At 37.1% G+C, this 118387-nt stretch overlaps 4 protein-coding genes and 1 pseudogene across 22 annotated transcripts; 3 read left to right on the forward strand and 2 right to left on the reverse strand.

Moving 5' to 3' along the window:
* The first annotated feature begins 1107 nt into the window (after positions 1–1107).
* On the forward strand, positions 1108–6976 carry LOC128020977 (G protein-regulated inducer of neurite outgrowth 3-like). The gene is made up of 2 exons (XM_052607823.1): positions 1108–1261; positions 4037–6976. Exon 2 carries the CDS (start codon positions 4136–4138, stop codon positions 6149–6151), a length of 2016 nt encoding a protein of 671 aa, XP_052463783.1. The 5' UTR covers positions 1108–1261; positions 4037–4135; the 3' UTR covers positions 6152–6976.
* Positions 6977–10592: 3616 nt separating this feature from the next.
* LOC127950729 (deleted in malignant brain tumors 1 protein-like) lies at positions 10593–22452 on the forward strand (annotated as a pseudogene).
* Positions 22453–24310: 1858 nt separating this feature from the next.
* On the forward strand, positions 24311–69287 carry LOC128021011 (protein FAM13A). 8 transcript variants are annotated; one of them, XM_052607891.1, is made up of 24 exons: positions 24311–24525; positions 27537–27735; positions 32958–33167; positions 35206–35383; positions 35931–36078; positions 37296–37382; positions 38955–39047; positions 41983–42182; positions 46197–46238; positions 49277–49318; positions 49473–49640; positions 50300–50459; positions 59005–59107; positions 61856–61921; positions 63383–63599; positions 63687–63828; positions 63976–64057; positions 64300–64505; positions 64600–64683; positions 64796–64891; positions 66495–66578; positions 67021–67217; positions 67791–67892; positions 68038–69287. In XM_052607891.1, exons 1-24 carry the CDS (start codon positions 24505–24507, stop codon positions 68159–68161), a joined length of 3051 nt encoding a protein of 1016 aa, XP_052463851.1. In that variant the 5' UTR covers positions 24311–24504; the 3' UTR covers positions 68162–69287. The 8 variants fall into 8 exon arrangements, with proteins under 8 accessions (XP_052463851.1, XP_052463891.1, XP_052463835.1 ...); XM_052607931.1 differs by having other exon boundaries at positions 63690–63828; XM_052607875.1 differs by lacking the exon at positions 24311–24525 and having other exon boundaries at positions 27462–27735.
* Positions 69288–69356: 69 nt separating this feature from the next.
* On the reverse strand, positions 69357–90659 carry LOC128020998 (probable E3 ubiquitin-protein ligase HERC3). 2 transcript variants are annotated; one of them, XM_052607863.1, is made up of 25 exons: positions 90521–90659; positions 88788–89111; positions 87457–87616; positions 85499–85575; positions 85179–85400; positions 84922–85013; positions 84512–84642; positions 83991–84145; positions 82821–82894; positions 82229–82353; positions 81498–81557; positions 79919–80030; positions 78739–78928; positions 78503–78666; positions 78206–78319; positions 77965–77988; positions 77790–77879; positions 77247–77417; positions 76983–77126; positions 76419–76585; positions 74961–75024; positions 73617–73699; positions 72712–72895; positions 72525–72627; positions 69357–71193 (listed from the first exon to the last, which is right to left on the reverse strand). In XM_052607863.1, exons 2-25 carry the CDS (start codon positions 89011–89013, stop codon positions 70985–70987), a joined length of 3141 nt encoding a protein of 1046 aa, XP_052463823.1. In that variant the 5' UTR covers positions 89014–89111; positions 90521–90659; the 3' UTR covers positions 69357–70984. The 2 variants fall into 2 exon arrangements, with proteins under 2 accessions (XP_052463823.1, XP_052463815.1); XM_052607855.1 differs by having other exon boundaries at positions 82818–82894.
* A 387-nt stretch (positions 90660–91046) lies between these two features.
* Positions 91047–114973, reverse strand: LOC128021056 (probable E3 ubiquitin-protein ligase HERC4). Of its 11 annotated transcripts, none has more exons than XM_052607999.1 (25): positions 114696–114973; positions 114376–114490; positions 114218–114294; positions 108015–108236; positions 107778–107869; positions 107492–107622; positions 107226–107353; positions 107048–107118; positions 106847–106971; positions 106617–106676; positions 106360–106465; positions 106059–106248; positions 105779–105942; positions 105150–105224; positions 104795–104875; positions 104620–104703; positions 104427–104531; positions 104137–104280; positions 103809–103975; positions 103552–103612; positions 103360–103430; positions 103087–103270; positions 99362–99464; positions 99072–99199; positions 91049–91508 (listed from the first exon to the last, which is right to left on the reverse strand). In XM_052607999.1, the coding sequence occupies exons 1-25, from the start codon at positions 114907–114909 to the stop codon at positions 91425–91427; spliced, it is 2982 nt and encodes a 993-aa protein (XP_052463959.1). In that variant the 5' UTR covers positions 114910–114973; the 3' UTR covers positions 91049–91424. The 11 variants fall into 11 exon arrangements, with proteins under 11 accessions (XP_052463966.1, XP_052463959.1, XP_052463991.1 ...); XM_052607953.1 differs by lacking the exons at positions 99072–99199; positions 99362–99464; positions 103087–103270; ... (18 more) ...; positions 114218–114294; positions 114376–114490 and adding exons at positions 91807–91909; positions 92341–92524; positions 92650–92720; ... (18 more) ...; positions 97490–97604; positions 97852–97903 and having other exon boundaries at positions 91051–91636; positions 114748–114973; XM_052607943.1 differs by lacking the exons at positions 99072–99199; positions 99362–99464; positions 103087–103270; ... (18 more) ...; positions 114218–114294; positions 114376–114490 and adding exons at positions 91807–91909; positions 92341–92524; positions 92650–92720; ... (18 more) ...; positions 97490–97604; positions 97852–98005 and having other exon boundaries at positions 91052–91636; positions 114850–114971.
* Between the last annotated feature and the right edge of the window lie 3414 nt (positions 114974–118387).

A 118387-nucleotide genomic window follows, 5' to 3' on the forward strand; every position in this document is an offset into this window, starting at 1 on the left:
TTTAAACGCCTCAGATGTAAATTTATTCAAAATGACGCCAAAATGAATGGGAGTCAATGGGAATGCTAACGCAAGTGAAGTTCTGCTAAAAGATGGCAGCCCCCACCCGACTTCAACTTCTCGCAGGTCTGAGAAAATATCTATTATTAAAAAAAAACTAATAATTATTAACTGTTTCAGTAGGTGGTTTCATCATAAGCCGATGACTTGGACTCATCCAAATTTTTCAATTTACCGTCCGTTTATAAAGTTTATGAAATCCAAAAGAAAAGTGAAAGTCACACATGGGAACATCTATGATAAGCGCAGTAAATGCTTTACTAAGAGTTGTTGGACCTGTAAATACAAACAGGTTGAGAAAATAGACCTCAATGTTCATAAATTATTTGATAACAGTGACGCCTGCTGGTGAACATTTGTTAATGGACTAAGTGTTAATGAGAAAAAAATTAAAAGAAATATATATATATATATATATATATATATATATAACATGCCCTTGTCAAACTATGGTCACGTCATTAATTATAACCTGTTTATTTGCACATTAAAATGAAAGTTATACATAGCTAGAGTAAGTGAAATTTGTTAGTTTACTTGAGTAAGTTAGTTTACTTGAGAATGACAGTTTAAGTTAATTTCTGAACTGTCTTTGTACTGTTGTTTTCGTCATCAAAATTACGCCACAAAGCACATTTGTTTGTTTGAAAAAGTGTTTGTTGATTAACAGAACAAAGAAGAAACATCTGGAATATTACATAAAGGATTTTTTTAATTATTTAAAATTCATTTTAAACCAACCCAAAGTAATGAAATTTTCATTTAAAAATAATTTTACATTTTGTATTATATTATTGTATTTTTACTTAATTGTGATGCTATGGAAATAAAATAACTGTATATGATTTATATCTTTAAGAGGGGGAAAAACAGCGAGGTTTTTATGCAGTATATATTAGTTTGTGGAAGGACATGAAGAGACCGACGTATTTTTTCTTACGTTACTAGAGTTTTTAAGGAGCAATGGCGCAATCTAGCGGTGATGGACAGAAGCGCACGCCTTCTGCTGCCAGCTGCCACAGGAAGATTGAGTTTGAGATTGGGATGCGCTTGGAAGGCGTGGTTTTATCTCACAGACACGCGCCTGACATTCTTTCATTGATAATCCGTCGAGCGCGCCAGCTAGTGCACGAGCAGCGCGTCAATAGCGCACTAATCAAACGAAAATGATATGAATATGAGACGGACGCACACGTACAAGGTAGGATTTTTATGCCCGTGCATTCTTATCTGCAGCTCCTACAGGGAGACGTTACAGTGGGAAATTTGCAAACAAGGTCAAGTTATGGGATTTTTATAGGATATATATATATATATATATATATATATATATATATATATATATATATATATATATATATATATATATATATATATATATATATATTTATATAATGTATTAAAGCTTATTGTAAAGCTTTTATAATTAAAGTATAATTGACAAATGCGCATATTTAAGAGATTTAAACCAATTAACAGGGGTTTAATTAATTTATCATACTAATGCATTGTGCTATATAGATTGTGTCTGGGTTTTTGTCCTACTGCATGTGTGTGTGTGTGTGTGTGTGTGTGTAGGTCAATTTTTTGCCTATTTTATGGGGGACCAAATGCATCCGCATTTATAGAAAAATCTGAAATCAGCTATTCTATGGCCAGTCCTACTAGATAATGTTTTAAATTGTACATTAAAATGTAGACTGCAAAATGTTTGGGGGTAGGGGATTGAAAATCATTTAAAGATAGGGAATTGAATATTATTAGTCCCCTCTGTGTGTGTTTGTTTGTGTGTGTGCTCTCGTAACCCAATTTAAAGATGAGTTTGCTAATGTTTGCAAATGAAACGTCTCTTTGTAAATTACTGGATTCTTTGCAATCTGTTGTCGTATTTACAGCCCCAATCAATATGCATGACTTCATCCTGTTAAAATTGATCATTTTAGGGTCATTTGTGTAGTCTTTTGTTAACCAGCTCCATGCAGAGATACTTATAAAAAATGCATTTCACTTCCTGAAGTCTGGATGTATGTTCTTGTGAAATATTTGCTGGATATACAGTAGATATTGACATTTAACATGAGACATTGACGCCAGAACTTAATATTTGATAGTATGTTCCCCACCCCCATCCTCCTGCAAATGTGAGCATCCTCCGAACAGCTCTCATCAATGACAGGTCACGATTTGGACTTGGCGTAATTGACTTTCATGCTTTTGTCAGGCAATTAGAGTGAATGTTTCCGCATTAGCCAGTGAAGCGCACTGGCTCAGTCTTTTGTTTTTTATTTATTTTGTGTGAGTGCATGTGTGTGAGTGTGTAATATGGCGCACAGTTTTACAAGCAGAAAGGAACAAAAAGGAAAGAAATGTAAAATACCATACCATAATTATACAAACTACACTGAAAGCACTTTCTGCAGCAGACAGAAATGCTTTGTTCATATGCATTAAAGTAGGCATGGTAAAATATTAGTATATGCATGGTAAAATGTAATGGTTTTGTCATTGGCTTATGCATATACACTGTAAAAAAAAAATTTGTTGTTAAAAAAAAGATTATTGGAGTATGTTTTACAAGAAAATACTATTTCAGTTCTACACTGAAAAAATAAATGGCGATGTTACGGCTATCTGTCGGTCTTATTTTGTTCAATAAACAATGCATTCTTAGTGATTTAGTATGATGGTAATTATTTTAATAGTCAAAAATAGCTGTTGTTTTATGATGCTTGATGATACTTCTGCATGCTCTAAAACCCTAAATGTATTTGCATTGTATGCTTTTGGATTGAGTCTATGGCTTCAATGGTGAAGCTAGCTTTGCTCAGTGAGGCTGATCTTTACCGTGAATCAGCTGTGGTTTGGGTTTGACTGTCAGATTTCCATTTTTGAGGCTCCTCGGGGCTATTTGAGTCGCTAAGGTCAAACACTGAATAATTGCTCACCAGCTCCTCAGAATAGAGAATGGTACAGAATATGGTAGGATCAATTCAAATACTGACTTAGTGCTATTACACTAGTGAAATTATCTTAAAATATATTGCCAATTATCACAGTATATTGCTTTATTAGTGTAATTGCTTTATTGCTTGAATAAAATAAACTTTAAAATATGATAATGATAATAGGCTTCATGTCTTAGTTTATTGAGAAAGTGTGTTGTTGTTATCAGTTATGCTGACTGCAGTGTGTTTCTGTTATGTTTGAAGTAATTATGCCAACAAACTGCTTTTAGGACCCATGATTCCTTTGCTGATGAATAAGAGTCTGGAGCATCGTATACCAATGAAAATCACTGGGAAAGTTTGAATATTTCCAATATATTGAATGTTAAATTAATTCAGCAGACTAGATACGAAATCTGCCCTCCTGAATATTTAATAATATTCACTGTATATATGTCATAAAACTGTATTATATTATAATGTACAAAGAGTTTTACCCATTTCATTTACAGTTAATTAAATTAACTGTAAGGATAAACTATGTGAAATACAATTAAATCTTAATAAATAATTGATATTAAAAATATAATTTTATGTTTTTGTGCCATGTTGTTACTATATTTGTGTTGTGTTTTTTTACATTAAATGTGCATGTGACAGACACAAAATTAAGCATTTTTCTAAATGCATACAGAGTAATTGATGTCACAAAAACTGTTTTTCTATTGATGTAATGCTTGACTGAACAAGCAAAGGATGACACTGCTACGAGTAATGGCTTATGATGGATTAGTTGTACTTTTTGTTTCATTTTAGTGGGATCTCAAACATTTACACTGAATCACGGGAACACTTTACTATTTTTCTTTCTTATTATATTTAGTTTCAGTTCTTGTGTTCCTTCATAACTGTGTATATGGTTTACAGGTAAATTACAGATTCTAACACATTTCTTTCAATAATCATAAGAAGGCAGCAGTAGAAATATCTCCTCTTGTGTATCTAAAACTATTTTTATCTGTCTGCTCTAGGGAAGCCTTGGAGGAGACAATATCAGGCTTTCAGGGGTGAACCAAACTGAGTTAGGGATATATTGACTTTGAATTTTCATCACACAAAAGGGATTCAACATGGAAAATGTACCAAACCCCAAAAGGACTGTCACTGTCCAGATGATGCCTCAGCTCACTAGTATAGATGTGCTTGGAAATAAGGAGTTAAATGCTAACTGGGACATTGAACCAAAGTTAACCTTAAATCAGGATTGCTCCTCTGACAAAAAAACTAAACCAGATCAGGATAACATGAACCTCAAGTCCTCCGTCAAAGATTGCCACACAACTCTTCTTGGTGGGACTGTCCTTGAAGACAAAAACATGTCATCCCATGGCAGTGAAGATCACAGGCAACCTCAAAATAGTCACACGAACATGAAGACGTCAGGTCAGTGTGCCAGGAACGCTGAAGGTAAAAGAACTGATACCAATTCGAACTTGAAAATTGTCCTTTCAACATCCAGCCCATCATCTACAGCTACAAATAACAAGGAGAAAAATAGTAATAGCACAACAAAGACACTTGAAAACGAACAACATGAGCCCAAAACACAGAGCAAAGCATCAGTAGCTGAAGAAACTAGTGCAATCAAAGAGACCCGTCACAATTTAATGCCATGCCAAGCTCAGGCTTCCCTTCAGGAGAAATCATCTCCCAGCACCAACAACACAATCAAGGACATGTCACTTCTATCCGAATCAAAAGATGTAGGTTGCAACACCAGCGTAACCATCACCAGCAGTTCCCCATCTGAACTGGCATCCACCACCAATGCTCCTAAAACGGATTACTCCCGAGTTGCAACAACCGAATCTTCTCAACCAGCACCTGGGACAAGTATTAAGACCCCACAACCGCACCAGATCCATTATACCCCTGTTAAAGAGGACAAATGTAGCAATGCTTGCTTGAAGAAGGACTTTAAACTGCCAGGTACCTCTCAAGAGACTTCTTCTGGACACCCACTGGAGTCTTCAGCTAGCAATGCAAGTCTCTCAATCCACACAGAAGTGACTGATGAAGAGGTCCTGACGCCAGGAGCATCTCCTGAAGAGCAGAAGTCGGTCCACTGCAAACTTTATCGTGAGGCTTCTACCATGACTTCAACAGCTGAGTTTGGCAACCAACCCGGCACGAAACGGCATGATGTGGAGGTGCAGGCAGTGCCCACGGTCTGCAGTCAATCTACAGCCACTAGCCCTAGTCTTCTATCTCTACAACCCCATCGGAGATCAGTTGGCCTGCTACCTAAGGAGACTGACAGTATAGCATTGGTCACTGAGGTGAAGACCACCTCAGAGATTTATTGCAGTACACCATCTGTTGTTTCATCCAGTACGAAACCCCCACAGTCTGGCACGGTGATGGTGCATGTAGATGCTGACCTTCAGGAAGAGTCCAAGCTTGGGGCCAAGCCTAAAGAGCCTCTACACAACAGCCAAAAAGGATTTTCACCTCTTCAACCGGTTTATCAGATCAATATCGAGACCTGCAGCCAAACCAAACAAACAAACGAGACTACGAGCCAAGGTTCAGCTGCATCTGGTCCTCATAATGTGGCCTGTGTGCAGGAACCCAATGCAACATCTGATAAGGCCTGCAAGGATCTGCCAGAAAAATTGGCCAAGCCTCCTGCATCTAAATCCAAGCTGCCTAAGGAGGCAGTATCTGCAAAACCTCCAAAGGACATTACAACGGCTACTCCTCCAACATCAAGCTCCACACCACAGAGCAAAAAGAGAGACCGGCAACAGCAGGGAGCATCCAAACTAGACCCTGAGAAAGATGACCAAGAGGCCAAGCAATCAAAGAAGAGCGTGCATGATGTTGTGTGGGACGAGCAAGGTATGACATGGGAGGTATATGGAGCATCGGTAGATCTCGAGTCGCTGGGTTTTGCCATTCAAAGTCACCTGCAGTGCAAAATCAAGGAGCATGAGAAGATCTTCACCCAGACATCTCTCAGAAAAACATTGGCTCCACCTCCCGGCAAGAAGAACAAAAGAAGGCAGGTTAACATCAACTTCAGGTCCATGTTTCAAAATGTTCGCCGACCCAACTGTTGCTCACGGCAGTCAGTGCTAGAATGAAAGACGATTGGTTGTCATTGACGTGATCTTCCACGGGACTGTGCAAAGCATGCTGGGAGAGTGCTCTCATTTGTTTTTTGAAGAGTTTGTTAAAAATAGAAACTAATGGTGATCTGAGTGTTATTAATCTTAAAGGAAATATTTTTAGAAAATTATGAAATTATTTATGGTGATAGTAAAACTATAATGATGTTTAGAGTGCAATGGCAATAATTATAATTAATATAATAATGGTAAGTATAATATGTAGTAATCTGCATGTGTAGCCTATTAGTTGGCAGAATGGCAGTCTTCTAACTACCCAAGATTATGCACTGTACTGAAGAGCAGATGTATGCATATAACCTTTTTAACTGACTTTGTTTCGTTGAATATCTTTTTAAACTCGACAAGTAGTAGATATTTGTTTAGCATAATTTCATTTGTAACATACCGTTGATTTATTGTGAATATTTAAACTTTTTTTTTATTTTAAATAGACAAAGAGTTTCCCGATGCTTGTTGCCATACTTGGTGTAAACTGAGCCTGTTTCTGTTCAAAAACACAATAGTGATGTTACTATGATTTTATATTAAAACGAGAAAAAAGCAGTTACTGTGTTTACAGCAATCATTGCAGTTCACGAGTGTTGGTCACAGCAGTCTAATTCCATCAAAATGAGCATACTGTATATTAGATCACTCACATTAATGTGGAAATGATGCTAATGAGACACTTAAAGATACATCGGAGATTGTTTTGGGGGGTTTAAACATCTGTTACATGAGTTAGAGCTCATGTGTATGCTCTTTTAAATGTTGTATAATAAAAACAGATCTACATCATTCTTTTGGCTATGCACAGCTTTAAACTTTACAACACAATTAGACTGATAAATATAAAGAAATGCATAAACCTTCTCCGTTATTCATAGCATCATTAAGACTGCTAATAAGTTTGCTTCTGGGTCTCAGATTTGAACTCTCTGTCACCCTGCTGGAGACCTGGGTGGTTATTATTAGTGCATTACTGTATGGTTGCTATATGGATGCTAGGGTGTTTATGGGTGGTTGCTTACTGGGCCAAATCAAAAAACACCACACATGTCCTCTGTGGTCTTCTGGTCTCCAGATATGACGTGGGTCTTTCATTCAATACTGGTATATGGTATTATTTTCACATGGTTTAGCGTCTGCCAGATTCAAATCCTAAAATTGCCTCAAGTACAAATGGTATTAATTATGCACTTAAGTTTAGTAATTAGTTTATAACCCTAAATATGAGTAGTAATGATGATGTGCTATGTAAAGATGAAGGTAAAATAGGAATTACTATTTGTGTTGTTGTGTTAAAGAAATTTAGCAGTCAGTTGTTGTATGTATTAGTGATTATTTTTTTTGTAATCATGAATGACTGAATGTTTTGTATTCATTTGATGTGTGTACAAAATATATGTATAAAATCATTCAAAACCATACATTTATTAGGTCATCTGGAATCCACATAGTTTCAGGTGGTACTGTCTGCAACCAAAGGCAATGCCTCATTTACTGCAGTTCTTGTAACTGCAAACCCAGCAAGTTCTCATGCATTAACAGTACATATCGTAGTCTATTCCCTGCATCACTGTATAAAGCTCTCTTTGGAGCCAGCAGCAGCAGGAGATTACATCAGAGCTTCTCCCCGGTTGTCTGATCAGTTTTGCATCAGCTGCCATTTCCATCACAGCTCCCTTTTGTTTACCTGCTGCTGCTGCATTAAATAATTGGAAGAGCTCCAGTGCTTCCTCTCACGGCTGTGCTCCCCACGGAATATTTGCCCTACATATGTTCATGCAACACAAACACACACACACACACACACACACACACACACACACACACACACCTTGATTTACTCTTTTTGTCCTTCTACTACTGAACCCTCTTCTCATTTGGTCTATTCTGAATGTATACAGCACTTTGCATGAACACAGTACAACTTTATGACACATTACTTTTATTATAAAACATTATAGGCACAGCGCATAAAACATGTTTCTGTTGTAAGAATAATTCGATCTAATTTGATCTAACATAAAATTAACCGAGCATGAACAATAGCTAATCACATTAAATGTCTGAATCCCTTTGAGCTTATTTTCATAATTGCACAAAACAATTAAGCTTTATTTAGAATGCCTTTTAATTCAAATGGTAAATATGTATAAAAATACATAATTCTAAATATAGTGATAGTATATTTTAATTTTATAACTTTTAACTATCTATTTATTGTGAGATTCAAAAGTCTTGGACTACTAAAATACACACACACACAGTTAATTTGTATTATTTATTTATTTATTTATTTACTGTAAATAGATGTAGCATAATCACAATTTAGTGCATGGATGATTTCACATTGTGAGAAAAAAATCCCTTAAATGTATTAAATATTAAAAACATGCTGCATTAAAAATATTACTCAAATATTGAAGGCCGGATAAATAAGTTACAGTCTTTATTTGAGATACATGGCCATTCTGGTTATGTGGTGACAGCCCTGTCACTTCCTATTAGCCCCAATTTGTGAGCGGTACTTTAAGAATATTCAGTCTCCTTATCAGCTCATATTAGATGTTAAACAGCTGCAGGGTGAAAGACCATCATCTTCTACACGAAACCGATCTCACGCTGTGATACCACCTTCCCTTCACTCTCCTCCTCATCATAATTAAATCCTGACAATATGGCACTCTTCACTCATAGCTTCAGCTCAGACGGTCCGAACCAGTAAGGTGTCAGTAACTGTACATTGTACCCCTTACACCACTCTACGGATACTGACATAATATTACATATAATAAATACACTGATCAGCCACAACACTGACAGATGAAGTGAATAACACTGATATTGTTACAATGGCACCTATCAATAAATGGGATCAGGTAGACAATTTAGGAAACAGGACAAATGGCCAATAGAAATGATCTGAGTAGTTTTAACAAGGGCTAGATGACTGGTTCAGAGCATCTCCAGAATGGCATGTGTTGTGTGGTGTTCCCAGTATGCAGTGGTTATACTGACCGAAATTGGTTCAAGGAAGACTTACTGTTGCTCAAATTGCTGATAAACTTAATGCTGGCTGTCATGATAGAACGGTGTCAGAACACACAGTGCATTGCAGTTTGCCAGATCTGTGTAGCTGCAGACCTACAATGGTCATGTGAGCTTCAGAACTAGACCACGGAGCAATGCAAGAAGGCTGTCTGGTCGATGGAAGGGTGCATGTGGTATTCCCTAATGGCAGTAGCCATTTTCAGCAGTATAATGGACATTGTCAAGCTGCAAATGTTATTCAGGAATGGTTTGAGGAAATAGTTCAAGGTGTTGTCTAGGACTCCAAAGTCCCCTGACTTTCTGACTGAGCATCTATGGGATGTGCTGGACCAACAAATCCAGAACATGGGTAAACAGAACAGAAAAAACAGAAATTAATCAAAAATTGTTCAGAGAGATAACATCTCTCATATGGCGAGAAAGTTACACAGTATTTTTTTGATAACAGGTAATTCCTGGTATTTATGAGAGCAAAACACAGTTTTCACAAGGGCCACTCGCTGCAGAACTTATTTTCTCTCCAGAATTCCAGAAAGAACCTCAGAGACACTCTTTAAGGAGCGAGTCAGATAGTGACACTGGCTTCCAAAGGCTCCTTCTGAACAAACCTCTGGTTGAGCAACTGAGCATATATGGGCTGCTTCAATGAAAGGGGCTCTTTAAAAAGACCCTCTTTCACTTGCGCCATTCAATACCTGAGAAACAGGCCTTGACAATATGTGCGGCACAGCAAACTGTTCTTTTTCATCTCTGTTAAATATTTCCTCCCAAATACAAAGTGTTCAGTCAATTGCTTGCCCTTCGTATGTTTATTTTTAGACCCAACAGATCCAGGTATTTGTATGAAGCCTTAAAGGGATAGTTTTAGCAAAAAATGAACTTCATGTCATTCCAAAATAACTTTTTTTTTCCTTCCGTCGAGCACAAAGAGGTTATTTTGAAGAATATTTCATACAGTGACAGTCCAAAACTGTAATTAATAACAGTCAACAATCAACAGTATTACTAAACAAAGTCTACAAGTGGTCTACAACCAAGATCCTTCTTATGTTGTTCATTATTTCACTAGTTCCACTTAAGACTTCGATAAGACTTCCTAGATAAAACCAGTACGGTTCCTAAATTTACAACCTGGCCTGTCACATATGCTGTAAAATCTATTAAAGAGATACTTGCAGAAATTGCTTTTGTAGAATCGCACAGCAAATCCATTCAAGAGTAAAGTACAGCTCTACAAAGGTCAACGCATCGTTATAAATATTAGACCATCTGCGAGGAGAACGTTACTCAGTCAGCTTCGGCTGAAGACCTCATTTATCTGCTTCTCGCCGAAGAACCCTGAGGAACATCAGAACAGATGACGTCCAGGAAATGTCTGACAAGATTAGAGAAGAGCTTGATCTTCCTATTTGTAGCCCTGACTGCAGTCACTATTGGAAAAGTTGTTGTCTTTGTCATTGAAAGGAACAACTCAAGTCCAAAAGGTGAGTTATAGTTGCTCCAAATCCAGATATATTTCAAAATAATTAGTTTTGCACATTCACTTAGCTCTGACTTCCACCCAGATATAGATAAAGCATCTCAGTGGTACTAAATAAAACAATAGAAAATGTGTAATTATTTATGATTCTACAGGCCCATAATGGCAAATCAATAGACTTGATCAATGCCACAAAGTCATTTACTTGGCAAACAACTAGTCAATAATGAATCTCTGCTGCTTGACATTAAATTGTTATATATTAAATCCAAATCCCAAATGATTTCCTTTTGCCTTCTGATGCTGTTGGTGTTCATTATAAACTATAAATATACATTTGAATGATTGAAGTTATTGATACAACTTTAAATGACTTACATTTGGTTGAATCAGCCTCACTGGAACAACACCATTGTGAAATCTGTGTCATACAGTGCATTCAATGCAGCACTTTTTCTCTTCAGAAAGCACTGGAAAGCCGCGTTTACATGTAAATCACATAGTTAAGCTGTATAATACTCTCAAAAATAGCTCTTAGAAACTTCCATCACTTTCTACTTCCAGAAGTACTTTTTCAATCTGGTGCACAATAATGAAAAATGTTCTTATGAGTGAAATAACACCTAAACTTTCACTTTAAACTTCACATAATTATTAAGCTTAAGATTATTTTTTGCATCTGTTATTATGAATGCGGTGCATTATATATATATGCACACACATTTTGGTACACACTCCTTTTCCTTTCCTTTCAAATTCAGTTACCAGACTAAAACTGCATTATGTTCCACGAGGCTGAATCCATGAAATAGCTTCACCTGCGGGGCGCTGCAGAGGAAATGTAATCAATCTGTTTACACGGGCGATGTCAAATTCTATTCCTCGCTCTGTCTCTGTCCGCAGAGGATGCGATCGATACTAGATGTGGGAGTCTGCAGGAGCTGATGGCTTCCTCAGGGGAATTCTCCAGTGGGAATTACCCCAGCAGCTACGACAATGGCGTGAGCTGCAGTTGGCACATCACAGTACTGTAGAAGCCAATAAGGTACCAGATGACATTTATCTCAGCGCTCTGCTCATTAGGACATTGTAAGGTTTAAATGACCTGCTTTGGTTTATGAAAGCACCTTCCACACACTCCAAATAGGGATTCAAACTCTTATAAACAATATCATATTTTTATTTTTTTAAGTGTTAGTACAAAGTGCTAAGTGCTATGTTATATGTGCTGTCTGATTTTGCATTAGATTTTCAAGGCATGAGATACATTACAAAGCACATTACAAAGTAATGTAACACCTTATTTGTGGAAAGCAGAAAACAGCAAAATTAGGTCTCTTGGTTTCTTCTTCAAGGTGATCTACCTCTGATTTGAAAAGTGAGGCCGACTTTGTCATGCTCAAGGACGAACTGGGCACCATCGGTGAGTCTTGTGTTGTGGCTGGTCATCATTTTGGCAAAACCATTATCTTCCCTGCAGAGAGACAGTGGAAAAAAAAATCACTGTAAGTTAATTACCATGAGCGCAGAAGCGATCTGCCTGCATTTATTCCAGAGGGCATGAGGCAATTAACTTCTGACAGACTGACTGAATGTTACCGGTCACCATTTTTTGGCCGCTGAGCCATTGCTTATGCTGAGCATGTCCTGATAAATTTTCAGTTTGAATGAGAGGACCCACATCCACCATACCAAAAGTGCTGTATTTTCCAGCGATCTTGAGTTGATGGGGTCACAACCCAAAACTGGAAAAGTAATTAATGCAATCAAATCAAATAACTATATAATAGTACATAGCGAGGATACCAAAATAGAAACATGAGAAAACGTAAGAGAAAATCTTTGATGTTGATGTCAAAGGCTGTGTTTAATCAAAATCAGTGTTTCAAATTCAGTCATTTGATAAAAGCTGATGGCAACTTGGACCGATGGTGTCATTTTTATGGCTTATGGTGTAATATTTATAAATTACAATTACACAGTATTTAATTTTAGGAGCATTTAGGTTACAATTTATTTTACAGAGTTCTTGTGGTTGCACTTTATTTTACAGTACGTGTTCTAACATGTACTTATAGTGTACTTACAGTGTATTTATCTAAGAAAGTTCTGGTGATACAAGGTAACTGCATGGGGTAGGGTTAGGTTTAGGGGCAGGTTCAGGGTTAGTACCTAGTTATTACATAGTTATTGTAATTTATATAATAAGTACATAGTATGTACATGAGGAACAGGACTGTAAAATAAAGTGCGCTACCGTTCTTCTCATGGTGTATTTATACATGTAAGTACTGAGTAATATGAATTATCCTGTACTTGGTTTAGGGTTATTGCATGTAATTATGTAACAAGGACACAGTGAAAAGTATTACCAACATTTATTTACTTTTGTTTGTTTTATATCTCTATGTACATAGATAGATAGACAGATATATATATATATATATATATACACATTATATCATATTGTGATTATTTTTTAGTTAGGAAAATTTAGTGGGAATACAGGCTTAATTTCCATTACAAAATGTTTAATAAATGTCAAAATAATGCAAAATAATCATAATGGTTCAACAATAAGCATCATATTTGTTTCTTCTGCAGGAAAGTACTGTTGCAATTCTGTGCCTAAACCAATAGTGTCCTTAGGAAACTGAATTTTTGGGTATTTTGACACCAACAACAGGTACACAGAGAAGGGATTCAAAGCCCTGTACCATGCTGTGGCCCCTGAGACAACGTCAGGCAAAGACAATGAGAGATGCATAAAGACTTACTTACATAACAGTATAATTACCACGGTGCAAGAACATTTGAGATTGAACAAAACACGTCTGCTGCGCCTTTCATATCATCATTTGGTAACTGTATTTTTACTCTGCCAGATACTGAGAGGCTGTTATATGTGTCTCGCTGCAGCTGACCTAGAAAGAGATGCTGCACGTTAGTGTGTGTGTGCGTGTGTGCATAACTGGGGAGTATTGGGGGGGGGGGGGCTGTCAGAATACCCTTTTGGTGTCTCTCTTTGCAGCTAAATCTCTCTCGTTCCCATGCTTCTAGAAATAGTTGGGGCTAGCGGTGTTCTTCAAGGTGACCATGGGGAGCTGTTGACCCCTGGCTTTCCCGCACAAAACTATGAGAACAGCGTGCTCTACCAGGTGCTTCCAATGATCAATAGGACCTCTACACCTGCTCTTGATTAATCACAATCTGTTATTTTCCAGTTTGTTCTCTGGAGTCTGTGTCTTTGTCCATGTCCACCCACGATCCGATCGTTCTGAACACTGTGTTCAATATCTGCTGCCTTACTCATGCATAACCTTCACAAAATGAATAAAAGGAAGATATTTGACTCTTGCATAAAAGGAAATCCCTTGGTTTTTAAAAGCACTAATTACAAGCATCACTATTACTATTGCTCATATACCGTTAATTATTATTTGACATGCAAACTTCACAAATATATAGTTCCATCATATTTTTGGACAAATTGTTTTTGACTTCAATAATGACACTCAGATTGCACATACATAGGAAACTGTGGCATTTGTGAGGAGGATTTGATGATCAGTTTTGACATGAGGGGCTTCGATTGTGAAAGTCAGATTGCTGGAAGCTTCCTGAACGCGTGGCTCCATCTGGCAGGATATTTACCCACATCAGCTAATCTACAGCCAGCCTTCCAGCCTTGACTTGAATCTAACTAAAGATGCATGAGAAAGCACAATTTCAAACACCAGCCCTGTCAGGATTGTGCATGTGCAAAATCAAAGTGATAAAAACAGCAGTTTAAATGCACTGTATTCTAGATTTTCAAAGGTGAGGATTGAAGTAATATTTTTAATTTGCATGGGTCACCTAGTGGATGATTAATGTACCTGATGGGGAAAAGGTTCGACTAACACTCACAGCATTTAACCTTGTCCCAGAATCATGTGGTGACTTTGTGGATGTGTATGACGGTGCTTCAGATGCTGCCGCCAAACTGAATGATTGAATCCAAAAGCTTGTCTTTGATCCAAGCTGAAACATCTGTGCACTCATATTTATCTGCCAAAAGAATATAAATCTCATTTTCTGTGTAACCAGCTCCCACCTCTGGTGTTGTTTAGTGGAAGTGGTAATGTGGTTTGTTTCAAGTCTGATTCGAGTGGGACTGCTAAAGGCTTCAGTGCCACCTACACCGCAGCTAGTGCCCCACCAGTTACAACAACCTCCACTAAGACCACAATCACTAGACCAACAATTGCCACATCTGTTCAGACCCAAACCCCTGCACTAGAAGGTAAGTATAATCACACTGAATAAATGCACCACATACCTGATCATATTCAAGTACAAGGCTGTTGTTCACTGAACCTCCTGCAGTCTAATGACTTTCCACTGACAGGAATAAAAATTATTTCAAAGTTCAAAGTTCATTTTAATCAAGAAAATCAATACCTGTATCTACTTTGGATTGATTTAAGAAGAAATGTTAGGGCTTTCAATAAAAATCTCAGACTTTTTGTTAAAGACTTGGATATATATCGGCACAGTTTGAGACATTGCTGAGGATCTACTGGGGTATTTTTCCCCAGGAGAAATATTTGCGAAGCTGGAGACTTAAGAATAAGTCTCCATTTACTCATTATTGAATTAGTTTTTGTTTAGGAGAAGCAGTTGAGGGATTTAAAGAGCTCGTTTCTGTGTTTTTTCTTTTCTGTGTGAATTGGAGTGTCGGAGGAGATTCCATGGAGAATATAATTTAGTGCAACACTTGAACAAAATCAATTAAATCTACTCTGTTAACAGGCACATTCTGCGGTGCCATGACTGTGGATGACATGCTTTCTACCCTAAGTGAAGAGAGATGATATTTAAGCACTGCAAGGTCTGATGAATTTCTTTTGCGCATTATTGTTCCGACAATAACACTCACTCTCTGTTCAGACTTTGTGGGTCCCCTGGGAAGCTGTTCGGACGTAAAGGTCATATATAAACTCTAAAAACTCTCCTCAGGCTTATCCTGCAAGCTTGAGGTGCTCTTGGGACATCACAGTGGACGAGGGCTTTCTTGTCAAACTGTACATCACTGATCTGACCATCGTGGGTAAAGCAGGCCAGGGTAAACTCACCATCACTGACAGTCAGCAGTCACTGGGTAAGACACGACTCTGAAAACACAAAGGTACAAAGTTTCATATGAGATTACTGCAAAATACTATTTCAGTCTGTCATCTCCAAACTTTCATTTTAGGTGTAATTTTACTTCCCATTTTTGAGTTAAAATGGTTTCGTAAAAGTGTATTTCTTTATGATTAATAAATGGTGCTTGCAAACTTGCAAACACAAGGCCCAAGCCTCATGGCAGTGAGTTTTAATAGGTATTTCTCTCAGATCTTGTCTGTAATCTGTAGTCTGCTCTAAACAATGGTATTTAAATCCAAAAATCACCTCGTTTCGCAATTGCCCGAAACTGAATTATTAAAACTGGGCTTAATATTTGAACAGACTTGTCCTATTTATATGTGACACATCCTCCAGTAATTTAATTAGATGAAATGTGTCAAGCCGGCATAGCACTGTGCCAGAACGTGGCCTGGCTCTCAGAGACGACCTTCGACTCTGTTTTGGGGCACATTAACTAACACTAAATAGCACCGCTGGCGCAAGAGTAGCTGGCGTTCTCATCGCTCTCTCTTATCCCTCACACAAAGAGGCTGTAAAATCTGATTATCATCAGTCTCAAAGAGGCATGAGCCAGCAGGCAGGCGCACTATAAATTACGGCTCCTTATTACTGAACATCAAACGGAGCTGTGAGCCGTAGATACGCTTATCTGCAGCAGCTTTTCATGGACTGCATGCCAGATACTGTCAGTAAGTCCCATTGCAGGTTGAGGAAGAATGGTAGAAAAAGTGTGAGGGAAAAGACCAAGAGTTCGGGATGTTTGAACTACAAGAAAGGACAAAAAGGACAAGTGTTGCAGTGAATGTGTAAAAATAGTGCGTACCAAAAAAGTCACCTCATGTCATTTCAAAGTCATCTGACTTACATTCTTCCATGGGACAAAAAAAGGTTAATCGCTCTTGTCCTTGTAATTTTAATGAATGGGGAATTTCAAATGCTAAAAAGTAAATATCATTTAGTTATAAATCAGTTATAAATCTCTTTAAAAGAATCCAGGTCAAAGGAACAGCATTGCCATGAAACCATTGAAATGAAATTAATGAAAACACGTTTATTCTTGGTCCACCTGCGATCATGAGTTCTAGGGCTTATTTGTCTCAATGTTGTGTTCTTACTTGCAAGTGTTTGTGTTCTTCACATCACCTTCTTTATCCTGACTGTCGAAGAAGAAGCAGTGTGTTAATGGTCGTTCTGACAGCCTGTGTTACCCTGAAGAGACGAATGGTACAAACAGTACAAACAGAAATGCATAAAAATAATGTTAACCTGAGCTATATAGTGTTTGGAATTCACATATTAATATTTCTAATGACTTGCAATGACCATGCCACGAGTTAGAATTTTTATTACAAAATTACACGGCATTTGACAAATGAAATAATCATTATCTTCAACTGAAATGGTTCAAAAGCAAAGTCTCCATTCTTAATTACTAATGAAACAAATCTACATTAACAACAAGCGTGCATATAGGTCCACCTTAACCAAGTCATGTGCTGTGCTTTTCTATCAACAACAACACCGACATCTCATATATGAAAATGCAAACATTAACCCGTTGTTAATTCTGAATATCCAGGATTAATAACTCAGACTCAACAACTTTAAGTATGAAAATCCCTCTAGAAGTGTTTATTTGCAGTACATAGTCAGTCATCAGTTTCACATGCAGGTGTTTAAATGAAGACATAAAAAAAGTTTGTGCTATTAAATTATATGTTTTTTACGATTATTATGAGATAAAGACAAAAAGTTGAATTATGAGATAAAAATTCATAATTGTGACAAAAAGTTAATTATGACATAATAAATTTGTCAGAATTGCTTGTGACTTTGTCTAACAATTTCAATTTGTACCATAATTTAGACTTTTTTAACTCATAATGATGCATGTCATACTATGAATGTAGTATCTAATAACTTCCACTTTTTTATCTCATGATTATAATTTACCAAAGCATTTTTTCTTATGTTGTGCAAAATGACTTCCATAATCCATGCCATATTTATGAAATCAATCAGTTAAATTTATGATATTGAAAGTATTATGAGATAAAAATACAAAAGGTTGAATTATGAGATAAAAAGTAAAAATTGTGTATCTCATAATTTCCCATTTTTATTTCAGAATTCTAATTTATCAAAGCATTTGCTGTGCAAAATGACTTCCATGAAAGACCCCTTTAATGTACAGTACCAATAAATTGCCAGAAGGGGTGAGAGTCTTATAAAACTAAATTACAACTGTTGATGTCTTGTTGATGCAAGCAACTTTGACTGTACTGCAGGTGGCCTTGAGTACAAATGCTGTCAATGCTCTGACTTTGGGCCAGGAGATGGAGAGTGCTGAAGAAACTTTCTCTTTTATCTCTTTCTCTCAGGCACACACTGTGGGTTTGTTCTTCCCCTGGGACCTATCGTGTCAGCAACAACATGTCACTAGGTTTCCAGTCAGATGCTCGGCTAGCCGACCGTAGCTTCTCTGCCACATGGGAAGCTGTGTATCCAGTGGACCTTTCTGGTAAAACACCTTGCAAACTTATAAAGATATCTATCTTCTCACACACACACATACACACACCTCGGATGAATCCTGCTTTTACACTTTTAAAATTGTGTATGTGTGTGTCCCCTATGGATATGGTGAAGTCAAGGTAATGAGGGTAGAATAGCAATGGAGAATAACTGGAAACAGCGTCGTAAATGCACAGTCAACATCATTCAACCGTCCAATTTGAACCGTATTTCAATAATATTTTAGAAACTTCATTCTAAATCTGTTGCACATCCACAGGCTGGAATAGTGCCAAATCACTCAAATAAATGTCCTGGCTGACAAAGTGGCAGTTGAAAGAGCCTTATTTCACAGTAAATATACACATTCCTGGATTTATGAAAAACATTTGCCTCTTCACCAGATGCAACACCCATAAAAAAGGAGAGGAAACCATCTGTAGTCATGCTGATTGACGCCTGCATTAACATGCATTGCACGCGCTCACAGTTAAAGCTTGTCTCCGTGACATATTCTCCTTAGACTCACAGTAAATGCTGCCTGCAGTTTTCTTCTGCCAACCAAAAAGAATTGGGACAAAAAGATATTTTTATAAAAACAATAAAAAAACAAGTGTATCATGGCCAGTTAGAAAAATTTCACAATTCATATGTGATGGGCAAGTATGGCAAAAAGATAATTTTGGACCCTGGTGACATGTGGCTTGACGTGGACCTGGGGCTAAAACCTGAGATGCATGTACCAGCTGACTTCTGCTATAATGGCAAGACACAATTTTGCGACTTTTTGCTCGGATGGAAAAATTCTACCTATAACTGTCACATTTTACATTTATCACTCGGTCTGAAGGCACCAAACCTGCAGATATCAAGGGATGTGGAGGTTTCTCACAGAAGGAGACAGGCATCATCAAGTCTCAAAACTGACCCATACACTATCCAGCTAACATGTGTATGTGTCTGTGGACCATAGACGTTCCCAAGGGGAAGACCATTAAATTGGTGTTCACTCATTTTGACGTGGAAGAGGCTGGCATCCTTTTCGGCCAGTGCAATGACAACATGGTTGTCTACGACGGTTCACAACCTGAAGCAAAAAAACACGGTGAGCAAGGATGTTATTGAATGTGTTTTCAAGGGCACGTGTTTATGAGGCCCTTTAAATCAGATGAAACTGTGACATATTTATAACCTTCATTCATTCAAACCAGACATATGTATATAATACTGTCCACTAAAATGGTATGACTTCCATGCTTTTAAGGTCCATAGACATTCAAATAACTGTATTTTTATTATAATTCAACATTTAACATAAGTTTCAGCAAATTCATATAAATCAAGAGCTAACAATCCGATGAGGTTGCACATCAAATCAGTCAAGTCAATGTGTTTGCATAGGACTTTTTGCAGTAAACATTGTTTCTAAGCAGTTTAACAGATAAAAATGATGTTAACATTTATTATATCTTAATATCTTTATGCCAAGTAGTTACATTTAGCAGATAAGAGCTGGTAGATTTTTCAATGATACAAGCAATCAAGCAGTTGATGTTTGCTGTATAGTATACTATATCACCTTAGGTGAATATATCCAACTTTATATAAAAAGCTGGGCTATAATATAGTTACATATTTATGACAAAAAAAAAAAAAAATCTGGCAGTTTAGATTTGCTATATAGTATATACTGTACATCACTTTCCTTGAGTGTACTGTATGTATACAGATCAGGTTGGATATACAACTATGTATATTGAGCTGTGTAATGATGCATTTTAAATTTTGTGATGCATCATGCATTTGCAATTTGCTAAACATTAAATATTACTTTACAATCAAGCCCTCTACCCTCCACTACACCACTGCTAAAAACCCCCTACAATGGTTGCTAGGCATCATGGTGATCATTTTGCAGGCACCGCTCACATTTTACAGTGCAGTACCAAAATATCCATTGAAAACTAGTCTATTTTTTTCTGGGTTTTCAGAGCGAGGGTAATTGACAGCTGAAATCTCCACAGATAAAAGTCTTCACCTGAATGCCGAGTCCTTTTTGTTTCACACACTGGTCTGAGAGGTGCAGGAAGCCCACGATCCCTCCGGATGTCTACACTCTCATAGTGAACGGAAATCCTGCCAAAGCTCACTCCTGGCCATGGCAAGCATCCATGCAGGTACAGTTAAGCCTTCATCTAATCTCACACCTTTCCCCGAAGAGATTTCTGCTATCTCATATTAAAGGAAAGTTAATGTTTGATATGTGAAATGAACAATGATATTACCGGGGTCAGTGTGCTTGAGGTCAGTTATTAGTTCAGCTTATGATTATTATCTGTGTTTGCTAAGGGAAGCCTCAATATTAATAGAGCTCTTACTGAGGACAGGGGATTTGAACAAACCTCTAACCCTAAGTATTAAACAGATTATGTATAATGCATAACTCATGCTGGATCTAAAAAAAAAAAAAAAGAAGAAAGAAAAAGAAAGAAAAAACAATTGTTATTCTCATGCATTCTTTATTTATAAACAATAAAGCATTTTAATTGAAGGTTTGGTGTGATTCTGAGTCTTTGCTTAAATTCGGTCATACACATGGAGAAACTCTCATCCATAAGAACTGAGTCTTGAAAGCTGCTCAATGCTTCATAAGGTTAATTTATAATACACACACACACATACACACACACACACACACAAATATACATACATACAAGCACATATACAGCTTAAATATATACGTTTTTTAGCTGATTTGTCTCTGGGTCTTGATCATCCTGTCAGGGTTTTTGTGTTAGTAACTAGCCTGATTGTGTGTTTGTGTGTGTGTGTGATCTTTTATCAGGTATGCCGATGAGCTGCATCGCTGGAAGATGTGTCTTGGGAAACACAACCTGACCTTCTCTGAGCTGACTGAGCAGTGCTTTAACGTGCTTGGAATCTATCGTCATGAGGGCTTCCAGTTCCCAACTGTGCCATCTGTGGAGTTCGACATCGCTCTGGTGCGACTGGATGGAGAGGTGACCCCCAACAGCTACATTGATTTCACCTGGCTGCCTTCATTTGAGGAGGTTCTGCCTGGTGGGAAAAATGCTATGCTATAGATAGACCTGGTAATGATTTCTGGTGGCTTTGCAAAACTGCTGCAAGCATGCTGTACATGCATAAATAGATGAAAGAATCTGTGAGAACTTGTTAGCCAATCCAAAAACATGGAAGTGCTTTCTGCCAGTCATGTAATTATTGGGGAGGACTTCCTCTTTATGGGTACTTCACATCAGGAGGTCAAAGGCTGGTAACTTCAGAAGCTAGATTGGTAGCTTAAGCAGCTGATAGATATCATAAATACACTAAATACTTCTTATGGTCATTAAAAGTAGCTGTCGGTTTTAAAGTCTTTTTTAATAAATAAATAACTTATTTCCTTTAGAGAGTAAAAAAAAAAGTATAAAACCTAAAAGTATATACACATCTCGTGTATTTTGTATTATGTGTAAACTATTAAAAAAATTATTAGTATCCTTAATTCTCTGGAGCGATTGCGCCCTCTGCTGTGCAGTTATGATAATGCATCCTGGAATGAAGAATCATTCTAGATTAGATTAGAATCCGTATTTACCTTTCAGCAATATTTAACTCTCAGAGACATTAATAAAAACAAACAACAATCTACTGTAAGAAAAATGTTTGTTGCTCATAGCATTCCTTTAATGTAATAGGGTGACTCAGGTAGACTCCTGGTATGTCAAGACAGCCCCTCGGCTGCCTGGAGGTGCATGGCATCACTAGTTTTGGTCCAATCGGCTGTGTCTTTGATAAGAAGCCCAATGTCTTCACTTGTTCCTCTGCCTATCTGTCCTGGATTGAAAACACCATTGGTAAAGAGCCAAAGACGTCTATGACCTCATTAGTACGTCTGCTCAGCATTGCTGGACTGGAGAATCATTTTCTTTCGGAAACAACTTAAGATTTTAGAGTGCATTGAGTATAAAAGGTGTTCTTTTTTTCTCGAGGTTCTGGTTGTGGTGGACTAAAGGATCTGGTTGGATAAGAGGGCATGCTGGCATCAGTGGAGACACACTGACTGTCATTGTCTCCTCCGGTGACAAAATAGTGGACACAGGGTTCAACAACCACATAGCAACACTCCTAGAACACCCCATTAACCACTCTGAATGCTTTAGTAACCACATAGCAATCTTCCTGCTGCGATTGGCCAAAGTGGTTACCATGAAACGCAAGATCAGCCGGGTTTGCCTACCCGAACCCTTGTCCCTCATGCCTGCTGGAGATGTGTTACATAACAGGACGAGCGGTGAGAGAGGTCAGAGGAACAAAGACTTGTTCATCTGAGTTGACTGATTTATTAAGCATCATTTGTTCCAGTTGCTATTCAGTGATTAGTGAGTATCAGAGGATATTCATTGTGAGTTAATTGCAAAGGTGATTTAGTTGAGAATGTAAGGCCATTCTGTGCCCTTAAAGGAAACCCTTCTGAAATTTCAGGCAGTACTTGGAAAACTGGACTTTGGAGCACATGCATGAAAACAATGAAGAATCAAGCTATTGTATGACCTAGCTATTTGAAATGCCCTTTAAATGCTTATCTGGAAATGTCATTTAAAATCTGATTCTGCACTTACTTCCTTCTAGTGCCTCCTGCTCCTTGTTTCACACTCTAAACAATCTCTTCTTTCAGCCCCTCAGTGTTCATTAGGCTGAATCTGGTGGTCTGCTTCTGTGTAAGCCGTCTGGAAGTGAAGCATCATGGGTAGTTCATGGTGTTGTGAGTTTTGGCCCCATGAGATGAGAGGCCCACTGTTTTCACCCATGTATCTGACTTCAGTGAGTGGACAGAAGACAACACCAAGTAAGAATTAATAATGAGATCGAAAAATGACAAGAAATAACTTTAGAGTAAACAAATGCACCTGTAGTCAAGGTAATTGATTATATATTTTAATATACTGTACTGGCTGCCTTGTAGCTGCTAAATCTATTTATGAAATAAATGTTATGGATGTAACTTGTTAGGATTTCAAAATCATCTGTGATAACAAAATCCAGGCCACATTTTAAATTTGTACGAATAATATGAGAAAATTCGTACTGCTTAATTATTTATTAAACCGTGAATATGGTGAAAATGGAATCTTGTTAAGATCAGACACTTGGACTCAATTTGTTCCTAAAAATATTTTAATCTAAAGGAATATGCCTAAGTTATAGAAATTAGCATTGTAAACAAATATGAATTTATTAACAAAACCTCTTGTTTTTTTTTTGTTTTTTTTAAATAGATGAGAATTAGACTGCTTAGTGAAGGAAAAGCAGCCAACAAGTGTCCAAGATAGTTCCATAGTTTGAAAAGCTTGAAGTTGCTTAAAAGAATAAACAAGATTCTAAACTGGAATCTAGAATCTGGAATCCTTGGATATATTAATTAATGCAAGTTACAATTTGATAAACATTTTTTGGTCACTGCAAAATTCCGACACGTCCATTAGTGAAGCTAACAACTAGTATTCTTTGTACTTTTTGCACACAAATACTTTTTATTTTTTTTATTCAGAACAAAAGCCTGTGCTTACTAGTTTACCTGCAATTTAATTTGGTCTTTAATTTCTTACGTCGGAAAGGAGATTTTGAAATATCGAAGCATAAAAACATGCAAAGAAAGCTATTTTCTATCAAGTTGATTCTTTAAAATGAATAAAAACAAACAAAGGCCCCTTACAGCGATACTGAAAATCTGTGAATTGGTAATTGATGCAGCTTCCTCTCATTTGCCCCATGTGGAGAGACTTTCAAAGGCTCGGGCCAGCTGGTCATGTGATTCACAACACCAGCCAATAGGAGCACAGGGCTCAGATTTCATTTGGTGAGGAGTCACTAAGCTCCAGTGAGCTTTAGGAAAAGGAGGCTGACTCCTCTGCTTAGCCTCTGAAGTTTTCGGATAAGTTTAGCCCATCCAAAGATGGACTAAACAACGCATTATGACCCGGCGACTTTCTTGTGGGATGTTAAGGAGGTCACTGTAAGAAAGGAGAAGGAATTTGGGGAATCCATCACTCTACAGGCTCTTCCTGAAAAAAAGAGGGAGATGGGGGCTGGAGCAATCTGTGTAAGTACAAAAAAAATTCATTTTGGACAACTCCTTATAAGGCAGGGCAACTCAGTCAGCTAGAATGAAAGTGTGTGTGTGTGTGTGTGTGTGTGTTTGAGTTTACACATGATTATTGTGGAGTTTCTGAATGCATCAATGTGCAAGAGTGCTGGCTGTGATCCTGGACTTAAAATTGAGTAAAAGCCGCTAGACTGAGGTCATTTCTTCCCATCTGTTTACAATGTCTCTTGTGTTAGGCCACCACTCTGGTGTCAACTTCACTTATAAAATAAATGACCATTCCTTTGGAGCAGCATGCTGAATGTGTATCTTTAGGGGGAAAACAGCTTTGTTTTTATTAGGACAGTAACCTCAAATGAACAACTTTGTACCCCTAAAAGTATCCTAGTATCTTAAGTGACCATATTACTCAAGGGTACTATGTATCTTTTAGGGGTAAATAAGGTTCAGCATTGTATCTAATTAAAACGAATTATTAACAAGCTGTTATGGCCCCTAAAAGTACAATTTCTGCACATTTTTCAGACAATGTAAAGTGTTGTAAAGTTTGTGCTAGTTTCTATGTTATAATAGCAGAAAGGATCTGCAGCTGGTGCTAGCATGCTCCGCTACAAGCAGTTGCTGTCAGCATGTCTGCACGCATGCGGGAGCTATGAATGAACATGCCAAGACTCGTTTCTCACTGAACAGAGACTGAGTTTGTGAAAACGAACCCTGTACTTTTAACAGAACAAAGACCTACATTTAAAATCCCAACTTTTGCAGCAAAGTTTACAAATTTGGGGTTGTTAGGATTATTCTTTCTTTAATCTTCCAAGGTAATGCTCATCAAGGCTACATTTATCTGATCAAAAACACAGTAAAACTGGGAAATATTGTTACAATTTTAAATAACAGTTTTCCTATTTGAATCTATTTTAAAATGTAATTTATTCCTGTTATTTAAAGCCAAATTTTCAGCATAATTCCTCCAGTCCTCAGTCTCACGTGATCCTTCAGAAATCATTCTAATATACTGATTTGCTGCTCAAAAAATTAAGTGTTTTTGTAAACTGATTTATTTTTTTGGGTTCTTTTGATGAATAAAAAGTTCAAAAGAACAGCATTTATTTAAAATACATTATAAATGTCTTTACTGTCATCCATGTTGAATAAATATATAAATTTCCCCAAAAAAATGACTTACCCCAAACTTCTGAACAGTGGGTATTTTAGAAATAATAAAGGATCTCATGTGATTTGAGGGTTCAGTGAGGTGTATTTTTCAGACTATTGAGGGTTTGAAGATCTATTGACTTCCCAAAAGAGTCAACGCAGGGGATGGGGGGGGGGGATGGGTCATTAAGTAAGTAGGACTTTGTCTGAACCTGTAATGGAAAGTTTTTTTATTACTCTCATTGAGTGTGAATAGCATGGCTGTATGTTAACGTGTGGCTCTTCAGAAGTGTTGTGAGGGTGATTTCACAGACATCTGTTCCTGTTGGTCTCTCACGAGTAGCTCAGACAGGCTTATGTTCTTAAGGTCATTTTGAGGAACAAAATGTTAGCGAATGGAAGCATAATTAGCTATTATTATTATAACTAGTAGTACTAGTATTTGTATTATGATCAAAGAAATAAATAAATTTAAAATTTAGCAAGGATGCATTAAAATGATCAAAAGTGACCGTACACTGCTTCACTGTAACAAGAACACAGCACCGTTTTCAACATTGATAATAAGAAATGTTTCTTGTGCAGCAAATTAGAGTGATTTCTGAAAGATCATGTGTCACTGAAGACTGGAGTAATGATGCTGAAAACGATGCCTGGTTTCAACACATAAATGTACTTACACTGTATGGTACTCATACTAGGTTATTTGAGCAGATTATGTATTTGAGTAGGCTCTAAGACAAACGTGTGTTTACAATGCAGCCTGGATCACACGCGGAGAACAAGAGGACATTTAGTCCAGAACTCCCAATTAGAAGATGCTCACGTAATAGACTGTAGAGAACAGAATGAGCAGGCAACCTTCTGCTAACAGCCTCTGAATACAAACCATTCTTGTGTTCTTTTTCTTCATTTGGAAGGATGCATTGTATGTGTTTGTGACAACACAACATTTTGATGGGTACTGCTTTAAGATCTTCAATGAAATTTTTTTTTTGTTATTGTTAACGCATAAATTATCTTCCATGATGTAGCCGAGTACTTCATTATTGCATTTTAAAAAATCTCAAACCAACCTAAAATGGTTTTAGTTAATGGTTTAGTTGGTCTTAGTTAATTTAATCTGATTTAAGTCTAGTTTAAGAGCTTTTTTTCTCTCTCTCTGTTGGGATGTAAAATTTTATGTAAATATATTATCTACTAAATTAAAACTATATATATATATATATATATATATATATATATAAACAAATAGTTTGATTTTATAAAGGAGTATGTATATAAATAATTATTTTAAAAAATCACAAATAAATAAAATTGTATACATACAATTAAAATAAAATCAATACATACAAAAAAAAAATCTACTTTAGTATATCAAATAAACTAAATAACTCTGGCTTATACTGCAGGTGTGATTTTTAATAAACCTGTTCAAAGTTTCACTCCAATTTATTGTAGTTATAAAATTTTAACCTATTGTAAACATTTGTTCTCCATATCATTATTACTTCCTGAATGCTTAACATTGAAACTTTCCTCCTCTAGTTGGTAACAAACGCTGAGTTTGACACACTGCCAGCTTGCGTCTGTGTGTTTCCTCTCACCTGGTTACAGGTGCATGGCAACCTCTTCTGACGTAAGCACACACACACACACACACACACACACACACACACACACACACACTAGACTCCCTCCCTTCTGTTTCCTGACACTGACAGATCCACCTTCACCAGCAGTGGGAAAAGTCTCAGATATAAAGGCTGATATATGGACTAGGGGTCTTCATGATGCAGACGGTTGGAGCGGTGGATGTGGTTGACTGCTCCTTTCTCTTCTGCTTTTCCAAGCACAACAAGGCAGCGGTCCAGATCAAGGAGGACATGAAGTGGATGGTACAGCTGCCCATGAACAAATCCTCTCCGGCCACCGCCACTGGGGGGAAGAAGATCTTCGGCGTGTCCCTGCTGGAGTTGAGAGATCTGGGACTTGTCATCGACGGGGTTCCTGTGGTGGTCCGGAGTATGGCGGAGTATCTGGAAAAGCATGGTAAGTGTTGTTTTCGGTGTAAAGAAATCTGATGTAGGGAGAATTATAAAAGTAACCAGTGTATTTCTTTTGTATTTTTAAATGCTTTAAGCAACTAATAGCACATCATATCATTGCCTACTGCGTTTTTACAAAGAAGAAATCATCAGGTGTCTGATTCAGGCCTAGTGGGCAACTTATGATTGTTTTCAGAGATGCGGCAAGAGCTATAGTAACAAATAGCAGAAGACTTTGTTTTGCCCTCTTGAACTTTAACATAACACAACACACTTTTTTTCTTTTAAGCCATATATATATATATTATATATGTATACTAGGGCTGTCAAAATGACTGAAAAACTCAATTCTAATTTTGTACTGAAATATTATCAAAATGCATAATTTCAGTTAGGGTAAAGAAAAGCTTTTGGATTCTCTCCTGAGGCCACAAGAGGGCGCAAAATATAACTAATGCACATTTATTCAAAGCATAACATGACTATGTATGTATGCATAGTTTAATACAAAGGGCCGAAAGCCAATCACACAGAGTACTTTTTTTTTTTTTTTTTTTACGATTTGCAGTGGGATGGTGAAAAAAAGTCTCAAGATATGTTTTCTCAACGTTGAACTTAAACTTAGAGTTAAACATGCAGCTATTTTGTGCGAGTGCAACGGTGATAGATGTCCCTCTGGAAAATGCGCGAAATATACGTTCTGTGTGAACGGCTTGGTTTCAGTTTTGAGGTGAACAAGATCTTCTTCGCTCTTTTCCCGCAATATTTGTAAATAACGCAGCATCGCCGCATCTTAAAGGGTTAGTTCACCCAAAAATCTAAATTATGTCATTAATAACTTACCCTCATGTTGTTTCAAACCTGTAAGTCCTCCGTTTATCTTCGGAACACAGTTTAAGATATTTTAGATTTAGTCCGAGAGCTTCAGTCCCTCCATTGAAATTGTGTGTACGGTCTAACTGTCCATGTCCAGAAAGGTAAGAAAATCAAAGTAGTCCATGTGACATCAGAGGGTCAGTTAGAATTTTTTGAAGCATCGAAAATCCATTTTGGTCCAAAAATAGCAAAAACTATGACTTTAGTCAGCGTTGTCTTCTCTTCCAGGCAGGGCCGCGGGAAGTAATTTTTAGCAGGGGGTGCTGTGATTTTTTTTTTTTTGACAAAAAACCTATGAGCCTATAGGCCTATTTAAAATACATTTTAAAAATAAATACATTGAGATTTACTACTTTGTTGTCATATACACTTCAGTGCACAGCCAGCCAGGGTCTGAAACACACAGACATCAGTTCTCAGATATGCGCAATGCACTATTAATCTGAAGCAGAAGCAGAAGCAGAAATAATAGTTTAATAATCGAAAGAAAACGAAATAATTACTTTCATTACAATTTCAGATAGCCTATACATACATGCAACTTATTTGGATACAACAAATAATATTACAACAAAATATAATATTAATCAAACTTCACAATAACGCTAAAACAATGCAATCTATTTGGTCAGCTGGCTTGAGTCACTGCACGTTTATTTCACACGCAACTCTATTAACTCCAAAATCTTTTTACGCACACCACAAGGAAATAATATCTGAATATTTAAGCAATTTGTTTATTGAACAGTTCTCCACATCCATTACGCAAAGAACACACGCACAGTATAAAGCTTTCTGTCTCCATCTCCAACCTTTTTACACAAACCACAAGGAAATAATCTCCGACTATTTAAACTTTATTTAACAGTTCTCCACAACCATTATGCAAAGAACACACGAACGAAATAATACTCTCCATCCCCACCACCTTACAAAAATACTAGTGTACTACTTACAATTGCTTGGCTAGTCAAAGCTGATCCCACACTTGTTGCCAAAAAAATAAATGTTACAAGCGCGGCAGCACCATGCTCTTACCTGAGCTACATGCAGGCGGGGTGCCCTGGTTACAGGTGTCCAAATGTCTAGGTGCGCTCTGGGGTCGTGGACATAAAGTCTCTCATGAGGGGACGAATGTCCAGGGAGTTCAGAATGTCTGTGTTGGTATGCATCAGCGAAAACTATATAAATTTACTAGTCAGCTGCTGCCAAAGATGGATGTATTCTGCATGTAACGAGCGGGAAACCTCGTTACTCGGCGACCAAACCTGCCTGCCTGACGTTGACAACGTAACTTCCGAACCTGTGTTGATTAGGCCTCAAAATATGAAATTAAAATACAAAAAATATACGTAATAGCCTACGTGTGTCAAAATAATTTTCTAAAATATTCATAAGGAATTTATAAATTGTGCAAAATATTTTAATAGGCCTTCATTTTTTTAAATCTCCCTCTCGTCACTAGGGGGTGCTGCAGCACCCCCAGCACCCCCACTTCCCGCGGCCATGCTTCCAGGTCTATTATGAGCGCATTCACTGCAGTGTAGTGATCCGGATTCGCGAATGAATCACTCGATGTAACCGGATCTTCTTTAACCAGATCACCAAATCGAATTGAATCGATTGAAACGGTTAGCATAAGCATTAATCCTAAAATAACTTACACTGTTAACTTTTTTTAATGTGGCTGACACTCCCTCGGAGTTAAAACAAACCAATATCCCGAAGTAATTAATTTACTCAAACAGTACACTGACTGAACTGCTGTGAAGAGAGAACTGAAGATGAACACCGAGCTGAGCCAGATAACGAACGAAAGATTGACTTTGATTGGCATCGGTTTTCAGATCACCAGTAGTTCTTTCGGACAGTTCGATACAATAAACCAGGTGAAAGAAATGGTTCACCGGTTCTTTTGCCCTCGACGTAATGATTCAAGCCTTCGGTTTACCCGCACTCATAGCACAGAATCAGTTAAGAATCAATCATCAAAAGAATCAGTTCAGTTCAGACGCTCTGTGTGTCGGTCTGCTTCACGCTGAATCACACATGCGCAGTATCATCAGCTCCTCGGTTCACGAATCGGACGCGTCTGACAGAAACGATTGTTGACTCGAGAACGAGTCAATCTTTTGTTTGTTATCTGGTGAACTAACCCTTTAATGGCTTCAACTTGAAAGGCTAACAAAAACATTATAAAGCGACGACACTCGTGCACCACTGGGGCTGCCTCTTGAATGCGCATTTAAAATTCGAAGTGGAAAGTTTTTGCATTTGAATGTGGATTTGTATTTTAAATTCGATGAATATTCGAAATTCTAATTATTTTCTGACAGCCCTAATGTACACAAATGAAAAACACTGTTTTTTTGAATGATTTCTTTTATATTATAGTTTTATTTTTAAATTAAATGAGTTGTTTACCAACTATAGACATACATTTTTTTTTAATTATCAAAATTTAAATTACATTAAACAATAAGTTAAATTGCAACAACATTTATGAATCTCTAATTTATATATCTGTATTTTAGTGTTGACTACTGTAACTAGTAAATTTTTTTAAATAATAAATCACCTTACCTTTATTTGTATTTATTTATTTTTTTAACCTTTATTCGCAGTAAACTTGTATGACATGCATTTTAAAAGGTAAAAATATTATTAGTATTGCTTTAGTCATTCTATCTCAGTTGATATCAAGTCGTACAAAATGCATGTATAAAAATAAGATTTTTTAAATTCTTATATATGTATTTTCCTATACACAAAATTGTACGTTTTTTTTATATATAAAAAAAATCAATCACATTTGCTTTTTTTTGTTTGTTTGTTTTAAGCCGACAAGGTCCAAGCTGTGACTTACATTTAGGCCTCTGTCCTCTAAATAATTTAGGATTATATAAATTGATCAGATTAATTTTATTAAAGGGACACTAAGTAGGAATTACTCCCATCTAGTGGTGAAATTGTATTTTGCATTCAAACTAATTTTGCTCTCCAGCGCCTCGCTTTTTCAAATGCGCGTTGCATCTACGGTAGGCGATATGTACCAAAAAGCTTTGACAGGATGTCTTCTAATAGCACTTCGTCGAGTTTTCCTTCAGGTGAACAGGTGTGTTATTTCAAACAAACTGCAACATGACAACTAACAAACGAATGTTACAGTATGAATTACTGACTGTGGAAAACATGAAATATTGTAATTAGTAGTTATGTCTAATTTATTCGTTATATTTTCTGAATTGTATGCATTGTTAGATTTAAAAAAAATATTATAATATAGATTGTAACACTGACTTACCTGTCGAGAAGAAAACTGGCCACTTCAGCGTCTCTTTTGAAATCTTTATCAAGCATTAGCTCTTTCCACCTAGAAAAAGCTTCCCCGACATTAACTCTTGTTTTCTGTAATCTACGGTCACGTTTCCTTTTACGTTCTATTTTTGACTGTTTTGGCAACGATGTTTTCTTCTCCTGTGGCGCGGCATATGTATGGTCCATAATAAGAATGCAATCCAGACTTTTAAACTTGCCCGTGCAGTTTCAAGCGCCTCTCACTGCTCTGCACCTGCGTTTCTGGCTCTGACCGAAAACGCGTTGTGGAAACGTGTTGGCTTAGTACTTTTTGTCCCTCTCTGCTATTATAGTTTTGCAAGATGGCGGAACTACATGGAAGCCTCCGTCGACCTACCCGTCCCATGTATATAAAGATAATAAATTCTTCATTTACAAGGATTAGTTTAAACATTGGCATAGGTATTTGTACACCATTGAGGGCATATTTATGAATAAAAATATTGATTTTAGATAATAAAATACCTAAAAAGTTACTTATTGTCCCTTTAAGTAAATCCAAATGGGTAAGTGAATGGACTATAATGACAAACTGAATATTAATATTTTCTCACTTCCTATTAAAAAAAAAAAAACACTTGTGTTAAAATTGTATCCATTTAATCAACTTTCATTAATAAAGACTAGAATTGACCAAACATATGATTTATTCTCATTTTTGTTCCATACTACTCTATCTACAGTTGTGCTTGTTTTCCTCTGGATGGTGCTATAACCCTTCAGAGAAGAAAACCCTGCACTGGGTCTATGACGTCAGCAGCATACTTTGGCTCTTCATTTCAACACCAGCCTTTTTCATGAACTTCACTTTTGTACTGTAGATTTTATGACATTAATCAAATATCTTCCCAAAATTATAAAGATCTAGTAGTTCTGTAGTTGGGCTAATAGTGGCATAAGTTAGTTTACGACCTGTTGAAACCCTTAAATGTTGTTAACTACACAATGACTTGCATAGCTTTATGTCTCTCTTGTGGTGTCACAATCCATCAGGTCTTCGTCTGGAGGGTCTGTTCAGAGTAAACGGCAACGTTCGGGCCGTGGATAACTTGCGGCAGAGGTTTGATGGCGGAGAAGAGGTTGATCTACATCAGGATGCAGACGCCTTTGCTGTAGCCAGCTTACTGAAGCAGTTCTTGAGGGATCTACCTGAAGGTCTCATCCATCCCTCCATCCACAATCCTCTCATTCAGCTGTACCAGGGTGAGTCAGCTTTTAGTGGAGTAGTGCTTAAACATCTGAACCTGCAACTGAAAGACTGTAGATTTAAGCTTCGTAGCCCTTAGGGAAAATCTAATTCTAATTGGAAAGTAACCATTTTGAACTATTTGCAAGCAATATTTTAAATTTATATATGCGCACATGCCGTTTTTTTGTATGCCTAATACATGAATCAGAGAGAGACCATATTTTCCATTCAGAATGGCCATATCTGAGAAAAAGTTGAGTATTAGTTAACATTTCTATCATAAAAATATTTAACGTTTCGCTAGTTCCATTTTGGAACTTTTAAGAACAGCAAACCCCGCCTACTTTGATTTGATTGGCCACCTTGATTATTTTGACATTGACGAGCACTTTTAGGCCGACAAAACAGCCCGGCCTAAATTAAAATGTAACTTAATAATCATAAAATAACTTAATAATAATAATAATAACAATAATAAAAAAAGTTTTTTTTTTTTTTTTTTACTTTTCTCATCTTAACAACAAATTATTGTTATGAATATTTCCCTCTTCAAAGTATTGCTTGTGAACTGAGCCAAGATCCCTTAAAGATATGTGGTGATTAAAAAAAAAGAGCTGAAATGAGAGAAAAAAAATGTTTAATTGTTCTTAAAACATTTTTAGGGGGAACACAATAGTTTTATCATATCATATTTTTTGATGTTAAATAGCAATTGTAAGTCGCTTTGGATAAAAGTGTCAGCTAAATGAATAAATGTAAATGTGTGTGTGTGTATATATATATATATATATATATATATATATATATATATAATAGCAAAGTAGGTCAGCAGTTTAGTGCCAGTCAAACCTGTTAAGCTGTTTATCAATTGTAATTATTTGTGTAAAGGTTATGTTCTATCTTAAGCTCATGAGTCATAGTCAGGATAATGACTGAGCAGAACTGCCTCCTGTACTAGAGTTTAGTGTAGACTTTATCATACAGTCAGTGCTTTAAATCATGCTCTGTGTTTTCACACTGACTGAAGAGATCTAGTCGGGAGTTTTGCTTCTGAATAGTGTAAAATATTAGATAGAGCTTTAATAAATGGGATTGCTTTACTGGCTTACGTCCATTGGGTCCATTAAAATGAGAAGAAAATACTGAAATTGCAGCTGTATCATACTTTACTGACCTCTGCAATGTGCAGAGAGGAGACTTTGCTTGATAAATGTAGGCTTGGTGTCAGAGATCAGCGGTGCACCAATAAAAACCTTTTGTTTCATATTGAGAACACCCCCCCCCCCCCCCCAAAAAAAAAAAAAAAAATCCTGAAGGAAATAAATACGTGAGCTGTTTTCTGGACAGACTTGTTCGCTGCAGTTTTCAGTTGGTGTCCCAGTCTCCCTCTCTTTGTGGCATGTGTGAGACACTATATCCTGCACAGATGGTATATCTCGGATGCCAGAAAACAAGGATTAAAACAGACATATTTGTATTGTTTTGTGTTCATGCAGATACTCTAGAGTTGCACATTAATTTAAAATGAACCCTTGGATTTGATTTCAAACTGAGAACATGGGGGGAAAAACAATAGTGTTTATTATGAATGATTATTAAAACATTCTTTAGATATTTAATATGAATATTTAAATATATTAATAAATATATATATATATTAAAATTATTATTAAATATATATATATTAAAATATTTGAATCAATTTAGATAGTGTTGATCACGTGTGTATGTGTGTGTGTGTGTGTATATATATATATATATATATATATAAATAAATATACATTTTTATTATTTGTGACAACTAGCCAAAAATAAAAAATGTATAACAATGTTATTATTTAAAACCTATTATTATTATTACTCTAAATAATAAGGCTTGATATTTTTTTCATTATTTAATTATAAAATACATATGTGTTGGAATTTGTCACATCGTATTTTCTGTTAAGTTTGTTCTGAAGATTCAGCTTTAATGGACACATTATATGCATTATATGAATATCATCCTATTTGACATATAAAGTCATTCATTTTGTTTCTATGTTGTGTCAGAATCCAGTGAGGATGACTTCTGTAAGGATCTGCGTGAGCTCCTACTCCAGCTGCCAGATATCCACTACAGTCTCTTGCATTACTTATGTCACTTCCTGTCCCAGGTGGAACAGGAACAGGCTTATAACCGCATGACCGCCACCAACCTGGGCACAGTGTTCGGGCCCAACGTCTTCCAGTAAGTCTCAGTCACACAATTCAACGCAAGCAAGACAATGAAATATTTATCTCTTCCATGAGTTATATCAACTGATCCATAATCTGATACCCATCATGTCTTCTTAACTTTAAGCTCTTAATGTTTTAACTTGTTATGTGTTCTGGGTGTCATGTTCTCAGTCCTGCTTCTCATTGGCTGTATTTCAAAGTGAGCGGCACTCATGTCAGTTCAAGCTTCAGTTCTAGCACAGTGATTAATTATTTTTCCAGCGTGTACTATAACTTAAAAATTCACACTAAGTTATTTATTTGTTTATTTATGCGTATTATTATTATTATTTAATATATATATTTTTTAGTCATTCATTTTGCTTGATTAATTTTATTTAATGTATTAATACATTTTTATTGCATTATATTGCTCGATTTATTGTGGTCTATCATTGTTTATGATTTATTACTGAAAAGGGCTAAAAAAAGGGGTATTGTTGTTCCTGGTTTTCTCATTTAATGTGGAAACACATCTTGATTTGAACAGCATGTGTTTGTGCGTGTGTTTTCTGCAGTGTGTCATCTGGTTTCGATGGTATACGGGAGCAGAATATCTGTAACAACATTATGACCAAGCTGATCCAGAACTGCAGCGCCATCTTTAAGCCTGTGCAGGAGACAAGACCGATCGAAGAAAAACCTTCAAACCTCATCATGGTCAAAGTGAGTGTTGACAGAACATATGAACTCCCATTGAACTACCACTGCACTTGCCTTCTAATATGCCATTGACAAAACAATTTAATAAAAAATAAATATAATTGTTTAATGCAACAGAATAGGCATTTAATTTTAGTACATGCAAACAAACTAAAATTGGGGTCCAAACCAGTGTTGGTATCATTACTGTACCAAATTAGTGTTTTTATTATTTCTCTTTCTCTTTTGCATTTATTTGATTTTAGTAATTTTAGTTTGTCATTTTTTATTTTTTTATTTTTAGATTCATTTTCATTTCTGTTTTAGTATTTATAATAGTCCTTCACCTAAACATAAGTTAGAAATGTTGCTTTCGCAACTTACTAAAATAAAGATTTAAAGGTATAGTTCACCCAAAAATGAAAATTCCGTTATTTACTCACCCCATGTCGTTCCAAACCTGTAGGAGCTGCTTTCTTATGTTGAACATAAAATAATATTTTGAAGATTGCTGGAAATCAAACAGTTGGTGGTTGTCATTGACTTCCATAGTATTTTTCCCCCCTTCTATAGTAAATGATGACAGAATTTTCTTTTTCGGGTGAACTATCCCTTTAAAGTAAGATTTTAAAATGTAAAAGTATTTTTTTATATATTAAAGTTTATTTCTGGTAACATTTCATTCATTTGAATTGCTGTAAATATTTTTTGCATTTTTAGCTTTAGTTAATAATAACAACGTTGGTCCGAAAAGTCATGGTGTTCATTTGAGCGATTCAAGTTTGAATTTGGCTTGCAACATTTCCCCAGCCTCTTCATGTTAGTTAGATTTGAACTTCTGAATTGTTTTAAGACGTAACCCAGTACAACAAATGCCTTCAAAAGTGCAGTCCAACTGAGAAAATAAAACCCATGTACAGAAGCACATCCTTCACAACCCAAAACATGCCACTTTCTCCTCCTTCAGCCAAGTAGTCACATGCATAGAGACTGTGTCTCCCTGACCTTGCTTTATTGCTGTTTGCACCGACTCGCCAAAACTTCAAGACGTCATGGTGCTATCTCCCTTATGCCACTATCAACAACGTCTGCTTTTCTGCATTTGCACTTCAGTTTCAGGTGTCACATAAAACAGTGTTGTCTTCTCAATGCATCAGTCATGTGCAGTGATGCTTGGTTGCTGTAGTCTGTGGGTTCAGGTGACCTCGTGTGAATCTCTGAGTGTATTGTTTTGTTTCCAGGAGGCCAACACAAACACTGAAAGCACAGATATGTCTCCTTTCACTCCTGTTCCTAAGGCACATGCTCCACATGTCAAGAAGATGAAGGTAGGGGTGATAGTGTGTGTGTGTATTCATAGATGTATGCCCATATTATCAAGCTGATATGGTACACAGAGTCAGTGTGGGTTTGTTTCCACAGTCCATGTCAAACATAGCGTTTCAAAAACACCAGCAATCCAATAACACTTCTCACCCTGAGGTGAAAGGTACAATCACAAGACTCCGCTTTGAGTTTAATCCAAATGATGCAGTTCTTAAGTCAGTCAAAGGCTATTTTTTTTTAAAGGAATAGTTGAGCCAAAAATGAAAATTTGTTTAAAATGTATTCATCCCCAGGCCATCCGAAATGCAGATGTTTTTTCTCTTCATCAGAACAGATTTGGAGAATTTAGCATTGCATCACTTGCTCACCAATGGATCCTCTGCAGTGAATGGGTGCCGTCAGAATGAGAGTCCAAACAGCTGATAAAAACATCATGATAATTCACAAGTAATCCACACCACTCCAGTCCATCAGTTAAAATCAAAGCTGCATGTTTGTAATATACAAGTCCATAATTAAAACTTCAAAATGTCCATAATCCATAATAAGGCTTCCTCCAATAATAAAAAAAGTCCATCCTCTGTTGTCCTCTCACATGAAAATCCACCAGCATATTTGTTTAAAGTTGTTTTGGCTGGTAAACATAGCTTATTCTTTGCATATTTCTCTCCTGATTCAGACCAGATAACTTTTTCACTGGAGGAAGCAATATTGTGAATAAAGGGCATGACCTGTATTTTAGCCAGAAACAATGGTCTGAAGTGAAAAACATCTTAATAATGAATAATTTTTTTCTTTGAAACATGCAGCTTTTCAATTCACTGTATGTTAATCGATGGAGTGGTGTGAATTACTGTGATGTTTTTATCAGATGTTTAAACTCTCATTCTGACGGCACCCATTCACTGCAGAGGATCCACTGGTGAGTAATTGATGCTAAATTTCTCCAAATATAATGTGATGAAGAAACAAACTCATCCACATCTTGGATGGTCTGAGGGAGACAATGTTTAGCAAATGATCATTTTTGAGTGAACTATTCCTTTAAGTCCAGTAATGCAATCATTTGGACAGCTTTTTTTTCAGCACTTGAAGATATTTACTGCAGATGAGCCTGGGACATAAAACTCGATTAAACCTCTTGGTATTTACATCATGCTGACTTTGGATCAGATTCTTGTGACCTTAATTCCCGTTAAAGGCCCCGCCTAGTGATGTATTTATCTTTCCGATGGGTATTAAAGTTACACCCCTGAGGAACACAAAGGTGTTTTTGTGGACTACAGGATGTGTTTGCTCATGCACTGAGGAACAACATTGAGTGAAAGATGAAGAATGGGTCTACAGTAGCTCATGCCAAGTACACCTCTTGATAAACACTAAGTCAATAAATATAAGTCGCTTAGTCATGTGTGTATTTCCTCTCTTCATAAATTGCACAAGCAGGAATATTATAATTGAGTTTTCACAGATTTTCAGAAATTACTCCTTGTTTTTTTTTTTTTTTTTTCAGATGCCAAATTTTAAGTGTAATAGACTGTATGTTGAAATCATTTGATTTATTATTTTCCTAGGTCACACAATGCACTCCAGTTGAAAATACAGATTATTCAAGAGAAAAGGAGTCCAGCCCAGACAACTCTATACTGACACCAAGAAAAAAGATGGTAAGAATCACCAATATATTGGTTATAATATAAAATATATAGATATATATCCTGTATATAGGTTTTAATATCTATTTTAGAGACTTGTTTCATCATAGACATCTGTAGAGCGAACCTTATTGAGTTTACTGCCTCTTATCATCTACAAAATATGATCGTTAATCCCATAAATTGTATATCAGCTACTCCAAATAATAAATAAAACATCCTACTTCCTACTTCTGGAGCTGTTGTAAATGACAAACCCCATTCACAAGTTACAAATCAATAAAATGGATTACAGTTATGTGCAATTGTATTTTTTTCCACGGTATAATCACATGCTTGTTTTTATCACATTTATTTATCATCCAGCTTTATTATATTAACCAGAAGTAATTTGAGTTGAGATCCTCATTGTGGCTTCCTGGAAGGGAGAGTCTTCACATTCATAAATCTGAAATATTTTCCCCCATCCTCCACCTTCCTGAAATATCTCAGCCAAGGAAGGTCTTAACACACAACGGCGTATGCTGTGTTTTTGTGTTATCTTTGAAATCCAGAGCTATTGAAAGTCCTCTGTTTACATAGACATGTGGTGCTGATCAAACCGAGTTTGACCAGATAAGGCCTGTGGGAGAACCGTCTAATCGGCAAGCTGATGTCGTAAACAGGCTGAGAATTGCTGATGGAAAAAATACTTGATGTGACTTTCATGAAAAATAAGACCACTTCCTACAGCGGAGACGTTTCCAATTACCTAAGGGGTCATTGAAATCTTTCATCTGAACACGTAGCGCTAGCTGAACTGGCTCACTCGGATTACCGCGTTTTGTTTTGGGAAAACTAGCATTAACATATCGAAGTTTATACATGGGACGTCTGTTGACATCTACACTGATTATTTTTCGGCGGCAGTTTAACAAGTTTGAAAGAAGTTAACTTGAATGTTTTGCAAATCCTTAGCATTAGCATTTATTTGATATATTGACTTATTTTATAGCATGAGTAGAAAACTTGTTATCTCTCCAAACATTTCCTTGTTTTGGGGGATTACATTGTACTTGTCATTAAGTTTTATTAGTTTTTTTCTATTGTTCTGATCAATAACTGACACACAATCACAGAATCATCATGAAGTTAATGGTTTGCTTATTAATAATCTTCATTGAACGTGGGTCAAAGTTTACAGATACCTTATTTGCCCTACTGTTGCATTGGGAACATCTTGGGCATCTTGAAAGTTTAAAGTGTTTACAAAAATGAACAGCATGTTTGGTTGCGGAGGAACACTACCACTACACCATCCATTGATATTTGAGGGTATCAGTTGTAGCTATCGTCTTTTTTTATGCTTGCATAATTTGTTTTGAGGGCTTTGTTGACTCTCGTGGCGATTGATTATCAATGAGGAGGATCATCTTGTAGGTGTGCTGTAAGTCTCTTTTAAAATGTAACTAGAGAGTCAGGTTTGTTATTAGAAGACATTCTACTAGTGAAATGTGAGGACAGAGAAACTTCTAGATCTGGACAGGCTCAGAAAAAAAACCGAAACATATGAAACTCTGGTTTATTAAACTCTGATGTCTCAGATCATGCGGTTTCTTGTTTCTAAATCTGGTGTTAAAGTTGACAAATACATCCAGTAGAAAAGCTCCACTCATTTAAACACTGTTCCTTTAAACGTTTTATTAGTTAAAGAATCCTAAAAAAATCATAGTTTTCACAACATTGATATTAATAAGAAATGTTTCTTGAGCAGAAAATCAGTAAATTAGAATGATTTCTGAAGGAACGTGACACTGAAGACTGGAGTGATGGTGCTAAAAATTCTGGTTTAAAACACAGGAATAAATTACAGTTTACAATATATTACAACAGAAAACAGTTCTTTTAAATTGTAATAATATTTCACAATATTACAGTTTTTGCTGTATTTTTGATCAAATACATGAAGCTTTGGAGAGAAGAAGAGGCTTCTTTCGAAAAACATCAAAAACAAATACCCATCCCAATTATTTGAACAATAGTGTATGTGAAAGGAAAAATTGCCATAGGAGAAGCTATTATTTGTGCACAATATTACAGAATTTCTAAAGCCATATGATAGGTTTGTGTGACTGAAATATAACTTCTAATTTTCACATTTAGGTAACCTGCTCATTTGTATCCATCATCTTGAAAGATCACACCACAATGTCCTGTGCTTTTGCGTGACGTCAGCAGTTCGACCCTTCTATAAACAGTCAACCGTAAGCGTTTAACGCAGAACTCAATAAAACAATGATTTTCCGGTGCTGTTTACATCATTAATGCATTAGCCTATCGATGTCCTGATCTCTCTTAGTGACTGTGCCTTAAATGGGTCCCATGCGGGCTGCAATCAATAGCGTCCTCTTTATAATAGCGTCTGTGCCTTCAGGACTAAGTACGCTGAAGATCAATCTAGTCCTGTTGTAGTCTTTGTGTTACGTGACTTTTATCTCATTTGCTTTCTGAGTTCAATTTCGTCATCTCTTCCACTTTGCTGGGAGATATCGGCCAGTTATTCACAAATCAATGCTGAAAAGTTCAGATTTCAGTCTCCCTTCTGGCCAAACACAGTTGTGGTCCCAGGATGCTGGTGCCGTGGATGGCTGCAGTCTGGTTTAGTATAGTTTTAGGTCTGTTTATCGTTTGCATCATTAAGTGGCAATGAATCGATCTGAATTTGACTGGGCTCTTGTGCATCTGAGATTTTTTACCTCTTACACCTATTCGACTGGTTTTCGACATGTACAGCCTTTATCGGTTAGAAAGGTAAGACAAATGTGAACCAAGCTTAGTCATGAATACCTTTAGTTATTGTGCTTTGCATAAATGTCTTCTTGTTGGTGTTTCCTTGCGTCATCCAACTTGTAATGGATCTACATATCTGTTCCTCTTTCTTCATCTTTCTATTGATTTCTGTTTTCAGGTGAAGAAGATAAAGACGGAGGCTGTGCCGAGATCTTTTCCTCAACCGGCTCCCTCCGGTGATCCTGTTTCCAGGCCATTGCCCCATCTTCCAGACAGAAGCTCACACACTCTCGCTCCAGACCAGAGCATCAGCTCAAGTGTTGACGGCATGAACCCGAGTCCTCAGACCGTAAGCCCTGCCGGATACACAGAGATCAGGTCAGTGTGTTCCCCATGGCTGCGTGAACGGGTTTATGCTTACCAAGGATGCGTTTCTTTGATCCAAAAATACAGTTATATTATTACAATTTAAAACAACTATTTTCTATTTGAATATATTTTAAAATATAACTTATTCCTGTGCTCAAAGTTGTATTTTCAGCATCATTACTCCAGCCTTCAGTGTCACATGATCCTTCAGAAATCATTCTAATATTCTGATTTGCTCTAGAAACTTATCCTATCATTAACATCAATGCAGAAATCAGTTGTGCTGCAATTTTGGTGGGAACCGTCATTTATTTTTCAGCATTCTTGATTAGAAAGTTCAAAAGAACAGCATTTATTTGAAATATAATTTTTTTGTAACACTATAAATGTCTTTACTGTCACTTTTGATCAATTTAATGTGCCATTTTATTGACCTTTATTTTACATACCATGTACTGTGTGTAAAAATGTAGAGCGGCAAAACAGTACACGACAATACAATGTGAAGTATATTTTTGTTATATCATCCATTTGTTAAAATATACCTGCGTATGCAAGTTAATTACCTGCTTTGGGTTGTATTCTTTATCTTCACCGCAGAGCTACAGAAATGCCAAAGGAAGTTTAAAGATTCAAATCAGACAATAATCCAATGAAATCTCCAAAAGATGAGATCAGGTGCCCACAGTTTCAAAACATTAAAGGCTCTTAAACTCTTATCTAAGCTGCCACAGTACACTTGTGTGTGGGATATTTATTATTTTTAATGTTCACTGTACTTACCGATATTCCCCATCCTGATCATAAGACACAGATAAATGGTTCTCATCTGTTCTCATCATGGTGCCTGAGCATGTCACTGAACATCTTCCTTTAACGAGCTTATAAAGAGATCTCCATATCCCCCCCCCCCCCCCTTTCTCAGCAATTTTTACAATTCCACTAAAATTAACATTTCGCTTTAAAAGGGAAGTATCATTGTTAGATAATTTTGTGACTGAGCTTTAATATATCTAAATCTAAATATACAAGCACTAAAAATTTCCACTTATCAGATTGTTAAATTATAGCAGTCATAAATGTTACATTTTAGTAATTTATCCTTTTCCCCCCGTCACCCAGCCGTGTCCTTTTATGGCTCTGTAATACATGTTGTAAACTGACAGAAAACGTGATGCTAGTGACTCATGTGTTTTTACCATTCAGCTGAAGTTTAATGACTCTTACGTGCTAGAAGTAGACGAGTCAGGTTAAGGGTTTTAAGTTGAGTCATCTACACAAGACATATTAATTCTAACGAACATGACAAATAATGGTCACACTTTATTTTAAGGTCCTATTCTCACTATTAACTATCTATTAACTAAAATCTAGTAGTACTAATTAGTAAGTACCAATCTTCTCTTAAAATACATGCTAAAAAGCAAATACTTAGTATTACTCCCTATACTAAAGTGTTACTGAAATAATTATTTCTCTCTCTCTCTCACACTCTCTATGTATGTGTGTGTGTGTTTATGTATATATGTATAGCTGTAGAAAACTAGTTGTCTTTTAACTCCACTAAATGTTTAGCCATTTTTGAACATATTATGTTAAGAAGTGGTACTTTTCCATCATTTCCCATAAAACAAAAGCTTTGTCAAAGGGCCTTGTTGTTCACCCAGGGAGATGGTGGCTAAGCAGGATTTCCGTTTTGTAATTCATGACGGCAATTATTATTTTAATACCCTTGTCAGACTGTGTAACGCCACTTAAGAGCTTCAGTGATGTGGAAAAATATTTCCTTTCTACTCCCCAAGAAATCTTGCGAAATGTCTTTGAAGGTACATGCGGTACCCTTATTCTTAGCAGGCTTTACTGTGAGATGGCAATTTACACATTTCACATTTTACAACAAGAGGCAAGCACCTTGATACACACACAAATGCCCAAAACCTTCATTCATAAATCATATTATTCTTGAGCTTTTTAGAGCCAAATGGACTTGAATTTCTTTTTTGTTTTATTCCTGTGTGAACTGGAATCTAAATCCTTTGAATTGGATGGTTGTGATTCAGTGTAGCCAGCACTCCGAATACTTATTTCCCTTTTGACACACACACACACACACACACAAACACCTTACAACAGCATTCATGGCAACGTTGCACATACTTCTGAGTGGTGCGTGCCAAATCACTCAGTGAATGGACCTTTCAATCATCCACATTTTTAGAACAGTTTTTTTTAAACCCAATCCAAACGTAGCAATTAATTGGATTATAACAAGAATTTGTGGCACAGAAATTTACACAGATTTGAATGTCCATCAAAGTTATACAAATCCAATCCCCCTTGCATTCTTTTATGAAATATTTTGGCTGAAACTTTCAGCTACATATAAAAAGGTCTTGTTTTCTACTTAAAACATCCTAGATGTATTGAATATGGCATGAGTTGTTTCGGATAAAAGCATCTTCTGAATACATTAAGTAAAAGTGAAAAAAGTGTTGATATTTAATATCAATTTAGCTAATTAGCTTCTCAAGTAATTACATTTTCATTTGTAATATTTGTATTGTCTGTATCATATTTTGTCATCTTTTTTTTTGTCTTGGATGAAAATGTTGTTAGTTTGAAGGATGTTTATAAATTCTGTGTATATATATGATGTGTGTGTGTGTGTTTATGTATATATAATATATATATACTACAAAAAAATACTGATTTAAATTAAAACATTTTAATTTGCTTAATGATTGCTTATTACTATATATAAAATTATGTAAAAACTGAAAAATCTGATCAATATATTTATTTTAAAATCTATATCCTTCAAATTAAATACATTTTCATACAAGACTAAAGAAAGTTAAAGTTTTTACCACAAAAGCATGAAAAATAATATGTATTTAAATTTGATTTTCATTGTACCTGATAATTGCTCATCATCATTTTGTAATAATATTTATCTTAATTTTATCTTGGATGAACATGTATTTAGGTTAGTGTTTGGCCAATATAGTTTTTTTTCACAGCCGATGCCGATACTGATATAATTTAATTTAATTTAGGAAATTTGAAATCATTTGAAAATGGATTCAGAAATAAGTGTGTAAAATAAACATTCTTATACTTTTTAAATGATTTTTTTTTCACAAATAAACAAATATTTAATAAAAATCTAATTAAAAATGTAGTAAACATTGTAACCAGCAATGCACTCCGTATTCTTGGAAGTTTGTGTACATTGTGAATCACATTTTTTCAAATAAAGCCAAGATAACACTCAAAATACATCAACCATGAATACACAGACCAAACAGAAAAACTTGTCGGCGATGCCGATATTTGAAAAATGGCAAATATCGGCCGATATATCGGTCTTGGCGATATATCAGTCGACCACTTATTTAAGTTGAAGTGTGTTTAGACACTTTTACTACAAAAATGGAAAAACAAAAATGGATTCAAATTAAAGTATTAATGAGCTTGATGATTATCATTGTTTTGTAAAATATATATTTTTTTCGTGGTGTAATGTTTCCATTTAACACAATTGACCATTTTTAAGAACATTCCACTCATATTCCTCTCAAAAAGCAAAGAAAGTGCGATAAAGTCCACTGTTTTTCTCAGGGCCTTATGATTGCTATATCAGCCGTTGTTTATTTGCATTAATGCAGTCCCCCTGAGATGTGGATTGTTTTGTTCTCAGAAGTGATATTAATTCCCAGCAAATCTGAATCTGGGAAACATCCACTCCTGAGCTCATCAAGTTTTGTTGGCCAATCTCCAGCATGTGGAGTGGATACGGTTCTTTCCAGCTGTAGTAATTACTGGAGACAAGTCAAACAAAGCTCTGAACCGTGGCACTACATGTACATTGTTCACCAAACAATAGGCTCCCTGAGACCCTCGGACCATGTGCTCAGGGGGAAAAAAAACTGTTGTGTTGACTCTGGCATTGACTGGCAAATACTGCATATGTTTAGATTGTGCTGTTCAGTGAGCCTGACCTCTGTTTTTGTTTTTCCCCAGCCTCCAAGAAGATGAAAGACCAATATCTCCTTTCTACATTAGGTAGGACTGCTCACAGTTTTTCTCACTCTTTCTTTCCGTTTCCCCGCTTTTGCTGAAAGACATGTTATTGTGGAGGCACGGATATGCTATATACAATATATCTTCACAATAAAAATGATCTAGACATTTTATTGTCACAATATATGCCCTCAGATTTGTCACAACAAATTTGTTCTTGTACATTCAGCATCATTAGGTGATTATGTGGTAGTAAGGTAAATGTCACAAATGTTATTTGTCCAAGTCTTCACAATAGTACGCACAAATGATCCCCTAAACAAATGAAATCCTCTTAGTGTCACACCAGGGATACGTGCTAATGTTTTCTGGTTGAATTCAGTCTGAGCGTGATGGATCTGGTCAAAATAAACCTCTCCTGTGGTTGTTTTCTCGGTTCCTTCATGTGTTGACTCATTGCAAAGGCTCCGGTCCCCTCTCGTACCATAGCAACTGACCCTTCACACATTTCCCATCACATAGTTTACCCAACCCAGCCCTCACTCTCGCTGGCTTTAGTGCTGTGAACATGAGCCTTAAAGGAATAGTTCACACTAAAATTACAATTCTGTTCATTATGTAGTCACCCATGTGTCATTACCAGGCCATGTGACTTTGACAGAAAAACAGAACTCTTAACTGATCTCGGTTGTTATTTTTTACTTTAAATGTCTTTTTATTGTTCTCCTCAAACTGCATTTCACTGCCATTTAAGGAATGCAAGAAAATAAAATTACGAGTGTATTTTCTGGAACCTTTGACCTTTTGTTGGAGTGAGTTTATGGTTGAAGTGTGTTTGCCCACTTGGCGTCATGTCAGAGATGTTGTCAGTCAGCGAATAAATTATTTTAGCCTCCCAAATATAGTGTCTTATAGTTCTGGAGTTTTCTACTGCCACAACAGGTTAGATCTATTGAGAGAGATATAATGTTACATAGCGAACACATTGGTGTTCAAGTTTTTTTGTGTTACTCTCCTAGGCTATATTTATTAAATAAATAATATTAAAAAAAATATTTAAATAACAAAATATAAAAAATAATATTTTGAAATATTATTACAATTTAAATAGCTGTTTTCTATTTGAATATAGTTTAAAATGTAATTTATTTCTGGGATTACAAAGCTGAATTTTAGGCATCATTATTCCAGTCTTCAGTGTCACATGATCCTTCAGAAATCACTCTAATATGATGATTTGCTGCTCAAGAAATATTTATTATTGTTATCAATGTTGAAAACTATTCTACTGCTTCATATTTTTGTGGATTCTTTGATGAATCAAAAGTTCAAAAGAAGAGCATTTTTTTGTAACAAATGTTTTTACTGTCACTTTTGATTTATTGGATCCTTGCTAAATATAATATTTCTTTCTTTTTTTTTTAAAGCCGCAAACTTTTTACAGTACTGAAATTATTTATAAAGTATGTAAATTCCTAGTTATGAAAATGTATTTTAATTTAATGTGTATGTATCACATAGATCAGTGGTATGTATTCAATTTGTCATGTTTTTATTTATTATTATTTTAGGTAACACGCACATCTTTAACTTTGGCCTCTTTAATCATTGCGAGTTTCCTCCATTTGTTTTATCGACCACTGTGAGCTAGGTTTAAAGGATGATTATATGGAAGGACTAGGTTAGCGGACTAGCAGTAGGCTATTTAGTGCCAGCTTGTACTCAGTCCAGCATTCAGGTCCCTTGGAGAGCACTGTATGACCGCTGTGTTATATAAGACCGACAGAGCTCATCAAATCATATTTAGTCCTCTGTCTCAACGCATCACTGGTCTATTCTTGGTAGCGTTTGATACCATCTACGTTTGCATCTAACGATCATTCCTTTTGATATCGCTCAATACCAAGTAAATAGTTTGCTGATGGTGTTTAAATAGCGAGTAGTCAGCTGTGACTGGTTAACTGGCTCTGACCCTGAGAGCGCTGCTGGTAACTGTTGTGTCCGGACCCTCAGCCTGTTTCCGGATATAAAAGATAATGCCGCTATTTTTAACCGTGGCATCATTTTCGGGAACTTTCTTTCCAGTTCACGAGAATTCAGCTTTGTTTTTTTGTTTGTTTGTTTTTTTGTGGTAAATCATATTGGTTTCTTTGATTTGGATGGTCAGATGAGATCACTTAAACCAATAGGAGATTTTCTGGCTTCAAAACACTGATGTCTTTTGATGTCTGTGAGCCATTTCACCACAAATTAAAACAGATGACTAGAGCAGCTATAATGTATAAACCTTGGCCACCACTTTATATTAATGGGGTCATATGATGCTGATAAAAAGAACATTATGTTGTGTATTTGGTGTAATGTATTTATGCAGGTTAAGGTAAAAAAAAAAATATATATATATATTTTCCACATAATGTACATTATTGTTGCTCCTCTATGCCCCGCCTTTTTGAAAACACGTCGATTTTTACAAAGCTCATCGGCCTAACAAAGCAAGGTTTGCTCTGATTGGCCAGCTGTGCAGTGCAGTGCCCCTCATACTGTGGTGCGTGTCCCGGTCAGCGCAACAAAGACATTTAGGTTGAACTGTCCTGGAACAGTTTTGTAAATAAAACTTAACCAATGATTTCTAACAAAGTAGCTTCGCTTTCACAATGAAACATACAGCATCTCCACAACATGGCGGGGACGGCAACAGCGAGAATAAAAGTTACGCCTTCTTTCTTTGCATGAACATTTAGGCGGCTTTATGCAAATCTTCCCACATCGTGACGAAAACATGTGGGGGCGTGTTAGAACGAGCCGTGTTAGGGAGTCATGGTTGACTCTTAACTTTTATAAAGAATATCTCTTTGAGTTTGAGGTTTTAGTCTTTGCAACTTTACAAATCGTCTTTGTGCACCAAGAGCTTGTAATACTCCAAAGAGAAAGGAAAAATTTATATGACCCCTTTAATTTATTTCAGAATATTAAAAACTCTGGTTATTTATTTCTCTTTGGATTCAACTGGATGGTGCTTAGCATAATAATTCAATATTTTCTCTCTTCTTGATTGTTTTTTCTCTCTCGTTCTTTAGCTCACACGTCTCTCCTAGACACTGCAGACCTGAATTAACAAAGTAAGTAATTATACAGAGCCTTATGTGACAATTAAATTATTTTAATAAACAAGTCAATCTTCTGGACAATCAGATAAGATTCATTGTTCATGTAATTAAAGCAATCATCATTTGTTCTTTGACGTTGTCTTTCTCTCTCTATCCTTCTGTCCAGTTTTCTGGAGAAGACCATTCGCTCAGCGGTCGAGCAACACCTCTTTAACTCACAAATGCACACAGGTCAAAGTTCAGAGGGCTTGGATCCAACTGCCCACTCTTCATCTCCTGTGACAACAGCCCGAGAGAGAAGGAGACATCTACGAGAACAACAGGAGCACTTCAGGTAGGAGCATGTTTCTCCTGAAATACAGTAATTCTTCGCCTCTATTGACTCAAATGGCATGGTAGCTTAAGTTATGCCAAATGCAGTAAGCAACCAGTTATATTATTAAAGAATACAAAAAATGAAAATGTGTAATGCACACTAACAAGGATGCCCAGCTTCACGCAATATCAGACAATTGCTGAAAATCTTAAAATTGACAAATATCTGCAAACCAGCCAGTCTAGCTAATAGTAATAGTCCATATTAACCGAATTGTAACCTATAGAAGTATTTGGTTAATCCCATATTATTACAGAGATTTTATTTAAAAAAACGTGGATTAGTAATGAATCTCTCATCCAATCTTATTTCCATTCCAGTTTGGGTCATTGCTTGCTGGATCTTAGAGCGATTAAACTAATCCTGTTGTCAGGAACTATCCACAGAGACACTGAAAACATTAGATTAGTGGCTCAGCAGTTGTGATGTGTAACACATACTGATCCAGCTCTCGAGACGGATGTAAATAAACAGTCAGATGAGGTATCACAGCGACGGCTTCATTTCTGCTCTGCTCTTATGAGTTGATCCCTTGAGTAAAGGGCAAGCACAGAAAGTCCTTGCTTCCTCTCGTGTTGATTCTGTGGTGTCTGAAAGCAAAACTGTGTCTTTCTCAGGGTCGAGGGTGATAAAGAGAACGTCCCGTCTCTGGGTGTGAGGGTTACAGAGGAGGGTGACAGGCGTCTGCTGTCGCCGCCACATGAGGTTCAGAGAAACAGGAAACCCAAACACAGTCCCACACTGACTGAGCACTCAGACAACCCGGATGCCCCCACCGTGAGTCTGTTTTTTAGGCTTACCACCATGGCCTTCTTTTTGTTTTTCTACAAGCATCACCATTACTACTGCTCACACTAAGAGGGAGAGATTTACGTTCAGGGAACAAACCCCTGAACGTAAATATAAAAAATTAGGAATGTAACTTGTTCTGCGGTGTTTATGCTACAGCAATATGTGACCTGTGCTGGCAATGAGTTATATTAATTTTCACATTCTCCATAAAAAAACCTTCAAAATGATGTACAATTTGTTGGAATTGGACGAGATATCATTATTTTTGGGTGAACTATTCCTTTTGTTCAGTGTCAGTGACTCAGAATTTCAACAACAACAATAATTAATTGAATTAAAATGTGGTAGTAAACAGTGACAGGAACAGCTAATTGTCTTAAAATCCTTCTTGTTCATGGGAGACAGCACATAATGCATCTCTGTGGAAAATCACAGGTAAATTGCAAGGCCTGCTTTTATCAGAATAGTGTTTTGATGAAGACCTCTCACTGACTCATGTTTATGCTGTTGGGTGTGTGTTTTGAGTTTGGATTCAGCTCAGCAGATCAGGACGCAGTGTTCGTTGGTACATTTGTTGGTACAACACAGTGACGTGCATTAGACACCATTACAGATGTTTTGGTAATGTCTCGGTTTTACTGAAACATCTTTTGGTCAGTTGGGGTCTTGATTGATATACATTAACAGATCTCTGGATAAAGGGATGAGAAGAGCATCTGAAATGTATCCATACAGTCTGATGGTGTTACTGTGAGGATTTGTTGAACCACCACCTACCCTTACCCCTGCTGTCAGGCCGTCTGGGCTCTGGCACCGTTGAACGGAAGCGTGCCAGTACAACTTCATTATTTTTTTTTTTTCAAAAACATAAAAACTTTACTAACCTAAAACTTACTGTGTTAACTGAGTGTTACTGTCATTTTAGTTTAAGAAGGAGGTCATCATATTTGAGGGTCATTGGCATCAAAAGTTTGAAAACCTCTGGTTTAGTACACCTGAGCATGGCATGTATTGTTTCGGCTGTATTTCTGTAGAAGGTGTTTTCAAATCTCTTGTGGTAGATGAGTGTGAAGACACAGCAGTGCTTGGCTAACCGCAGATTGCAATAGTCCTCTAAGTAACCCTTTCACTTTCTATCCATTTTCCTTGCAGTATATTTTTTAATCCCTCACGTCTTCTGTGTTTTTTGTTGTTTCTTTATTAATTTGGTCTTTATCTACCCCCCAAGTGGTTTAGAATGCGCTTATGAGAATGATTTTAATGGACTACAAACTTCATAGTCACGGGAAGGAGGAGGCGGGAACCGGCGGACATTCAAATCAAGCTTTAATAATAAAATAAACACAAAACAGCCCGACAGCCCCACGCGGACGACTGCAAAACTAAAACACAAAATAAAGCCCAGGCCTGGTCCTCTCTCGTCCTTCACTGTCGTCGCTCCTGTTTTATATCTTTCCGATCTTCTCCGTGGGACTCGAGACCGGTGAGTGGAGCAGGTGTCGTTCATTTCCCAATCACTCCACCGGCACCGCCCCACTCGTCACAATGATATACTGTACATTAGCCCCCAAAAAAGTATTTGGACACTTAGGGCCCTATCATAAACCCGCTGGTGCAAGACGCACTTCTCATTTTCCTGTGCTGCGCCACGTTGTTTAAATAGAAAATGGATTTTCGGCCATTTGTGCACCCATGCGCGTGCTGGTCTAAAAAAGAGGTGTGTTCAGGTGCATTGTTGGCAAGTTGCTATTTTGAGGAACTGAAAATAGACTGCGCCATAGACCAACTCAAACTTAGTCAAGTCAATGGTGCAATATTTTTTATTTTTGTTATTTAAAGAGCGCGTTAGTAGAAAATGCGCCTCTGAGCGGCTCAGCAAAAATGCGTTCACTTTGCTTATTACACACAGGGACGCACGCGTAGCATCACACAGACATTTTTAAACATGAAACAATAAAGAGTTTTCAAATGTAAAAGATTTTTATTGTGTACATAAACATAAAAATGCCTACATGTCATAATGGATAGTCATTGCATGTATCAGAATTAGGCTACCTATAACTGCACGTTACGCCATTTATCATTAAGAGAATAGGGACAGCCTATTGCTGGGTGATTAAAACGATTTTATCTATTAACTAGAATGTGTAGTTTACATCGACTTGTTTCGAAAATTGGTTTTCTTTTAAACATCCGCCGACGCTCCACTGAGGCCTCCTATAGTTTCGATTGGGCTCAACCCTCCCCCACGCGTCTGCCATAGAGACATGCTGCCGAGTGAGAGAGATATTTCCCCGTATGAAATGAACAAGACCGCGGCAGCACAAGCACATCTGTCAAAAAGCAACCTATAGCAGTGTTACTCGTTGCGCGGCACGTGGCAGTTTACAGGGATTTGAGTAACTAAAAATCAAAACCTGGTAAAAAAAAAATATATATATTTATTTATTTATATTTAAATAGTTATATTTCATCTGCAAAAGCAATGTGAACTTTTATAAATAAATAATATATGTACTTATTTTCTCTCCAGTACTGGAGGAAGTTAAATTAAATTAAATGTGAAGGATATTAACCGTTACAAGATGATTGGCAGGCCAGTTTACAGTGAACAGGGTGCATGTAAGTGGTTCGACAGAGTGCTCTTTTAAAGACGCAATTGTGTGACGTGATAGTATGTCCCAAAGCTTTCCTACTCTTCTACTACACACTCAAAAATGTGTACTTTTTCTTCACCAAGAGTACATACTTTAAGGAAGTAGTTTAAGTAGGCACATTTGTCTTTCCAGTATTAAGGTAATCCTGCTTTTTTTTATCATCTTTTCTCGGTTAATGATAATGATAGCCCCTTTTGTTTTGTATTCCATACAGGGATGACCGATTGATAAAAAGACATGCTATTTATGACTAGATGTAACTTTTATATTTTGAGGTAAAAGCGGCTCTCTGATTGACTTAGCCCTATCAGTGTGGCTTCCATCGAAAAAAGGGTGAAGACCTCTGACAGTCTTACAAACATTTACAAACCGTATACAGTAAGATAAGAATGTTTTGCTACATTTTCACTGTTTACAATGGCAGGGCCTGCAATCTTGTCTTTTTGGCTGATTGTTTCTGATTGCACTTTAACCCCAAGCGGGAAAACCAGATCAAATCCCAGGATGTAAAATCAAAACAAAATAAAGTTAAAACTTCTTTTAAACTATTTCTTTGTCAACTTTCTTTGTCATTGAATATTGATTTTAAGTAGTGGTGGAAAAATCTGTTTCAATCGTAAATCAGATATTTTTGTGAAAAAAATCTTGTATTTTCCTTTTTTTTTAGGTCATAATCGTTCAGCCCTATGACAACCCTTTTAGACCATGAGGCCGGCAGGAAGACCGTTTTCCTGTCATTAAACTAGCAAAAGTGGATTCCCAAATAAGGTCCTTAAATTGTATGAATTTTTTGTTACATTATGTATAATATCAACAACCAGTCTAATTTTTGCACAAACGCTTAAAAATACACGTTCTTTATTGGCATTAATGAAGACCCTTTGAAGAACATTTTTTTTAAATCCATGGAACCTTTCCATTCCGCCAAAAAAAAATATATATTTCAAATAATATAAAAAGGTTCTTTAGATTATTAAGATGTCCATAACACCAAGAAAAAAAAAAACAATGTTTCTTATAAGAATTGATCAGTGAAAGGTTCTATGGCAAACTAACAGACATCTTGAAATGTAATATTTTGCTTAAAGTGAGCTTGTGCTATTGTTCTTTAAAATGCTTGGTTTGTTTAACTGGTGCAATGCCATGCATGTATTTCTGAGGGTGACTTGCTCATTGAAATACTTAGAGAGTGAATGAAAGAGTTGATATAGTTTGAACATCCTGTGTTGAAATGTTTCTGTATTTATGATTCAGTCTGTAAAATTATCCAGTCCAAATAATCTGGAGGTCAAACAATTCAGTTTCCTTCCTCTTCGTTCTCCAAAGACGTTTGCTAATGTTCTCTTAAAAACATAGCGACTGTTTATTTTTAACAAGGAATATTGGTTTTGCTAAGCTCAGGTTGATCCGCGGTCATTGTGATGTGACATACATGTTGAATCAGTGTGTCACTGCATATCATGCGTGAGATCTCACTCCTTCACGCTCGCTATAACAGTTAGAACATGTTGTACCCGGCTGTGACACGTACGCAGTGCATTGTGGTATAGGTGCTTCTCATGTAGTAGATAGTGGCAGCTGATTAGAGACTACTGTACTTTTCCCTGAACGTGTTTTTGAAAAGCGCAATCCTTTACTAATATGCAAAGCGTTATGTTAACCACTGTGTTTATGAAAAGTAACACTGAAGCTATACTGAGAATGTCAAATCATTCATACATTTACATTGTTTTATTTGCGTTTTCACTTTTAAGATGCACTCAGTAATTTTGTTTCTTATTGGAAGTCTTATATAGAAAGAAATGAATAGTACTTTTGTCAAGAAAAAAAAAACATGAGATGAAGACTTAAAATGCATCAGCTCACAATTTTTTATGTTATAATTTTTTTTTCATACACAACTTTTAAATGCATTATTTACCTCCAACAAAAACTTTGCTTCTCGGCTTTTCATAGCCCTCAGTTATACCCTGAGAACAGATTACTGGTATTTTGGCATCTCTGCATATGATGAGATTCGTAGATTGAAATATTTATATCCAAAATAACTCAAATCCCTTCAGTATTCAGCGATATAATCTCATCAGCTGTCACCTTGTTAATCACGACGTGAATGGGTGATGACAAGAAGATTATCTGATGAACTGTTCACTGTTGATTGCCCTTGATTAGAGAGATTTTAGGCAATGTTTTCTGGGCCAAACATCATGTGAAGGCTGCAAGTCTGTTGAAAGCCTGTTGATCTAAGTCAACTGACTTCCACCGCTCAAGTATTTAAGTCGTTTTCGTCATGGTTTCGGCGAAAGCATGCAGACATTGTAAATACATTAGGTTTAATTTAGTTTCATAAACACGTCTTTAAAGTGGGCAGTTGGTCTGTGTGTGACCTGTTGTTTAGTCTTCGAGTGCCCTTACGAAAGGAAAATATATTTACCAATATATTTCTTAAAATATATTGTGATATATTGTAATATATTATTTTCCCTTTTTATTTTCTAATATTTTATATTTTTGAATACATTTAATAATATATTGCTGATGCATATATTATATAATATATTGCAAAATATACAAATAATTGGCGCTTTCAATATATTGCAATATACTGGAAAAAATAAATATATATAAGAATATATGCCTAATATATTACATGATATTTTCCAATATACTGCAATATATTTTTGTTTCGTAAGGGTGTGTTTTGATGAGTGTGTATTTGTGCAATGAGGCACATTTCAGGTTAAATCTTTGCTTTATTGTGTCCTTGCATTGATGTGCCAAAGCCAGACAGGTCTTCACACACAGGTTGTCTGGACTGTATGTTTCCCAAGCCGTTCCTTATCTCTTCTAATGCTACTAAACATCACGTCTCTTGGCAGGCTGACAGTGGCATTTTACACCGCCATGTGCACAGAAAGTAAACAGCACAAAGTCCTTTTCCCATGTTTGGATTGATACAATATCAGCAGTGTTGCAGTTATGGACCGTGATGGGCACGTTATGAAAATCACATTGCCACAAATAGCACGTCTGCAATGGCTCAAGTGTGTTTCAAATCCAGTTGCATTAGCATGAGTAAGCTCTGTCTGTCGTAATAACAGTAAACGGGACTTTCAGTCATGCTGGCAGTAACGTGGGGTATGTAGTGAGAAAAAAAGCCCCCCTCTGCTCCAAAAATAGACCCCGTCCCACACCCAAGAGCCCGGATGTGTGTGTTTGTGTGAGTGACCGAGTTGTGCGTTTGTCTGGAGGATTAGGTCTGTCTGTACGCATACTGCCCCACCTGTGTGATTGTTCAATATCGAAACAGAGGGAAGAGTTTCGGAAATGCTCAAGTGCAGTGGTGGACGAAGTACACAAATCAAGTACTTGAGTAAAAGTACAGATACATATGGTAAAATATTACTCCAGTAAAAGTAAAAGTACTCCTTTTTCAATTTTACTTAAGTGAAAGTACAAAAGTACTCAATTTTTTATGTACTTAAGTAAAAAAGTACTGCAAGATAGATGTTTGCAATTTTACATAGGCTACTTAATTTAATTTTATATTAGCAAATTTTTTTATAATCCTACTGCTCAAAATAACTGGGATTTTTTCCAAAATAACCACTATATGGAGTCAAAATATATTTTTGTTGTTGATATGGACTACGCTGATGAGAGTAATGTTCACTGTGAAGCTTACACTGTGATGTACCTGAGAGAAAACAGAGATGACCATCTGATTTTCACCAGTAAGAACAAAGTATTTTAAAGTTAGTTGTTTTACAGAACATCATAGTTACAGTACAGACCAAAAGTTTGGAAAACTCATACAAAGAGTTTTCTTTATTTTCATGACTATGAAGATTGTAGAGTCACACTGAAGGCATCAAGGGCTATTTGACCAAGAAGGAGAGTGATGGGGTGCTGCGCCAGATGACCTGGCCTCCACAGTCACTGGACCTGAACACAATCGAGATGGTTTAAGGGTAAGCTGGACCGCTGACAGAAGGCAGAAGAACCAACAAGTGCTACGCATCTCTCGGGGAACTCCTTCAAGACTGTTGGAAGACCATTTCAGGTGACTACCTCTTGAAGCTCATCAAGAGAAAGCCAAGAGTGTGCAAAGCAGTAATCAAAGCAAAAGGTGGCTACTCTGAAGAACCTACAATATGACATATTTTCAGTTGTTTCACACTATTTTGTTATGTATATAATTCCATATATAATTCCACATGTGTTAATTCATAGTTTTGATGCCTTCAGTGTGAATCTACAATTTTCATAGTCATGAAAATAAAGAAAACTCTTTGAATGAGAAGGTGTGTCCAAACTTTTGGTCTGTACTGTATATATGACATGATAATAAGGCCTGAAGTTAGGAAGAACATTTTAAAGAAAAAAATAATAAAAAAAAATTCATAATGATTTTTTCTTTCTCAAACCCTGGCCAAACGGGGTGCATCTCTTCCCACTTTGATAATTACTGTAGTTACCATGTTCTGAACATCACATCCTTTCTTTTCTAACCAGATGTAATCTATCTATCTATCTATCTATCTATCTATCTATATATATATATATATATATATATATATATATATATATATATATATATGTATATATATGTGGCTGAATAAAAATATTTGGACATTTATAAAAATTACATCAACTTAGCACCAACAAGCTTGTTAGCTAGACAGTTAGCATCAGCTAACAATATTTACTTATTTTCAGTACGATGAACATTCATGTCTGTCTACTCGTCTAGTTAATCCAAACAATATACATATGTATAACGTTACTGTCGATAAACAATATAAAAACAGACGTCATATAGGACATTTTAATAAAACTGTTAACATTACGGCAGCGGTGAATTTGAACATGCATGAGTTATTGTATTTAATTTGTGTTGTTTTAAGTTTTTTTTGTTGTTGTTGTTTTTTTACCTAAAATTGATGTGTCTGCATCGTCTGCACGCGAGCATTTGAGTGGGCTTAAATAGATCTCTCTTTACAACGGATTTAGTTCCCAAACAACTGACAGTTTTGACCTAAATATGATTTTCAGTTACAATAATTAATCCAAAATTTCGACATAACTTACTTTTAGCAACATCAGACGCACGCGCGCTCACAAGATCTCCCGGTTCTTACTTCTGTAGACTCGCACTAAACGGTTCATCTGAATCAGTGAGTGGTCGACTCCAGAACAGCCGCAATCGGATCATTCTAATTCGTAAACGAATCGTTTGGTGTGATTCGCGATCCGATTTAAAAGTTTCTTTTGAAAAGACTCAGTTCGTTCATGATGAATCAGACACCGCTTCTGAGTGTCGGAGCACGTGATATAGGGAGTAACGATATGTTTTATGAAATGTAGTGAAGTAAAAAGTACGATTTTATGCTTTGGAATGTAGTGAAGTAAAAGTAAAAGTTGCTCAAAATAAAACTACTCCAGTAAAGTACAGATACTTGAAAAATGTACTTAAGTACAGTAACGAAGTAAAGCTACTCCGTTACTGTCCACCACTGCTCAAGTGAGAAATCAGGAAGGCTTTTCTGCCTGAGATCTGCATGCGTGCTTTGCGTGCTCTGCTTGTTCTCTCTCTCTCTCTCTAGGACACACAGCTGCGTATAGAGAAAGGGAGGGGTGAAGAGAGAGAGAGAGAGAGAGAGAGAGAGAGAGGGAAAAGAACATAAAATTAGCCACGCTTTGAGCAGGCAGCCAATCAGCACGCAGAGGTTTGTCCTGCAGCGCCGCCCCCTGCCTCCTCCCAGCCTGTAAGTAGACGGGGACAGGCGCAGGCAGGGTATCGCTCAACATAAGAAGCGCACTGCACACAGTCTGGTGTAGTTGGTGTTTATGCTTTGTTTTTCCTCTGCTAGACGCCTGCCATGAAGATCCAGGAGGCTCTTAGTGGCGCAGAGCCATGCAACGATGTCTCTCCACTTGACCTTTCTACTCTGACAGACAACAGTAACTGGGCAGGTCAGTGTTTTTTTTATTTTTTTTTTTATTTGTCTCTCTCACTTTGTCGCTTTCTGTCTCTGCACATGGGTGACAGCTGCAAGTCTGCCTTGCCCACATTGTGTCCTCATGCAGTGGATCTTATTAAGTCATTTAACAGTGGAAGAAGATTAGCAGCAGTCTGCAAGCTGTTTTCCTCTCACAGTGTGATGTGTAGTCTAGAGAAGCTTATTTTGCATTGCAACAGCTTGCTAGCGATGCATTTTTCTCGGCATGTTTGTTGTGAATATTGAGGTTGGAGCCACAGCTTGGTGCTTCTTCAAAGCCCTGTGATGTCCCTTGAGAATTTTCACTTGGATGCCTCTGGGATTCATTGAGTTTACACCGGATTCATCTTTGGTTCTTGCGGTTGGAAGGTTTTTTTTTTTCGTTCTCACACTTCCTCTTTAGCTATAATCCTGTGTTTGTAAACACTTGATTTGTTTAGTTTTTTTGTCCATTCATCACATTCTTTGATCTAAAAGTTATTTAAAAATAAAAAACGATTTAATAAATTTACATTAAAGCACTTTATTGTTTATTTATCTATTTATTGTTAATCTGTATCTATTTATCTATACAGATTTTATAAATCTAGATTACAGTATTTTTGTATGTATTCATTTCAATGTAAATGTGTGAGTGTGTGTATTACACATTGATACAAATGTTTTTATTATGATAAATATGTGTATATAGGTTTTTAAATTTCATTTTAATATAGATTGAATTTTTTTTTTCATTCGTCATACTCTTTAAGATAAATATATTTTAATAAATGAATATAGTTTTTGATTTTAATTTATAAAATATATTTTTAATGTAGATTATAGCACTTTGTTCATTAAAATATATATATACACACACACACGCATAATACATACAACACTTTTTGTTTATTAGCTTTGCTTATCTGTTTTGAAATGACTATTTTACGGTGTATAAATGAACTTCGCTTAGCAGATGGATCAAAATACAATGGGTTTTGTTCAGTGATTTGATGCATTTTCACAACTGCTGCATTTCAGTCAAGCTTAGATTTCACAGCATTTGTCGTCTTCAGTATTGGGGTAAGGAACAAACAGACGTTTAGCTCTACAAGTGGAGGGCCTTATAGTCATAGCAACTGAGAAGTGAAACAGGAGGAGGTTAAAATCCGGGAGTCTGGGAGCTGTTGCTATGTGCACGTCACGTCTGAGCCTTTAAAACCTGACATGGCTGGGTATAATAGTCTCCCTTCCTGTTTCCTCTTCAGTTCGCACAGCATGTGCCAGTTGTAGACTTGCACAAACATGCGAGAAAACACACCCCTTTGTGGTCACAGCCTTGGCAGAATCTCTATACTGTATCATGGACTTGCTCTATGGCACCCTCTACTGAGAGCTTTAAACAGCTGCGCACATAATGACATGTTACAGGAAGATGGACAAAACATCGCCCTGTGGCTTTGCAAGGTTTTCACCGAGACATTCCTGGGAGTTCCACGTGACATATTTTCTCTAGGCGCAGTTCTGTTGTCTTTTGTTTAGACAGAAACCATTTTGAAGGTTTTCTGCATGTTTTTTTTTTTTCAAGGCAATTTATGTAGTTTTGGAATATGTGAAAATATGCATTGTGAAAAGTGCATTTAGCATAGTTATACAATGATCTTTTCAATAATGTTTGCTATGCTATGTTGTAGCATAACATGATGAAAAATTTAGTTTTTTATATTTCTCATTAAAAGTGCTTTACAAATAAGTAAACTTCCTCATTTTGGGATGCATTTGTCTAGTTTTATGCAGCATACCCTTGTGATTTAGTTTGTTCTGCTAAATGGAACAACTTAAGACGGACGCGATGAAAAAGGAACAGTATTTATTTTTAGAAGAGCCACACAAATCAGTAATTTGAATATTTTTGTGCAAATCCTGGCAATTATGTTTGTTATGCCCAGTGGAAGAACTTGATTACAGATAACATGATTAAAAAGATCCGCTTTGGGACCGTATTTATTGTGAAAAGCGCTTTTGAATAAATAAATGTACTTATTTCAGAGGCAGTCAAAGCGCCCTAGTGCATTTTACCCAATTAAGTTAGTTAAGCTTAGAAAAACAAAAGATAATTTTAGAACAACACTGAGGTGAGCTATACAAACCAGAAAAGCACTTCATCTAGTAATATTTTACAAATCCTAACAATTATGTCTGTTATGCTGCTAAATCATGCTTAATTACAGATATGATGAAATATATCAGCTTTATGTGTGGTAGAATGCTTTACACAAATAAAAGCTTTAAAGCAAAGGCTTTGTACATGTTACTGTACGTAGTTGTAGCAGTTAAGTTTATTATGCTAAGTGGAACAAAATCAGAGATGAAAAGTATAAATGATTATACAAGCTAAACAGTTTTGATAACATCTCTGGAAGCGTATGTGGTTGTTAAAATGAGTTCACACAACTGTAAAATACAGTTGCACTAAAAACAATCTGTTGCTCCAGCTCAAGGGAGAGGTCAAATGAGTGTTCAGGACAGTATGTAAGGTTCAGCTGCCAGACCTTTGTCCCACTATGGCTGATGTCTAAGAACATTGCTGTGACCCACTGCGGTGCCGAGATACAGCGGTTTGCCCATATGCCTGTCAGCTGTGATTTTCACAATCGTATATATAACTCGCTGCATTTGTCTTGTGTAAAACCTTTTCTTTGGGCCATTATCTCAGTTGCCTCTCTTTCCTTCTGTCTTTCAGATTCTAACTTCTTTAGCGCCCCTTTCCTTGACTTTAAAAGCCTTTTAAGACCAAGTCTCAATGAGGGTAAGGGCTGAGATCTGCTTTTGTTAACAAAGTGATATCCCTGATCCACATCTTTCACCAGTGACCTTTTTAAACGCTGCATGGAAATCCCATAAAACAGCCCAAACTGGCATGTACCCACCTAGCAGCTAACAACCTGCAGCCTTTGAGGACAGGCACAGTAGTATGTGGCTTTTATTTATGTTCACAAAGCCTAGTGAGACTTTTTGTGAGTCTTTTAATGAAAGGCCATCTTGTTGTATTATGCCTGCTTGGATGTATTATTCCGGCTCAACAAAATGGCTCCAAATGCGCCATTAGGGAGAGGTCCACCTGACCCATTAGCTTCTCAAGCATGACTGTAACAAGCACATGACACGGTACAAAAAGTGCAAAGAGGCTGTGGGAATTCAGGCTCCACCAGATTGTTTGCACAGCATTTTGAAAAGCATGTGGAGCTCTTGTGTTTGAGTGAGTATGCATGCACTGAAATAAAGTCCTTCGACTGCAAAGTCATGCATCATGCATAAAACATGGATAACCATAATGTTAATGTGTTGAAACGACACATTAACACCTTAGCAATCACCTTAAACACATTAGCAACTATATTGAAACTGGCAACTGCTCACATAACCTTTGGAAATGTACTGTATATATTTTACCAACATGGGGGGTGGGGGGGGGCATTGTGGTAGCATGTTTTTCCACAAGCGAGCACCATTCTTTTCTTCAGAAAAAGTCCCATAAACTGTCAACGTGCAGTTTAATGTTCTTTTAGAGCTCAGACAATAAAAAAAAAAATAGTACGAACACATTGCTTTACTGTTTGTCGTAATCAATGATGCCTTGTGCAAACACACCGAAGGTTTTACTTGCACTTCAATGCTGTAAATATGGCGACATCAACTTTATAACAACAGATAAGATCAAGTTTGATCTTCCATGCATGCCGGTTCCACCGATCACTTTGCAGTCAGCATTTATCGCGACATTCTTCTGGATGCATCATTAAATTGTTCTGACCTTACGGTCATAGCATCTGCATAGTAAGTAAACAAAACTTTCAGGTATTACAGCGTGTGCTCGTAATGTTTGAGTTTAACCAGCAGTGCACGAAACTTAAAAACAGTTTGTCACGGTTTTATCTAATAGTCTATAATGAAAAGTACACATGTACTGTGTAAAAACAACTCTTTACTGAGCTGAATTGCACAAATTTTGTGGTTTCAGCTGTAACAGTTGACCTCAGGATGCCAGAAATAGCATCAAGGTCAATAAGAGTATCAGCCTAGTTAAAATTTTATCTGCACCCAAACTTTGGCAATGACTATGCATCAACAAACACTAAATCTACCTTGTGGATGCCCTGTTCCCACTTCTCTGTTTGGCTTGCTACTTACTTGATGACTAGTTAAAATCTAGACACGCGGCTTTGTTATTTCCCTCCATATTAATACATACATGTTTGTCTGTTGACAGAACCAGTCCCGGCCTACTCGTCTTGGCAAAAGGAGAGTATGGAGCGCGAGGAGGCTCATTTGTCACCCCACGCCGGTGGCAAACTCATTCGCCAGCTCCTGGAGGAGGACAGCGACCCAATGGTCTCGCCGCGGTTCTATGCTTATGGAGATAGCCAGCAGTATCTTGATGACACTGAGGTTCCTCCATCTCCACCCAATGCCCACTCATTTATGAGGTAAAACAACAAATGGTCTGGAAGATTAAATCATATTCTTTTTTTTTTTTTTTTTGGAGGTTGAAATTAACTATGTGCTCCATTCAGTAGGCGGAGAAGCTCATCGTTAGGCTCCTGCGACGACGACCGGGAAGAGCTCACTTCAGCCCAGCTTTCAAAGCGGATCCACGTACTCAAGAAGAAGATAAGGAGGTTTGAGGAGAGGTTTGAAGAGGAGCGCAAATACAGGGTAAGTGCATCAAATATTTTGCAAGGACTACACTGAAAAACCCAGTTCTCAGCATACTATATATGCACTATTTCCGTGATGAAAAGACAAATGAAAAATGTATTTAGTTGGATACAGATACTGAGTTTAGTGCTCCTCTATCTACAGCCTTCACACGGCGACAAAGCCGCCAATCCAGAGGTTCTGCGGTGGATGAATGAACTGGCCAAGATGCGCAAAGACTTAAAAGGTATGAATGAAATTCCTCTTGCAAGAGTGACAGTTACCATTATGAAAGTGATTTGAATCACATAAGCCACGCAAATCCAACCTTCATAATATTTTGTTCCAACAATGTCTCTGGTGTCATTTCTCACTAACCTTTTGTGGGTTGGGCCTACCAGGAAAACAATCCCTGATCTAATCTGCTCTGCTCATGGTTTGCACAGTTCTTGTAAACAAGTGGCTCCTTGTTCTGGCATCACTTCACAGATCACAAGTTGCTTAAATCAGAAGAGGATTTGACGCCCATCCCCCGCCAACGCAGCAACACTCTTCCCAAGAGCTTTGGATCTCAGCTGGAGAAGAAACCCACTGAGACCAAAGCCCCCAAACCCCCTGTGGAGAGCACGCTAGAGGCAGTTATGAACAAACTGCAGGAGAAACGCAAGGAGGCTGGCCGGCCTGAAGACATTAAGGTACGATTTCAAAGGATTCTGTTCCCCATTTGACCTTTTTTTATTCTAAACAAATGCATGAATCTTTAAAATGTCAATCTTTGTTCTTCTTTAGGACATGACCCGTGAGCAGATAGGAACAGAAAAAGTGGCCCTTCAGAAAGCTCTTTTACATTACGAGAGCATCCACGGGAGACCAGTGAGTATGCAATTCTTCAAAAAAGTCCATTAAGTTAACCGTCTTAAGGTTAAGAACTTATTGTCTACATACCTTGAAGTTGATTTCAATGTCAGTTTGTCACACTTCCTAGATCACCAAGAACGAGAGGCAGGTCATGAAGCCTCTATACGACCGCTACAGACTCATCAAACAGATCCTCTGCAGAGCATCTGCCATTCCAGTCATTGTAAGTTCAGGTTTTTCCAACATTTTTCTTGCTTTCCCTATATATTGTATCCTTGTGTCCCGTGTCAGTTTCTTCATTTACTGGAGAAATAAGAGTTCATGCTAAGCAGGAGTGTCCAATGCTGCTTCAGCAGGGTCACTATCCTTCAGAGTTTAGCTTCAGTCCTAATCAAACACACCTGAAACAGCCAAGTCTTCGGGATTACTAGAAAACTTCCAGGCAGTTGTTTTGGGATAGTTTGGAGTAAAATTCTGCTGGCCCTATAGGAGCAGGACTGAACACCCCTGGTTTACAGTTCCAATTCCTGTTTTCCATACCTAGTGAGCTACATGCACTCCCAATGTTGAAGGCTGTTGCAAAAGATAGGCAACTTTATTATTATGCCTTCAAAGTTACATCACTTTGGCCATTTTTAAGCAAGCATGATTCCTTCACAGATAAGCTAATCTCAGAATGCAATACAGAAAGATGGCTGACTACTCAAGTATTATAAAGTATTAATAAAAAATAAATGGCTTATTTTACCTAATACTTGTGTGTACTATGTATATGCATTCTTATTCGAATGTGGGTAATCTTAGCAACAAGATAACATTGTAGCCTGTTGAAACCATTACAAGTCTCTTGCCATAAATGAGTTTGGTGTCTACGTAGAGTATTCCAAATCCAAGTCAAATCAAGTTGCTCCCCATGCAGACAGTTGGCAGCGAGGCAGCTCTCTAAGTTTAGGAAAAAAGCGAATACTTGTTGGATGCATAAGCTAGTGTTATTGTATTAAAGGCTAACTAGCTGCCATTTCTACTTTATTCTTGAACTAAACCATACGGATAAATCTCCACGGTATTAGTAGAGGAAATAGCATTAGCTGTAGCACAATATAAGCATTTAGCTGCTGTACTGATGCAGTGGCAGTGCCAGGGTTTGTTAGCATCACTAAGCCCGTCTTTAGCAAGAGCTCAAGAGTAGCTCACTGAGGTCATATCCTGAAGCTGGATATTTGCAACAGTATTCTTTATAATTCCTAAGTCTCTTACACACATACTCTTAAAAGTCCTCCAAAGCATTAAACAGCCACTCTGGTCATATTCCCACACCGCTGATAAATATTTCCCCCTGCTAAATACAGTATGTATTCATGCATGTGAAATACAGCAATAACAAAACCATCCGAGCATTCATAAATGGTCTTTTAGATGTAGCTTTTCCATTTTTTTTTAGTTAATTATATGCTTCTCCAGTGAAATATTTGGTTAGCATCAGTTTTTCAACCATGGGTTTTCAATTTATGAGAGCCATATGCCATAAAACAGTGGTTCCCAATCCTGGAGGACCTTCAACACTGCACATATTAGACGTCTTCTTATCAAACATGCCTGATTCAACTCATCCGATCATAAATAAAGACTCCAAGACCTCAAATGTGTGTTTCAGATAAGAGAGACAGCAAAAACTTGCAACATTGGAGGTTCTTCATTACCAGGATTGGGAACTGCTGCCCTAAAACATAGGTCCCTGGTCCCTTATAGTCCATTAGTGAGTCCTGCCCTTAGTGGGCTGATGTGTAGTTTACCGGGTTGTAATGTCACTATTAACACCACCACAGGGCTCGCCTTCCAGCAAGCGCAGAGGTCCCCTGCTGCAGCCCATTATCGAGGGTGTACCAGCCCTATTCTTCAGCGACACCAAGGTGAAGAGCTGCTACTGCTCAACCAACCAGTGATTTGGCTTACCCACCTCCTTCTCCCCACTAGCTTCCTCATTAACTTAATCATGAATCAGTAACTGCATGGGAGTGCTGTGAGATTGGACTCCTGCTGATTCCATTGCCTTTTGATCACACCCCTGTTGGGTTTTGTATTAAAGAAAACCCAAATCGGTAACTCTTGTAAGTCCGTGCACCAAATGCTCCAGTTGGAATAAATATTATTTATTGCACTGCTGGAGCTCTGATTCGTTTCATTTGTACTAACACTTGTCACGGCAGAGGCTTGATGCACAATGATTGCTGAATGTCAGTGAGATTTGCCTTCAAAATCAATGTTACGCTTGATACTGCTCAGTCATGCTAGTATAAACTCTTAGAGTTAAGCTGCAGTCGAACTAACCGTCGCCATCTGCTCTTTTTCCAGGAGGAGGAGGATGGCTCGGATGATGACAGTGATACCAGGACACAGTTCACAGTCACCGTTAAGCCGGAAGTGACCATGTTGGGACTTCTCGACCAGCTGGATGAGGACACAGATGGTTTCATCTCACCTGTTGATGAACTATCGCCCTCTAAGAACACCACGGATATGAGATTGTCCAATTTGCATGCTGCTTCCATGTAAGCATAAGGTTTAGAATAGAAACCTATGTCTTAGGGTGCTGACACACAAGATAATGCTTGAACTGAGTGATTTGAGGTCCATTTTGAAGATAGAAATCAATAGATCTCTAATGACCAGTTCGCTCTCAAAAAAGAGACTAACCTTGGCTGTTTCCCACAAGCATCATAAACCCAAGTAGATTGTAGAGACCATTGGTTCCAGTGGTTTCCAAAATCTATTTATGCTTAAGATGATTTTTGGGAAACACAGTCCTGGTAAACTAATATTCTGAACATTTGGTTGTGCAATGTAGCGTCACTTTTCGTAACCTTTGAAACCAATGAATTTGCGATGAGCTCTAGTGTGTAAGCAACCCCTATAGATCTTTTACTTTTCTTGTATTCATTTAATCCATCTTTTGTGGAGCTACAAGGCCATATGTATAGTAGGCTAAAAGTAATTTGTAAGTTTAAAAAAGTGAAATGTTCAGTAATATTTGCCAACCATTGAAACCTCCAATTATCGCATTGTTGTTGTGGTGGGTAGAAAGAATCTCAAAACTCTCCACTCCTTCTTAACCAAACACACAGGCAGGAACTTGTGGAGCAACTCCAGGAAGCCCGTGAAGAAAAGAAAAGAATCCGCAAGAACCTCCGTGATTTCGAGGATCAGTTCTTCAAACAAAACGGCAGGTAACGAAAACCTCCACAGTATGAATTTTAAAAGGTGTACAAGCTTGTTTTTAGAAGTGTACATTTTCATAAGCTTGAATCTGTCTCTACAGAGAGAGAAACTAAATCTCATTACTAAATGCTCTACTTTTGCTGTTCCCATTAGAAACGTGCAAAAGGAAGATCGCTCACCTTTGGCTGGAGAATACAATGAATACAAGCACATTAAAGCCAAGCTAAGGCTGTTGGAAGTGCTCATCAGTAAAAGAGACTCCTCTAAATTCATCTAGTGCTCATATGGGATTTACTTTACTGGCCAAACAAGAACCAGCCACTGCTATCCAAAGCAATTTAGTGTGTACAAAGACATGTACCTCTTTATTGACTCAATACAGGCACATTTGGCTTTGAAGGATGCCAAGACATGCCTGGTTCACCTTTAGCAGATTTACAGTGCTGTTTGTTCCACTGTACATCAAAAAAGGACTTGGGTTCTGCTTTGGACTGCTTTTTATGCATCTGCTACGAGACTGGATTTCAGAAAACAATCAGATTACTTGTGAATCTCTGATCTTAATTCCCATTGAATTCCAGAAGAACGTTTCTGTGAGGGTTTGTTGTATTATACAACATTTGTTTCAAATTTTAGATTTGTTTTTCTATATTAATATTGCTGTAATATAGAAACAACTGTTTTCACAATGAGACATAAGCTTTGAAGAACATTGAGATGACGCGTCTTAAATTGTCTGTGTATAGAGAATGAGGAGAGTTCATCATTATAGGAATTTTTCATATTTGATGAATTGAAGAATGTAACCAATTTGTGGAAGGAAGGCTCTCTGTATATTAGTTTTCATTATTCACTGGTGCCATAATGGTTTATTTTGAACATAAATGCTTCTGAGAAATCCCCCCCCCCCAACACACCACTAAGACCATTGACTAAGCTAGAATTTACTTCAGTTATGTTCTTTACGAAAGAAAAAACGTGCAAATGAACGACCATAAGAAATCTGCCATTCTGCAATGTAGAAACGCACAAACAAAGGAACTATAATCCTGCTTTCATTGTTCGTTGTACTCTATTGTCTAATGGCTCATCAAATGAAACTCACTGTTTAATGGTGATGTGGGTGGATTGATTCCCCTAAAACCATCTCTATTGTTAGCAAGCAATAGAAAACAAAACTGTGGGGCCTCAATGAGTGTTTATGCCTCGTGAATTCAGATAGAAACAGAGTGAGTACATCACCCCTATCTTTTATTCTCCAGATTGGAAAATTGTAGTGTGACCTTGTTTTTGCTGAACGTGACGAGACTGATGGATAAAGATGAATACTGTGTGTACATTTTAGTACATGATTGTATTTGTATTTTGTATATATTATATAAAACCAAACTATTTTTTCTGAATATACTGGTGTTGGGTTTTCGTTTCGACGCCATTTAGTGCAAGAAATTGCCATGAAGTTTGATACTTAATCCGAGGTGAAGTCATTTTATTGTTCTGGAAAAAAATAGATAAAACAATATATTCAATTTGAAAGCTATAAAAGTAAATATACTTTACTAAAATAACAATGCATTGGTAGCCACTAAGAAGCCCTTGTTTGCATACATTGACAGAAAGGAATAAGGTGGATAGAAACCCTTCTTTATATGACCTTCCATCAAGTACAAACAAATACATCTCATGGAGCTAGATGTGAAACACCACAGGCCACAGCAAACAACTCGCTGTGGTCCCTGACGGTCCTGTATAGTGCACCATATCAGAAACCACAAATGTAAGTCATTCTGAACCCAACATTAATGCTCCACTCAGAAAGAAAATGCGAGTAGAAAACGAGACCTTCATGGGAAACAACAGAAAGCGGCAATGGATTGACCGGAAGAAGAAGATGGCTGATAGAATTTTCACATTTGTTGGATTAAAACATAATTCAAATCCCATAACTAGTACACGTACATCAACCAGTAGTTATTGCTGGATTTGTACCTCAATTCAATCTCAACTGGATGTCACTTCAAAAGAAATATCGGATTTTTTCCCCATAGTCCATTAAAATATTTCAAAAAAGCAGCTTCAGCGTTCAACCTGGGCATGGCATGTTCATGCATGCCTATCATTAATAAGAGAGATTTTTATGCTAATGGCTTGCTACTGTACATTAAAGGAAAACCAGTGGAGTGGATTCAGGAAACGTGAAAATGCACAAACCGAACTGGAAAGCTCAGAAACAAAAGAGATTATTCATCAAGTTAAATCCCTTTAATGTATTGCAGAGGTATTGAAATCCTGTTGCTGGAGGGCCACTGTCCTGTAGAGTTTAACCCTAACCCTAGTTGAATGCAAACCTGAATCAAGGTAATCAAGGTCTTCAGGATTACTAGAATCTTCCAGGCAGGTATGTTGGGACAAGTTGGAGCTAAACAATGCAGGACATTAGCCCTCCAGAACCAGGATTGGACATCCCAAATGTATTGGGACTGAAACTCTCTGTCCGGTTTAATGTGCTGATGGGGCTGTGTTACTTCTACTGTCTTGATCCCGGACGAGCCCCCGATTTGTAGGGTAGCAATGGCTCTTTCTGAATGGGATTAAACACCCAGCTATGAAGACCTAAATTAAGCTGGTTCAGGTGGGTTTAATTAGGCTAGAGCTAAACTCTGCTAGACAGTGGCCCTCAGGGAATAGGTTTGGACATGCCTAACAATTAACGGGGTCTAGACAAGAGCAAACAACGGGTTTTAAAATCTGATCCAAAAACAATTACATTTACAAAATCTATAAAGAAAGTCAAATGAAATAATGCTTTGCCAGCTCAATCCTAATCTTATTATTTACTTTTGTCATTTAAAAAATATACGTTTTTGTAACCAAAACGGAAGCAAAGAAACAAAAACTAAACTGTGCACATCTCAAGATTCAAGCAAATAAGCAAGTCAGAGTCCGTCTGTAAAAATAAGAAAATAATACATTTACTCATATGAGATTCAGGATGTGCTCGTCTGTGGTAAAATAAACACGAGAGCAGCATTCGTTTCCATTTCTCCACAGGTTTAAAGTGCAGTGTCAGCATAGAGAAAGCCACCTCTGTAGATCCTGCTCAGACCAGACTGAAGCCCTCGTACTGCTCCACGGCTTGCGTGAGCCGGTGCCGCAGGGTCTCTTTGGTCTGGTAGCAGGGCATGTCCAACAGGTTATAGCAGGTGTGGGCCACAGGAAGGTAATGCTCTTCCGCAGCAGTCGACTGGATGACGATGCGTAGACTGGCCATGCCGTGGATGGGGATACGGTCACTGCCTGTCAAAAATACTGTAGGAAGACAAAAACACTTTTTTGATCGGTGTTGTAAAGGTACAGTTGCATTGGTGCAAAGAAAGTCCAACAGTGTACTCGCACAGAATACCAGTGTTGCCAAGTCTGAACTGGGCTACTTTTACACTGCTGCTGCAGGTTAAAGCGATTCCAACCCCTGGAACGTGATTTTGACAGAGGGAATCCCCGACAGATGGGAAAAACGCAAAAAACAATTGTTACTGAGTTTTGTATAGCAGTTGAGCTAGTTTTGTTTCGCAGACCTGGCAACCCTGCTGTACATCAAAGCAAGCAGCATTCTGTGAAAAACTTGGTGTTGGTGCAAAATCTGCACTGGGGAATGTGTCTCCCTTATGAGAAATTCCCAGGTTTTCTTTTAAAATGACTGGATTTTTGCCGTTAGCAATGGTGAATGTGACCACACATTACGTTACGTATTTATCAGTTTACCTTAATGATCAACAAATAAAAATACCTCAACAAATACATTTTTTCTTCATATGGTGACAAAACCAAGGTTATTGTTAACTGAAACAAAAAACAATTAACATAAAATTATATATTTTATATATAAATATATAAAAAAATTTAAAATAGAAATGTTAACTGAAATACATTTAAGTTGAAACACTTAAATGACTGGAAATTAATTTAAAAAATTGTTATAAAAATAAATTGAGCTAAAACAAACTAAATTAAATCTAAACAGATATATTAAAATAACAGTAAAAATGACAAAAGCACATGAAATTGCAAAAAAAAAGAAGAAAGAAACTAGAATTAAAATTAAAAACGATATAAGGATAAAATTCTAAATATTAATAAAAAACAAACAGCATATAAATAATGTTAAAATAACACTGGCCAAAAACTTACTGACCAATAAATTAGGCTCCAGGGTCCCAAGCCTCATAGTCCAGAGCAACAGCTAATGATAATGAATCAAAATCTATTTTGACAGCCAACACCAAATGAGCAATCTTATTTAGAGGAGCCATAGTACACTCTTCTGCACGTCTGCTATTAAAGGAATCAATGCAGACCTTCAGCTAAATTGTTTTATGGTTGTTTGCAAATTTTAAGTAGTGTTTGGATATCTTCATACTCCCCTCTGGAGTTTATAGAGAATGGCAGAGCAGAGGTGCACAATATATAATGCTGGTGCACATTTCGATTTCATTCAACACAATAAATACATCAATTGTGTTTTGCTTCTTTGTTTTGTTTCACTTCTGGTCTGAGCAGGTCTTTGCTCTAGCTTTATATTCAGACAGTTTTATATAACATATTCAATAGTACCAACCATAACACTGTTGTCTCTCACTTACATAAAAACTGTTTCTTTTTCTCCAAGGGAAATTCATGAAACACCTCCCAAAACATCTTAACTGTTGGGTGGGATGCAGAGAACTCGCCCTTGTAGGATGCATTCTGAAAAAAAGAGATACAAAGCCATGAAAAACACAAGGAAGAGTCTAAATAAAATTGATAAGCACCGCTGCAAACGTGTCCCACCTTCTCCATCTCCTCCCAGTTGTAGTTGCTGTTGCCCACCACCATGGCCATGAGCTCAGAGGGCTGGAAGAGAGAGAGGATCTCCCCACCACAGACCTTCAGGAAACCGCTGGAGAAGGCCAAATACTGCTCCTGCACAGAGTCGCTGAACACATACTGCAGATACGCATGAACAAACTCCTTCCTGAGAGACAAACACACACAAAAAATACATTTTTATTGACTTTTTGTTTGTAAAATCTCAGTTTGTAAAATCTCCCTGAAGGATCAATCCAGTGCACATATTCACATGCACTCACACACCAGACCGAGTGAATTTAGACTGATGATCTGAGCTGGGCTAAATATCTCTAATCTCTTCAGGAGGTCATATATCAGTGTCAGGTCTGCTGTGTGTGTGTGTGTGTGTGGGAACGAGTCTTGATCTGAGCTAAAGACGACTGGCCTTCCGCCTAATCTTACCGTCAGACAGCAGGACACACACACACACACACACACACACACACACACACACACAGGTTCCTGACAAACACTTTTGCCATTTTTAAAAACTATTTTCCTTTTCATACAATCTCGACTTAATGTTTTTCCTGTAATATTACAGTAATATTACTTTGAACACAGCAACAATTCTTAACACATAACAAATGTGTGTGCATCTATATGTTTTTTCTCTTTTTTTTTGGGATTTATGTTCCGGATTGTTTGGATTTGTGTGCGGTCCCATCTGTTCCTGCAGCTTCTAAAACCTTGCAATTTTGTTCCCTATGACAACACACACACACACACACACACACACACACACACACAGACACTGAAATATGGAGCACGGACAGGAACAACATGACCTCTTTTAGACCTTTATTTAAAGAGACACACACCACAGACTCTGTGAACAATCACACCTGTTCGTCTTGTCCACGGCGATGGTCTTCCCTCCTTGTACCAGCTCTTTAACTTCTGTGATCCCATAATACTCTCTCGTAATCTGTGGACACAGTTGTTACATTTTGTCACTGAGCATTTTGCCTTGATAAATACAAGTGACCCTTCATCCTAGTATGCTGACGAAACATCAGTGAAAGTGCTCATGTTCATATGGGGGAAGAAAAAAGAACACATAGTTCCAAACCTGTATGAATTTATTTCTTCAGTTAAAAGCAAAATATGATATTTGGAAGTATGTATTTAACCAAACATCTGCTGGTAGCTATTGACTTCAATATATGAAAAATAAAATGCTATGAAAGTCAATGGCTACCAGCAACTCTTTGGGTAAAAACATCTTTCCAAATATCTTAATTTGTATTCAGCGGAAGAAAGAAATTCGTAGAGTTTTAGAACATAATAAAATTTTCAGTTTCATTCTTTAAATGAAGCAACACTGTGAATATCGCAGTAATATTAGATTACTATTTTGAACAGTTAAGTTTCACTAAAACAGTGTTCACTCATTTCTTTGACTTATATGAGAGTATGAGAGTTTTAAGATGGATATATTTTAATAGGTTAGCATTACAGAATTAGCGATACACTTGGAAAGTGTCATATTAGTATTTTTACATGTTATTATATTATTCATTAATATTTTTGCTTTTATTTTTATATGATCAATTTTCACTTCAATTTAAGTTTAAATTTTAGTCCTTCTGTTTGTCAAAATTAGTTTATTTAGCTTTCATTTATTTTTTATTTCAATTCATTTTAGTACTTCAACAAAGTTATTTCAGTTATTTATCAAGGAAACATGTCAAATTTTCATTAATTTCTATATATTTAAGTTTAGCTTGTATATTTAATATTTGTAATTTTATTAATTCATTTATTCTATATAATGAAACAAAATAAAATGACTAAATATAACATATTTGATTAAATATACATGTTGCGCTGTTATATTGTTACATATGACTAAATATCAGTAAATATTTATTTAGTGAAAAAGCAAAAATAGCAACTTCATTAGCTAGTTCACAGCTAATATTGTTAAAAGCTTGGAAAATACTGATATATAAATGTTTATTTTTTATTTTTTTAATTGCCCTTCTCTAATTCTACATCACATCAAATAACCGTCCTGGCAGCATGTGCATGATATCAAGGATAAGTTCAGTTGAATTTATTTACTATAGCACTGCCTTGGGAATTTCTTCATAATATGATTAATAGTGATCAGTGATATCCTTCTAATCGGACAAATGTGGCCGAAAAAGAGGGGTCATATTTACTTTAGTGTCCAGGAAACTTACTGCAAAGTTCAGACAGAAGGTCTCCTCCACATCGCCCTCATACTCCAACAGCTGCTGAAGACTCCTGTAGACAGGTGAACACATGTGATGACAAACATTTAGTGGAAATTTGATGTTTCTCTGGAGTCATCGACAGGCATTTAATAGTCTCTCTCTCTCAAGAGCTCACCAGCTGCAGGATGTAAAAGCAAACCCCGGCTTACCCAAGCAGGACAGGGGCCACACATCATCTCCTACTTTTAACAAATGACAGTTTTCTGCCTATGACTCTATAAACCGCATATAAATCCTGATGTTTGCAGGGATTTTTACATAAGCTACCAGTCTAAGTCAGAAGCCGGATTAAAATGAGGTCTCAAAACAAGGACCAGGACATATTTATAGCAAGCTGCATGAATATATTCAGTTTACATTTAAAAGAAGGAAAAGGAAACGGAAATGCCCTGTTGTGTACTGAGCTCAGTATGCAAGAGGTTTGTTTCTGCCAAAAAAAATATATATTAAAAGTATGTTACAGATATTCCATGAGGACCCTAAAGAATCATACCAATTTGTGGAAAACGGCCATCCGATGTCCCCTTTAAAGTTCAATAAAGCAGAAGCTGGGTATCCTTTTACATGTGATGTTGCTGTAAATCTTTGTAATTGTTCCTGAGCTGCTGATTAGATTAAATCCATCCCGAGAATGAATCCAACAATGTGTCAAACACATCTAACTGAGTGGAAACCAATTAGTCTTTGATCCTTTTAAACGCATTAGCAACACACGATCAAATCATCCACTATCTGCTGAGGGGCGGGTCTTAAAGTTATAATTGCTAGGTCAAGGTCTGCTGAAGGCTGCTTTCATAAGATGATACGACTCAAAAACTATGTGGGGAACAGCCTTGAAGCCGCAAACCCGAAAGCACGATTACAGACTTGAACTGGCCATCAGCTCTGGGATGGCTCGTCTGCTTCTGCAAACAATTAGTGGTCTGATGGTGACTCACAAACTCGAGCGGTTCAAAAAGATTTTTGGGAGGCTTTTAATTACCGTTATATAAAAAACAACCTGTTTATGTAACGCAGTGGCAAAGGACATCAAGCGTAGGGCGAAGAATTAGACAAAACAGTTCCTCTTCACTGGTCTGTGCAGTAGGTTTACTGACTTTCGATTTCTCAGTAAAGCCTCGGGGGTCACAGGAAGTCCATTGATTTGGTCTAATGAGAGCTGTGATACAGTGGTCTGTCGGAGGCCGAGCTGATTTGATCAGCGAGCGATGGCTTTTGATGGAAAAACAACAACATGTAGCTTGTAAGTGCTAAGTGGTACAAGTTTAGATAAAGATTAATGCTTCGAACAAGCTGGATCCAGCACCTCTGGATTTGGATCCCATGCCTATTTTAAACTCCCATCTTATATGGAGAGCTACAGCAAATTCAAAGTTTTTTTTTTGGTGAATTACGACTTCATACCTTCCCTCTGTAGGCGAAAGCTCTTTCAGGTCATCCAGTGTAGGCGAAACGTTCAGAAGCTTCTTGTAGAGCACCAGGGGAAAGTGCAAGTCCACCACAGTGGAGTTATAGATGGCCAAGCCACAAATTATCCCAATCAAGTGGAACCAATTGTGCTCCACAAAACACTGCAACGGAAACAAACAGGCATGAGTTACATAATAAAACACTTCTGAGTACAGATATCACCAAGATTCCTTTATCTAACAGTCCATTATGACCCTTTGATTATCCAAGTTTGTCTGCAAACAAGACCTCTATGTAAATTAAACTCAATAAATCATGTGTAGTCCACAGCTGATGTGTTCTGCAGTCATCATGCAATATAGAAATCCAGCAGGATCATCATATCTGCATGAAAACAGCAGAGCTGGTTCAGATCTTTTAACATCAGCAGGCTGATCAGATTATCTGTTGATGTTCTCATTCATCTGGCACTATAGAGTGCTACAGGCATGACATAACCCGGGCACAGGTTAGCATTTTAGCATTTCTGGTATATCCTAGTATTATGGCTGAACTCACTTTGTCAGAGAACCACAGCAGATTGGACTCTGAATATTGGGTGAACATGCCATAGATAGGGTCCATCAACTCCTTCAGCAGGAGCAGGAAGAACTCCTTAGTGACTCCTCCAGCATCCACAGCTTCCTCTCCATCAAAGATCACCTGCAATGATCAATAAAATTGCATGTTAGTCAAACTTGCGCCATAAGTAAGTGGTCTTGGCCAAAAGATGCTACAATATGGACCAGAAAAGAGTCTGACTTTTGGATGTTAAAGACAAACCTTAAGTGGCTTCTTCAAGTCTACATCACTGTAGACTGTGAGTTCCCGGAGAGCATCGCTGACTAAGAGGTTCCTTCGTACGTGGAGCACCAGGAAAGGGTTTCTTGCCAGCAAAGGTTCCATAGTCAACAGCATGAAGACGTTGTGCAAGTTAGCGCCGCTTACTGCCATCTGAACAGTAATCAAGCAGGCAAAACTAGTCAAAGAGAATATTTCATAGCAGGCAGAGCAATTTCACTGTATCAACTCTGAAACCAACAGCAAATTGTGATTTTGCAATGGACTATTGCAACCAAAACTAATGCAATATGTATTTCTTAACTTCCTATTACTATGAAGTAACGATGCTGAAAATGCAGCTTTATAATCACAGGAATACATTACATTTTAAAACATATTCAGATTGTTATAAATGATTTTATATGATTTGATCATGCAGCCTTGGTGAGGAGAAGACACTTATTTCAAAAACAGAACGGTTAACAACTCAAGAACGAGAACAATCCTGAAGCTAAAGTGAGTGTTGATATGTTGATGTTTTACCTGCATTTGCAGCTCGGCATCTGTTTGCAGCACGGTTGTCTTGGCTTGCGCGTTCAATATGAACGGATAGGCACATAACGTGACAGAACCCTGGGAAATAAGATTCAGATTATCAACTGGAGACCATCACGACCGTCTACAAACAAACTGATACGGAGTCATTCAATCAACATACCTGCACTGGAGGGCATCGCATTTTCTGCAGCAAGACAAAACAAGGATGTGTTAAAATCTGGGGAACTTTATTTTCAGCTTTAGATTATCAAGATTTGAGGCTTTTTTTTTTTGAGTAACTATGACATTTTGTATGCACAATGGGGTCTCGCTCATGTTCACATTAACATATAGCGTTTGCAGTTCATCTGCAAAAGGAAAAGTGTCATGGAAATCTATGCATGTGCAGCGCATTTACGCACAATATCAGCTTTGCGTAGAAACCATTTGAGGTAGTCTTCTTGGATGTCCACCAGCCTGGAGATATCAGGGATGTAGAAGTGGTTGTATTCCACGCGTTGGGCTTTCAGATTGACCTGCACCAAAATATTTGGATCAACACTTAGTTTATCATTTAATGACACAAACTAAATTATGCAAGCTTGCCTGCAAAAACGGATGAAAAACAGCAATTCAGCTCTGATGCTAGGGAAATAATTAATCGGATAGCTTATTAATTAGTCAATCATTCACTATTGTTGTGTGGATGTTAGCCGTGCCTTGTGAAGTTTCTCCAGCAGTCGCAGGGCAGCACTGGTGTAGCTCTCCAGAAACACAGGCATCAGGAGCGCCTTCCCGCCAGTCAACAGAAACACCACAATGCTTTTGTACATCTCCACGAGTCTGGAGAAGACCTCGCAATCCATCAGAGACCACCAGTTATCTGAGGAATGAGAATGAAGATGAATTTCAAAAGCTCCTTTAATCTTTAACTTTGAGCAACTTTGTAACTAACCGAGGACTTTGCTGGGGTTGGCGTCCAGTCTGAGGATGGCCATGGCTAGAGGGATGGTGAGAGAGATGTAGTTTTTGGAGTCGTGGAGAGCGGGACATTCAGACAGGATCAGGTAGATCCGCATGGCTTCCACGTCAGGAGGAGAGCAGGGCAGCTGGGGGATCAGGAGACTCTCAAAGCTCTTGGTGGCCTAGAAGAACACGTTTATGAGCGGTTTATGATTAAAAATAGATTTACACAGACTGAGAACAGTAAGGTCAGAGAGATTTTTTTTTTCCTGAGGACAGTACGGAGTATGGAGTAGGAGTATAACATCACTAGGAGGAAGATCATTGAAATCAGGAACAAATATATTTTAGACAGTGTTTGCTTTCAAATATATGATACCATACATGATCTCATTTATTTTAAAAAAATAATAATAATTTACACAATTTTTTACACACACACACATTCAGAATTGTATAACTTTTTTTTGCCTCTGAGAGTATTTCTTTTATAATGCAAGTATTGCTGGGGAAACTAATAAATTAACTAATAAATTCAGATTTTTTTTTTTTTTTTTAAGAAACTAATGCTTTTATTCTGCAAGAATGCATTGAATTGATCAAAAGTGACGGTAAAGACATTTACAATGTTACAAAAGAATATATATTTAAAATAAATGCAGTTTTTTTTTTACTTTCTATTCAAAGAATAAAAGAAAAGTACAACAATATTAAGCAGTTTTCAGTAATTACAATAAATAGCATCAGTTCTGCATGTTAGAATAATTTCTGAAGGATCAAGTCACACTGAAATAACGATGCTGAAAATTCAGCTTTGCATCAGAGGAATCATTTTTTATATATATTCAAATAGAGAACAGTTTCTTTCAATTTTAATAATATTTCACAATTTCCTGTTTTTACAGTATTTCTGCTCAAATAAATGAAGAGATTTCTTAAAAATAAAACATAATAAAAAATAATAAAATTACTGATTGCAAACTAGTGTATAATCAGTGGCTGTGATTGAAAACTACACCAACTTTCACCCAGTTAACACACAAACAAGGCTTAGTTTGAATGTTTCAGAAACCTGATAAAGTCTGCAGCACAGTAACTGCCTCCCAAGTATGCAGTGCTTTAAAGACCTAAATAAATGATGAGATGAAGCCAACATATCTGAGTGCACACACCTGCTCCAAAAGTCTTGCGAAGGCCGGTTTCATCAGCGTCTCAAAAAGCAGCCTAACAGCATTGAAATCGATGCCTGGGACTTTGGGGTTGGTTTTGAAATGCCCGTCATCACTGCGAAAACAGCAGGTGGAAATAAGTCTCCAAATAGCATGTAAAAGCTATACGTATTATGAAATCTGATACTGTTCTAATTTAATTTAGTCATTTAAGATTAGAAAATGGTTTGCATGTCTGGATTAGTTACTATATTAGTTAAAACTACTTGGAAATACATAACAGTGAGATTTAGTATCGCCAAGCAAGTGTTGGGTCATGACCTGGGAACTAGTTAAGGAACCAATGAACAAATAGTTGGATCTGAGGTGAGGTGATTTAAGGTCTTTCTTCTCCATTGCTCTTTATCTGTGTCTGTCGCTCAGAAGGGATGAAAGCAGGATCACACACTGGGTGATATATAGAGAGCTGCGGGTGTTTAAGCCTAATGCTGATCCCTGCATTACGCACACGCATGAACCAGAGCCAGAGTATTTTAAGGATGTCAGGGTAAGAGGGCTGATCTATAATAAATGACCTGTCACACACCAAGATGGGTTATTAATACGAGTCCAGTTTCAATGAGATGGCAAGATGTGTTTAGGCTTTACATTCAATCCAATCTGATTCAAACCATTTCGATGCCATTTGATTCTATCGATTAGATTCCTTCAGTTAAATCCAATTACATTTGATTCTGATGTTCAGATTTGATTCTGACTGGAATCAGTTTAATAGAATCTGGTCAAACTTAATTTGATTTGATTGATCGGATTCATTTTTAACTCGTTTCTAATGTATTAAATTAGATTCAGCTGGATATGTCTGATCTGATTCATTATAATTCAGTTTAGTTGGATTGGAGCAATCGGATTCATTTCAAATCAATTCAACTGCCTTTGACTGTTCATTTTTTAATTTAAATTGGAGTCATCTGAAAAATTAAGTCATCTAAAATGTGACCAATTTGATTTTATACAAATAAAGCTGCACAGTCAGAAGTGCACATTTCTGACCTACAGAAACCTCTACTCTTCAAATGATCTGAAGTTTAATGTGTGCTATAGAGTCCAAGGCAGCACGTGTTGCTCCAAATGCACGCCAACCCAGAGTTAGGACATGAGTTTTAATCACAATCACAAAACAGCAGTAAAAAAAAAAAAATGAAGATTTGATCTGACAACTCATAATACCCTGTCTGAATGCCAGCAGCACCAGTTGTTCCTTATGTAACCAGATAATCTCTTGAAATGTTTTCGGCTGCAGTGCAGATTATGAACATCGAGGTCTGCATCAGGCAGAATGAGGTAGAATGATTCTCTCGTCAGAAAAAGATACCTCAAGTCCCATTTGCTCTGAAGGAGGCACTGTTATTTTACAGAAAGAGTTGTAACCAGGAGCTCTGCTGGAGTCTACAAAGAATTTTCCTGCTGATGTTAAGCAGAAGTCACTTATGGAAAAAATGCTCTGCTCTCCATGGCATCACCCTGTGTGCATGCGCTTACTGACAAGGGAATCCAAGACAGGAACATCTTAACTGCTCACCTTTGGTCTAAAAAGCTGGCGTTCCAACATGCAGTTGAGGAAAACAGGAGTATGATGTCACTAGATGGGGAGGAGCCAAGAGATTTGAAATCAGCACCAAAAAATCATAACAAATCTGTTTTATACAGTGTGTGCTTTAACGGATTTGATATCACAACTGACCTCATTTAATAAAAAAAATTAAATAGCAAAATCATTTTAAAAACTTCACCTCTTTGCAGGATGCATTAAACTGATAAAAAGTGACATTTATAGTGTTACAAAAAAATACTAATGTACAGAGGTTTTACTTTCTATTCATCAACGAATATAAATATTAAGACGTACAACTGTTTTCAGCATGGATTATCACAAGAAATGTTTATTCAGCAGCACATCAGCATATTAGAATGATTTCTGAAGGATCATGTGACACTGAAGACTGGAGTAATGATGCTGGAAATACAGCTTTGTATAACAGGATTAAATTACATTTTAGATTTTTTTAAATATATATTTTCAAATAGTAAATAGTTTCTTTAATTTGTAATAATATCTCACAATAATACTTACATTTTTACTGTATTCTTCATTAAATAAATGCATCCTTGGTGGGCAAAAACCCTCCAAGTATGTTAAATACTTTGCAATGCAGCTCTTTTTATCTTTGAAATAATAAAACGTTGCCAAGGGGAAGATTTGGGCAAGGCCTCTGTCGTAACTACTCAAGCCGGATAATGTCACACACTCACTTGGTGATGCTTGAATCGCTGTTGTCATGGAGCTTCATCCTCCAGCTGTCCAGACTCTCAGAATTAATCACAGCGATGCTTTTGGTGGTATTCATAATGCGAAAATCCTCTGGACAAGATGAACCCTGTACACAAACACACAACCAAACACTTAGATACATAATATGACGACCACAAATAACTCCAAATGTAAACCCGACAGCACTGTTTTAACATCAACCGTTCAAATTTCTAATTGTCATACGCTGAAACTAAAGAAGAGATCACATTAGTGAGGAGGGTAACATCAGCAGGTTCTGTCACATAAGTCCTTTACAATGAAGTATCTGCGCCACCATGTGGATAAGAGCAGCTACTGAACTCCTAGCAGTCACTTTTTTATTTTCACAAGCACAAATGTTAATGCAAAATCACGCAGAATCTAGTAGTATAGCAAGCACTGACTATACTTTATAATTTGTGAAAAGGTACTGAAGAATGCACTTATTTGGTAAATATTCGGTAAATGGTAAATATTCCTGTAAAGAAAACCAAACAATCAGTACAGCATCAGCTCTAATGACACTCCAGTGAAAATCAGCATGTTTACCGCCTTTGTAGTCGACAACAACAGGAAACTGTGGTCGCCTCCACTGTGAATTTTACCAACGGTGTAGCACTCGGCTTCTGTGGACAAAGAACAAACAAAGTGGTTCATTTTTTTTGTACAGTAGTCATTTAATAACAAAGCATATGAAAAATGATTGTTAGTCATCAGTGTGTTTTCAACAAGTTAAAAATATTCCCTAAAAGAAGCAAGAAAACTAGAATGGATATCAGGCCCTTTCCTGCACAATGCATACCTACTTTATGGTAAAACACAGTTCAATCATTTCAGTAATATCAGCATACAGGTCAGACGACCTTATAAAATTAATTTATAAAAAGACTTAATCACAAATTATTGCTATTTTTACAAAAAAAAAAACTAACTGTGCATTCAACCTTCTGAGGGGTCATCAAAATAAAACTACACACACACACACACACACACACACACATCAAAGCCTTTGAAAGATTCATCCATTAGATGCATCACAACCCAAACTACAGATCCTCTTTAATGCGGTCTATTTCTATCTGATCATTCCTGCATAGACACACGGTCTCTATAACAATCCCTTTCACTCCAGTTAGAGGAGTTATTATTCAGTCCCTCAAAATAGCAGACCCTCTATATCTGCTTCAGATGGAAAGCCATTAAAGCATGATACAGCAAAACAAAACACTCATCTCAACAATGGTGAAATTATATGGAGCTTTTTCATCCATTATAGTCGTGTGTATTAATGTCCTAAAATAGACAAATGTGCTCATATTTACCTCTATTCTAAAAAAAACTAAGTGTGACTGATAATTCGTTTTTGTAACAGCTGTTGTGTGAACTGTTTTATACTTTTAATTCAATTTATTTATTCAAAAGGAATTCACATTAAAGATTTACTAAACAGGGCAAATTATGAAACTGCAATGCTATAAAAGTTCTGAGGCTGATCTGTCAATGCACAAATAAAAGAACTCAGATGCAGCCAGATCATTTCCATTATGAACCATCCTTTAAGGTTCAAACAGAGTTAGAAGAATAATGAAACTTTAATGAACATGCTCTCGTCAGGTCAGATCAATTGCAATTAACATTTGGCTTGTTGTTAGTATTTATTTTGATTATTTATGCAGTCCATTCACAATATACGACAATGGCCTGGTGTTCATGTGGACATACTTGTATGTGTATATCCAATGCACAGGGGCTGGATGTTTCTGACAGGAAGTGGGCTCTTAGCATTTCCTCTGAGGCCTGTACCCAGCTGGCCCTGAGTGTTGGAGCCGAAAGCGTAAACCAGACCAGTGGAGGGCACGAATGCCAGGGTGTGGTGCCTGTGACGTACACACCGAAGTATGCTGTCAAATACTTATCTTATGAACACTTATCTTAACTTACTCAACTTAAGTTCTTAGTATTATATAGTATCTTAACTTAATGAATGTCACTTTTGATCAATTGAATGCATCCTTAGTAAATTAAATTAATGTTGCATTAATCATTTTTTTCTAATAACACTGTATAAATACACAATATTTACTCGCAAAAAAACAACAACAGAAGAATATGTGCATTATCCATACGGTGTTAAATGAAACAAATTTAAGCACTAAAGACTAACACTAAAGGAAATCAGCACATTCACCAATCTAAAACAGATGGAGACAGAAAAGTGCATCCTGTCTAGTGTGTTTACTTACCGCCCACAAGCGATCTGAGACACCTCAGTGCCCATGAGCTCCATGACTCTGCGTGGAAGAGGCTCGTTTCTGGTGGAATCGTGGCCCAGCTGTCCTCTTGAACCATTTCCAAATGTGAACAGACCCCCGTCCTAAATCAAACACAGCACGAGCGGCGATGCTTCAATGCTAGGACTGAAAATTCTAAATACACTCGAACAACTTCCATATTTAAGCTACTGCAGTTCAACAAAAATTCTTATCAAAACATTTTCACACAGTAACTAAAAAGAGAATGTTAAAATAACTGCAGGAATTAGATTCACATTTGTAAACTTGGATATGGAAAATATTGCTAAAGGGCAACACTGTCATGCATTAAAAATCAGGTTGAATAAGCATGTTTTTTTGGCACACTGTATGATCAATACCTTTGTCAAGGCAGCGGTGTGCTCCTCTCCACAGCTGATGTACACCACCTTCTGTGAGCGCAGGAACTTGATGTGACAGGGAACAGCCCGATCTATGAGATCACAGACACAAATTATGTCACTCCTTTAATCCTATTCAGTTCGGACTGACAGACAAATCCTGTAAAGTAAAGTTACAACAAGAATCCACTGAACAATTCAAACCAGCAACCTTTGGGTTACCTGATTTTGAACCTCTAGGTCAGTGTGTGTTTCACCTTGCTCGTCATTGAGGCCCAGCTGCCCGGCGCTGTTCTTCCCCCAGCCGAACACGGCTCCAGAGAGTGACAGGGCGAAGCTGTGGTCTCCTCCAGCGCTGATCAGAGCCAGAGGGATCCCGCTCAGAGATTTGAGCGGTTGAGGAGACAGAGTGCTGGGCTCTCCCTTCCCTAAACCCAGCTGACCGCTGGAGTTCTCTCCCCATACAAACAACTGACCATCTGAGACGAGGAGGACAGCGGGAAACCTCATTTACTGGCACAGCAGAAGTACAACAGAAAACAAAACTACTGATATGTCAGTGGAAGTCTGCTCTTACCTTTGGAAAGTGCTATGCAGTGTTGGTTTCCACACATTACTTGTGAGATTCGATGCTCGCACAATTTTTTAATCAACCTAAAAAAATATGTAAACTTATTTAAGAAAGAAAGTTCTGGACTACATCTATCAAATGTACCTATACATACAAAATACATACAAAATACATAAATATATACATAAATGATAACGAGGTCCACAAAGAATTAGGTTTTTAAATTGTATTTATTTAGTTAGTTAGTTATGATGCAGAAACTGCATTGACTGACTAACTGAGAGTTGCGGTTTCTGCACCGACTGTGAGGGGAAATCTGCAAATTTAGTGAAATGGATTTAATAAATCATTTCTCAATTCAATAAAGTTGAAGTGAAAAAAAAACAATAACATCTAAATGGAAACAATTATTTTTGTACAAATTTTTGTACATTATAAAATAATAATATTTATTTTATATAATAATCAAAATGATGTATTTTGAGAGAGTTCAGAAAATCCACTGCAGAAGGTATTACATAAATAAATATTCAAATTCCAGAAGTACATGGTGCATAACCACTTATAAATTTTTAATAGTATCTGCAATGATTGTGGGGAAAACCAGCAATTCTTTTTTAATGCATTTATTAATTACTGTATGCATGGATGATTAATGGATGAAATAATTAAGGGACAAAAAACTCTAAAAAAAAAAAATTCTTTCTTAAAAACACAAACATGCACATTCACAATTATTGTTTTATAAATAATAAAAAAAAAAAACTAAAAATAAAATGACTATAGAATTTCGTTGTATAATAATAAAAATACACCACTTTCTCAGTCCTGTTGATTTCACGTTGTCATAAATATAAACAAAATCACGAATAAATAGGACAGTCATTTAGTATTATGCAAAAGGTCAAAGGTCCAAGCCGGTGAAAGCATTGTTGTAATTTAATGTTGTATTACAACATTGTTACATATGGTAACTACTACATGTTAAATGGCCCTGAGGGTCCTGCACAATTATTGGTAGCTGAAAGCATTATCAAAGTATCCAAAATATTCAATAACAAAATTCTTGGTTTACTGACAGACCAAGAATCTCACAGTCAAATGCCAGTGGCCTTTATCACGTCACCACCTTGAAACCACATAAATAACCCTCAATCATTAACTCGCTCTGGCCACATTGTGCATGTGATATTATTCAAATAACTAAGATGACAAGTGATGTTCACATGTAAATGAAGGGCAGCGTGTTAGGAAATGTTGTTTCATCTGTTGTGGGTTATTCAGCAATACTAGAGCCAACATTTAATCCACAACAGAACAGAAGAGCTTTCAGTAATAGCACATTATAACTATCATTAAGTTCAGATCTCTTGTGTTCAGGGGCACCCTGCGATGTGAAAGGAAGCATGCAGGGACCCCCCTCAGGAGCTTAGGAGGCAATTAAATCCTTTTTAGATTCCCCTATCAAGAGCAGACGTTACAATGAAAAGGAAGCAGCATCTTAAAAACAGTAACGCATAAATGTAATGACAGGAAGCAATGCATCACATGCTTGAAACAGACCGGAAGAGGAGACAATGCTGAGTAAAGTCGTAGTTTTTGCTATTTTGGGACCAAAATGTATTTTCGATGCTTTAACAAATTCTAACTGACCCTCTGATGTCACATGGACTACTTTGATGATGTTTTTCTTAGCTTTCTGCACATGGACAGTATACCGTACACACAGCTTCAATGGAGGGATTGAGAGCTCTCAGACTAAATCTAAAATATTTTAAACTGTGTTCGAAGATAAATGGAGGCCTCATGGGTTTGGAACGACATTGAGGGTGAGTTATTAATGAAATAATTTTAATATTTGGGTGAACTAACCCTTTAACATTTTTATCAGCCTGCTCTCATTTATGAGTCTATAAAATGTTATTGTCATACCTTTTGCATAACAAAGTGCTGTAAAGTTTTACCTGGGCACACGGACCACCTCTTCAGCTGCACCCAGACCGAGCTGCCCTCCTTCTCCAGCCCCCCAGGCAAACACCTGCCCCTGCTCGTTCACCGCCAGAGAGTGAGCTTGCCCACACGACACACCGGAGATCTTCTGAGCATCCAGTGCTCCAACCAGCTCTATGAGAGACACACACAAACAAACAGCCATTAGATTCAAATCACTCACCGGCCTTGATGCTTGAACAGACATCATTCACATCCCATTTACAGGTTTACTGCAGACACTGCTAGATTTGCTTTGTGCAGTAAAAGGTTTGTGGCAGCTATACTGTTTTTGGAAAGATTCCAATATTAGAAATAGATTTCTATTTCAAATACATGCTCTCCTTTTGTAATCTCTATGCGTTTGCAGAAACATGAAAAAAAGGTTTCAACAAAAATATGGTGAAGATGGGCAGTGTCTAACAAGTTAAACAAGATGTGGACACCTAAGTGACAAAGCAAAGTGGTGTGGCATCAAAACAATGTCACATGCAATCTTTCATTATCTCACCGAGCTGTCAACAATACAGCACTGGCTTAAAGGAAACCAAAAAAAAAAAAGTGTGGTAAGACGAAACTGAATGCCTTCTTAACCAAAACAGCAGCGGAAGAAACTTTCATTCTCTAGAAACAAAATGTAGGGCATTCCAAACTGATGCAAAAACACACTCTTTTCAAATAGCTTTTCTCTATGATCTGCAATAATGATTGGTTTCTTTAATCAGTAACTGGTGTCTGCACTGGACAGACAAGGATCATACCAAGGTTGCTGCTATCTTTTTAGCCCAGACAGATGAGAGTATGTCTGAAGCTTGGAATTGTTTTCTTATAAACCGGACTGGTGAGTCCCCATGCATGCGGGATAAAACAAGATCTGCTGTCATCACTGATTGTTAATGCAGTTTAATACCAGCATGATCAAACAAGCAATGTTTTTATAGGACTAAATCCAGGGCATATGATTAGTTTGCTGCCTCATTTCTGAGAAAAATGCCAATTTGATTATAGATGTGCCAATATAGTGTGCTTACATTTAATTGCTTATGTCACATTGTTTTAAAAGACGTGACAAAACTTCAGCAGCAACGTGAGAAATTATTTTTCCATGTTGTACAGTACATTCAAACTGAATTAATGGCAAAGGTGTGTTTAAAGATCAGTATTTTGAATTTTGAAGCATTATAAACGGGGTCTAAATGTTTGAAAATAATATGTGTGAAATTACAGGCATGGTATCTAATATTTAACATCAGCAACAAAAACCTAATGTCTGAATCTATTTTTTGGGGATGTAAGTGTCAGTTACCTGGCCTCCATCCTCCCTTGTCATGGCCCAGCTGACCAAAGCTGTTGGAGCCAGAGGCGTAAACGCTCCCATCATGCAACAGGAAGAGCGAGTGTTGGCTGCCGCAGGCAACTTCTTTAAGACCCCTCCCGTCGAACATGCAACAGCTCCTCGGCTCAAAGACAGACGCCTCCGAGGCACCGATGCCCAGCTGACCCGAGCCACTGCTTCCCCAGCACAGCATCATGATTCACACATAAAGAGGGAGACAGATGGAAGGATCCAGAATACGGGAAGAACTCCTAGGTGGTACCGCCTTGCCGCCTCCGCCTGTAAGTGACGGATCTGGAACAGAACGAAAAGTCTGACATAAGACGCTGGAAAGCAAATAGGTGAGAAATCAGTGGAAGGGAAAGGAAGAGGTCACACCCCATTCCTCTTTCCATATTGGGCAGCGTGTGTGGAAATGACTACGGCTGGGGGAATGCTAGTGTGAACAGCCGGGCCCTTGAGACAAGAATGCAGATCATAAACCACCTGGTGTGGTTAAAACCACAGATTTACTAATCCATGTCTAACTCCTCCAAAACTGAATCATCACAAATCATTCCATTCACTCTGTAAAACATGTACTGATAAAAGTGGGCGTTTCTGTCTAGGCAGGGGACAGTTCTGATTACTCAGTTATCATACTAGGGCTGGCTAATATATATATATATATATATATATAATATAACCATGCAACATCACGAATATACAAATTATTTTAGTGTACTTGGCGCGTTCCGAATTTTTTTTGTATGTTTTAAATTGAATTTATGTTAAAGGTACAGAACGTTCTGAACATTAGAATCAACTTGTGGAGCATTACAAATGGGTTATAAATGTAAACGAGTAAGAAACGTGTTCTAAATGTAATTTATGGATAATCATAGGCGTCCTGAACATTTTGACAATTCTGAATGTAGGCCTAAGTTTTAAAAAGGGGTAAATTCTGAAGATTAGAATAAAAAATTGGACCAAGAGACCAGTTAATTTTTTTAAGAGACATACTATATGCATTCCGAGCGTTTGACTTTTTGCATATTACTGTTGCGTTCTTAAGATTTTGTACATTTTAATGGATAAATGTATATAAATGGGTAAGGTTACTGCAGAACGCTCGAATACATTTTCTGAGTGTTCCGAGAATTCGAATTTAATGTCTGGAGAATCATAGGCGTGTTCTGAACGTTCGAAACATTTGCATCTGAAATATGATTTAATTATTGGAAAGATAAGTGCGTTCCATACATTCAACTTTTTGCGTGTAACTGACACGTTCTGAAAGTTCGACAGTCAAATCGATTTTATGGACGTCATGGGCACTTTGGACACCTTCCATTAGAAAAATACCTATGATGGCTAGAAATGCTGTCTAGATTTAAAAACACAGCAGAAGTCTTCCATATGTGGGTGCAATCTGAATTCGGCCTGTAAGAACAAGCATGACGCATTTCATGTTTTTAATAAGTCAAATCATTATATAGTTTACAAACTGTAGATATTAACATTCAGACATCTAAACGGACTGTACATGGGTTAAATACAGTAGCTCAATACTAATATTCAGCATAATGTCAGGACAAACTGACACATAACACCGCACTGAATGACTCTCACTGAACTGTCATTACGCAAATGCAGTCCCCTGTCTAACACAAGTCAGAAATAAACATGTATTAAGAGAGGTGCTTTAAAGTAGATAATGTTACCTGGTAATATGCATTTCGTCTCCTGTTTATTTTGGTCGTGTATTACTGGAATGGTTTTAGTTTAATGGTTTCCGACAAAAACAAGGAAGTTACGACTCATCACGTGACTCCTGTCAACCAGCTCTAATAGAGTTTGAGTCAATAGAGGGCGACAATGAGTAAAGCTTTGTCAATGTACATGTGGCCCTGATGTGCACATATACTGTACTTGTAGTTCATTAACAAATGCATTGTTGGAGATTGACTTGATTTAAAATTTTGCCATCAGTAAATGCAACAGAAATAGCTAAGCACCATGTTAGATGTATATTGCCAGGAAATTAAATTTATAAAATAATATAACATTCTGTATGTTTAAACTCTAGTACAGAAATACGGTTAAAATATGTTGAACTTTGTTGCTTCAGACCTCGAGTCCATTTTAGTGGAGATGAAAAAAAAACTAGTTGCCATAAATCTGTTTTTTAAGACAGATTTCATTTATACGTTGGAGAAATATACACACTTTTTCTTATTTATTTTTTTCTTTATTTAATCTTAAAAATTAAGAAAAAAAACGTAGAATGATAACAATAAATAATAAAAATAAATTACATTTTAATATATTAAGAAACATTTTTTTTTCATAAATAAAACTCATCACAGAAATTACAGCATTTAGAAAATAAACCTCTATCTTCCCTGAAGATAAATATTTATCTGGTAGTGGATATAAATGTAAACTTTGTATTTTTCCTTTTTTCACACATTAAAGCAGAAACTGATTGTTACAGTAGAGTTATAACAACAAACCCAGTGATTCAGCTATCCCCGCTCTCCTTTATAAATTAAGACACAGTCCCCTTTACAGCCCAGGAAGATCAAGGATCACATTTTAGAACTTAATCAGTGTACTCTATCTGCATCATTCTTCCCAGAAGCCCCTCTTGTGGTTGATGGCTTCAATTAGTTTAGTCTTGAGTGTTTTCTTGTTCTGATAAACAGGAAGGTCTAACAGAGCATGGCAGGTGAGGGCCTGTGGTAGATGGTCCTGAGTAAAGCTGAACAGGGGTCTCACTCTCATCTTCACCGCACTCATACCCAGAATGGGCACTTTCTCGAACCCGGTCAGGAACACTAAAGAAAGGGAAATGGGGAAAGATGCATTAGAAAGCAGCCAGTGTAGATGCAGCAACTAAAAAATATTAAGTATGGCCTCTTAAATTAGATCTCTTTTCAACAAACTAGATTTTTAATAATTATTAGACACAATCACAGCACGATTCAGTAATTACTAATGAACTTACATAGAAAGGCCTTCTTCTCATTTGGAGTCAGTTCCTCAAACACCTTCCAGAATGAGATGACGGTTGGATGCTCAGCATGAAACGATCCTTCATAAGAGGTGTTCTATACATTGAAAGATATATATATATATATATATATATATATGTTCAATATTACTTGTTTTCACAATGTCAAGAGCATTGTAGTTATGACATTTATACATATGTGACCCTGGACCACAAAACCAGTAAGGATATTTTTGAGATTTATACAATACTATAAGCTGTCCAGTTTGTAAGGATAGGATAAAATTTGGCCGAGATACCATTTGAAAATCTGGAATCTGAGGGTGCAAAAAAATTAAAATATTGAGAAAATCACCTTTAAAGTTATCCAAATGAAGTTCTTAGCAATGCATATTACTAATCAAAATTTTTTTTTGATCATTTTGACCCATACAATGTATGCATTTTTGGCTATTGCTACAAATCTACCCCAGCGACTAAAGACTGGTTTTGTGCTCCGGGTCACATACAGTATGTGTTAGTATGGACCTGTTTGAGTATGTCCCAGTCATATTCCTCATTGCCCACCAGCACTCCTCTCAGCTCCTCCGGTTCAAACATCTCCACCATCCATCCATTACATGCTTTGAAGAAACCGCTCTTAAATTCTTCAAACGCTTCCTCCACTGATTTATTCAGGATATAATCCACGTACTTGTTCACAAATTCAGTTCTGTAACAGAAATGAAAACAAAAGAAGATTACGATTACAATTCTCGTTCTAGTGGCAGGTAATACTGGTATCTCCATATAATTAGATTTCTTTATAAAATAAATACGTAAATAAAAAACCCGGACCTGTTATAATTTGTGACCAATTTTCCTGGCTCAGCTGGATCCAGTTCGACTTCCATTTCATCCCATACGATCTTTTGTATAAAAATAATAAACTGTTATATTTCCAAAGATAATGGGTCTCATTCACTAACTGTGTACATTTGTGTGTGAAATCTTTGTCCAACCATTTTTACTTGCAAATCATGATTCACCAATAACTTTCATATTAAATTATATACAAAATGTACAATAAAATGGAAACCATACATACACAAAAATCACATCAGAATCAAGCAAACTAACCGTGAAGTATGTATCCAATTTCTCAACATCATCGCTGTAGTCCAGAATGTACTGCAAACTCCTGAGAACAAGTTTCAGATTGATTAAAAAATGTTACTCAGTATGTGATAGATGGCAGCACATACTGTACATAGAGCATGGAAATACTTATATTTTAGCAGTCATACAAAAAAAGATAACCTTTATTTGTAAAAACACTCACTTGCCAAGAACCGGACTAAACTCTATCAAGTCATCTAGAGATGGTTTGACATTGAGAAGTTTCTTGAACAAGGCTAAAGGAAAAGGCAGATGCACCACGGATGTGTTGTTGAAGGCCAAGCCACACAGAATCCCAAACAGGAAGTACTTTTCCTTCTCAACGCTGAGCTGGTGTGGGATGATGAGTGGTTAACGCCAAAAGAGAACAAAATTTTAAATATGCAAAATATTGGAAAACACAAAAGCAGCATTAAGTATGTAAACTCGCTAAAATGATAGCATTCTAAAAACACTGAGTTCAAGTTAAAAAAAGTTCAATTAAAAAAATCATAATAATAATTCCCCAGTCCACTGTCCGCGTCTCAGATTTGTCCAAAGCTAAAGCATGTTCTGTGTGAATGGCCAGTATGTAATTAACATTTATCGCTACTATTTCCATCTTTAGCATGACCTACTGAAAGCCTTTGTCTTACCTTTGTGGGGAACCAGCTCATAGTTTGGTTGTCATTGTACATGAACAGCTGAGACTCTGGTGCACAAAGCTCTGTAAACACATTGAGAAAGAAGTCCCTCTTGTTGACATCCGTTTTTCTCATATCCTCTGTGTAAAACACCTATGTAACAACCAAAAGCATTATTTCATAGTCCAGCTTGTAACTGTTTGTTCCTGTCTTAGTTTGAAACTAAAAACTGCATGCAAAAATATCCTGTATGTTACTGAATGAAAGCTTCACATTGTTCTCTTTCCTTACCGACAGCCAAAATTCTCTGAGGTTTTGCTGAGTGACATTTCTCAGCTGACGGAAACTATCCTCTACCAGAGCTGTACGTCTCAGAGTCAGATTCAAACTACCCTGCAATTCAAATATTTCATTGTCATTACTAAGAATATGGACACAGAACTAATTCCCAGGAAACATTTTTAAGGTTAGTGCAAAATTACCTGCCATCCTCTATTCTTCATATAGCTACATTTGGCCTCCAGGTTAAAGATGCATGGAAACGATATGAGATTTTTTAAGACTATCTAAAACAAAAGAAATAGGAAACATCAAGTTACGTGATCTGAAATTTGCATAAATGTTAGATATGGCCAAACGTCTCTGTTGCTCACATTGTAGTAGTTTTGCTGGGCCATCAATGCATGGGTTTGTCCAGTCAAGTTAAACCTCTCCCAATATTTACGCACATCTTCATTGGTGGTTTCCAGCTGTTGATTTGGGGGAAACAACATTACAGTATCTAGTATTTTTGGTTTTCTTAAAAAAAATATTGTTTATTATAAGTTGGAATTAATGGTCGGTTAGTATATTAATACTAAAATTATCTGTAGACAGCTTAACTTTTTTAATCTAACCTAAAGACTATAACCCTGTCAAAAGATAATGTATTTTCTGATAAGTTTTTGTGTACAGTATTTTTTAAATAACTTTGTACGATAAATACAGTGATTTCTTTAATATTTACTGTTGCCTATCAAAAAGATATAGATGATAGTAGTCTGATAATTATCAGCCAAAAGCCCATATACACAATTTTTGGGTTCTCACCACATCTAGCAGATCGTTGATCTCAGTGATGATGAAATCACTCTTGGTGACGTTTCTGTTGGCTCTGCAGCAGACCTTCACAACAAAGAAACAAATGCATATAATATATGTTAAATTCAGAAGGTTAAATGTTTACAGTTAATCAAATGTATAGTAAAGGCACCTGATACACCATCTGAAGGATCTGCACAAATTTCAGCAGGCGTGTCATGACGTCCCAGTTCATAGCGTCAGCAGCCATCCTTCCAATTAAATTAGCAGATGCTTTTTTAAATAACTTCACCACGCCTTTGAGCCAATCATCCGGGAGTTTGGACCAGTTTGTCACTGAGAATATTACAAAACACAAATATGCTGAGTCAAATACCACAAGGATAACACAACAAGGCTGAAAGGTCTTCAATTTTACCTAAAACCTTGCGAGCATCAGGATTCAGCTCAAGGATTTTGGAAGCCAGAGCTTCAGTGAGTTCAGTTCTTTGCTGTTTCTGGAGACGCTCAGGGAGAGGCTCAAGGAAGAGCTTAAGGAGGAGCTCAGGGAGGAGAAGATAAACTCTCATAGCTTCCACACCAGTTGGATTTGGATTCAGAGACGGCAGAAGTATCGTTTGAACCACCTTCACTACCTGAGGTACAAAGATTACTAAATGCATCTCATTCTCATTGTTCAAAATATAATTAAAATTTGTATATAAATGTTGGATTCACCATTACCTCTGATATTGACCTTTCATTCTTTGTTAGCTTTGCAAAGGATGTTTTAACCAGATCAAAATCCAAACCACAATGATCCTCAGAAGTCTGATAATGTTCGTCACAACTACGAAGACATACAATTACATTAACATCTGTGTTGAAACGCATTTGAGGCACACAAAGGATGAATTACTAGATCAGACTTTCTTACTCTGATTAGGATATTTACCTTGTTTTGAGAAAACTTCCATTCAGAGAGGCAGCAGATGAGAAAACTTGGTTTATTTCTCTGTTAACAACAAATCTACACATTAAATAATAGTCTTTTCATAGTTTATTGATATTAATTAATTATCTAAAATTCATTATGTCATTGGCACAAATGTCTTGATTCACTGATGTCCAAAAATACATTTCATGAACATTTTGTTTTTAAGCATTTATATCTCAAAGCACTATACATAAAATAGTCAAACACTCACTTTTTTATCACTCTCCATGGATCACTTCCAGACAGCCATCGATCAATCATTCTGTCATTTAATGTCAAAATCCCTCTGCTAGGATTTGGTTTAGACTCATTCCCAGGGTCCTATAATAAACACAAAAAACATTAGTAAGAGCAATAATTTAACTCTTAAAAAATTTGTGAATGAAAACTGCCATGTGTTACTTTACCTTGAAAAACAAGACAAAGGAATGATTCTCCCCAGATATGAGTTTTCCAATCGTATGATTACAATCTGAATGTAACAATTATTTTGTTGATTTCAGAGTTCTGAACAACATCTTGAGTAAAAAATATTCATAACAAAATACCCTACTATTAGAAGATCATTTTTAATTACCAGCTGGCAGATCCACAGGGAAAGGCACAGACTTCTTGATCATTTCTTCATTTCCCAACTGCCCTTGCATCCAACATCCAAATGAGTAGATCCGCTTTGACGATGCGACTGATACGAGAGTGTGATGTCTTTATCCAAAAAATAATCAAATGCCTAATTACTGAGCAGAACTTATAAATCAGACATGTTAATCATGTGAGGAAAGGAATCCACTACTTATCTGAAATGCTGATTGCTAATTAATCTTATGAACGGTCTTTACCTCCCACATGTGACCTGTGACACTTCAGATCCCCACAGTTCAGCAACCACCCGCGGATGATGTTCATCTCTGAATGAGTTGTGCCCAAGCTGACCAGAACCTCCTGATCCAAATGTGAATACTGTTCCTCCCTAATAACACAAACATGACATCAGCATCTATTTCAGATATCATGCCGCCTTACAATACAATGGACAGTCTTTTATGCATTTCATATTTCCTATAGCTTGATATATACCATTTTATATCTAAAAATATAATAATAATAATAAAATGATACTCTACCTTTGATAAAGTGGCAGTATGTTCCCCTCCGCATGAGATAGACACAGTTTTCTTCCGGTTGAGACTCTTTACCACCGTTGGGACGTGTCTGTCTGTGAATGAACAAGAATGGTGAATTTAATGCATAATTTTCATGCTTTGATATAGATATGACACAGTATTGCACAATTTAGTACATTTATATGTACTTACTATTTTTTTATAAGTTTTACATATTAAAATAATAAGACCTGTAGTGTCTCCGAGGCCCAGCTGTCCAGCAGAGTTCTTTCCCCATCCAAACACGACTCCAGAGAGAGACAACCCAAAGCTGTGGTCTCCTCCAGCGCTGATCTGAGCCAGCGGGACCCCACTCAGACTCTTAACATGTTGAGCAGACGGAGAGCCGGGATGATCTTTCTCTAAACCCAGCTGACCGTGAGAGTTATCACCCCATACGAACACATGACCATCTGAAAGAGCAGCAGAACTGAATATCTGCACTCAGATGTTTGTCAGTTCATGTCATAAGATCTCAAAAGATTAAAGCTAAAAGTTAGAGATAGTTGTTAATACCCTTAGTTAGTGCCATTGAATGATGGTCTCCACATGCGATCTGAATCACCTGCGTGCTATCCAGGCATCTGAGAGGCCTTAAAAACAAAAAAAATCTGTCAGATAGATATCCTTTTTCATAATTTATTGGAATTTATACTGTAATGCCTTCTTGAACAAACCTGCACACAGTAGATTTGTCCATGATGAGAACTTTTCCTCCATAAGCAAGAAGAACGGCACCATCTCCTCCACAGACGATCAGTCTGATTCTGTCATTCTTTAGCTGCAGGTGCACTGAAGTAAATAAAACATAATCATCAGTTCAACTTCTGTTCAGACTTTAAATAATCAAATAGACACTTATATAATTTTAATTAATTTCAATTTAATTAAAAACCACAAACATTACAGTATACCTTAGGAGCTCATGTAATTTCAAATATAAATATATGAAAATAAAACTAGATTCGATAAATTGATCTGCTAAGTATTATATAATGACGTCTTCAAATGTATCAAAGTGTAATCTAGTGTGTCATACTTAGTTTTCCTTCATGATTATCTTCTTCACTGCGCAATCTCAGGACCGAGACCTTCCCATCCCGGACGAATCCAACAAAACTCCGTCCAGCTGACATGTCCTGAACTGCTGTTTTCGGACACATGGACCGTATTCCACAATTAACATGTTTGTCCTGGTCCGGCTGCACCAGTCCCAAACCCTCTCTGATCTGCGCTCCCCAATAACACAACATGACCCCAGCTGACGGAACAGACTCCAGCTGTCTCTCTGCATTCCCGGACTGACTGACGTTCACACTCTCATTAAATATAGAGACAAAACGAGAGCGAAACTGCTGAATGTTTCGAAAATCACCGAACCTTGTAAATCAAGCAACTTCCAACGAAACGAAAGTCGGTTAATGTTTGTTGTCATGCTTCCGCGTTTATAATGAGTTGGAGACAGTGCTATTATAATGAATGCTTGACAGTGAGAAATCGAAAGCAACATCTAAGTAAAATTCTTCCACACCCTCCACTGTGTTTCATTTATTTAATAAAATGACTTTGTGACGCGCTGAAACTGCGTGATAACGTCATAGCCAGACCCGCGGGGCTAGTTGCCACATATTAAAATTAAGCGAGTTCTATATTATTCTGGAGGTTCGACTATTTAAATTAATTACCAGGTTTTTAGGTTTTGGGTCTAATTTGTCGAGGCGATTAATTGAACGCGAATTCACCGACATTTCACAAGTCGATGACCAGACCGCAATGGAGTTGGAGGTAGCCTATACTCCAGGTATATACAAACCTGTATTATAAATAAATAAATAAATAAGCATATATTAAAATATTGTAATTTTATTTTAAATACAACACAACAAAGAAATTACAGCATTTTGAAAAATCTCAGGCTAACGTCAAAGAGAAATGTCTTGCCATCAGAAATCTTGTGATTGTGGATTTAAATGTAAACTTTATTTTACACATTACAGTAGAAATTGATTGCTGAAGCATGTTACAACAAAGTTGTTACAACAAACCCAGTGATTCAACCATCCCCAGTCTCCCTTTTTTATTGATAAACAGAAAAGCCCCTTTTACTTCCAAGGAAGATCAGGGTTAGATCTGTGACATTTGACCACAGATGAGCCCAGAACTCCAGCATCTGCCTCATTCTTCCCAGAACCCCCTCTTGTGGTTGATGGCTTCAATTAGTTTAGCCTTGAGTGTTTCCTTGTTCTGATAAACAGGAAGACCTAACAGAGCATGGCAGGTGAGGGCCTGTGGTAGATGGTCCTGAGTAGATTTGAGCAGAGGTGTCACTCTCATCTTCACTGCACTCATACCCAGAATGGGCACTTTCTCGAACCCGGTCAGGAACACTAAAGAAAGGGAAATGGGGGAAGAAATCACAGGAGTGGATGGAAAAATAAAAACAATAAGCGTGATTTCTTAAATTAGATTTCATTTTGACAAACTAACATTACTAAACAGAATAACAACAATCAGTCATAGCACAATTCAGTAATTACTAGTGAACTTACATAGAAAGGCCTTCTTCTCAGTTGGAGTCAGTTCCTCAAACACCTCCCAGAATGAGATGACAGTTGGATGCTCAGCATAAAACGATCCTTCATATGAGGTGTTCTATACATCGAAAGATATATAGACAGGACTTTATTGTGCACAATGAGAAAGTCTTTACTTATGGAAGTTCTCTTTTCCTTCTTGTTTTCTCATTATAACAACTTAATATTATTGTGTTCTTGACATTATAATGACTTAATTTTCTCGGAGAGTTGTTTTCTCGTTATAACGACTTCATTTTCTCATTATCTTGACACAACGAGAGTTGTTTTCTCGTTATCTCGACATAATGAGAGTTGTTTTCTCATTGTAATGACTTCATTATATCGTTATCTCGACATAACCAGAGTTGTTTTCTCGTTATAACGACTTCATTTTCACGTTATCTCTACATAACGAGAGTTGTTTTCTCGTTATCTCGACATAATGAGAGTTGTTTTCTCATTGTAATGACTTCATTATATCGTTATCTCGACATAACCAGAGTTGTTTTCTCATTATAACGACTTAATTTTCTCGTTATCTCGACATAACCAGAGTTGTTTTCTCATTATAATGACTTCATTTTCTCGTTATCTCGACATAACCAGAGTTGTTTTCTCATTATAATGACTTCATTTTCTCGTTATCTCGACATAACCAGAGTTGTTTTCTCATTATAACGACTTTATTTTCTCGTTATCAAGACATAACCAGAGTTGTTTCCTCGTTATAACGACTTAATTTTCCGTTATCTCGACATAACGAGAGTTGTTATAATGACTTCATTTTCTCGTTATCTCGACATAACCAGAGTTGTTTTCTTGTTATAACGACTTCATTTTCACGTTATCTCGACATAACGAGAGTTGTTATAATGACTTCATTTTCTCGTTATCTCGACATAACCAGAGTTGTTTTCTTGTTATAACGACTTCATTTTCTCGTTATCTTGACATAACGAGAGTTGTTTTCTCGTTATAATGACTTCATTTTCTCATTATCTCAACATAACGAGAGTTGTTTTATCATTATAACGACTTCATTTTCTCATTATCTTTACATAACGTTTTATTTCAAATAAAGGGAAATTAAAAGTTAGTTTAATCCAAGCAGCTCTTAAAGATCTTAGAATAGTTCTGCATCCTTCTGAAGGCACTCCACCTGTGTTTGCTGTGTTGCTTTGACCATTTATACAAAAACAAAAAGTTTAGTGTATTGTCCCTGGAAATTATGGGCCCAGTTCCCCAAAACGTTCTCATCGCTAAGTACAGTAGTTCTTAACCTATTCCTTAACCTCTCTCTTAACGTTATGGCATGATTCTCGACATGTTCGTATGTTAAGTATATCTTTTGTAAGTCACACTTTCGTAAGGTTGGTCTGGACCATTCGTAAGCTCTCTCTCTTAGCATTGTGTGAGCTCAAGACGCTAGTCACTGCCACTGTGCAGCAGTCTTTAGAAATCAGCGCAGGGCAGCACAAGTCAAACTATGGTATGTTGACAATGTTGTGACTCAACAATGATTTTATGTTATTGACATTTTAAGACTAATAATAAAATATGTTCGCAATGGATACAGGCCTATGTATGAAGTTGACTGTATGTGGTATCAGAACTAATATGGTGGTAATTAGCCTATTTCATAATGTCATTAAAATGTTTAAATTTGCAATCACATTTGATAATTAAAATCTGGAAAACAATTTGGCTCTAAATGGCTAAGATCCATAAATGGGTAAGCATGGTGGTGTCCAGTAAGCAACCAACTATGGAAGCAATCCAATGTGTCCTTTTACTGAAGCCGTTTAGTCCAAGTCAATTTTTTTATTCAGCAAAACTTAAGCTATTTTGAAATTTTGCTGAATGTTGCTTTAAGCCCTGAAGTCCAGCTGCTTAAAGCGCTAAGGTTTTTTGCTACAGGGAGCTTCATCGAGGTCTTGGGAGAGGGCTACGTCCTAAGCAAGACCTCGGTGTGGAGGTGCGTCCACACTGTCACCAACGCCCGTCTGTGCCATGCCGGTGATTACATCCGGCAGCCAGCCACGTCAGGAGGTCCAGGGGGTGCACCAGGGCTGTCATGCCATAGCTGGCATCCCCAGAGTTTGGGGCCTGGTGGATGGCATACTCATCCCTATCGCCAATCCATCAGTGACTGATCTGGCGTACATATCGCGAAACGGATACGCTGCCACAAACGTGCAGGTTATAGTGGACCATAGGGGTGTGATCTCTGACCTGCTGGCAAGGTCCATCAAAACTTCAAGTTCCTCTGACGAGAAGCTTGGTGCCCTTTTTTTACATTGCTTCCCCATCATATTCTGTATTTAACTCTCTCTTTCCATTCATTGTAGATAGGTTGCTTTTAATTGAAAACATTAACCAATGGCAGTCAATACCGAATTAAACAGAAGTAACTGCAGCTGCTTGCCAATCAAATCTGATTGTAAAGTACCTTACCATTAATATAAAAGTGTATTAAATAATTTTTAGAAGTCGTTAAACCCATGTCAAGAAGTGGCACAATTGGCACAACGGGATAAGGAGGGTGGATGATTAGCGAGGGATAACCAGTTTGTCTAACTGTCACAACATATCGTGTGAACATATTTGTGACGAGTGGGGCGGGGCCGAGAGATGTGGGAACGAGGAATGAGGCCAGGTGTAGTGATTGGAGATGAGCTAGAACGACGACCGTGAAGGACGAGAGAGGCCCAGGCCTAGTCCTCTCTCGTCCTTCACTATCGTCGCTCCAGTTTTATATCCTTCCATCTCCTCTGTGGGACTCGAGACCTGTGGTGGGGCGCATGTGCAGCTCATCTTCAATCACTATACCTGGCCTCACTCCTCGTTCCCACGTCTCTCGGCCCCGCCCCACTCGTCACAATATTACTGACCATTTGATAATTTAATTTATAGTCTATATTTTACTGGTAACTGAAACTATGTTAAAATAAATTTTACTGGAATAATTTGAGGAATGTTTCATTTGCATAGGACGTGTTGTCTCATGCTGTACTGCACCTTCGCGTGAAGTGGAAAATAGATTCCTGAGCAATCGATGCCAACTAATTCAGCACCCTCACTTTGGACAGCACTCTTGTAACATCGGACGTAAGAGGCAGCGTGTTAAGAAGCTTCCAAGGGACACTTCGGGGAACACACTAAGGAACATAAACAACTTTGGTAAGATATATCTTTCGAGTCTTCTTAGTGCGCTAAGAGTAAGCGTTATCGGTGAACCGGGCAATGTATTGTAGACGTTATTACTACGCGAGCCAAATTTGCTGAAATATCCATGACATAGGCTATAAGCAGAGTTTGTTTCTATAGCAACAGTAGATCAAACAATCATTGTAAAAAAAAACTTTCATTATGTCGCGATCATAAGAAAATTAAGTTGTGATAACGAAAAAACTACTTTTTTCATGTCGAGATAACCAGAAAATTAAGTCGTTATAACAATAAAAACAACTCTGATTATGTTGCAAAAACGAGAAAATGAAGTGATAGCGAGAAAACAACTTGTTATGTCGTGAACACAAGAAAATTAAGTCGTTATAACGAGAAAACAAGGAAAAAATAATAATAATGCATGGCTGCTTAGAACTTCTGTATTTTCAAAAGCATACTAGTTATGATATAGTTATGACTAGTGAATGTTTTGACCTCAGTTTCCCTTTGACATATCTGTTAGTATGGACCTGTTTGAGTATGTCCCAGTCATATTCCTCATTGCCCACCAGCACTCCTCTCAGCTCCTCCGGTTCAAACATCTCCACCATCCATCCGTTACATGCTTTGAAGAAACCGCTCTTAAATTCTTCAAACGCTTCCTCCACTGATTTATTCAGGATATAATCCACGTACTTGTTCACAAATTCAGTTCTGTAGCAGAAATTAGAAATTGTTATTATTTTTCTTTAACATTGGTAAATGTAAAAAAAAATATCATCCTCTTTAGAAACAAAAAAGACCTGTTATAATTGGTGACCATTTTTCCTGGCTCAGCTGGATCCAGTTCTACTTCTGTTTTATCCCATGTGACCTTATGCAGATGAGGAATTGTGTTATATTTTTGATATATTTTTGAGGTTTATAAAATGTATTTTGCAGTAACTTTATTATTCATGGAACATGATTAGACCCAAACAACCAAACAAACTAACTGTGAAGTTCATGTCCATTTCCTCAACATCATCGCTGTAGTCCAGTATGTACTGCAAGCTCCTGAGAGCATCATGATTGTAATATTATAGATTGTAGCATATGAAACTATCACTGGCATGTTACAGTTTAGTGGATATTATAAAATAAAAAAAATTGACCATTGATTAGCCGATCAAAATAAAGCATTCCAAAAAAGCAGTAATTCAGCTAGAGATATCAAAAAAGAAACAAGATAACATGGATTAAAAACACTTACTTGCTAAGAACCGGACTAAACTCTATCAAGTCATCTAGAGATGGTTTGACATTGAGAAGTTTCTTGAACAAGGCTAAAGGAAAAGGCAGATGCACCACGGATGTGTTGTTGAAAGCCAAGCCACACAGAATCCCAAACAGGAAGTACTTTTCCTTCTCAACGCTGAGCTGGTGTGGGATAATAAGTGGTTAAGGCCAAAATGAAAATAAAGTAAACTGTAAGATCCCAATGTAATCCCATTAAAAGAGACCTGACTTAACAAAATTGTATTACTATATAATGTACGTCTTTAGCATAATGATCTAATTAAAAAAAGTATTTGTCTTACCTTTGTGGGGAACCAGCCCATAGTGTTGCTGTCATTGTACATGAGCAGCTGAGACTCTGGAGCACAAAGCTCTTTAAACACGTTGAGAAAAAAGTCCTTTTTGTTGACATCTGTTCTTTTGCTCACATTCTCCTTGTAAAGCACCTGGGTTAAAAAACCAATGGCATTCATTCATGCTGCAGCTCATAAATCAGTTTGTTGCGATCTTGTCTAGTGAAAAAAACAGACTTGACGTTTTTGAATCAAAACTACACATAAATACAGTGTATGTGAATCCAGTGAATCCTAACCGACAGCCAGTATCTTCTGAGATCTACTGAGGGATCAGTTGTTCTCAGCTGATGGAAACAATCCTCCAGCAGTGCTGTGCGCCTCACGACCAGCTCAAAACAGCCCTGTAACAAAAATGAAATAAAGTGATGTAAGCACTAAGAACATGAACACAAAAATAATTTTCAGGACAATTTCAGGTCGATTAATTACCAGCTGTTCTCTGTTTTCTAATAACCTACATTTGGCCTCCAGGTTAAACATGTGCGGATATGATTTCAGATTGTTTAAAGTTGTCTGAAACAGAAGAAATGTAAAAAATTAAGCCATTTTATCTGAAATGTGCATATATATTGGATGTATGCAGCCACACAACATTGGTACTCACATCATGGTACTGTATAAATTCCACATATAAACCAATGTCACCCCAGCAACAATCCTTCAAATCTTCCTCAGCGGCATGCAGCTGTTAATGTGGGGAAAATAAAATTCTGGTTTTTATCTTTCTTCAAACATTTCTATTGTGAGCTTCAATTAGGGATCAATCAACATAGCAGACCAGTATCTAACATTTTGAAATGATCAACAGACAACCATGTTCGACTGGAAGGTTAGTTTCCCCTTGTGTTACATCTATAATATATACTTTTATGATAGCTGTATAATAGCATCATCCCTCTTCCACCCTTTTCCCATATTGGTTAACCAGCAGTAAGAATTTCACTATTTTTGGTTCTCACCATAAGTAGCAGATAATTGATCTCATGGATGATGAAATCACTCTTTGTGATGTTTCTGTTGGTATTGCAGCAGACCTTCACAATAGAAACACAAATGTATTCAGTGAATGAAACTATATATGATAAGGTTAAATGGCTTTTTTCTTTTAGCTTTAATAGTTTAATAAACTAACAACATTAAATAAAATGACATGTATTTCTTAAATGTCTGGCTTTATAGATTGTATCTTATAGCTACTGCAATTTTCACATGCACCTCACTTTCTCTTAGAAAGTGCTTTTATGAAATTATTTACCCTTAATTCAAGAAAAGAAAAAAAAAGTAATTGCTGGTTTGGAATGAGTGAATGATGATAGAAGTTACATTTTTAGATGAACTATTCTTTTAATTTGACATTAGCTGAACAAATTTCATGTCAGAGGACAGAACCGAGTCCATGTTGTCTTTTTATTACATATAAAGTACTCTAAATGTCAAGTCTCTATTAGGACCTATTTTTAAAATATGTACTGTTCAACCAGGATGGATGTCTGTTAATGAAATCACACCTCATAGTGGCGTGTACTGTAAAAAGCCCTTAAATTTTTACTTAATACATTTTTTCTTGTGATATGTGTTACAAAGGCACCTTATAGACCATATGAAGGATCTGCACAATTTTCTCCAAGCGTCCTGGCATGTCCCAGTTTATTCCTTCAAAAGCGATCTTTTCAATTAACATAGCAGATTCTTTATTAAATAAGTCCACCACGTTTTTGAGCCAATCTTCAGGGAGTCTGGACCAGTACGTCTCTGAGAATATAACATAAAAAAAAATACTTAGACAAAATAATTAAATAATAACAAAAATACTTAAACAAATACAGCAAGGACAGCTACACAAAGGCTGAAAAGGTCTTCAGCTTTACCTAACACCGCACGAGCATCAGGATCCAGCTGAAGGATTTTGGAAGCCAGAGCTTCAGTGAGTTCAGTTCTTTGTTGTTCCTGAAAACGCCTGATGAGTTCAGGGAGGAGAAGATAAACTCTCAGAGCTTCCACACCAGTTGGATTTGAATTCAGAGACGGCAGAAGTCTCTGTTGAACCACCTTCACTACCTGAGGTACAAAAACAAACAAACAAACATACAAACAAAAACTGAATCTTGATGATTACATAATGTTTACAATATAATGAACATTTTTCATAAATGTTGGAGTTACAATTACCTCTGATATTAAGCTTGTATTCTCTGATAACTTTGCAAAGGATGTTTTAACCAGATCAAAATCCAAACCACAATGATCCTCAGAAGTCTGATAATGGTCATCACGGCTACAAAATCAGACATTAACATTAAAATCTGTGATGGAACAAGTGATCTATATAACAATATATAATATAAAGATATATTCTATTATAGATCACTGGTTGTTTAAGCACAGAAAGAAGAGATTAGTAGATTACAAAACTAATTTTGAGCTACCTCAATTTGAGAAAACTTCCATTCAGAGAGGCAGTAGAGGAAAATACTGTGTTTATTTCCCTGTAAGTGAAAAACCAATTTCATGGTTTGCTTAATATTTTTAAAAAGACATTTAAAAAAGACAATTTCATAAGTGGCAGGGACATTTAGAAAAACTAAGGTTTCTCAACATCAGCCTGAAAAATAATGTTACTGAAAGCATTGTGTACAAAACTAAGTCAAACACTCACCTCTTAATGGCTTTCCATGAACATGTATCACTTTGGGACAACCAGCAATCAATCATTCTGTCATTTAATGTCAAAATCCCTCTGATTGGATTGGATTTGGGTGGTTCTAAGTCTTTCCCGAGTTCCTAAAAAAATATAAAAAATAAGTGCTCTGTGCACTAATAGTTGAAATTGTTTGTGAATGAAAACTGTGTGTCTTACTTTGACAAATAAGGCAAAGGAATGGTTCTTCCCAGCAATGAGTTTTGCAATCACATATTCATGATTATATTCTGTGTGCAACAAATATTTAGTTCAGTCCAAATATTTAGCACTGAGCACCATGAATTAAAAAATATTAATTTCAAAATATCCTATTGCCTAAAGATGGTTTAATTACCAGTTGGAAGAAAGACAGAGAAAGACACAGACTTCTTGATCATTTCTTCATTTTCCAGCTGCCCTTGTATCCCACATCCAAAAGAGTAGATCCGCTTTGACGATGCGACTGATACGAGAGTGTGATGTCTTTATGAAGGAATCAAATGCCTAATTACTGAACTGAACCTATACATCTCACATATTAACTATGTGGAGAATTTGAAATAAATCTGTACTATCGCTCTGAAATGCTGATTGCTAATAACGCTTATGAACGGTTTCTACCTCCCACATGTGACCTGAGACACTTCAGATCCCCACAGTTCAGCAACCACCCGCGGATGATGTTCATCTCTGAATGAGTTGTGCCCAAGCTGACCAGAAACTCCTGATCCAAATGTGAATACTGTTCCTCCCTAATAACACAACCATGACATCAGCATCTATTTCAGATATCATGCCGCCTTACAATACAATGGACAGTCTTTTATGCATTTCATATTTCCTATAGCTTGATATATACCATTTTATAATCTAAAAATATAATAATAATAATAAAATGATACTCTACCTTTGATAAAGTGGCAGTATGTTCCCCTCCGCATGAGATAGACACAGTTTTCTTACGGTTGAGACTCTTTACCACCGTTGGGACGTGTCTGTCTGTGAATGAACAAGAATGGTGAATTTAATTCTTCACTTCCAAATGCATAATTTTCATGCTTTGATATAGCTATGACACAGTATTGCACAATTTTATATGTACTTACTATTTTTATTTAATTTCTACATATTAAAATAATAAGACCTGTAGTGTCTCCGAGGCCCAGCTGTCCAGCAGAGTTCTTTCCCCATCCAAACACGACTCCAGAGAGAGACAACCCAAAGCTGTGGTCTCCTCCAGCGCTGATCTGAGCCAGTGGGACCCCACTCAGACTCTTAACATGTTGAGCAGACGGAGAGCCGGGATGATCTTTCTCTAAACCCAGCTGACCGTGAGAGTTATCACCCCATACGAACACATGACCATCTGTAAGAGCAACAGAACTGATTAAAGCTGCAAGCAGCGATGAACGGGCCCTCGCACCCGGGCGCACCGCCATCGTGTGGCTTTAGTAAAAAGGTGAACGTTGAGAAATATGCATTTAATGTCCTGAATATAAGTGGAATATATCAAAGTATATCCCATATATGTGCCAATCTTACCGTTGCCAGCAGGTGGCGCTATCATTATAATGGAATAATGGCCTTCAGATGTGTTCAGGCCAGGACTCTTATCAAACATGTGAAGTTTGCGGAAGATTGAACATTTTATGCTTGAGTTACAATAACTTCTCTTGCTGTGGCAAGATATCAAATTTTGTCATGGTGCCATGGAAACGCCCTTTAACAAAAACTCAAGATCTCCAAAAGTTAACATTGCACAGGCCTTTAGATTACACTGACCACAAAATATATGTTAATCTCAAAAAAATTATAGGAGTAGTTTGTCGCAGCGTAAAACATGTCACTCCCTGTTGCCAATAGGTGGCGCTATGACTATAACTGAATGTGGGCATGTAGATCTGTTAAGGGCAGAAGTTTTATCTAACATGTGAAGTTTGGGGCAGATTGGACATTGTATGTATGAGTTACAGCAACTTCCTTTTTCATGGCGAAACATCGAAATTTCTCAGGCCGCCATGGACACGCCCTTTAACGAAATTTAAAGATCTTAGCAATTTAACATTGCAAAGGGCTTAAGATTACACTGACCAGGTTTGGTGTTGATCTGACTAAATCTCTAGGAGGAGTTCGTTAAAGTACAACCCCTGAAAATGGCAAAAACAACGCCAATTTTGCAGAGAAAATTCTAAATAACCGACTTCCTGTTGGGATTCGGATTTCGTACCAAGAGACTTTTTTGTAGGTATTGGTGTGTTACATATGTATACCGATTTTTGTACATGTACGTGAAACATAGCTCGAGACGCACTCTGTTGAAAGTGTATAGGTGGCGCTATCGAGCCATTTTGCCACACCTGATGGAATTTTGGCCTTCAGATGTGTTCAGGCCAGGACTCTTATCACACATGTGCAGTTTGGGGAAGATCGGACATTTTATGCCTGAGTTATAACATATTTTATTCCCATGGCGAGACATCGAACTTCGTGACGGCGCCATGGACACGCCTTTTAACGAAAACTCAAGATCTTCACAACTTAACATCGCACAGGCCTTTAGATTAGACTGACCACAAAAAATACATTGATATCATAAAATTTCTAGGAGTAGTTCATCGCAGTGTAAAATATGTCACTTCCTCTTGCCAATAGGTGGCGCTATGACTATAACTGAATATGGGCATGTCAATCTGTTCAGGTCAGGAGTATCATCAAACATGTGAAGTTTGGGGCAGATTGGTCATTGTATGTCTGAGTTATAGCAACTTCCTGTTTCATGGCGAGTCATCGAAATTCGCCAGGCCGCCACGGACACGCCCATTAACGAAAACTCAAAAGCTTCGCAATTTAACATCGCAAAGGCCTTCAGATTAGGCATACCAAATTTGGTGTTGATCTGAATGAATCTCTAGGAGGAGTTCGTTAAAATACAACGCATGGAAATGACAAAAATGACACAAAATTTGCTCATAATATTAGTAATAACCGACTTCCTGTTGGGTTTCGGATTTTGCTCCAAGAGACTTTTTTGTAGGTATTGGAGAGTTACATGAGTATACCGATTTTCATACATGTACATGAAACGTAGCTCGAGGCGCACACCGTTGAATGTGTATAGGTGGCGCTGTTGAGCCATTTTGCCACACCCACTTCTGAAACCCATATCAGACGTAAATTTTCGCCAGTTCTGAGGTGTGTGCAAAGTTTCATGACTTTTCGAGCATGTTTAGGCCCTCAAAAATGCAATTCATTTTGGAGAAGAAGAATAATAATAATAATAATAATAATAATAATAATAATAATAATAATTAAAGCTGCAAGCAGCGATGAACGGGCCCTCGCACCCGGGCTCACTGCCATCGTGTGGCTTTAGTAAAAAGGTGAACGTTGAGAAATATGCATTTAAACTCATAAATATAAGTGCAATATATCAAAGTTTATTCCATATGTGTGCCAATCTTCCTGTTGCCAGCAGGTGGCGCTATCGTTATAATGGAATATTGGCCTTCAGATGTGTTCAAGCCAGGACTCTTATCACACATGTGAAGTTTGGGCAAGATCGGACATTTTATGCCTGAGTTATAACATCTTTTATTCCCATGGCGAGACATCGAACTTCGTCATGGCGACATGGACATGCCTTTTAACAAAAACTCAAGATCTTCACAACTAAACATCACACAGGTCTTTAGATTAGACTGACCACAAAAAAGACATTGATGTCATAAAATTTCTAGGAGTAGTTTGTCTCAGTGTAAAATATGTCACTTCCAGTTGCCAATAGGTGGCGCTATGACTATAACTGAATATTGGCATGTAGATCTGTTCAGGTGAAGAGTCTTATCAAAAATGTGAAGTTTGGGGCAGATTGGACATTGTATGTGTAAGTTATAGCACCATCATTTTTCATGGCGAATCATCGAAATTTGTCAGGCCGCCATGGACACGCCCTGTAACGAAATCTCAATTCCTTCGCAATTTAACATCGCAAAGGGCTTTAGATTACACTGACCAAGTTTGGTGTTGATCTGAATAAATCTCTAGGAGGAGTTCGTTAAAATACAACCCCTGAAAATGACAAAAACAACACCAATTTTGCAGGGAAAATTAAAAATAACCGACTTCCTGTTGGGATTCGGATTTCGTACCAGGAGACTTTTTTGTAGCTATTGGTGTGTTACATATGTTAACCGATTTTCGTACATGTACATGACATGTAGCTCGAGGCGCACTCCATTGAAAATGTATAGGTGGCGCTATCGAGCCATTTTGCCACACCCAATGGAATATTAGCCTCCAGATGTGTTCAGGTCAGGACTCTTATCAAACATTTGAAGTTTGGGCAAGATCTGATATTTTATGACTGAGTTACAACAACTTCTACTCCCATGGCGAGACATCGAACTTTGACATGGCGCCATGGACACGCCCTTTAACGAAAACTCAAGATCTTCTCAATTTAACATCTTACAGGCCTTTAGATTAGACTGACGACAAAAAAGACATTGATGTCAAAAATTTCTAGGAGTAGTTTGTCGCAGCGTAAAATATGTCACTTCCTGTTGCCAATAGGTGGCGCTATGACTATAACTGAATATGGTCGTGTCAAACTGTTCAGGACAGGAGTCTCATCAAACATGTGAAGTTTGGGGCAGATTGGTCATTGTATGTCTGAGTTATAGCAACTTCCTGTTTCATGGCGAATCATCGAAATTCGCCAGGCCGCCACACACAGGCCCTTCAACGAAAACTCAAAAGCTTCGCAATTTAACATCGCAAAGGCCTTTAGATTAGGCATACCAAATTTGGTGTTGATCTGAATTAATCTCTAGGAGGAGTTCGTTAAAATACAACGCATGGAAATGACAAAAATGACACAAAATTTGCTCATAATATTAGAAATAACCGACTTCCTGTCTGGTTTCGGATTTTGCTCCAAGAGACTTTTTTGTAGGTATTGGAGAGTTACATGTGTATACCGATTTTCATACATGTACATGAAACGTAGCTCAAGGCGCACACCGTTGAACGTGTATAGGTGGCGCTGTTGAGCCATTTTGCCACACCCACTTCTGAAACCCATATCAGACGTAAATTTTCGCCAGTTCTGAGGTGTGTGCAAAGTTTCATGACTTTTCGAGCATGTTTAGGCCCTCAAAAATGCGATTCATCTTAGAGAAGAATAATAATAATAATAATAATAATAATTAAAGCTGCAAGCAGCGATGAACGGGCCCTCGCACCCGGGCTCACCACCAGCGAGTTGCTTTAGTAAAAAGGTGAACGGTGAGAAATATGCATTTAATGTCATAAATATAAGTGGAATATATCAAAGTATATCCCATATATGTGCCAATCTTACCGTTGCCAGCAGGTGGCGCTATCATTATAATGGAATATTGGCCTTCAGATGTGTTCAGGCCAGGACTGTTATCAAACATGTGAAGTTTGGGGAAGATCGAACAAATTATGCCTGAGTTACAACAACTTCTCTTACTGTGGCGAGACATAAAAATTTGTCATGGCGCCATGGACACGCCCTTTAACAAAAACTCAATATCTCCACAAGTTAACATTGCACAGGCCTTTAGATTAGACTGACCACAAAATATATGTTAATCTCAAAAGAATTATAGGAGTAGTTTGTCGCAGCGTAAAACATGTCACTTCCTGTTGCCAATAGGTGGCGCTATGACTATAACTGAATGTGGGCATGTAGATCTGTTAAGGGCAGAAGTTTTATCTAAAATGTGAAGTTTGGGGCAGATTGGACATTGTATGTCTGAGTTACAGCAACTTCCTTTTTCATGGCGAAACATCGAAATTTGTCAGGCCGCCATGGACACGCCCTTTAACGAAATTTAAAGATCTTCGCAATTTAACATCGCAAAGGGCTTAAGATTACACTGACCAGGTTTGGTGTTGATCTGAATAAATCTCTAGGAGGAGTTCGTTAAAGTACAACCCCTGAAAATGGCAAAAACAACGCCAATTTTGCAGAGAAAATTCTAAAAAACTGACTTCCTGTTGGGATTCGGATTTCGTACCAAGAGACTTTTTTGTAGGTATTGGTGTGTTACATGTGTATACCGATTTTTGTACATGTACGTGACACGTAGCTCGAGGCGCACTCCATTGAAAGTGTATAGGTGGCGCTATCGAGCCATTTTGCCACACCCAATGGAATATTGGCCTCCAGATGTGGGCAGGTCAGTACTCTTATCAAACATGTGAAGTTTGGGCAAGATCTGATATTTTATGCCTGAGTTACAACAACTTCTACTCCCATGGCGAGACATCGAACTTTGTCACCGCGCCATGGACACGCCCTTTAACGAAAACTCAAGATCTTCACAATTTAACATTGCACAGGCCTTTAGATTAGACTGACCACAAAAAAGACATTGATGTCATAAAATTTCTAGGAGTAGTTCTTCGGAGCATAAAATATGACACTTCCTGTTGCCAATAGGTGGCGCTATGACTATAACTGAATATGGGCATGTCAATCTGTTCAGTTCCAGAGTCTTATCAACCATGTGAAGTTTGGGGCAGATTGGACATTGTATGTCTGAGTTATAGCAACTTCATTTTTCATGGCGAGTCATCGAAATTCGCCAGGCCGCCACGGACACGCCCTTCAACGAAAACTCAAAATCTTCGCAATTTAACATCGCAAAGGCCTTTAGATTAGGCATACCAAATTTGGTGTTGATTTGAAGAAATCTCTAGGAGGAGTTCGTTAAAATACAACGCATAGAAATGGCAAAAATGACACAAAATTTGCCCATAATATTAAAAATAACCGACTTCCTGTTGGGTTTAGAATTTTGCTCCAAGAGTCTTTTTTGTAGGTATTGATGTGTTACATGTGTGTACCGATTTTCATACATGTACGTGAAATGTAGCTCGAGGCGCACACCGCTGAACGTGCATAGGTGGCGCTGTCGAGCCATTTTACCACTCCCACTTCTGAAACCCATATCAGACGTAAATTTTCGCCAGTTCGGAGGCGTGTGCAAAATTTGGTGACTTTTTGAGCATGTTTAGGCCCTCAAAAATGCGATTCATTTTGGAGAAGCGGAATAATAATAATAATAAACGGAGCAATTCCAATAGGGTCCTCACACCATCGGTGCTCGGGCCCTAATAAACGGAGCAATTCCAAGAGGGTCCTCACACCATCGGTGCTCGGGCCCTAATAAACGGAGCAATTCCAAGAGGGTCCTCACACCATCGGTGCTCGGGCCCTAAATATCTACACTCAGATGTCGGTTTATTATCAATCATGAGATGTCAAAATATGAAAGCAATGTGTTAGATGTTAGATGGAATAGTTGTTAATACCGTGGGTTAGTGCCATTGAATGATGGTCTCCACATGCGATCTGAATCACCTGCCTGTTATCCAGACCTTTGAGAGGCCTTGAAAACAAAAAATAGAGATATATATCTCTTGTTATTATTATTTGGTCATTTATACTGTTATGCCTACATAAAACAAACCTGCACACAGTAGATTTGTCCATGATGAGAACTTTTCCCGAATCAGAAAGAAGAACGGCACCATCTCCTCCACAGACGATCAGTCTGATTCTGTCATTCTTTAGCTGCAGTTGCTCTGAAGTAAATAAAACATATTAATCAGTTCAACTTCTGTTCAGACTATAGACATAAAAATGGACTTGATTTCTAGTTTAGCTATTTACACTTTAATTCCATTAATTAGTCCAACATTAGACTACACCCCTAGCCTATAGCTCAGTTAAGTACGCTAATATATAAAGTTGTAAACGTTATGAAATAGATGATTTAGTGCGTCATACTTAATTTTCCATCATGATTATCTTCTTCACTGCGCAATCTCATTACCGAGACCTTCCCATCCCGGACGAATCCAATAAAACTCCGTCCAGCTGACATGTCTTGAACTGCTGTTTTCGGACACACGGACCGTATTCCACAATTAACATGTTTGACTTTGTCCGGCTGCACCAGTCCCAAACCCTCTCTGATCTGCGCTCCCCAATAACACAACATGACCCCAGCTAACGGATGAGACGATCAGAGTCTCTCTGCATCCTGTTTCACATAAAGAGAAAACGAGAGCGAAACTGACGGCAGGTTCTTGTTTATTTGACGATTTTACACGAAACGAAAGTATCTAAAAATCCACTGTCTTGATGGTTATTCTTCCGCGTTTATAGCGAATCCGAGACAATGAATCATTTTAAAATCGTACTGTGCTTTATTATTATTTTTTTTTACTTGAGCTTAAATAATACTAATAAAATGTTTGTTACACGTTTTTAAATGTAGGTAATATTATAGGATATATGTTGCTTTTAGGATATGAGCTTTTCTGATTGTAAGCAGTTGTCATGTGGTATTCCTCAAGGCAGCTGTTTGGGCCCATTGTTGTTTTCTATGTTTGTCAATGATTTGTCACATGCTGTTTCAAGACCAGATGTTGTACTGTATGCAGATGATGCTACAATGTTTTATGCATCACCTACAATAACTGACATAAGTTGTACCTTGCAGAATGAACTTAATGCCATTACAAATTGGGTAAAAGTAATAAATTAGCTCTCAATATATCTAAAACTAAATGTATAGTCTTTGGTACGAAATGTATGCTTGGCAAGCCTTGCAACTTAAATCTAATAATTGATACATCTGTGGTAACTTAAATCTAATAATTGATACATCTGTGGTAACTTAAATCTAATAATTGATACATCTGTGGTAACTTAAATCTAATAATTGATACATCTGTGGTAGAGCAGGTGAGTCAGACTAAACTCTTGGGTGTGAAGCTGTATAGTCAGCTCTCTTGGACTGATCAGACTGACCACATTGTGTCTAAAATGGCCAAAGGCATTGCTTTTTCCCAGGAAATGTTCAGTATATTTTCCACCATTAGTTATGAAAACAGTTGTCCAATCTTTAGTTCTGTCACATCTGGGGTACTGCCCATGTAATTTGGTCCAGTGCTGAACAGGGACATCTGAAAAAATTACAAATCGTTCAGAACAGAGCCGCAAGAGTAGCCCTTGGTTGCTCTTTTCGCTCTAGTGTGGATAAAATGCATACCTGTTTGGGCTGGCTAAAAGTCTTCTCTGTTATATGCACAATGCTCTGTTTAAAAACAATCCAAAATCTTTTGTAGATAAATTGGTTTTTAGTGGGTATTGTCACGGACATGTTATGTATGTTATATTTGTGCATTTTAACTGTACATACCTTTCAGCACTTTTATGGGCCCCAGGAAGACTGGCAACCACATTGTGGAAACTAATGGAGATCCAAATAAATAAATAAATAAATAAACAAATATATGTTAAGCGCTAGTAAAATATACTGTATTAAGTCATTTCTGATACACGTAGGCTAATATGAAAATATATAAGTGAAAGCGCATGTCTTTATTACTCCCATGCAGTTAATTATTTTTCGTAATTATATATTTGCATAGTAGCTATAATGAAGCCATAACAGTGCTTGAGAGAGGGAGAGAAAGAGAGAGAGAGAGAGGGATAACAAGAGCAATATTTACCTAAGTGAAAACACCTGTGTGTCTCCTGTCACTGAAAAATTACAAGCTATAAAGATGATAAGAGTGAATAATGCGTCAGTCTGTCATCTATGATTAATACTCCATCTGTAGGCTATGTGAGTGAGCACTGAGCAGTATTTACTAGCTGTGCAGAAAACCCTGTGGATCAAGCCCAGACCCATATAATGGAGAATGCATTCCTAGATAATAATGCCAAATTGACTTTTTATCTTCATGCATGCATTAAATTTAGCTCTGGACATCATTTATAATGACTTTCTAATGGTTAATTAATTATGGTTTATGTTTACTGAAGGTATATTTGTGCATTATAGATATTTTCTTCTATCGTTTTTTTATTTGTTTATTATTCTAGTTTCTCAAATTGAAGCAAACGTAACTTTATACTATATATACTGTGTGCGTTTGGCAGAAAAAAAAACCTGGCATGCTGCTTGTATTAAGTCCAGTAGAAACAATCCACCACCTTTACTTCCCCTGGAACCATGTGTACCTTGATTCATCAGCAATGACTGCTCAGCGTCTATCTGATGTCAGGAATGATAACACAACAGGTGTGGTCTTGTTTGGAACGATAAGGTCTTCGCTCTAATGGGACTTATTTGAAAAGCCTTTTTTCTTTTATTTTTTATTACTATATGTATAGATTACAAATAAATGAAGAGTTCAGATGCAACAGCCTCTAAATGCCGTCTGAAATCTTCTTCTAAAATGATCACTTTTATCTGGCTCCTGTGCTTAGGTTCAGGAATTTTACTTTGATGGCAATGTATAGGTCCTTTTCTAAGTGTAAACTTCATTAAAGTGAAATAGTTGAACATAGATATAGGAGCCAGATAAAAATGCTCATTTTAGATGAAAACTTAGAGACTTTTGCATCTGAACTCTTCGAATAAACAGGTAAAACAAAGAAAAAATCCCTGTAAACCACTAGAAAAGACTCTTTGGAATGCTAACATGCAAGCCTTTAAAAACATTTGGTGTCACCCAGCTGGTGAAAACAGATGTGACTATACTTAACACTGTTAGATCCAAGCAACATGCTCATGAGAAAACAAACATGAGTGGTTCAGAATGAGAAAAGAAGTCCATCTATACAGTATGGCTATATCGAGTTGTGGTTTCTCATGTGAAACCACTTGATGATGTTTGCAGTGGTTTTGCTGACCAAGCATCAAAATGATGATATTGGCACCAGACTCCACGCTGCATGCTTGTGTTATTATTCCAATAAACATCACCTGCTCGGGCAAAGATTATGTTCTGTGCAACTGAAAGCTAGTCCCAGAAGCGAAATAGAGGCTAGAGATGCAGCCATTGAAAGCATTCTTGGCTGTTACAATTGTCGCTGTTACAAACAACTATATATAGCTTTAGTATTTCACAGTTTTTCACACACTTAAAAAAAAAGGTTCTTTTAGGGGTTCTTATGATGTCCTTGAAGAAGCATTTTTTTTTGTTCACGTAAAAACCTTTAAATGAACAATTCTTAAAAGAAACATTTTATTTTCTTAGCATGAAGAACTTTACATTTTCAATAACCTTTTTCAACAATAAATAACTTTTTTTGTGTAATGGATGTTACAGGTTCTTCACTGAACCATAGATGTCAATAACTGTATAATTTTTAATTATGTTTATTCACTTATTTGCTTTTCTTACGTAACTGATTTCTGGTGGGCTCATACTGCTCTTAATATTTTTGTGCAATATTTTATTTTCTATTGTGTTATTTTAAGTGTTATAAAAGTTTTAAGATCTAGTAGCAAGAAAAGTTCAAGTATCAAGTTCCTTACAGAAATGGCACCACGCTGACCCTAACATGTTAAAGCTGAATGTGTGCTGAGTCTGATGACTCTTTCAAGTTTTATGTTCATCTCTGATTTCATCTCTTTTTCAGTGGAACTGTGTAGGCCTCTGGTCAAGGATGGTACTTTG

The sequence above is a fragment of the Carassius gibelio genome, chromosome A1, assembly GCF_023724105.1.
Source record: "Carassius gibelio isolate Cgi1373 ecotype wild population from Czech Republic chromosome A1, carGib1.2-hapl.c, whole genome shotgun sequence".
NCBI classification, from domain to species: Eukaryota; Metazoa; Chordata; class Actinopteri; order Cypriniformes; family Cyprinidae; genus Carassius; species Carassius gibelio.

What these genes read in the sequence shown, in the direction of transcription:
- LOC128020977 (XM_052607823.1), top strand. Translation starts at nt 4,136, where the DNA reads ATGGAAAATGTACCAAACCCCAAAAGGACTGTCACTGTCCAGATGATG.
- LOC128021011 (XM_052607875.1), top strand. Translation starts at nt 27,474, where the DNA reads ATGATGCAGACGGTTGGAGCGGTGGATGTGGTTGACTGCTCCTTTCTC. An exon ending in TTCGGGCCCAACGTCTTCCA is followed by an intron (nt 35,384 to 35,930) that starts GTAAGTCTCAGT and finishes TGTTTTCTGCAG; the next exon opens with TGTGTCATCTGGTTTCGATG. An exon ending in TGCAGACCTGAATTAACAAA is followed by an intron (nt 49,319 to 49,472) that starts GTAAGTAATTAT and finishes CCTTCTGTCCAG; the next exon opens with TTTTCTGGAGAAGACCATTC.
- LOC128020998 (XM_052607855.1), bottom strand. Translation starts at nt 89,013, where the DNA reads ATGATGCTGTGCTGGGGAAGCAGTGGCTCGGGTCAGCTGGGCATCGGT. An exon ending in GGGCCTCAATGACGAGCAAG is followed by an intron (nt 85,014 to 85,178) that starts GTGAAACACACA and finishes GTGATCTCATAG; the next exon opens with ATCGGGCTGTTCCCTGTCAC. An exon ending in TGTTGTCGACTACAAAGGCG is followed by an intron (nt 82,354 to 82,817) that starts GTAAACATGCTG and finishes GTTTGTGTACAG; the next exon opens with GGTTCATCTTGTCCAGAGGA.
- LOC128021056 (XM_052607953.1), bottom strand. Translation starts at nt 114,909, where the DNA reads ATGTTGTGTTATTGGGGAGCGCAGATCAGAGAGGGTTTGGGACTGGTG. An exon ending in TCACAGGTCACATGTGGGAG is followed by an intron (nt 96,355 to 96,488) that starts GTAAAGACCGTT and finishes TTTTGGATAAAG; the next exon opens with ACATCACACTCTCGTATCAG. An exon ending in CCCTGTGGATCTGCCAGCTG is followed by an intron (nt 96,122 to 96,226) that starts GTAATTAAAAAT and finishes TGTTACATTCAG; the next exon opens with ATTGTAATCATACGATTGGA.